Source organism: Gymnoscopelus braueri (assembly GCF_963280865.1).
Source record: "Gymnoscopelus braueri genome assembly, chromosome: 13".
Taxonomy (NCBI): Eukaryota; Metazoa; Chordata; class Actinopteri; order Myctophiformes; family Myctophidae; genus Gymnoscopelus; species Gymnoscopelus braueri.
The window spans coordinates 7504848-7623952 of NC_137615.1; the positions used below are offsets into that span (position 1 = coordinate 7504848).

The 119105-nt window shown below is 41.4% G+C and overlaps 1 protein-coding gene across 5 annotated transcripts; it reads right to left on the minus strand.

Moving 5' to 3' along the window:
* Positions 1-22066: 22066 nt before the first annotated feature.
* On the minus strand, positions 22067-116107 carry lmtk2 (lemur tyrosine kinase 2). Of its 5 annotated transcripts, none has more exons than XM_080448458.1 (16): positions 115932-116107; positions 89783-89907; positions 86594-86747; positions 82473-82549; positions 78966-79084; positions 78237-78324; positions 51980-52110; positions 40570-40654; positions 37877-37998; positions 37217-37366; positions 34067-36943; positions 31987-32314; positions 29950-30321; positions 28274-28406; positions 24472-24762; positions 22067-22538 (listed from the first exon to the last, which is right to left on the minus strand). In XM_080448458.1, exons 1-16 carry the CDS (start codon positions 116056-116058, stop codon positions 22510-22512), a joined length of 5208 nt encoding a protein of 1735 aa, XP_080304584.1. In that variant the 5' UTR covers positions 116059-116107; the 3' UTR covers positions 22067-22509. The 5 variants fall into 5 exon arrangements, with proteins under 5 accessions (XP_080304584.1, XP_080304582.1, XP_080304583.1 ...); XM_080448456.1 differs by having other exon boundaries at positions 89783-89919; XM_080448457.1 differs by having other exon boundaries at positions 31987-32296; positions 89783-89931.
* Positions 116108-119105: the final 2998 nt, after the last annotated feature.

Sequence of the window (119105 nt, forward strand, 5' to 3'; positions counted from 1 at the left end):
AGCTATGAGGACTAAGACTAAATATATTGACAATTTCGTCAACAAATAAAAACTAGACTAAAATGTTAGGGAGGGACGAGTGGAGAAGAGATCCAGTAGAACTAAAAGACACGTCATTGTATGCTTGGTTGCGCTCGGGTGTTACGCTCTGAAAATAGCCGATCTATAAGTTCACAACGCGTCGCGCTGCGACGCGTTGTGAACTTGTAGATCGGCTATTTTCAGCATGCAACCAAGTGTAAAATCTGCCATTACGACACCATCAAAGCACCACCAAAATACATTTTAGTCGACTACTGTAAATCAACTGTAGATTTAGTCGACTATTAATCTTATGATATTTAGTCGACTAAAACTAGACTAAAACAAAATGGAATTTTATTCAAAAGACTATGACTAAAACCACATCAAAATTTGCTGTCAAAATCAACACTGGGTCCAGGGACCATCTGGGTTCCTTGAGGGGGTTCCATGTGTACACTCTCAGAGTTATGGCGGTCCTGGCAATTAAATAGTTTGAGAACCACGGATCTATAGGAATAAATCAAAATTCCATTAATAATTGTGCAGCTACAAGTTAGTAATGTAAATAGTACAGTGTATAAGACAGTCGCGCAACATCAAATGAAACATTCAAAATATTACTGTAAATGTGATAAATTATGTAGTATTGGAATGGCATAGATACTCGCTGACACCGATACCAGCATTTTAGGCAGTATCGGCAGCTTTTCCGATACCGATATTGGTATCGAAACAACTGTAGTTGTGAGCTTATAGATCAGCTATTTTCCCCTAATGACGCCCACCGTATGACAGAGGCTAGTTGGACACCAGTCCGGTTTACCTACTGTCATCAGTCATCACATGCTCTCTCTCATTGGCTGATCATTTAGCCCACATGCTCTCTCATTGGCTGATCATTTTGCCCACATCTGTCTCATTGGCTGATCATTTTGCCCACATCTGTCTCATTGGCTGATCATTTTGCCCACATCTGTCTCATTGGCTGATCATTTTGCCCACATCTGTCTCATTGGCTGATCATTTAGCTCACATCTGTCTGATTGGCTGATCAATTAGCTCACATGGTGTTAATTATAGTAGCGTATTTTTATTTTGTTTGTTTTTTTGCTTTATTTGCTTCCGTCTCATTTCATTTGCCTGATTGACCTCCATTTGCATGTGATTTATTTTGAACGTATTTATAGTGTGTTCGTTCATTTATTTGCGTTATGTTTTGTTTCTCCATAATGTTTTGGCCTGTTACGTGTTTTTAAATGAGGCATTTTTCTTTCAGCTTATGTTTTATTACTTTATAATAACTAATTTATGCGTTTCCAGAACGGACTTCCAGCAAAGGGACCGGCGATATTTAGTTTTTTTCCACACCATTTAAAAAAAGGAATACACTACTTTTATATTACAAATGACAGCATTGGAATAACCTGAAAACATTTTTGATTCCCAGGATATTATTATTCAGCAGATAATACCTAATATTCTATTGTTTCCTCCTGCAATATGAAGTGTTTTTTCTCCTCTCAGTATTAATGTGTTGATCTGCAGAGCGTGGAAACTGTACAGCAGTGTTGAATGTTTCCATCATTTGACGTCCTCCTGATGAGGACACTGAACTGTGAAATAAAACTCTGAACCAACGTTTACAGTCTGTTCACTTTCCTTTGCCTTAAGTATTTAGGCATTTAAGCGGACGCTCTTTATCCAGAGCAACTCACAGTCAGTGGTGGAAAAAGTACTCAAAAGTTTTACTTAAGTAAAAGTATAAATACTGCACTGTAGAAATACTTTGTTACAAGTGAAGTCTGGGTAATCAAAATGTACTTAAGTAAAATATTCTCATATAGCCAAAGTTTAAATTGGGCTGAAGTGGTTAATGTATATTTGTAACAATAATAATCTACAAAGTAACTAGTAACTAAAGTTTTCAATTAATTGTAGTGGAGTAAAATAATATTTGCCTCTGAGATGTAGTGGAGTAGAAGTAAAAGTACTGCAAATTGGAAATACTCTGGTAAAGTAAAAATACCTCAACATTGTATTTACACCACTGCTTACAGTGATACGAGGTAATACATCAAATGCATAGAAATAGTCATCTAGGATCATAGATAAACCAAGAACCGATCATCTGTATAATATCTAAAAATAAATAATCTGTGCATTGAAACTATACAATAGGATGCCAGGTCTACAAATGAACCATGCTAGTCTACATAACATGCTACCTAAATAAAATGTTAGCCTTTGCGTAAGCTTGCAAGTTCGTCAAGGCTAGGGCAAGTGCTATGGCCTAAACCCTTAACCCAGTGGCTCTCAACCTTTTTACATCAAGTACCACCTCAGACAATATGTGGCCCTCCAAGTACCACCATTATGACTGATGTTAAAATGCAGTAGCGTACACGTACACCCACCCTATCCCATCCTATTCAGCTATGCACAGTATAATATAATATATCATAATATAATAAGAATAATATATTTTTCACAGTTGTCAGCCAAAGTCATGCTGTACAAAATGGTAACAATAAATCTGGCACTTTAACTCTTACAGAGACACACACACACACACACACACACACACACACACACACACACACACACACACACACACACACACACACACACACACACACACACACACTCTTTTTAATGGTAGCTTTGTAGATTTTGTAGCAGCTACAAATGCCAGGTGTCGCTTTGCATCTTCATATCGCTGGCTTCCATTGAAATTGAATGGCAACTTTGTAACTACCAGTGTTGATGCAAAAGTATGTCCAGGACACACTGACAAACAAATATGCTGTGATTCTCTAATACATGTACGTAGATATTAACGCCTGCGTGAATCGGTGTTGTTCCACAATGGTTTGTGTTATGTGTGACATCGGAATAGAGCTCTGGTCAACTTATATAAGAAGATGCACACATCCAGGAACAGGGATCTAGACATCTATTGGGAGGTATATGAAGAGTGGCTGAGAGAGACATATACAAATACAGCGAGGAGCTCGGAGACACAGAGACAGAGACAGAGAGAGTGAGAGGGAGACAGAGAGAGAATGTTGTGCTGGACGTTGCCCATGAAAAGACGTCCTGTGCGTCCGGAAAGAAGCCTTCTCGAGCCACTTTCTTGTGCTGCTGAACCAGCAGGGGACAAGGTGTATTACTTCGGAGGGTACTATAACAACACATCCTACACCATGGATCAGATTGATGTGAGCGTCTTCAACACAGTGACTTTACGCTGGATGAAGTTTCCCCCAGTGACACCTAGAAGAGGAGGAAGACGTCCTCTTGAGGTTCCCTCCATGCGCTGGGGCCACACAGCTGTGCTGATAGAATCTATCATCTACATCTGGGGGGGTGTAGTGAATTGTAAGAGAACACAGTATGCCGGACATTCCTTGACTACCGTCACAGGGGACTACTGGGACAACGTTCTTTATGCATTTGATGTCGACACCCACAGATGGTTAAAGCCCAAGATTTCTGGGTTTGCTCCTGCAACGAGGGCCGGCCACTCAGCCTGTGTCTTGGCGAAGGTCATGTATGTTTATGGAGGATACAACAAGCCGACTGGATTAACTAATAACATCTACAAGTTGGACACCTGTACAATGGTCTGGTCTTTAATTAACACCAGAGGCACCCGGCCACCTGCTTCAGATTTTCACTCTGCCACCATCATCGGGACAAAGATGTTTGTAGTTGGGGGTTTTGGGGGACAGGGGGAATACTACAACAACATCAATGTGTTTGACACAGAGACCAACTGTTGGATGAACACATCTTCTGCACAGCTTCTTACAGAAGGACGTTGTGGTCATTCAGCTTTTGCGTACAATGGAGAGCTGTACATATTTGGTGGTTTCAGCATGACAGAGGCAGTATGGCAGTACAATGATCTGTGGAAATTAAATTCTAGAACCTTCTCTTGGCAGAAGGTTGAGCCCAAGGGGAAAGGCCAGGATTGGAGTTCTGGTGAGCGCTGTTGCATGGTAGGAGATCGTATCATACTCTTTGGAGGATACAGAGACCATGCACAGCTACAGATCTTAGCCTTAAGTCCTAGTCTTAAGATGATATGCAAGCTAGCAGTTATTCAGTATGGTCTGCAGCAGTCGGGTCTTCCACACAACATCAGGTGGGAACTGGCAGCCATGACAACAGGAACCAAAAGAAAACACCATGAAACGAATGAATGAATGAATACATAATTAAATAAATAAAGCTTACCATAAACAAAATGATCATTGTTTACAATGATCCCTTCATTCATCAAGTCATTAATAACGCTACTGGTGTCACGGGTTCAGAGCACTGTTGACAACTTTCTTTTTTCAGACAGGATCATGGTTCACAATCGTATCATGATTATTGACCATGTAGAGTTTTTAAAACATCTTTTAAGATAATTTTTTAACTTCCACAGATCATTGTACTGCCATACTGCCACTGGCATGCTGAGGACGAAACCACCAAATATGTACAGCTCTCTCCATTGTTACTGAATTGTAAGAGAATACAGTATGCCGGCAATTCCTTGTGAATGATCCAAGCACCACCGAAGAAGAGTACACCCAGAAATCACAGATGGTTAAAGCCCAAATTTCTCTCGATTCTACCTGACCCCCGTGCGTGTAATGAGCTGATCTCCGTGAGGACGGAGGTCACAGAGAATATTCCACGGTTTTTGAAAGGTTCAGTAAAATCGCCGTTTTCGCTGGCAAGGGGACGGATTAATTAATTAATTAATTCCTGGCAGTGAATGAGTTAATAAAGAGCTGGAGAGACATGGAGAATCCTGTTACTGAACAAACACTATAGCGATGAGTACTATCAGAGTATAGAGCTATACACTACTAACACTTATTGCCAGACCCAAGGGGGTCGGGCTTACTTGAGGCTTTGTACCCTTTGTCCTTAGGCATGCCCCCTTTCCTTAAGCTCCAGCCATAAAAGTCTGTCCCCCTTTCGTCATTCTACATATATGGGGATGTCTGAATTGAATTCTTCTTTTCCTCTGCACACACTCTGCAGACACGTCAACCGAAGTCCGGCCATTCAGATGAAGTTTTAGAAATCATTTTTAGAATCAGCCTCAGATCTAAATGCGTAGTAACAATGGCTGTTTGATGGTTGATTTGATTGTGGTTGCTAGCATTAAATTCATTTACAACTTATTGCTGTTGTCCGCTAGATTACTTTTAGGCAGTTTTGTTCCGCATAACTTATTTCATAGGTTTATTACTACATAAACAGCATAGTAAATTACCTACACTTATAAATTACCTACACTTATGAAATACTGAACTCAAAGCTCTTCTGCCATATTCTGTGCACTGACTGACAAAAGCCAGGTCAATGTAATCAGACTGGAATGTTTGCTAGTCTAGCCTATACACAAATCTACAACCAAATACCCCTATACACAAAAAAATTATTTATGCTTTTCAGTTATAAAGTGGTTTGTAGGTGTGTTACATACTAGGACTTCATTCTGGGTCTGGCAGAACCAGGTCTCCTGGTCTTGTTTTAACCAAAGAAAATCACGTATCCTACCTTTAAGTGCTAGTCTAAAGACGTTCTGCAAACTACACGAATGCATTCCCGGTCTTAATGGATTAAAATTACTCCAAACTAGACACAAACATTGTTCAGGCCTGCCTTGAGGACAATCACATCAAGGGGCCACGTTATGGGCCCTCTGGGGCCATAAGGCGGGGGCACTGTTGCTTCAATCTGACCCCAGGAAGAGTAGCTGCTAAAACAGCACGGTAAGCTCATGGGGATCCAATAATCAAATCAAATCTGCATTAAACGTGGCACAAACACTGTTCAGGGGTCCGCCATGACAATAGTCAGTCAGGGCAAAAAGAAAATCGGTAAATATGCACATATCAGAGGTGTTTTGAGGTGATTGATGTCTTTTCACAGTTTTATATGAATGGGGATGGGATTTTGACCCCAAATTAAAATGTACACTGCAAGTGCATCATCAAAAAAAGGGGGGTTAACTCTGCCAGAGTAATAGTGTAATAGTGGTACGCTACTGCCAGCGAAAAAGATCGATTTTATCAACCTTTGTAAAATCATGGAATATTTTCTGTGAATGCTATCCGCACGGTGATCCCCTCACTACACACACAGGGGTCTCGTAGAATGTGGGGGGGGAAAAATATCCGATAGCGGTTGAAAAGTTGAAAATAGCATGTTTTGCCAAAAATACATGGTAAAAAAAAAAGAAGTACACAGGAGCCGAGATAGAGCATTTTTAAAGTTAACCAGGGAGTGAATGGAGCAGTACATCTTTGGATCGCGATATCTCTGGTTCTGTGTGAAAATAAATAAATAAAATAAAGTTTTTTTTTCAAAACTCGTCCAAACTCGTCGTTGGCAGGCTGAGCCATAGCAGGATTTGACGAATTCATTCGTCCATGGCAGTTAATGAATGAGTTTGTGAAATAGCATGACAGCTCCCAAAATTAATTAGACAAAAGGGGTAGATCCTGTATATATGACAAGTGACACAATAAATAAGTGATGAAAATGAAGGAAACAATAATCTTGACGTCATAAGGTCCTTAATCCACTAAAGCCGGGAACACATTTGTATAACCACTTAAACCTAGGGTGACCAGATCCAAACAGGGCCATTGAGGGATAGATCAACCCGTTCCGCGGGACACGTGCACGTGGACGCGCGGGGGTTTTGCGGTTCTGGGCGGATTGGGTTCGTTTTTTCCGGTTTTAGGGTTAGGATTCGGGTTAGGTTAGGGTTATGTTATTTAATTCTTATTTTCGCCTGATTTTACCGATTTATAATCAAAAAAATTAAACACAATTAAAACTTTTTTTTGTGCAAAAAGTGGGGAGTATGAAATCTTAACACATTGAATGCCAAAAACGGTCCGGACCGTTTTTGAGGGTCCAAACGAGAAGTGCCGAAAACGGTCCGGACCGTTTTTGACCCAATTCTATTTTTATACATGTGGGCCACGTGGGGCGCTAAAACGAAACTTTGACATCACCCAAGCAGTTTCTGAGAAGAAGAGGCTGGATGAGGCTCCATGTCAAAAATCCTTCCGGTCGGCGTTTTCAATGTTATCTCCTTGATTAAAAGCTTAATATCTCCATTTCTTTTTAATGTGGTGGAAACGAGCCGTTTTCGATCGGCGATCACGCTGCAATGGAGGGTCGCGTTGGAAATATTATTGTTCCAGGCGTTAGTCGGGACCCTCCGCCGTCTCGCACGCACGCTTTGTTTACATGCATTTCCGCGTCGGGGCTTCTCACAGCACGAAATGTATAACGCAAGTGGATGGAAGAAATGCTGGCACTCAACGTATAATATTTTAATAAACCTCTGGCACCCAATGTGTTAATAGGAGTATGATAATAATAACTATAATAGAACTACTATGCAAATGAAAACTTAACAGAAATGCATTTGAAATTATCTGTATTTACTGGACAATACAACCTACTAAGAGGCTTTGATTTGATTGTGAAGACATTAATTACATCCAATAAGGAGCTCACAATAAAGTATGTAGTTTTCACAGTAGTCAACTACAGTCCCAAGTCTCATGTCTTGAGGTACAACTTAGGCTACTAGTCAACTCTCAAGTCTACATGTAGAGCAGCAAGAGCAGTATCAATTTACCAAAGCAGCATCCTCCTAACAAAGCCAACTACAGCAAATTATTTTCAAATTAGACAGGCACAACATTAAACAAATAGATAAAATAAACAAAATCAGTAATATATCAAAACTGGTCAGGACTGGAGGGAACAACAACTAATAATAAATGAAATTGTAAACAAACTTGTCCACCATAGCAACACAGGCTATGCACTTCCAGAACCAAGGAAAGCACCAGGCTGTGAGTTTTCTCCATCACAGCAACAACTGTGTGTAGGCAGGTCTGGCCCACACAGGCAATGCACATTCAGCACCATAGAAAGCACCTGGCAGTGAGTGAAACACAAGAATAGCAGCACAAATAAAAATAAAAAAATCTAGCACCACACTGGCCCAGAGCCCACAATAAACTATTCTATTTTAAACATATCTTCTTCCTGGGTTTATACTTTTTGCTTGAGCGTGCTGCTTCCAATAAGGCCTTCTGCTTGAGAACATAGCTGTAGAATTCCTTACAACTGTATTCAAAGTTGGTCTCGACTTGGATTTCACTCTTAATAAGCTCTGGTCGGTCCATGCAGCAGTCATGAGGGAAAACACTCTCTCTACTGGAGCATTGGTGATGGGGATGCTGAAGAGAAAGGATGCAACAGCAGTCAGATTTGGTGTTGTTGTGCCTTTAAGCAAGATGGACCACTTCTCCAGAAGAGGAGCTCTTCCTCTCCACAATTTCCTGCTGGCGTGGCAGAGTCACACAGTACTCATCATACAGTTCATCCATGTCCAGTTTCCCTCTGATCTGTAGGACCTCCACCGCATCACTGAGCTGGGAGAATGTGAACCTGCTCTTCAGTGCCAAGCATGCAACATTCTTCTGGTAGTTGTTGTCCCTTTAAGACCTGAAGCCGATTCTACAAATGTCTTCTAAATCCCAACAGTTTTCTGAAAAACGTATGTTTCTATATCAGTGGTGCTCAAACTTTTTCATGTCAAGGAACCCCAAAATTATATGTATTTTGCCGCGGACCCCGATCTCAAAATGTTTTGTTCCAGGGACCCCCATGAAGCAAAGATTTGAGTAAAAAATGTTCGCTTTAAAAGAATATAAATATATTAATTTGCACACATTTTCTCGATTTTTCTAAAATAGCAGATCTACAAGCTCGTAGCGCGGCACTCGGTGCCGCGCTACGAGCTTGTATATCTGCTATTTTTGAATAGCCAAAGTGTAAAATAATGCTTTTTTTAGCTCAAATCAAAAAGTGACACAGATGCGTCCCAGGTCTTAATGGGTTAAGTCATACCACTTTTCCAGGTAGTTGAGTGCAACGTTGTAGAAGTTGGAAAGATCATTTCTGATTGTTGCTGCCTTTTGGTCTGGAAACTCTTGGAGGAGAGCACTGGCCTCCATTCCAAAGAAGGAATCAATTTGGCGTTGTTGGAGCTTTGCCTTGAGAGTGAACATTATATCATATAGCTCACAGACAGTCCCCATCCTGTCCCTCCAACAGCAGAACAACATCATGGAAGATCTTCCTGTAGCTCAAGGGGTTGCCCTTCACCATCCTGATCCTTTTCAATCAGCTGCCACAATGCTTTTGGGCACCGATTCTCTCCCAGTGACAAGAAGTAGCTCTTGATAGCTACCCAGCTGTCATGTAGCCTCTTGACAGCAGGCCACAGACTCAACCCTCTTGTGGCTACAGCATGATACTCCTCTTCCACAAAGGCAAACACTGCTTTCAATGCTTCTGTACGGTGTGCAGATACTGAAAAGTGACTGAATATTTTGTTCACTACTGAGTCAATGTCAATGTTCAGCCTGTCTCCAGCATGCTTTGCACAGTTGTGTACTATGTGGGCGGCAGGGGCGGACTTAAGGATCTGGAGGCCCCAGGCGAACGGTACTATGAGACCCCCTCCACAGATTATTTTTTAACAGAATAGATGTAATTTCCAGTATTCTGGTGCATTTTGGGAGTTTGATACTTTTATCAGACTTTACTAACATGGGATCCATTAAAAAGCTAAAAGTAGGGCTACAGAAATGTATTTTATTTTTTTCATGAGGCCCCCTAACTCTTGAGGCCCCAGGCGGTCGCCTAACCTTGCCTACAGTTAAGTCCGCCACTGTGTGGGCCATGCAGTTTGCCTTGATGATGCCACTGTTGTCTAACTTTAGCTTCTGAAACAGAGAATTATTTTTCCCATAGTTTACACTAGCATTATCGGCAGTATATGCTGAAATCATGTCTAGTTGCAGGCCATTTTCTTCTAACTTGCTTGTAATCTGGCGGTGTATGGTAGCAGATGACTCATCACTATCCTCATAAAAGTCAAGTATTTTGCTTTTCAAACCCAGCTCTGGTGTCCAATATCTCAGAGACAATGGGAAGAGCTTTGTTGTGCCATGATTAGAAGCATCTGAAGCCACTGAAAATAATGGTGTGGGGGCTTTTTTATCATCTGGGAGTTGAACCACTGGTGTTTTTAACTCTCTCAAACAACTCTCCACACTGGCAGGTGCAAGCACATCTGTAACTATGGATGCTGCTTTTGTACGACCACATGCCATTTTCTTTGCAATATCAGAGTCTGGAAACATGACTGATGAGAGCTTATTACCACAGTCTTCTGACCTGTATGACTGGGAGTGTTGCACAGTGTGATAAACACTAGTTATCTCAGCAGCTGTTACCTTATCTGAGTTGGAATCTTTTTTTTTTTTTAGTATGAACGTATCCATAGACTGTGAAGCCTCCTTTTGAGCAACACGTTTTTTGTGAGTGTCACATTGTCTGTGTCTTTTCACGTCGTGTTCACCTCCATGTGCTACTGAAAAACGACTTTGACAAACGTCACAGAAAACTCTTATCAGATTCGCCTTGCACTGGTTTCACCCATGGATAAATAGTTTCCCAGTCCTTGTTGTAACTGCATTTCCTTTTCTTTGCCTTGGTCGTAGTTTCCTCCCTTTCCTCCATGTTTCATTCAGTAATGTATCACATTCCAGTATTAAACGCGTCGCGTCTTTATCGCGTCTTTATCGCTGTGTTCCACGGTTTGTTGTTGTTTTTGGTGGGCGTACCCGTAACATGCACTGGGTGAAAAGGGGGATATACCTGGATGTGTGGGCAGGGCATATCCCCGCCCAACATAAATGATCGGTGGGAGTTTTTGAATGAATTCGGGAGAGGACTGTTCACCTTCAAATGCCTTTAAGATACCTGGATATGCGTCTCTCTTTTCTCTGCTAGGGAATCTTCCCATACACGTGTAAATGAGCTATTTGTTCAAACAATGGGAGGTGTGGGGTTCAGAGTGGGGGGGGGCTCAGAGTGTGAGAGAGAGAGAGAGAGAGAGAGAGAGAGAGAGAGAGAGAGAGAGAGAGAGAGAGAGAGAGACTGACTGACTGACTCCTGGTCAAATATTACTCAACTAGAGTACTATTGTACTAACTAGATCCGCTATTTTCGAAGAATGAATGGCAGAAATTGACACAAATTTAGAATTATTTTATTGATATACAGTGAACCAAAGTTGCATTGTGACATTCAAGGAAAAGCTAATACAAATATTTAAAAAAATTTGTGTGTGTGTTCTTAGGTCTTGCATAGGTGAGCAGTGTTTGTACTAGTTTACAGAAAGGACATACGAATTAAGCATGACACACACACACTACCCAGCTGTCATGTAGCCTCTTGACAGCAGGCCACAGACTCAACCCTCTTGTGGCTACAGCATGATACTCCTCTTCCACAAAGGCAAACACTGCTTTCAATGCTTCTGTACGGTGTGCAGATACTGAAAAGTGACTGAATATTTTGTTCACTACTGAGTCAATGTCAATGTTCAGCCTGTCTCCAGCATGCTTTGCACAGTTGTGTACTATGTGGGCGGCAGGGGCGGACTTAAGGATCTGGAGGCCCCAGGCGAACGGTACTATGAGACCCCCTCCACAGATTATTTTTTAACAGAATAGATGTAATTTCCAGTATTCTGGTGCATTTTGGGAGTTTGATACTTTTATCAGACTTTACTAACATGGGATCCATTAAAAAGCTAAAAGTAGGGCTACAGAAATGTATTTTATTTTTTTCATGAGGCCCCCTAACTCTTGAGGCCCCAGGCAGTCGCCTAACCTTGCCTACAGTTAAGTCCGCCACTGTGTGGGCCATGCAGTTTGCCTTGATGATGCCACTGTTGTCTAACTTTAGCTTCTGAAACAGAGAATTATTTTTCCCATAGTTTACACTAGCATTATCGGCAGTATATGCTGAAATCATGTCTAGTTGCAGGCCATTTTCTTCTAACTTGCTTGTAATCTGGCGGTGTATGGTAGCAGATGACTCATCACTATCCTCATAAAAGTCAAGTATTTTGCTTTTCAAACCCAGCTCTGGTGTCCAATATCTCAGAGACAATGGGAAGAGCTTTGTTGTGCCATGATTAGAAGCATCTGAAGCCACTGAAAATAATGGTGTGGGGGCTTTTTTATCATCTGGGAGTTGAACCACTGGTGTTTTTAACTCTCTCAAACAACTCTCCACACTGGCAGGTGCAAGCACATCTGTAACTATGGATGCTGCTTTTGTACGACCACATGCCATTTTCTTTGCAATATCAGAGTCTGGAAACATGACTGATGAGAGCTTATTACCACAGTCTTCTGACCTGTATGACTGGGAGTGTTGCACAGTGTGATAAACACTAGTTATCTCAGCAGCTGTTACCTTATCTGAGTTGGAATCTTTTTTTTTTTTTAGTATGAACGTATCCATAGACTGTGAAGCCTCCTTTTGAGCAACACGTTTTTTGTGAGTGTCACATTGTCTGTGTCTTTTCACGTCGTGTTCACCTCCATGTGCTACTGAAAAACGACTTTGACAAACGTCACAGAAAACTCTTATCAGATTCGCCTTGCACTGGTTTCACCCATGGATAAATAGTTTCCCAGTCCTTGTTGTAACTGCATTTCCTTTTCTTTGCCTTGGTCGTAGTTTCCTCCCTTTCCTCCATGTTTCATTCAGTAATGTATCACATTCCAGTATTAAACGCGTCGCGTCTTTATCGCGTCTTTATCGCTGTGTTCCACGGTTTGTTGTTGTTTTTGGTGGGCGTACCCGTAACATGCACTGGGTGAAAAGGGGGATATACCTGGATGTGTGGGCAGGGCATATCCCCGCCCAACATAAATGATCGGTGGGAGTTTTTGAATGAATTCGGGAGAGGACTGTTCACCTTCAAATGCCTTTAAGATACCTGGATATGCGTCTCTCTTTTCTCTGCTAGGGAATCTTCCCATACACGTGTAAATGAGCTATTTGTTCAAACAATGGGAGGTGTGGGGTTCAGAGTGGGGGGGGGCTCAGAGTGTGAGAGAGAGAGAGAGAGAGAGAGAGAGAGAGAGAGAGAGAGAGAGAGAGAGAGAGAGAGAGAGAGACTGACTGACTGACTCCTGGTCAAATATTACTCAACTAGAGTACTATTGTACTAACTAGATCCGCTATTTTCGAAGAATGAATGGCAGAAATTGACACAAATTTAGAATTATTTTATTGATATACAGTGAACCAAAGTTGCATTGTGACATTCAAGGAAAAGCTAATACAAATATTTAAAAAAATTTGTGTGTGTGTTCTTAGGTCTTGCATAGGTGAGCAGTGTTTGTACTAGTTTACAGAAAGGACATACGAATTAAGCATGACACACACACACACACACACACACACACACACACACACACACACACACACACACACACACACCCCCCAGAGTGCAGTCTTGGGGCAAATATTGTACAGTACCTTTGCTGCACTACAATTATTTGAAAACTGTAGTTACTAGTTACTTTGCAGATATAAATGATTACATTATAAAACATACATTAACCACTTTAGCCTTATTTTATACCTAGGCTATTTGAAAATAGCCGATCTACAAGCTCACAACGCGTCGCGTTGTGAGCTTGTAGATCGTCTATTTTCAAACATTTTAGTACTGGCACTTTAAGCACATTTTGATACCAATACTTTTGTACTTTTACCAAGTACGTTTAAGGGTCATTAAATGGTTAAAATTATATCACAAACAAGGCTTACATTATGTGTGTTTTCGTGTGTATTTTCGGGGGTAGAGGTTTACATGCAGGCACAACATTTGCATGGAAGGTGTTGATGGGTTCAGTGGCCCTATTGTCTCAGGTCTCTGAGACAATAGGAGCACCGCCTCCATCACCACGTTAACCACTTTAGCCCCATTTTATACGTAGGCTATTTGAAAATAGCCAATCTACAAGCTTGTAGATCTGCTATTTTCAAACAGTTTAATACTTTCACTTTTGGTACTTTAAGTATATTTTGATGCCAATACTTTTTTACTTTTACTCAAGTAACATTTTGAACACAGGCCTTTTACTCGTTTTATTATTTTTAGTATTATTATATTGTGGTATTGCTACTTTTAGTAAAATATCTACTTCTGAGTACTTCTGCCATCACTGCCAAAAATACAGGTTACCACCCGTCATGTGGTTAATAAACTATTTAGTTTGTTTTCTAGTCTAGGCCCAGTAGTGCTCAAAAGAACAAAATGTAATGGACTTTTACTTGTAACAAGTAAGAGTATTTCTACATTACACTATTGACACTTTTACTTAAGTATAAAATGTCAGTACTTTGTTTGTGCTTGTTGTTTAGTGCAAAGCATTAGTACCTCTACATAGTAACATTTGAGTTCCGCACCGTGTGCCTGCCCGGCTGTTTGATTGACAGGATCCCCCCCCCTCCCACACACACACACACACACACACACGGCCCGCCCCCAGTGATGACAGACAGCCACACAGGCAGCCTCCACAGCGAGTGGAGGCTCCACTGCTCCCCGCTGCGCACAGCCAGTTAGTTGATAAAACCAAGATTTTAAACGCACATTTGAAAACTGGAGCCTATCGATCAGAATGCGGGACATTATGGTCACCCTACTTGGACCATTACTTTATACTTTAGCTATTCAAAAATAGCAGATATACAAGCTCATAACGCGGCACTCGCGCTATGAGCTTGTAGATCTGCTATTTTTGAAAAATCTTGAAAACTTTTGCAAATCTACGAAAATATATATTTTTGAAGGGAAAATTTTTGACTCAAATATTTGCACCTGGGGGTCACAGGAACAAAATATTTTCAGATGGGGGTCTGGGGCCAAATTTTGAAAAAAAAACGTTCAGAACCCAAGATATCATCGTTTGAAGATTTGCTGCTCCATTTTTTTACTATGTATTTTTGGCTGGCAAAATGTTTAAAATAGCAAATCTACAAGCTCACAACACGTCACATCGCTTTTGGAAAAAAAACGTTCAGAACCTAAGATATCATTTGAAGATTTGCTGCTCCACTCACTTCTTGTTTAACTTATTACTGAAAAAGACTATCTCGGCTCCTGAGCACTTTTTTTTTTACTATGTATTTTTGGCTGGCACAGTTCGCAATTATTATTTTATTTCATTGGCACTGAATGGGTTAAGAAAAGTACTACTTCTTCCACCATTGACTGTGTAATACTCAAAAGTTAGAAGCACTCACCAGTTCAGGCTCCCTACAGCTCCCATAGAAACCCTTACCCTAACAAATAAGGTACAAACCCCAATTAGAAGTAAATTTGCATTTATTTCCATATTAAACAGTGTAATTATAAACATTTTCATTCAATTACACTAAGCATGATCATCAGTATGAAGTAAAAATATTACAATTCTTTAAAATCTACAAGTTTAAAGGACAGAATGCAATTTTCACACCTGCTGTTTGTCTTAATTTAACCGTTCTTATGCAAATGACCATGATATGTTGCTATTTTTTTCTTCTTTTTTTTAATCAACTCAACTTTAAATTACAAAAAAAACTCATACCTATTCAACTAAAACGACATAAATTTCCCATTTACAGACGAAAAAATTAACATTTATATACATCAGTACAGTTCAACATTAAGTTACACTTTTCAAATGTGCAAGATTAAGCAAAAAAAATAAAAATAAAGATAATAATGTATACTGTCGTTGAATAAAACAAAGATTTCCTTAAATAAAATTCAAGTTTAACTGAAGCACAGGCTGCTGGTTGTTGTCTTTTTTTTAAACCGAGGTGATCCTTTAATTAATTAATCAATAAATCAATTAATCCATTAAGACCTGGAACGCATCTGTGTCACTTTAGATTTCTTTGGCTATTCAAAAATAGCAGATATACAAGCGCAAAGCGCAGCACTCGCTTGTAGATCTGCTATTTTTGAAAAATCTTTAAAACATTTTTTTTTAGATTTTTTTCAAAAAACTGTTCGCCTCAGGTCTTAATGGGTTAATTAATCAATAAATCAATTAACTAACCTTTTCTAAGATACAGTGCGTACTGTATGGATCCACTACAGGTGAAGAACAGCCGATCAACAGTGGTGGACAGCAACCAAATACATTTAGTCGAGTACTGACAGTACAATGTTTTTGTGAGTACCTGTACTTTGCTTTCCTTTGTTTACGATTTTCACTCCACTACATTTCACAGATAAATATTTGATAAAGATTTGCACAAAATGTTTAGGATTTTTCAAAAAATAGCAGATCTACGAGCTTGTAGATCTGCTATTTTTGAATAGCCAAAAGTATAACATAATGGTTCTTAATCTTGAGAGAAATACCAGACATTACACCTTTTGACTCCACTACATTTCTAGGAAGGAAGACACCTCCCCCGGGATCCAAACGTAAAAAAATTACATGGATTTACCACTTAAAACCATATTAAAAAAATAGTGATAATAGCCGGAAAATGTACTTTGTACTTTAAATACTCAAGTCTTATTTTGTTTTTTTGTACTTTGGAATACTTTTAAGTATTTTAGTTTTTATTTAAATCAAGTACTTCAGCACACGTAACTCAAGTACAAATTTGACAAGAGAAACCTTCACTTGATGGTGGTCGAGGTAATATTTGACCAAGAATATATACTTTGAGTATGATATACTTTTTGACCGGAGTACTGGGATGATTTGAGTATTTGGTATCCACCACTGTTGATCACCGACTCCTTGACGGATATAAGCTTAACAGGAGAGCTAATACAAATACATTGTTTGTGTATTATCATACGCCCACCAGTTTGGAAGAACTGTATTTTGATTTCTGTACATAAACAAAAAGACACTGAAAAAAAGTCCATCTGCTGGATCCTGATGTTACCATTTGAGTCGTGTTTTTATACATTAATTAATCATCATAAATGATACACAAATATCCCCCCCCCCCCCCACACACACACACACACACTGTACAATTAAGTTAACGTCGCGGTCGGGTGGAAACCTTGTTTGTCGAAAATGGTTACTTTTCAGAAAATGGAGAGGAAAAAAAAGAAAATCTGTGTTCCAAATGTAGTTATTTTGTAGTCATATAAGCGCTCGTTAATACTTTTCATTGGTTCAAAATTCATGGAACCAATAGATTTTTTGTACATTTCGGGAAGCGATACTTTTCCCACGATACTCTTTTGTACGACAAAGTAGAGCATTTTAATTCACGGAGAAATTTCAAAAAACAGTTGAAATACGGAGCTTCAAGATTTCTGCCCGACAGCAACATTATAACAATGGTACAATTAATCGCCATTGCAGGAAAATCTCCCGGGAGTCAAATTGGTTTGACACAGTAAACCAAAAAAAGAACAAAATAAAGAAAAAGGCAAACAGAGAACTCCGATAGTGAGAGAGAGAGAGAGACGTGATAATAACAGTAGCTGAGCAAAACGTTTTGTTTTATAGAGCAGTGGTTCTCACCCTGTGGGCCGTGAGGATATTGCAAGTGGGCTCCCAAATAATTGGCAAAACACTAAGATTTTAATGATGATAAAAATACGATCACGGTATTTTTTTCTTTAAAACCTTGTTAGGCGAGTTTTCATTGCGATGCCGATAACTAGGAATTTTAAATATAATACGTTAGTTCCACTGATTTAAGCCCAAACAAAATCGATTGTAAATGTGTTCGTGGGCCCACCCATCTACCCCCCGAAATAATCATATTTGAACTGGGGATTTCCAAAATAATCATATTTGAACTGGGCGTCCCCCCCAAAATAATCATATTTGAACTTGGCGCCCCCCCCCAAAATAATCCAATTTGAACTGGGGACCCACCAAAATAATCATATTTGAACTGGGGATCCCCAAAATAATCATATTTGAACTGGGAGTCCCCCCCAAAATAATCATATTTGAACTGGGCGCCCCCCCCCAAAATAATCATATTTGAACTGGGCGCCCCCCCCAAAATAATCATATTTGAACTGGGCGCCCCCCCCCAAATAATCAAATTTGAACTGGGGACCCACCAAAATAATCATATTTGAACTGGGGATCCCCCAAAATAATCATATCTGAACTGGGGATCCCCCAAAATAATCATATCTGAACTGGGGATCCCCCAAAATAATCATATTTGAACTGGGGACCCCCCAAAATAATCATATTTGAACTGAGGACCCCCCAAAATAATCATATCTGAACTGGGGATCCCCCAAAATAATCATATCTGAACTGGGGACCCCCCAAAATTATCATATTTGAACTGGGGACCCCCCTGATAAGCACAGAATTGTAGGAGTTGAGGCATTACATTTAGTTTGACTCGGAAAAATGGCCGATCTACAAGCTATTCAGCGATCAGCGATTCTCAAACATTTTTCTTTCTTATATTATTTGACAATTTGGCCAATGTTTGACCAGTTTTTACAGTATAGTTTATAGATTACTTTTGATGCAGTAATGGTATTTTTTCTTTTCTTTTTGCTTAAATTTTCTCTCGTTTTCACTTCACTGTCATCTGGGGACCCCCCTAAAATCATGTGGGGACCCCCCTGGGAGGTCCCGACCCACAGGTTGAGAACCTCTGGTTTAGAGTGTTCCAGAGTCCCTGCACTTTGCCAAGGATTAAAAAAAATGCCGCCATATTCACCGGTTTATCTGAAAAACTCACAGTTTAAACCAATTAATTCATGAGAGTTCATTCATTGCACATCTGTTTTACAAAAACAGTTCAATTCATTTATACATTCTTAACACCTTTCACCCCCTTTAAAACACAATCTCACTTATTAACAATTTGAGCCCTATATACCAGCCGATCTACAAGCTCACAACACGGTGATTTTTGCCCCCCCCCCCCCCCCCCCCCAACACCCATTACAAATGACGTCACAGGGCTTGTGGTCAAACTGCACTTGTTTTTCACAAGACGTCGCAATTACAATAAAATGATCAATCTATTTTAATTAAAATGTATATATATATTTTTAAATAAGCTATTAGTTTGACTAACTGTTGCAACACTTAGTGTCAACTTCCACATGCGTTGTCAGCTTGTAGATCTGCAATTTTCCCACCATTTTGGAAAATCTGGGGAATTGATTTAGCCTGTAATAATGACGTGCCCCGCCCCCTAGTGGTTGATGATGGAGGTGAGTGGGGGCAGTTTTACAGTAGAACACGCACCTGTGTGATGACGATGATGAGAGACAGAACCGCGTCAATATAGGGTGCGTTCGGGGAAATGCGCACCGGGAGCGCACTCACGTGTTAGTTTGTGTTGGCCAGTGTGCTCAGTGCTATATATATCCGAACGCACCCCTAGATCAGATGCCAATTAACCCATTAACACCGGGAACACATCTGTGCCATTTTAAGATTTCTTAGGCTATTAAAAAATAGCAGATATACAATCTCATAGCGTGGCACCGAGTGCCGCGCTATGAGCTTGTAGATCTGCTATTTTTTGGAATAATAATAATAATGATAATTTTTTTTTTGAAAGCGAACATTTGTATCTCAAATCTTTGCTTCTGGGGATTCTACAAATGTCTACAAAACTGTATCAGTTTCCATATCAGTGGTTCTCAAACTTTTTCATGTCCAAGGAGCACCCAAAATGATATGTTTTATAGCAGATCTACAAGCTCGTAGCCGAGATCTGCTATTTTTTGAATAGCCCAAAGTATAAAATAATGGTTATGGCTAAAAAAAAAATCTAAAATGACACAGATGCGTTCCCGGATTGAATGGATAAAAGCTATGCTTGAGGGGGTGTTTTCCTCTGAATGTCCTCTAGGTTAGGGTGCGTCTCCAATCACCAACAGTAGAGCTTCAACATTCCATCATCTTCTTAAGCTCATTATTCCATCGATGATTACTTTTCCAATTAACCAAATAATAATACGTTTTCTTTGGGGTCAATTTTTGAAAAACATTTCATATATCGAACGAATCAACGCAAAAAACATTCAAATGAAACAGCAAAGAAAATACGAAATCTACACGTTCACAAAACAGCCGCATTCCAGCGCGTTGTGAGTTTGTAGTCCGGCTATTTTCAACTATTCCGGAAAAATCGTTCATTTTTATTAAAATCGCATATTATTTATAACGGCTTTATTAACGGATGAAATCCATTAATTGGACTGTGGCACCCTTAGAGATGTGTCTCGAAACACGACACCACTTCTTAAACTGTTTACATAGAAACATAGTGGATTCGTTTGTTATCTCAATAAAACAGGATGCTTCCTAATTATCCAGTGATGGAATTGTACGATCCCGGCGCTTTCCTTAAAGACACCTTTACCCGTCTGGTTTCAAACGTACAAACTTTATAACCCAAGCTTCTCTCTCCGACGAGGAGATCGTGAATTTTACAACCTTAACGAGGAGGTAAATCAAAGAACACATCAACGATCAACAAAAAAAGAAAGAAAAAAAAGGCAACAACTGTAATAAAATCACGCAATGTCACAAAGGAGGAGCAAAACAAAAAAAGAACGACAACAATGCAGAGAGTTTTAGTGTTACCACCTTGAATCTGAGGAGATGGTTTTTTTTTTTAAGGTCGGCTGAATTCAAAGAGCTTATCGTTCCTATTTGGCTGCGGAGGACACCCCTAACGAGGCTCCGCTGTTTTTAAACTTCTCTCCCCAGTTCCCAGGGTTCTTTAGCTTCTTTTCTCTTTAAATCTGTTTTGGTGATGAGGAGAGGAAGGAGTGCATTGATCAATAACGACAAAAAAAAAAGAAGAAGAAAAGGATTTATAAAGCAGCCTGACACTCGGAATGAGCTTCCATGAACGTTTATAACCACGTGAACCCTATAGCCTCTGAACATCTGGCAGGAAATGTTTCCGCCAAAAAAACGTTCCTTTTTTTTTTGTGAGTAGAGGGAAATACTAGAGGATCTAGTATACAGCCCTGGGGGGACCCCCGGTCGACTAGTCTCTCAGGCCAGACGACAATCCCGACGATCTTTCGAATGCTCTAAAAGCAAGCGGCGCAGAAAGATGATGTCATCGTTTGTCATGTTCGGTCCACGAAAATATTATTTCAAAATACCTCTAAAATATATATACTTTTAATTTTCCATTTCTGCCAAGCAGCAAACTATACGTACATTATGCTTCTTTTTGACTAATTTGATTTACAGTGGAACAACATTTGCAACGACTGCAAACATGAAACAGAAATGTAGTTTGTCTTTCTCTTTTTCAGCGCTGAAAACAAGAAAGAAATATGGTGTGGTGGAAATTGTGTGTGAGCCTGTCTCGAGACTAGCGGTCAACTATATAGTATACAGTAGTGGAAAGTAACTAAGTACATTTACTTAAGTACTGTGCTTTAAGTACAATTTTGAGGTATTTGTACTTTACGTGAGTGTTTCCAAATTTCCAATACTTCTACTTCTACTCCACTACATCTCGGATCCAAATATTGTACTTTTTACTCCACTACATTTATTTGAAAACTTTAGCTACTAGTTACTTTGTAGAGATTGATTATTATTACAAAACATACATTGACCACTTCAGCTCTGCATACATTTCGGCCATTTGAAAATAGCCGATCTACAAGCTCACAATGCGTCGCGATGCGACGCATTGTGAGCTTGCAGATCGGCTATTTTCAAAAGAGCTGTATACATTTGAAAACTTGAAAATGGGACATTCTGCACAATGGGTACTTTTACTTTTGGTACTTCTAAGTACATTTTGATGCCAATACTTTTGTACTTTCACTCAAGTAAATTTTGAATTCCGGACTTTTACTTTCTACATTGCAGTATTGATACTGTTTTACTTAAGTAAAGAAATTGAGTACTTTTTTCCACAACTGTATAGCATATAAGTATGAAGGGGTTTTTAGTGGTTAAAGCGAATCTTAACCCATTAATACCTGGAACGCATCTGTGTCACTTTTAGATTTCTTTAGGCTATTCAAAAATAGCAGATATACAAGCTCATAGCGCGGCACCGAGTGCCGCGCTACGAGCTTGTAGATCTGCTATTTTTGAAAAATCGTGAAAATTATTTTTTTACATTTTTTTCCGAAAAACTTTTAGGATTTAGAAAATGTTTAGAAGCGGCCTCAGGTCTTAATGGGTTAAGAAGCCAGGGTCCGTTTTGAAGTCGTTCCTCCTGTAGAATTGCACTGGGTTGGAAAACCACTCCAGAATGAGGAGTTTTTGAGGAGGAGGAGGAGGCGGAGGAGGGGAGAATCTTCGACCTCACGGCCGCTTGCTTCCGCGAGTGAAAGGAAAACGGCAGTTGTGCCTGAGAGAAGAAGCATCCATAATGACCGTCATATCCCGTCATATTCTGCCTTTTTGTTCACAGCTCTCCCGTCACACCACACCGTCCTGATAAAAAAAAGTGCCAGCGCAGCGCGGGGGGGGAAGGAGGAGGAGGGGGTGTGTGTCCGTTAAACAGAGAACAGTTTCCTCTATTGATTTATTTATTGAATTGAGGGACTTAGTCCTTCTCTCCGTCCTCGCTGCTTCCTGAAGTAGACAACAAGAGAAAGAAACAAGACGGTTAGAACGAATACTGTACACATCCAGTGTTGATTTTGACATCAAATTCCATTTGGTTTTAGTCACATTTTAGTCATCTGAAATGTTTTAGTTTTTATCATAAGATTATAGAGCACCGAAGTCTGACGTCATTTACACATCCTACCTGGTTCGCGGTTTTCCACCCCCGCTCTGAATCCCCATCGACGTGTTTAACCCTTTAAGACCTGAGGCGATTCTTTAAAAAAAATCTAAATCCTAACAGTTTTTGGAAAAAAATCTAAAAAATATTTTTTTCACGATTTTTCAAAAATAGCAGATCTACAAGTTCATAGCGCGGCACTCGGTGCCGCGCTATGAGCTTGTATATCTGCTATTTTTGAATAGCCAAAGACATCTAAAGTGACACAGATGCGTTCCAGGTATTAATGGGTTAATATGGCGTCAAATAAGAACTGTGTTCCAAAAATAAACAAATGATCCCGGCGGATTGACTCTTATGGATATGAAGCATCAACTGACGGTGAGAAAACGATAATGTTACTTCCGCCGAATTAGTCACATTTTCGCCAGAAACAGACTGTATCAAATATAAGTGACTGACTATCGTAAACGACACAGAACCTCCTCCCTGATAATATCGCTGAGACAGATTGTTTATTTTTGGACCACAATTCTTTTAAGAGACGATTCTAAGATGTTATTCTCCATAGAGAAATTACTTTACGAACCAGGGGATGAACGAGTGACGTCAGGACTTCTGTACTCTAATAGTCGACTAAATCTACAGTTGATTTAGTAGACTATATTGTGTGTTGGCGGTGCCTTGATGGCGTCGTAATGGCCGATTTTACACTTGGTTGGCATGCTGAAAATAGCCGAGCTCACTGCGACGCGTTGTGAGCTTGTAGATCTGCTATTTTCAGAGCGCACCCAAACATAAAATGACTTGAGAACAAAGGGATTCTAACCGGTGCGCCTCAGCCTTAAAACGGCCAGTCCGGTGCGTCACAGGGGCAGCAGGGACAACAGATGCAGAAGAGATCAACGCTGGAGCAACGCGGACATTTTAAGCCTTTTGTTATTTAGGTGCAAGTATACAGAGTGACTGACGTTTAAAATGACTTGACTTTTAGCTCGGCTGGATCTCTTCTCCACTAGTCCCTCCCTAACATTTTAGTCGAGTTTTTTTTATTTGTTGTATATTTGTTTGTTTGTATGTTGAAACTGTCAATATATTTAGTCTTAGTTTTAGTCATCATAGTTTAGCTTTTATTTAGTTTTTGACGATGAAAAAAGGTAGTCGACGATAGGGCATTCACAACTAATGATTTTTACTAGTCGACTCATTTGACCAAGTAGTAGTCGACCAGTCGAAATTTACATTAAAAAAAAAAGTACGTTGGGGGGGGGGGCATTGTTTTAATGCCATCCTACTACTATATTACTATTATTATTATCCTCCTGCCCTTATTTTTATGGCGTTTTAAGGGAAGCGCTTCTGGCACAGCAGCACAGCACCACAGCAACGTCTCCAAAGGATCCCCATTGCCCAATAATAGGCTTTTATTGCATACTTTTGACCCCCTTTTGATACAAAATAAAGTCAGGAGGATAATAATAATAGTAAGATGGGCCATTACTATGGCATTAAAACAAATTACAACATTTTACAAATTACAAATTTCAACTATTCGACTAGTACCAACAAAGTCGACTAGTGGTTATACTAGTCGACTAGTTGGTGAAAGCCCTAGTCGACGAACATTTTTCGTCATAGTTTTAGTCGACGAAATCAACACTGTATCGAGAATCGATTTTGAATCGAATCGTGACCAAAAGTATGGAAACCAAAACAAATTCAAACCCAAATATAATAAAGTGACCTTAAGGCTGCGTGCGAAGCGTCTCCTCCACTTACCACCTTGTTCGATGTCAGAGTCAGTGAGGTGAGTCATGGAGAAGGAGGCGAGGTTGGCAGGAGAGATGGAGAAGCGGGAGTAGTTGGAGGAGGCGCTGGACCAGCTGGGCTCCGGGACGCGGCCGCCGCCGCCGGTAGCGGAGGAGGGGGGAGGGGAGAAGAAGCGCGAGGAGGAGGAGGCGGGCGACGACGACGACCCCATGACCCCCTTGGACGCCGGCAGGTCAGCGGCCTTGGACAGGAAGGAGGGGTCGGGCGAGGAGAAGTCGTCGTCCCACTCGAAACCGCCGCCTGTGGGGGAGGGGTTTCAAAGCAATGAGTCCGATGAGAAAAAAAAACACACTACAGACCAGGAGACCTGAACACCCAAAGACGGATTGTTTTTGGTCCGATCCCGATTTTTGGACAAGGAACCTTTTGAAAGGAAAAGTCGTGCTGGACGCCGGGGATTGTGCAGTGGTGGAAAGTAACTAAGTACATTTACTCAAGTACTGTACTTAAGTACAATTTTGAGGTATTTGTACTTTACTTGAGTATTTCCAATTTCCAATACTTTTACTTCTACTCCACTACATCTCAGAGGCAAATATTGTACTTTTACTCCACTACAATTATTTGAAAACTTTAGTTACTAGTTACTTTTCAGATATAAATTATGATATCACAAAACATACATTAACCACTTTAGCCCTATTTTATACCTAGGCTATTTGAAAATAGCAGATCTACAAGCTCACAACGCGTCGCACCGCGACGCGTTGTGAGCTTGTAGATCGGCTATTTTCAAATATTTAGTACTTTTACTTTTGGTACTTTAAGTACATTTTGATGCCAATACTTTTGTACTTTTACTCAAGTAACATTTTGAACACAGGCCTTTTACTTGTAACAGAGTAGTTTTATATTGTGGTATTGCTACTTTTACTTAAGTAAAATATCTGAGTACTTTTTCCACCACTGGGATTGTGCCATGACACTCATGGGTGGAAAACCTCGCACCGGAAGTTGGATGAATTACATTGCAGTGGATGGAGCCGGTGGCTGGACCAGCTCATGAACAAACAGTATTTCTGAACGATTGGGACCCTTTTGTCATATAAATCGGTTCAGGGATATAAAAAATTATCACAGGTTGTTTTTTTTTCTGATCACTTGCTTTTCGATGTGCACAGCACGACATTTTATTGAGGCATCTTAAAACAGCGGCAGGTATCGTTTCTGTCTCGGAGGTATCGCGAGATTTGGCTGCCAGACAGGAAATGAGGGACAGTCTGGCGATACTTTGGCTGTTTCAGAAACATACTTTGTGCTCTTTAGATCAGCGGTTCTCAAACTTAGATACCTCTATAAAATTATACGGTGTACACATCGAAAAGCAACACTGCAGAAAACAATGTGTGATATGTCTTCTTTTATTTTCCTGAGCAGAGTATTTTATAAAGGTCTCAATCGCTCAGAAATAGTGTTTGTTCATAAGCTGTTCAGCCGGCTCTCATATTCCCCAATGTTATTTCCCTGAACTTCCGGAGTGATTCTGCCACCCAGTGCGACGAATCTGTCGGCTGGAATTGCAGGACAGAGAAAATTACGTCGGCGTCTCTTCCTTTTAAAATGAATTCCTTGATTTTGGAGAGTCCTAGACCACCGATTACTGACATCTTGACCGTTTTTGTAAAAAAAAAAGGGCAAAATCTTAGAATTAATTTGAGAAACAGAGACAGTGAACAGGGAGAGAGAGAGAGTCGGGGAGCGATGGCATGCAGCAAAGGTCCGCCCCGGCCCGGGAATCGAACCGGGTGACTCGCTGTCACTCTCATCAGAGCCTATGTGGTACCACTTGGCTATCGGCGCCGCCCCGAGATTAGATTTGATTAAAAGGTTCTATTTGAAAACATTTAACGTATAAATGCAAACAATTAAATACAAATTAGGGCTGTCAAAAGATTAAAGATTTTAATCAGAATTCAGTATTTGTAATTATGCCCCAAACATGCCCATTTCTCTAATGTACGTTGTTGTGGGAACGGAGTGGCTCTGTCACAAACAAACTCACCTGCTTGAAGAACCGTACCTGATATGAGAAGTCGGTTAAAATAGATGACCTTTTTTTTTAATGCATTCATTTCACAAATTAATCAAACCAAGTTAATGCACTAATTTTGACATCCCTGCTAAAAAAATACAAATACATTTAAATTAAGTATAATGTATTAAACTTCAATATATAGCAAAAAAGTTAATATAAAATACATATACGTTGAACTAAATTAAAAGTTTGAAAATCAGGACACAGTGGCGTTTTTGATACATACAGTATGTCATCAAAAATGACAAAAAATTGTCTAATGCAGTGGTTTTCAACCTTTTTTTGCTGTCAAGGACCCCCAAATTGACACACATTAGCCCAGGGACACCCATTTGAAAAGATATGCCAGGGACCCCCGATAAGAGAAGATTTTTAACGGCTCTAGCAGTGATTTTCAACCATTTTAATTTCAAGGACCCCCAGTTTGACATGCATTTAGGCTACAGACCCCCATTTAATGCCATTTCTATCTCTGGGACCCCAATTTATATCACAAAATCTATGTTAATGTAACTCTGAGAGTGTACAAAAGGTACATTTGTACACTCTCAGAGTTACAGACCCATAAGGGTCCATTTGGTTCCTATCCATCATTTAGCTGGGGACCCACTGGAACTCCATCAAGGACCACTGGTGGTCCCCGGACCACTGGTTGAGAACCACTGCTCTAATGGGTTTCTAGTACAGCCACGTTAGGCTGGTGGGGCTGCAGATTAGGGCTTTCATCAACTAGTCGACTAGTATAACCACTAGTCGACTTTGTTGGTACTAGTCGAATAGTTGAAAAACAGAGTATTTTATAAAGGTCTCCATCGCTCAGAAATAGTGTTTGTTCATAAGCTGTCCAGCTGGCTCTCATATTCCCCAATGTTATTTCCCTGAACTTCCGGAGTGATTCTGCCACCCAGTGCGACGAATCTGTCGGCTGGAATTGCATAAGAGAAGATTTTTAACGGCTCTAGCAGTGATTTTCAACCATTTTAATTTCAAGGACCCCCAGTTTGACATGCATTTAGGCTACAGACCCCCATTAAATGCCATTTCTATCTCTGGGACCCCAATTTATATCACAAAATCTATGTTAATGTAACTGAGAGTGTACAAAAGGAACCAAATGTACACTCTCAGAGTTACAGACCCATAAGGGTCCATTTGGTTCCTATCCATCATTTAGCTGAGGACCCCCTGGAACTCCCTCAAGGACCACTGGTGGTCCCCGGACCACTGGTTGAGAACCACTGGTCTAATGTGTCTCTAGCACAGCCACGTTAGGCTGGTGGGGCTGCAGATTAGGGCTTTCACCAACTAGTCGACTAGTCGACTAGTATAACCACTAGTCGACTTTGTTGGTACTAGTTGAATAGTTGAAGAAAAAAAAATGTAATGCCATAGTAATGGCCTGTCTTACTATTATTATTATCCTCCTGACTTTATTTTTTATCAAAAGGGGGTCAAAAGTATGCCCAATAAAAGCCTATTATTGGGCAATGGGGATCCTTGGAGACGCTGCTGTGGTGCTGTGCTGCTGTGCCAGAAGCGTGCTTCCCTTAAAACGCCATAAAAATAAGGGCAGGAGGATAATAATAATAGTAATATAGTAGTAGGATGGCATTAAAACAATACCCGCCCCCAAAAAAAATCTTTTTTGTAATTTTTTTTTAAATTAGTTAGTTGTGAATGCCCTACTGCAGATACATTATGCGCAGAGGTAACTACCTTCTTCGTCGGTGGAGCTCTCAGAGTTGTGGAACCTGCTCAGGTAGGCGGCAGTGGGCACAGGGCTGAACTCTGACACCTGGCTGTTGGAGGCGCTGCTGTGCTCTTCTCCCAGCTCCTTGGTGGGGGTCTCCTGTAAATGGTGATTTTGACAGCACATTTTGATTCAGTTTTAGTCAATAGTCTTTTGAATCACCTGAAATGTTTTACGGTTAGTCTAGTTTTAGTCGACTGAATATCATAGGATTATAGTCGACTAAATCTGCAGTTGATTTAGTCGACTAAAATGTATGTTGGCGGTGCCTTGATGGCGTCGTAATGGCTGATTTTACACTTGGTTGCATGCTGAAAATAGCCGATCTACAAGCTCACAACGCGCCGCGGCGCGTTGTGAGCTTGTAGATCTGCTATTTTCAGAGCGCAACACCCGAGCACAATCGAACATAAAATGACTTGATCTTTTCTCCTCTAGCCCCTCCCTAACATTTTAGTCTAGAATAGTTTTTATTCTTCGTTTTAGTCATCGTAGTTTAGTTTATATTTATATTTTATTTTGGTGAGTGAAAAAGGGTAGTCGACGAACATTTTTCGTCATAGTTTTAGTCGACGAAATCAACACTGCGTGTGATGTGAAAATGTTAGCCCTACATATCAACACAATCAGTGTTTAGTTAATGGTGCTTCAAGTGACATTTGATTTTGTTCAAATAGTGTCTATACTGTAGCAATGATTACTACATTCTGATAGTAATCATCGCTATAGAGTGTTAGTTCATTAACAGGGGTCCCTCCCTGTCTCTCCAGCTATTTAGCAAACAGAAATACATAATACCAATTTTATCCAATCAGGAGAGAGAACTCATACAGGATAGACACAATAGAAATTGTAAGTGATCAAACAAAGAAATGAGGAGATGCTGGAGAGACAGGGAGACCACTGTTACTGAACAAACACTCTATAACAATGATTACTATCAGAATGTAGAGCTATTTAACACATATTAAAGATAATAATAATTAGAATTAGAGAAAAAAAATAATTTAAAACACTGATTGTATCAAAGATTTTCTTCTTGATTGATTGAAGCCTAATAGAAAAAAAAAACTAACCGACAGAATAATCCGTAAGACAATAATCAACAGTTCAAGCTCCAAACAGAGAGCTTAAAACAGTGTTGATTTTGACAACAAATGTTGTTTTAGTCATAGTCTTTTGAATAAAATTCCATTTAGTTTTAATCATATTTCAGTCCTCTGAAATGTTTTAGTTTTTGTCTAGTTTTAGTCGACTAAATATCATAAGATTTTAGTCGACTAAATCTACAGTTGATTTAGTCGACTAAAATGTATGTTGGCGGTGCCTTGATGGCGTCGTAATGGCTGAGTTTACAATTGGTTGCGTGCTGAAAATAGCCGATCTACGTGCGCTTGTAGATCTGCTATTTTCAGAGCACAACACCCGAGTACAACCAAACATAAAATTAGTCCCTCACTAACATTTTAGTCTAGTTTTAATTTGTTGACGAAATTGTCAATATATTTAGTCTTAGTTTTAGTCATCATAGCTTAGTTTTCATTTTATTTTTATCTGGTTTTCGTCAGTGAAAAAAGGTAGTCGACGAACATTTTACATCATAGCTTTAGTCGATGGCTTAAAAAAATACAGTCGTTTGTACCTGGTCAAACAGGTAGACGGTGACATCATCAAAGAAGGACACGGCTCTCCTAGAGTTGTTGTCAGCGGCAGCAGCAGCGTTGCTGTCGTTGCATCCCGCCGCTGGAGGGGACGACGACGACGACAGAGCAGCGGGGGACTCCTCTGTGACGTCCGGCAGGCCGGTGTTGGGTGGGGGGGTCTTCAGCAGGCTCTTCAGGTTCCTGGCGGCCGTGTCGTCGGACACGACGAGGGGCACGGGGTGGACGGTGTCGTCGTCCTCCTCGCTCTCCGAGCTGGAGCTGTGGACGCGGTAGTGACGCATGTCGTCGTCCGAGTCGTCGCTGTTCTCGTCCTCTTCGTCCGCGTCCATGCCGTCCTCCTGTCCGTAGGGCTGTCGTGTGTCGCGTAAGGGGATGGGGGACGATAATCGTTATTAGCGTTTTATCGTGATTAAAGAAAACGCTCATAATGATTGTATCGCTAGAGATTTTTATTTATCATGACATTTTCCACCGTCATACATTATAGGATGAAGTAGCTTTTGTTGAGCTGCAAATTCAGTACTACTTAAACCCTCTATACTTGATGAAAACAGACCTGTAAAGACTGCATTTGGTACACTTATTTCACTCTACACACAAATCGATTCGCCAAAATAGCCGATATACAAGCTCACAACAACGCGTTGTGTTGCAACGCTGTGAGCTTGTAGATCGGCTATTTCTGCCGAAAATTCCCCCCAGAACAGGGATGCTTTGGGTTCAAGTGGTTAAGAAAAGTGGCATTTTAAGTTTTAAGCATGTTTTGATTATCGCGATAATATCGTTAATCGCAATTATTTTTTGCCACAATAAACGTGACGTGTAATTTTCTAAATAGAAATGACATTTCTGTTTGTCTTTTAAGGCTTCGTAATGAAGAATTGCACTCAGATATGACACATAACTTAAGTATACAAAGACCTGAGACCTGAGGCCGATTCTGAAGTTTTCTGAAAAACGTAAAATTTAGATTTGCCATTTTTTCAACAGAGACGTTTAACCGTTTATGTAAATAGTGGTGACATAATGGTAAATGCAGATTTGCCCGAAATGGCCCCTATACCCGCATATCTGTCTAAATACCTCCAAAAAGTTAGTGACACCCATAGTCACGAAACTAGAGGGAGCGTAAACAACAATCTGGTACCACCCACCCATAAAACAAACATGGGCAAATTCTCCTTCTACAGCACGGCCACCACGGTATGGAATAGTCTAACCCCATCCCTCAAAAAATGCAGTTCGCTGGGCTCATTTAAAACAGTCCTAAAAACTAATCTTTCTGGAGGCCATAAGAGGAGGTAGTACCAGTTTCCCGGTAGACAGACGACCCCCCTCCCCTTTTTTGTATATATTCCATTTTTTCATGCTTTTATTTTTATTTTTTTGTACATAGTGGAATTTTTTCTCTGTATTTTTATGTTGATATTTGAACTGTTTGGTTGCTACTATATATGTCTATGAAATTAATACCAAGGACCCCAACGGAAACAAGTCCGCAAGGACTTTTTTGGTCGGACCTTTAACCCATTAAGACCTGGAACTGTGTCATTTTTAGATTTGAGCTAAAAAGCATTATTTTACACTTTGGGCTATTCAAAAATAGCAGATATACAAGCTCATAGCGCGGCACCGAGTGCCGCGCTACGAGCTTGTATATCTGCTATTTTTGAAAAATCGTGAAAATGTGTGCAAATCTTTGAATATATATATTTTTAAGGCGAACATTTTTAACTCAAATCTTTGCTTCTGGGGGTCCCTGGAACAAAATATTTTGATGGGGGTCCGCGGCCAAATACATATCATTTTGGGGGTCCTTGACATGAAAAAGATTGAGCACCACTGACATAGAAACATAGGTTTTTCAGAAAACTGTTGGGATTTAGGAGACATGTAGAATCGCCTTCAGGTCTTAATGGGTTAAGACAAAAGTATTATAAATGTAACTGTGTTGTTTTACATTCTTTTGCCTAATAAAATGTTCAATCAATCAATCAATCAAGACAGGCCTCTACCTGTGCGTCCAGGCCGGAGGAGGCCGCGTCCCGCCTCCCCAGGTAGCGTCCTTCCACGTCGGGCTCCCTGATCTTGGGCCCGTCGCTGCCGTTAGCGTAGGTCCTGGTTAGCTTGGCGTGAAGCGTGTTGCCGCCGCCACTCTCTGCTAACGGCGGCGGTAGCTGTGCTGCTGAGGTAGTAGGAGGTGGAGGAGGAGGAGGAGGAGGTGGAGGAGGAGGAGGTGCTGGAGGTGAGGAGGTCGTTTCCACCACGATGTCCTCTGATGATGATGATGACGGTGCACCAGGCTCTGACTGCTCCGAGTAGGACCTGGAGTTGGAGGTAGGGCTGTGTCACGAAAAAATCATGTTTTTATTGATTACACTAGAGGGCGCTCGCATTTTGAGCTTGTAGATCTGCTGCTTTTGCCATTTTTGAATTTGAATCCTGAAAAGTGAAAATTTTGGACATTATGAGGTTTCCACCCGACAGAGACGATTTGCAAATTAGAGGCTTAACACATTGGCTGCCAATTACTTCAGATTTTTAGCTGTTGACTGCCAGAGATTTTTCATTGAAAAAAAAAGTACTCAGGAGCCGAGATACAGATTTTTTAAGTTTTAAGTTAACCCATTGATACCTGGAACGCATCTGTGTCACTTAAGATGTCTTTGGCTATTCAAAAATAGCAGATATACAAGCTCATAGCGCGGCACCGAGTGCCGCGCTATGAACTTGTAGATCTGCTATTTTTGAAAAATCTTGAAAAAAAATGTTTTCGATTTTTTTTCAAAAAACGTTTTTTTTTAAAGAATCGCCTCAGGTCTTAAAGGGTTAACAAGGAAGTGGATAGGAGTTTAAATCTTTGATAAATCATATCTCCTTGGTCTTTGGGTCAAAAAAAATAAAAAATAACAACAACAATTTTTTTTCGAACGCAGATCTGCGTCTTTGGCAGCCAATGTGTTAATTGTATTTCTTTGTTGGATTTTTTTTGCTGCCTTTGAGAACACAAATAATACAGTACTAGCCAAATAATACATACAATAAAAAATAAGTTGAAGTAAATCTCTTTGGAGATCTTTAAACATTGTGTAGGCTGCAGGCCCTTCGTCTACAAGGCTCTTCAACTATATATACCGTAATTTTCGCACCATAAGCCGCACCTGAATATAAGCCGCAGCAGCTAAATTGAATGATTTGTACATATATAAGCCGCACTGGACTATAGATGGGTTTCCGCGCGACGTCATCACAGAGCAGAGTGCGCAATCTGCGCATGCGCGGGGGAGAACGAACCGGAAGCGCCATTCACTCTCTCGTTATTTTCGGGATTTAGATAGGCATAATGCTGCTATTATAGGCATAATAGGCATAATGCTGCTATTATAGGCATAATAGGCATAATGCTGCTATTATGTACAAACAGATCCAACTTTCGACAAATCATTTTTATTGAGTAAAGAAGATATTACAAACTGCATCATTTAATCTACTTTCATTAAACCTGGTGAAGACCATTTATTTTCTGAATGTATAATGGCCAGAGCTGCTGCGGGTAATAGCGCCCTCTACAGGCTCATCCCGCCACTGCGCGCGCATCATCCTCTCATGTTTACAAACAGGAAACCCATCTATAAGCCGCGGGTGTAAAATCCACAGATTTAGGAGGTCGCCTAGTGGCCGTTAGCTGTAAAAATCCATAGATAAGCCGCACCGTTATATAAGCCGCAGGGTCGAAAAATGGGAAAAAAAGTCGCGGCTTATAGTCCGAAATTTACGGTATATATACTGAGCCTCTACAGTTAATTATTAGTGAGGTTTTAAAATCGTGGTTAACCCATTAAGACCTGGAACGCATATGTGTCACTTAAGATTTCTTTGGCTATTCAAAAATAGCAGATATACAAGCTCATGGCGCGGCACCGAGTGCCGCGCCATGAGCTTGTAGATCTGCTATTTTTGAAAAATCGTGAAAAAATATATAACATTTTTTTTTCAAAAAAAATTTAGGATTTAGAAAAAAAAATTTGAATCGGCCTCAGGTCTTAATGGGTTAATAGTAAATACCAGTTAATAGTTAGTAGTTACCATCCCTACCTGAAGTCAGGGTAGAAGTCCAGTTTGTCTGCTTCTTCGTCACACACGTCCGGCTGCTCCTTCTCGCCGTTGTGGTCGGCGGTCGAAACCAGCCGTGGCAAAACGCTCCCGTCGTGAGGAACGTCCGTCTCCGCTGCGTCGGCCAGAGGTTCGGCCGCCATCCGAGGTTCCCGCTCGGCAGCGCCCGAGGGATCCAGATCTACGTCCAGAGTGCTGGAAGACGACGACGACGACGACGACGACGACGCCACCTGAACCGTTGGACCGCCGCCGGACCCGCCGCCGACCTCGTCGGTCGAGTTGCCCGACCACGAGCCCTCGAAGGAACCCGAGGCGTTTGCGTTCGTCTCGTCGGGCTTCTTCTCGGGTTCGGATTCGTTGTCTGAGAAGTACGCCGAGTCTCTGTAGTTTCCGCCCATGAAGGGTTCCTCGCCCGCCGCCGCCGGAGCCGCCGGCTGGTCTCCACCGTTCTCCTCGTTCTCAGCCTCCGGTACATTCTCTAATTCAGCCTCCGGTACATTCTCTAATTCAGCCTCCGGTACATTCTCCAATTCAGCCTCCGGTACATTCTCCGCTACATTCTCCGCCTCAGAGATTAGGAGCTCGTTCTCTACCTCGGAGATCACGATTTCCGGCGGAGCCAGCGCTGTGGCGACGTTGTCGGCGGGTTCTTTCGGCTCCTCCGCGAAGCTCACGCCGTTCTCTTCCGGGGAACGGTCTCTGACGATGGCGGCAGGTTGAGAGTTCCACTCGGGAGACTCCAGGTTCTCCGTCTCGTAGCCGCTGTCCGCTGTCTTGCCCGGAGGCTGGAGTTTGTGAGGAGCTACTACCGGGGTCGTGGTCGACTCGTCGCCCGCTTGTAACCCCAGCCTGTGGATGTCCAGGGAGTCCACGGAGTCCGGCGTCTCGGCCGAGTCGTCGGCGGTGGGCGCGGTGGTGGAGTTGCTGTCCTCCAGGAGGCTGTCCTGGCTGATCTGGTCCATGGACGGCCCCGAGACCAGCAGAGAAGAAGACCCGACGGGAGGAAGTTCGCCGTCGTCGTCCTCCTCCTCCCCGGAGGTCTCCTCCTCCTCGTGATCGGACAGAGCGGGTTCGAGCCGCAGCGTCGCGTCGTCCTCCGCGTCGTCGATGAAGTCGCTCGGCAGATCGTCGCTCGTCAGGCCTTCGCTGTGGCCGTTGTCGGGAGGCGACGCGGGGACTTTTAAATCGCCCGGATCCTTGATTCCCGCGGGCGGAAGAACGCCGTCCCGCGAGGCTCCGAGGTCGTCTTCAAGGCTGGGGATTTTGGCATCTGTGCACAAAGAGTCTGTCATGGCACTTTCAGAGAGCACAGGGGACGACGGGTGACCGTCGGTCAGGAGGAGAACGGGGACCTCGGTTCTCTCAGAGATCGAGTCGAACGCGGAGTCGATCCCCGTATCGGAGGAGTGCAACGGCGCAAAGTCATCGGCGTAAGAACTGTTCTTATCTGGCAGCTGGTTGCTCGAGACGTCTTCTGTGATGACCGTGATGGAAGGCACCAGTGTTTGGTTTTCTACGAGGGGCTGATAGAAATCCCCCGAACTGGGACTTGGCAAGTCTAACGAGTCTTGTGTCGGGGACGTGCTAATTGCTACGGGTTTTAGATGGGATTCCGGTACGCTGAAGCTGTTCAAGGACTCCAGATTGTCCCAAGAGCTCATTCTGAAGCTTTCCTCGGGCATGTGAGCCATCCCCGGCGAAAGGAAATTCTGTTGTGGACTCGGGCTTTTCCCTGATAAACTAGAGTGCTCTTTCATCAGGCTCTGCTCCGTGAGGAACACAAAGTTCCCCGCTAATTTGTCGCTACTCAGAAGCCCCGTCACGTCTGCGTTCTCCGCCGCCTCCTTCTCCGGATAATCCTGCAGACGAGGCGCACCCGGACGTACCCCTAAAAAAGAATCCCCCAAAATATCATCCGTGTTGACCTCCTGGGCCAAAGGGGCTAAGGAGGAGGAGTTGCCTTTGTGAAAGGGGTTTCCGTTGCGTTCCGGAAGCTCCATAAATCCTCTTCTCCAGGAGGGAGACTCCTCCTCCGGTTTGGACTCGCCCTCGGTGAAGATGTTGGTGTGGTAGGGACTGTCGTTCTCCAGAGAGGACCAGACGTGGCTGTCCGGTAAGTACGAATCCTTCGAGTCGATACTCTGGTGGAAGAAGTCCGCGTCGGTGCTCGACTCGTCCAGACGGACGTCTTGGAGGACGACGAACTCTTGCCTGCCCGACAACGTGTCCACGTCGGGCAACCTTCTGTTACCGTTTGCCCCGGCCGCGCTTTCCCCTTGTTCCTCCAGCTGGATGTAATACTCGCTCCCGCCGCCGGGCTTTTGTGCGTCGAACACGGGCAAGACCCCGGGTATCATCCCCGAAGGCGCGCCACCACCACCGCCGGTTTCTATTCTGGCCGCGCCGGTAGCGGGGTCCGGGAAATGGGCCTGGATGTCCTCGCTGGAAGCCGGGAAGAACATGCTGTGGTAGTTCAACGTGGTGTCCATGCCCGGGCGCCCGCCGCCGCCGCCTCCTCCTCCTCCTCCGCCGTGGTGGCTGCCGTCGTAGTGGTCGTGCTTGGCCGCCTCCCACACGTACTCGAAGCTGAGGCCCCGGCTGGTCTCGGTGACGGTCAGCACCTCGTCGATCTCCTGCCTCAGGGCGTCCTCGGCGAACTGCTCCAGGATGGGGTAGGAGGAGTGGCTGACGGTCTGCCGGGCGGCCGGGTTGGGCTTGAGGGCGTCCCAGCGCTGCTCGAAGTCCTCCTCGATGTCCTTCTGGCCCTGCATGCGCAGGTAGGTGAGCAGGCGGTGGACCTCCTCGGCCGTGGCCCGCTTGTCCGCGGACAGCCAGCAGAACTGCAGCACCTCGTACCTGCATTTAAAACGATGGACGTGCGTTTAAAACAACGTACCTGCATTTAAAACAATTACGTAAGGAAGATGCAAACATTGGGAAAATAGCCGATTTACAAGCTTACAACTCCTCGCTTGTAGTTCGGCTATTTTCACAATATCTATCTGTGGAACCGAGTCAAACTAAACGTAACGCCTAAAATTCCAACCGCTTGTCACTCTAAAGTCGGGGATGCAACTCTATCAGACGTTAATTTGCAGTGCATTCTGGGTAGTGCAGTTCTCTCCTCACCATCGGTCGGAGTAGGGCAGCTCCAGCTGCGGTTTGAAGGGCTTGATCTGCTGCTCTCTGATCACATGGTTGAGCACCTCGCGGTCAGACAGGTGGGTGTACGGCTGGGCTGCGTTCTCAAACAGTTCCCACAGGGTCACACCCAGAGCCCTGCGGAGCAAAACACAGGCAACACCAAATCACAGTCACCATCATCTACTGCAGTGCTTTTCACAACAAAGTGTGGTCCGGAGAACCCCCCCCCCCACACAGGGGTACCTAGAGTGGGTTCCAGGGGGTCCCCAGCAAAATGAGTCGGCATCAAAATCATTTTAGCCACTTTAAACTTGTATTTATTTATTTTTCTGCATTTTTGAAAAATTGTAACAACACAAATCTTGTGTGAGGGGTCCACCGTGGCACAACATATTTTCAGATGGGGGTCCGCCGCGGCCAAATACAAATTAATTTGGGGGTTTGCCTTGCTAAAGAAACCTCTGTATCTCCTTAACTTTGTACAGTGGGCAAAACGAGTCATTCTCGATGCGCGATCGCTCCGATTTGAGCACCGCTGATATAGAAACATACGTGTTTTCAGAATACTGTTGGGATTTAGGAGACATTTGTAGAATCGGCTTCAGGTCTTAATGGGTTAAAGGTGGAAGCCACGCCTCTACTCACCACACGTTGGCAGGCTTGGTCTGCTCCAGGGTGACCACGCCCCCGTGACGCTCCCCCACCAGCTCGGGAGCCAACCAACGCAAGGGGGCGGAGACGTCGTCCTCTGTGATGATGTAATCTTCCTAAAAAGTCAGGTAAAGGAGAGACATTAATCACAGTCAGGTGGATGGATGGCGTTTGCTCTGCTTTTGCAGACTATAGCAGTGGTTCTCAAAGTGGGGGTCCGGGGACCACCACAGGGGTGCCAGGGGGTCCCACCAGCAAAATGTGTTACTATAGCGTCACAATCATTTTAACCACTTTAACCATATTTTATACTTTGGCTATTCAAAAATAGCAGATATACAAGGCTTGTAGATCTGTAATTTTGTGAATATCCGTTTATTTTTTTTGTTATCTAGATTTTGTCATTAATTATTATAATTTAAAAACTTTTTCTAAAGATTTCAACAACAAAAAAAAATCACGCATGTTCATGAGTTGAAAACAAATGCAAACATTTTTCAAAAAGAATGTCATTAATAAAATAAAAATAAACAAATTAGATTATTTTTGTATTAAGAAGTAGTGAAAATAGCAGAGCTGCGAGCTTGTAGATCTGCTATTTTCACTAGTTTGGGTCCCGGGGCAAACATCTGATTTCTCTTTTGGGTCTTGAGCTAAAAAGTCTGGGAACCACTGCATTAGACTGACACTTTAACTCTCTCAGTGCCAATGAAATAAAAAAATTATTGCGAACTGTGCCAGCAATTATTATTTTATTTTTTAAGTAAAAAAAAAGTGCTTAGGAAGCGAGATACAGTTAAACAAGGAGTGGATGGAGCTGCAAATCTTCAGATAATGATATCTTGGGTTCTGAACATTCCCCCCCCAAATATTTTAACTTTTTTAACTCGGGATTTCTCGTTCTGGCACTGAGGGTATTCAGAAAAAACTCGGGATAACTCGGGGCTTGGCACTGAGAGAGTTAACATTGGAACAACATGAAGAAATAAAAAAATGCATATCAAGACACTCAAGTCACAGAAACAAACACACACACACACACACACGCACAAGTTCACCATTTGTCAGATACACACATACAGTATATTCTAACGTGTGCCACAAATAGCAGCCTTTGGTGACCTTATATCTGGTGAGCGGTACATTGGCACAGGCCAGAATACGTGCTCAGCACTATATGAGGAATGCAGCAGACAGACAGACAGCAGTGAGTGCACTTGGCCTTGGGGCGTATTATACAGTATGACGTGTCAAATTACGCGTTGGTAAGGTCTTAATTCTACAGTGAAATATGGCCGGGGGTTCAAAGGTCCAACACCTGTATGTCCCACACTGGATACCATTTGTCTTATTTCTGCTAAGTCATTTGATTTGAAAGGTTGTATTACGTTACGTTCCCCGCCGACTCCAGGACAATATGCTGTACACAGATCCCAAAGACTATAGCGGGTGAAATCTCAAGGGAGAAGAGGCGTCGTTTTAAATGACATCCACCACGGTTCTCATCTCACCTCGTTTTTCTATCTGCCGCAGTCAGAGACTGGAATGACTTGACAAAAAAATTAATAAAAAAAAAACTTAAAACTGAACACTTTTATCCCAAAGTCAGCTTTTAACTCATTTAGACCCGAGGCCGACTTTAAAAAAAGGCCTTCTAGATCCTAATCTAATCATTTTGTATTCAAAGAATTTAACCCATTAAGACCTGGAACGCGTCTGTGTCACTTTTTGATTTGAGCAAAAAAAAAACATTATTTTACACTTTGGCTATTCAAAAATAGCAGATATACAAGCTCATAGCGCGGCACCGAGTGCCGCGCTACGAGCTTGTAGATCTGCTATTTTTGAAAAATTGGGGGGTGTCCCTGGAACAACATATTTTGAGATGGGGGTCGGCGACCAAATACATATCCTTTTAGGGGGTCCTTGACATGAAAAAGTTTGAGAACCACTGATACAGAAACATGCGTTTTTTTTCCAGAATACTTTTGGGATTTAGAAGACATTCGTATAATCGGCCTCAGGTCTTATAATGGGTTAAAATAAATTGCATGTTGCTATAGACATAGCAAACATCTAAGATGACACGGACACTTTCCCCGGATTGAAGCGTATAAGAACGCACAGGCTTTCCAGACATCCTGTTGGAAATCATCATCATTATCGATCTAGATCGGCTATTTTCTGCAGAAGTTTTCCCCAGAATAAGGGTTTAAGTGTTGTTTTAACACATTGAGTGCCAAAAACGGTCCGGACCATTTTTGAGAATCCAAACGAGGTGTGCCAAAAACGGTTATAACCGTTTTTTCCTTCACAGCACCAGGAGATATCATTTTTCGAAGATTTAGACTTTAATCCACTTCAAAAGCCTGTATCTCGGCTCCTGTGTACTTTTTTTTTTACTACGTATTTTTGACTATTTTTGACTATTTTCAACTGGCTGCAACTATGGAACGGATTACCGAATGTTTTACATTTTTTCCCCCCGATTGTACGAGACCTCTATGTGTGTAATGAGGGGATCACCGTGAGGACGGTGATCACAGAAAATATTTTGTGACTACTTGAAAAAGGTTCAAAAATGGTTAAAAATCCAGGCACTGTACCCTGTTTTAAAAAAAACCTGGCACTCAATGTGTTAAGTGGTTAAACAAAATATAAAATAGCACAAAGTCTCTCTATCTTACTTTGTATCTGTAGGGTCCGATGCCATAGTCTCCCACTTTGACTGTCAGGTCTGCTGTCAGGTAGCAGTTCCTCAGGGCCAGGTCACTGTGAGACAGGGATGAAACATCAGCCATTATTAGCGTTTTTTAATGCATTTGATGTATTACCTCGTGGTTTTCCTTGCTTACTGCTGTAAATCGCACTGGATTAAGAACTTCTGCTAAATGCCTAAATCATTGATTCTCAAAGTGGGGTCCGGGGACCCCCAGGGGTCCCTTCAGGGAGTTCCCAGGGGGGTCCCCAGCTAAATGATGGATAGTTAGGAACCAAATGGACCCTTATGGGTCTGTAACTCTGAGAGTGTACAAATGGAACCAAATGGACCCTTATGGGTCTGTAACTCTGAGAGTTTACAAATGGAACCAAATAACTCTGAGAGTGTACAGATGGAACCAAATGGACCCTTACAGGTCCATTTGACAGACAGGGCCACCAATGGACCAGCTCCTATTGAATCTGCTGCCCTCATGTGGCAGTTCATGTGGTACTGCAGCCCTACAGGAGTGTGGTTGTGTGAGGGGGACTTGTGGCCCAGCGGGTCGGTCCAGTGAGAGAAACCTTCACTTTCAGCCAGAGATTGTGACAGGCCTAACTGACTGCTGGTCTGTGCAGTTGCTGCTGTTGGCCAGGAGAGGGCGCTGCCGCAGCAGGGACAATCTTGAGACTTCCCAAGAACGATCAGCAGTGGTGGAAGAAGAACTACTACGATTTCTTACTGAAGTAAAAGTAGCAATACTACGTAAAAGTCCTGTATTCAAAAGTAAAAGTACCGATGCAGAATGTTCCATTTTTAAAAAAATCTAAATTTGTCAAAATCTTTAACCCATTGAGACCTGAAACCGATTCTAAATGTCTCCTAAATCTCAACAGTTTTCTGAAAAACGTATGTTTCTATATCAGTGGTGTTCAATCTTTTTCATGTCAAGGACCCCCAAAATTATATGTATTTGGCCGCGGACCCCCATCAAAATATGTTGTTCCAGGGACCCCCAGAAGCAAAGATTTGAGTTACAAATGTTCGCTTTAAAAATATATATATTCAAAGATTTGCACACATTTTCACGATTTTTCAAAAATAGCAGATCTACAAGCTCGTAGCGCGGCACTCGGTGCCGCGCTATGAGCTTGTATATCTGCTATTTTTGAATAGCCCAAAGTGTAAAATAATGCTTTTTAGCTCAAATCTAAAAATGACACAGTTCCAGGTCTTAATGGGTTAAAATAATACAAATTGCCTATCTACAAGCTCAAAACGCGACACAATGTGAGCTTGTAGACCAGCTATTTTTGAATTTCCTTAATTGGACTTGTAAAAGTGACTTGTAACTAAAGTTTTCAAATAATTGCAGCGTAGTAAAAAAAAAAGTACAATTTGCCTCTGAGACATAGCATAAGCATTAAGTACTTATATAGTATAGAAACGGAACATACGGCACTCAAGCAAAGTAAAAGGACCTCAAAATTGGACTTAAAACTCTCTTAGGAGAGAATCAGAACCCAACAACTTTACCATTGAGCTGATAGAGCCCGGCCTGCTTGCTCAGGGGAGACATTGACTCTTGACCATCAGGTTAAAATTCATGTCAGATCCTGTGAGACATGACCTTTGACACGATCTAAATGTCTCAATAGAAGAGCAGGGACACAAAATACAACCACCCCAATTGTATAAGTTATATAGTATTAACATACTCTACCATACAGATTGTATAAGTTATATTGTACTAACATACTCTACCATACAGATTGTATTGTATTGTACTAACATACTCTACCATACAGATTGTATAAGTTATATAGTATTAACATACTCTACCATACAGATTGCGTAAGTTATATTGTACTAACATACTCTATTCAAAATGTACTTGAGTAAAAGTACAAAAGCGTTGGTATCAAAATGCACTTAAAGTGCCAAAAGTAAAAGTACTCATTAAGCAGAATGTCCCATTCTTGTAGATCTGCTATTTTCAAATGGCCGAAATGTACATAGGGGCTGACGTGGTTAAAGTACCAAAATTAACAGTAAAACTTTTTTTTTAGCTTGTAGATCGGCTATTTTCAAAATTTTTGTACTTTTACTTGTACATGTTATCCATTAACCCATTAACTGCCAGAGGTATTTTCATATTTTTTTAGCCAGTGCCAGAGATATTTCATTGAAAAAATAAAAAGTACTCAGGAGCTGAGATACAGAATTTTTAAGTTTTAAGTTAACAAGGAAGTGGATAGGAGTCTAGATCTTTGAAAAATCATATCTCCTTGGTCTTTGGGTCAAATTGGAAAAAATATATATATATAAAAAAATACAAAAAAATGTGTTCACGTAGATCTACGCGATTGGCACGTGGCGGCTTTAAATAGGTTCGCGTAGATCTACGTGATTGGCAGTGAATCAGTTAAAAGGTTGTTTCATAGTGCCGCTTTTAAGTACAGCACTTGAGTAAAACACTATAATTACTTCCCCAGCAATGGCCGACCAGAGACATATGGTAGCTCATTCAGAGACAGTGCTGCCGGGGGGGGGGGGGGGGGGGGGGGGGTTATACTCGGGTTTCCCCAGTGGCATTCCATATGCACGCGTTCCAAGAGTGCGTGTGTGTGTGTGTGTGTGTGTGTGTCCGACCACCACCAACACCCCCCCCCACACCCCCCCCCCCCACGGACATCGCTGACACTAGTGGTGTCAGGCGCCCCCCTCCCTCCCTCCCCCTAACTGAAACCTACGCAAGATAAATGGAGAGATATTTTAAACGACCATGTTGTACCATAACCTCATATCAGCTCATTGGCAGTTACAGTACGGCAGCAAAACACACGGCCGGCCGGCCGGCGGCGGTGATGATGATGGGTTCCAAAAGGATCTTTTTGGCCCTACAAGGTCAATCTAATTAACACGGCGAAGGCTGTCAAAGTGCATGGGCACTACCCTTTACCACCTCCAGTGGGCGCTGTCACTATCATTACGTCGCTGTCGAGTAGGGGCAAAAAAAAACTCTTATCTCCATATTCTTTTAACGTTTTGTTTGTTTTTTTTGTAAATTAACCCATCTGTGTCATATTAGATTTGAGCTGTAACCATTATTTTATACTTTGGCTATTAAAAAAATGGAACGCATCTGTGTCATTTTTAGATTTCTTTAGGCCATTCAAAAATAGCTCTCAGATAAACAAGCTCAAGAGCTTGTAGATCTGCTATTTTTGTAAAATCGTGAAAATTTGTGCAAATCTTTGAATATATATATATATTTTTTAAAGCGTTAGGATTTAGGATTTAGAAAACATTTTTTTAATCGGCCTCAGGTCTTTTTACAAAATGTACACACATTTTCAAGATTTTTTCAAAAGTAGCAGATCTACAAGCTCGTATAGCACACAACGGCACTCTGTGCCGCACTATGAGCTTGTATATCTGCTATTAAAAGTAATTAAATTGTCACCTTTAAAAATGTGCAAATACCCTGTATACACTTATACTGTCTGTTGGTTTGTTTACTGTTGAGTGAGCAACAAACAATGTTGCACATTAAGCTAATCGTCTGGGGACCCCCTGACCGCCCCCAAAATAATTTGGGAACCACTACAGCCCCTACAGTATGACACCCTGGCCATCGCTCCGAGCGTCCTGAACTCTTCTTCTGGCTCCCACCAAGCCGGTGGAATGACCTCCGACCTCTCAATTCTCAGTCAGGACCGCAGACAACTCTCTCCAATCCCCAACGTCTTAAAACTCACAGGTATTCAGACACTACCTCACCCCCCCCCCCCCCCCCCCCCCGCCACCTAGCGCTCCTCATTCCCCTTCTTTTATAGATGTCTGCTACATGTTCACATGTATTATGTTTAACCCATTAATACCTATGAAGCCGATTCTACATGTCTCCTAAATCTCAACGGTGTTCTGAAAAACATTATGTTTCTATATCAGTGTTGCTCAAACTCTTTCATGTCAAGGACCCCCAAAAATTATATGTATTTGGCCGTGGACCCCCCATCAAAATATTTGGTTCCAGGGACCCCCCCAGAAGCAAAGATTTGAGTTAAAAATGTTCGCTTTAAAAAAATATATATATATATTCAAAGATTTTCACACATTTTCACGATTTTTCAAAAATAGCAGATCTACAAGCTCATAGCGCGGCACCGAGTGCCGCGCTATGAGCTTGTAGATCTGCTATTTTTCAATAGCCGAAGTGTAATATAACGCTTTTTTAGCTCAAATCTAAAAATGACACAGACGCGTTCCATGTCTTAATGGGTTAAATAGACTGTTTGCTTGTCCACAAATTGCTAAGTATGTTATTTACATTTCTAGGTTTGATGTTTACCTGGTATGCTCGTTAACTCTTTGTTTCTTCCCTCGCACTCCTAATTACGTGACCGTTCACCCTGTCGTTTGTTCACTAAGTGCTCACGCCACGCTCCAAGTAAAATAACTCTGGAGAAGAGCTCTCAAGGTCGTGTCATTTAAAGAGATAGTTCACCCCCAAAATGACTTTTCTTTCCTATCGATCACATACACAAAGAGTCCCCTTTGTCTCTCCTACCGGAACCGCTGCCTACCGGTCCCGCTGGTCAAATTATTGGCTTAGGAAAGCAACAAAAACAAAAAAAATATCCATGAATTCAAGTCTCCATGGGGTTGAAAAAAGTATTTTTTTTTGGGGTGAACTATCCCTTTAACAAATGTAAGCAATATTAAAAATAAATGCAAAGCAAAGCCATTACTGAGGATATTATATTATGTTATCATATTAATATTAATCAAAGCTGTGGATGAGCACCGACGCCCGATAAGAAGAATTCACAACTGCACCGTTTTGCTCTATTAAAAGGACATGAAAGCCTAAGGCGCGGCAGGCTGGAAACACGGCAGGCTGCATAAGGCTGACCTTATTGCGAACGCAGCGGAAGGAGGCGCGCCGAAGGCGCACCTCCGCGCAAGTGGAGCTTACTATGAAACCGTGCTCGGCTTGTGTGTGTGTGTCTCTCTGTGTGCAGTCACGCTCTCATTGGCTGCATGCACCCATGTGACTCACGCTCTCATTGCCTGCCTGCCCCTGGGTGACTAAATACACTCCTCTGACATAAATATAGCAGCTACAGTAAAAAAAAACACATCTACAGGCATCTAAACGAGTTCATCTATTGGGATATCTAAGAATTCCATGTCATTTGTGCATATTTCAGGCTAGATGGCAAGTTGAAAACGCCTTCGTTTGAGGACAGTTCCCCCCCAAAAAAAATATCTGCCTACCCCTGGGTGACTAAACACACTCCTCTGACATAAATATAGCAGCTACAGTAAAAAAAAAAACACATCTACAAGCATCTACACGAGTTCATCTATTGGGATATCTAAGAATTCCATGTCATTCCTTTCTATTCTTCTTATTGTTATATTCGAGCTGCGTTCGCTTCCCGCGTTCGCGCGTCTTACTTGTAGTACACAGTCTGTGATGTATAAGCAACACAGCGGCGGCTATAATCAATGTTGACCACTGTCTAATGTTTTGCACATTGACACACACACACACACACACACACACGGCTCTGGACCACCACACCTAAACCTAACACACAAGTTATTAATTTGATTAGCTGCGGCTGTGTTAATTACTACTATCCCACCATGTTTTTTAATCTGCTGTCGTTTTTTAAACCTGAACTGGGAAACAAACTCATACAAAAATCAGCCTAATGGGTTTCATGCTCCAACATTCAGGTCCTCTAGTGCTGGCCTACTCGACGTGCCTGAAATGTCATAAAAAATACGGTGAAGCAGCATTTTGCTTCTATAGGCCGACTGCTCGGAATAAACTCCCAATATACCTAAGACAGGCCCCCTCTTTAGATAGCTTTAAAACACAGCTCAAGACTTACTTCTTCACTCTTGCTTTTAGTTGATCTTTTTCCTATGTCGCTGTGTTGCTGTTTATGTCGTCGCTGTTTGCTTGATTCACTGCCTTTTGTTTTCGCCATTATTTTAATACTATAGAGCACCGAAGTCTGACGTCACTCCCAGTAGAGGGCGCTGTTCCAGGGTTCGTGGCTTTATTTTTTGTGTTGAAATCCCCATTGGAGAATCTGAGATCACATCATATAAGAACTGTGTTCCAAACATAAACACACCACCCTGGCGTTTTTGTCAGGGGGGTGGCTCTGCATCGTTTATGATATTCATTCATATTTGATACAGCCCGTTTCTGGCGAAAAATGGAATTAATTCTGCCTTAAAAGTCTTAAGAACTACTACTTCCGGGTCTGAAATCACTGTCCCCACAGCAGCCGCGTTCATGGGAAATGTAGTCTTTGGGTTGTTTGACTCGTTTCTAGTGTTTATATTGTGTTACTCTTTCGGTAAACGTGTACATTTACACCTTCAGTCGATGCTTCATATCCATATGAGTGAAAACGCCAGGGTGGTGTGTTTATTTTTGGAACACAGTTCTTATATATGAAGCGATCTAAGATTCCCCATTGAGGATATCAATACAAAAAGTAAAGCCATGAACCTGCGGAAAGCGCCCTCTACTGGCAGTGACGTCAGGACTTCGGTGCTCTATTGCTATTATTATTAATTTCCTGCCTTTATTTTTATGCCATTGTTAAACTGCTTTGGTGTTTTTTTATCTGCTTTGTTGTTGATTTGTGTTGCTTTTTCTGTAAAGCACTTTCGCTTTATTTCATTTTTTGTATTTCACCCTGTAAAGCACTTTGAGCTGCATTTGTCATGAAAGGTGCTATATAAATAAAGTTTATTATTACTATTATTATTTAGCTTTTCTCTTCTTCACCATTCTTTTTGTGTGTCCTCCCCCTCAGGTTTGTGCTCTTTGGGATGACCACCATCACTGAGACACAGCGAGAGAGAGAGAGAGAGAGAGAGAGAGAGAGAGCGAGAGGGTGGGGCTATGGGCGGCATCCCACAATGCCCCCACAACGAGGCGGTGGTGGTGGTGGGCCGGGGCGGCTCCGTTCACACCCGCTGTACCATACAAAGCCACCACCGTCCCGTCCCCCCCGTGGCCCGTGCAGGCGGGCAACCACCGAAACCTCAAAAGGGATTTAACCCATTAAGACCTGGAACTGTGTCATTTTTAGATTTGCGCTAAAAATCATTGTTTTACACTTTGGGCTATTCAAAAATAGCAGATATACAAGCTCATAGCGCGGCACCGAGTGCCGCGCTATGAGCTTGCATATCTGCTATTTTTGAAAAATCATGAAAATGTGTGCAAATCTTTGAACATAATATATTTTTAAAGCGAACATTTTTAACTCAAATCTTTGCTTCTGGGGGTCCCTGGAACAAAATATTTTGATGGGGGTCCGCGGCCAGATACATATAATTTTGGGGGTCCTTGACATGAAAAAGATTGAGCAACACTGATATAGAAACATACGTTTTTCAGAAAACTGTTGAGATTTAGGAGACATGTAGAATCGGCTTCAGGTCTCAATGGGTTAAATATGTTTTATGACGGTCATTTACAGTAGTCCCACACGAGAGAGAGAGAGAGAGAGAGAGAGAGAGAGAGTGAGTAGAGCGCGTTTTGCAGCTGTAACGGGGATTAGGGTGGTGGATTGGGGGGGGGGGGGGTTGGGTTGAGGGAGTACCGATATGAGGGGGGGATCCTTTTACACCCAAAGAGCAGAATCATCATATCCCTCCAGCAGCAGGTGACAGCTGACACCGCCGCAATGCATGGGAGCTGTGTAATGTGAACCCTCACGGAGCTTATTCTGAGCAATGCAAAATAGAAACCTCATGAGCTGGGAGCGTCCTATGCCATCCATCCGTTCATCCATCCATCCATCCATCCATCCGTCCGTCCGTCCATGCCCAGGGCTCCCCCCTCCCCCCCCCCCCCCCAACTGCACCGACTGCAGGGCTGGCCCGCCAAGCAGCAAAGACCCTCCCCTCCCCGTGCTCCCCTGTCTGCCTGCCTGCCTGAGGGGTGTGAGAGGGAGATTGAAAAACACGAGCCCTTGTGCTTCGCGCACCTTTTTTGGTGAGCGTTGGTTCTGGGGGCTTCGGACGGGAGCAGTGTTGGATGTTTGACAGAAAATTTAGTTTTAGTCATAGCCCTTTGAATAAAATTCTGTTTTAGTAGACTAAATATCATAAGGGTTTAGTCGACTAAATCTACAGTTGATTTAGTCGACTAAAATGTTTTTTTTTGGCGGTGCCTTGATGGTGTTGTAATGGCTGATTTTACACTTGGTTGTGCTCTGAAAATAGCCGATCTACAAGCTCACAACGCGTCGCAGCGCGAGCTTGGAGATCTGCTATGTTCAGAGCGCAACACCCGAGCGCAACCAACATAACATTACTTGTCTTTTAGTTCTACTGGATCTCTTCTCCACTAGTCCTTCCCTAATATTTTAGTCTAGCTTTTATTTGTTGACAAAATAGTCAATATATTTATATTCATAACGTTCGACGAACATTTTTCGTCATAGTTTTAGTCGACAAAATCAACACTGGACGGGAGGCACAAAAAGAAAACGTGGCCAGTAACAGGACTGAGGCCTTTAAAAAAAGCCTAGTTATCTTAACTACATTATATAACCTTGGTATCCCTATTTTCAGCAGGAAACGTAGCATATATCTACAAGCTCACGACATGTTGTGGTGCGATGCAAAATTGGCTATTTCTGCAGTGCTGTGGAAGTATAAAATAGGTTTATAAATGGTTTGAGTGGTTGACAGGCTTGTGTAGCCCCACAGGGAACTTCAACAAATTAAATTGAGATTTGTCAGTGCGTCGGTGGTTAAATTGGATGCATCATCAAAATAAAACATGTTCTGCCTAAAAAATGTCTGAGACCCACTAAACATTAATGATAATGAATTATACAATCTTAGTGTACGTTTGTGTGCAGAAACAGAATCACAACAACAAAAGGGAATGCAACTGCACTCAATCAGGCATCTTGCTGTCAGATTTAGTTTAAAAAAATAAAAAATAAAAGTGCCTACAAGACAGTATCTTCATGTTGGCTCTTTGACAAATTATCTCTTATTCTTCCTAGCTTGCAGATTAAATGTTTAGTGAACAACTCAAGCAAACAGGCTGCACATAGCGGAGCCGAGCTGCAACCAATCAGTCCAAAGCAATGACAGCCCGTGTTTTTTATTCTCCGGTAGAATGGTACCGGAGAATATCAAACATCCATTTGTTCAGAGCGATTGATTAGATTGAATACTTTACTAACAAGGTTGAAGACGGTGCGGCAGTACTGGTAACAAAACATTACATTTGTGTCAGATGTAATGACATTCCCTCCAGGCGTTCCCAAGGTATCCGTGTCCACGTGGAAAAAGCTATGGTAGAATGGTAGAAACTACCATTAATTAAAGTACTTCTGTTGTGTGTTGCTCTTATAGGCCAGAGGGTTTGCATTCAGAGAGAAAGTGCTGAAAGCTTTGGAAAAGTAGGTAGTCAGTTACTGTAGCTTGATGAATATATCAACCTTGTTAGGGGTGTGCCGATATATCGTCCCGCGATATATCGCGATACGTTTTCATGACGATATGTATCGTTTTGGGAAAAAACAATAATAATAATCAGCCATGCAAACAGCCCCGAGGTGAAAAGGGTGACAACATGTTGTTTTTTTTCGGGTCAGGTGTCACACTATTGCCCTATTTGGATTCAAAACGGCTATTGTAGCTGAAAAGCTACAAGTTTGCATGTCTGAATAATGCAAAAACAGAAATATTTGTTTGCATTTGCTTTTTTTCCTCCCCCATATATTTTCATAATAAAAAAAGTGTGTATCGTATCGTATCGAAATCGTATCGAAGTTGTGAGCCCAATATCGTATCGTATCGTTTCGTGAAATTAGTGTATCGGCACACCCCTAACCTTAGTGTATAATTCTAGAATCCTATGTGGACACCACAGGTTGGCATGGGTTCACCCCAATACTAAAAGCTGGTAATTTGTAATAAAACCCAGGAAGTAAGATTCTGTATCATTTTGGTTAATTATATAACCTACAAGGGTCTATTAGCTTGTAGATCGGCATGTATGGAGGGAAGGTGCAACAGCAAGCCACCATCACACACACACACACACACTTTGAGTGGCAGGTTCACCCATGCATTCACTCAGAGACACATTATGAACTACGTGCGCAGTGGTGGAAAGTAACTAAGTACATTTACTTAAGTACTGTACTTAAGTACAATTTTGAGGTATTTGTACTTTACTTGAGTATTTCCAATTTCCAATACTTTTACTTCTACTCCACTACATCTCAGAGGCAAATATTGTACTTTTACTCCACTACAATTATTTGAAAACTTTAGTTACTAGTTACTTTTCAGATATAAACTATGATATAATGAAACATACATTAACCACTTTAACCCTATTTTATACCTAGGCTATTTGAAAATAGCCGATCTACAAGCTCACAACGCGTCGCGATGCGACGCGTTGTGAGCTTGTAGATCTGCTATTTTCAAATATTTAGTACTTTTACTTTTGGTACTTTAAGTACATTTTGATGCCAATACTTTTGTACTTTTACTCAAGTAAATTTTTAATTCTGGACTTTTACTTGTAACAGAGTACTTTTATATTGCAGTATTGGTACTTTTACTTAAGTAAATAATTTGAGTACTTTTTCCACCACTGCAGCGTCTCATGCACACCCAACAGCAACGCACAACATGTCATCATACTAGGCCTGTCCCCGACTAACCATTTCTATAGTCGAATCTGATTGGCCAAATGTTGCCTGTAGTCGAATCATGCAACATCCAAAAAAAAAATGTGTGCACGATTCGACTGAGAGATTGTCAAAGGAGTGTAAAACTCACTTTCAAAACTTCCCTAAAGAAAAACACCTTCAGGAGGCTGCAATTCAAAAATGGCGCCTGTCAAAGTCCTAACCTAACACCCCCCCCCCCCCCAAACTTTTTCCTTTTTTCCCCTTTTTTTTCTCTCTTGTACATATTTTTCACTCTTCATACCAGTAACCTGTAAGCTGATTGTATGACGTTCTGTATAGTAGTGTATATCTGTCTGTCTCTTATATGTCATCATGATTTGTGTGCATGGGGATCTCATTTTAAACAAGCTCAGTGCTTTATGAGTCTTCCAGTTTAGTAGACCTTGTATTGTGAATTTGTACTTCCATGTACTGTTGTTCTCATGTCTTACTAAATAAAGTACATCAATCAATCAAATCAAATCTGTCTGATTCGACTGCCAATCTCTCAGTTGAATCATGCAAAAAAATTATATATATATATATATGTGTTATGCAATAGCATAGGATCATTCCATTTGGGCTGTGGGGGGTGTGCTTAATGTCTGATTTAACATCTACTTGAAGGTGAAGTGTTGCTACCTGTGCAAGAAGTTGTGCTTGTGAAGGTGAGTGACGCCCGCGGCGATCTCGCACGCCATCCTCTGCAGCTGCAGCAGCTCCGCCGTACGGAACATCCAATCCTGCTGAGTCAGGTAGCTCCTGAGATCGCCCTGCAAATACACACACACACACACACACACACAGACATTTGCATAAGGGCAATTTTATAAATGCATGGAATAAAGCATGATAAAATATCATGACTAAAAAGTTTTAAACGATTGTGTTTTGATATTTTGAAACCGCTGAAAATAGCCGATCTACAAGCTCACAACACGTCGCAGCTTGTAGATCTGCTATTTTCAGAGCGCAACACCCAAGCACAACCAAACATTAACACTTCTACTGGATCTCTTCTCCACTAGCCACTAACATTTTAGTCTAGCTTTTATTTGTTGACGAAATTGTCAATATATTTAGTCTTAAGGCGGTTACACACCGGCGAATGTGCGAATATACGCAAAATTCGGACTTGTTCCGAATAATTAAAAGACGCTTTTTCGCTTTGCTTTTCCGCTTTTTCGCGCCATGTACGCTTGCATTGACTTTATAAGGTTTTTTTAAAAAGCGTATTATTCGCACGAAAAAATCGCCCCGGTGTGTAAGGACCTTTAGTCTAGTTATCGTAGCTTAGTTTTTATTTAGTTTTTATCAGTGAGAAAAGGTAGTCGACGAACATTTTTCGGCATAGTTTTAGTGGACAAAATCAACACTGTTTCTAATGACTGAGAACTTTTATTGTTTTTTTATCCTAACCCCAACGTGTCATGCACCGAAAATGAGCCGATCTACAAGCTCACCGCGCAATGGATTCTGGGCTTGTGACTTGTAAAAGATCGGCTGGTTTTGGGGCTTGCAGCCGAGTATAAATCAGGCATAACTCCCAACGCTACCCTATGACCCCTGAACCCTAACCCTCTAAACGCCTGATCCCAACCCTAACCCTGTAACCCCTGAACCCTAACCTCTAAAAGCAACTCTAACCTCAACCGCAATCTTTGTCCTAATTGGAAGCCTAAAGTCTAAGAGTCTTCTACTACAGTCATAGGCAGTGGTGGAAAAACTACTCAGATATTCTACTTAAGTCCTGTTACTGGAAAGTAACAATACCACAATATAAAAATACTCTTGTTACAAGTAAAAGGCCTGTGTTCAAAATGTTACTTGAGTTAAAAGTACAAAAGTATTGGCATCAAAATACACTTAAAAGTACTAAAAGTACTAAAATGTTTGAAAAAAGCAGATCTACAAGCTCATCGCGACGCGTTGTGAGCTTGCAGCTCGGCTATTTTCAAATAGCCTATGCATAAAATAGGGCTACAGTGGTTAATGTATGTTTTATAATATTGTAATGTATATCTGCAAAGTAGCTAGTAACTAAAGTTTTCACATAATTGTAGTGGAGTAAAAGTAAAATATTTGCCTCTGAGATGTAATGGAGTAGAAGTAAAAGTATTGAAAATACCCCAGTAAAGTAAAAAATACCTCAAAATTGTAAAGTACAGCACTTGAGTAAATGTACTTAGTTACTTTACGCCATTGGTCATAGGTCATTTGGCCCTCACAAGTAGAATAATACAAACACACACACACTACTCTCTAGTGTGTCAGTGACAAGATAATCATCAGCAGTGGGGTCAATGTAAAACAGTGCAGTGTGCAGAGCCCGCCACACGGGGGCGGTAGACACTGGGGTCCAACATCTTTCGTCTCTTCAGCACTTCTTCTTTACATGCTGATGGGGTCCAGACGACCAAATAAGGCTAAGGCTGTTTAGTAGACCTGTATGCTGCTGTGTCACAGTGATTTATAAATACAAGAGTCCAGCTCAGGGCCGGCGCAATAGAACCGTGTCGCACGCACGCACGCACGCGCGCACGCACGCACGCGCGCACGCACGCACGCACACACACACACACACACACACACACACACACACACACACACACACACACACACACACACACACACACACACACACACACACACACACACACACACACACACACACACACACACACACACACACACACACACACACACACACACACACACACACACACACACACACACACACACACACACACACACACACGTCTCATTTGCCGTGGTGTGAAGAAGAACTTGACTAAAGTAAAGGTAGCAATGCCACACTGTAGAAATGCTCTGTTGCAAAGACGTCGTATGAGTGAAAATAAAAAGATTTTGGCATCAAAATATGCTTTAAGTACGTGTAGTACCGTTTTCAAAAGATGACAAAAAAATCTTTTGAAAATAGCAGATCTACAAGCTCACTGCGTCACATTGTGGGCTTACCTTGCAGATCTGCAATTTTTTTCGGAATAGATGAAGCAGGTGCTTAATTGGCTAATTTAGTCATTGTTCTTGTTTTGTAATAACAATTTAAAATCTACAAAGTAACTTGTTGAGTTTTCAAAATATTTGCAGTGGAGTAAAAACGTTTGCCTCTGAGACGTGGAGTAGAAGTAATAAATCATCGACCAACAAGAGTCAAGTCAAAATCGCACTTAAAAGTACAGTAAGTACTTGAGTAAATGTACTTGGCTGCTTTCCATCACTGCTCATTTGGAGGGTGAGATGGGGGGGGGGGGGGGTGGGGGGTGTTGGATGATGGGAGGTGAAATAGGGACACACAGGTTTATCTGTAATTCGGCCCACGGGGCCCCATGCAGGGCCGGCTCAGCCCAGCCAAACCCAGCCTGGCCCCGGGGTTCTGGCCCGGGTCCATGGTGGGGGACGGGGGGGGACGGAACGGTAGTTAGTTTGCGTTTGCAAACAACCACCTCAGCTTGTGTTGAATTTCACACCCCCAGGAGCAGGCTGGGAATCTTCCCCGGGTGCGCTGCTGCTTGCTTGCTTGCTTGCTTGCGGACAACACTGGTTGTTACTGTCCATCAATCACGGGCGGACACATTAAATGATGATGGCAGACGGGGCAATCGGGAGGCTTTGATGTGTTTCACTTTGTGCCCTCCGGGGCGAAACATTTTAGAGCCAATTTACAGCTGCTTAAGGTTATGAGCAGCACTTGGCGGCGCGAGGGGCCATGAGAGAAGAGATTTGTCATTTTAGACAGCATGTTGTTTAATCCGTTAAGTAGCGGGGAAAGCATCTGTGTGTCATTTTAAGATTTCTTTGGGCTGTTTAAAGAAATAGCAGATATACAAGCTCATAGCATGGGACTCATCTGCTATTTTTTGAAAAATCGTGGACATTTGTGCAAATCTTTGAAAATATATACTTTTTTTTTTAAGCAAACATTTTTAACTCCAATATTTGCTTCTGGGGGTCCCTGGAGCTAAATATTTTGAGATGGGCGTCCTTGACATGGGGGGTTCTTGACATGAACCCCCCCCCCCCATCTCAAAATGTTTTGTTCCAAAGAGGGGTCCGGGGACCCCTCTTTGGGTTCCAGGGGGTTTCCAGCAAAATGTGTTAACCCATTTTGGGCGGGAAACCCTATTTGTAACAGACAGGAACCCCTTTTGCGGTTCCTGTTGCTATGTAACAGTATATAGCAACATACATGTTCTGTCATTTTTGAATACATATTTGATGTTTTTCAGAAAACTTAGGTCAGGATTTAGAAGGCGTTTTTTTTAGAATGGGCCTCATGTCTAAATGGGTTAATATAGCATCACAATCATTTTAACTCCTCTTTATCCATATTTTATACGTTGGCTATTATAAAATATATTAAAAATAGCAGATATACAAGCTCATATGTTTAAAAATAGCAGCTTGTACATCTGCTATTTTTTTAAACATTTAGGAAAAATCTTGAAAGTGTTTGAAAATCTTTGAATATATATACATTTAAAAAAAAAAAAGTCTACTCTTCTGGGGGTCCCTGGCACAACACATTTTCAGACGGGGGGTGTCCGCGACCAAATACATGTCATTCTGGGGGGTCCTTGACTAGTGATTTCTACTGATTTAGAAGGCATTAATAGTAGAATCGTGCCTCAGGTCTCAGTGGGTTCCCTCTGCACCCTACTACGTATGTGACTATTTACAGTGTTGTTTATTGACTAAGAGCTCATGTTTATTCTGCTTATTCAGATCTCACACTCGCAAACCAGTGGTCTAAAGTAACTGACTACATTTACTCAAGTACTGTACTTAGTGCCAATGACGTCTTTTGACGTCACTTATTTTATTTTTAGTTTCAAAATAAACATTTTAATTTTTTTTTTTTTTTTTTTTTTTTTTTTTTATCTCAAAGGAACTAGGAGAAAACGATTTTCAAAAAGTTAATGCTCCATCCACTTCAACGTTAAAAAGTAAACGGAGGAAAAAAATCACATTTTTTAATTTTTCCCGCCTGTGGCACGGGGATCAACAATCTTGAAATAAGCCTGGCAGTGAATGAGCTAACTGATTCACTGCCAATCACGTAGATCTACGCGAACCTATTTAAAGCCGCCACGTGCCAATCGCGTAGATCTACGTGAAGTGATTTTTGTTTTTTTTTTGACCCAAAGACCAAGTAGATATGATTGTTCAAAGATCTAGACTCCTATCCACTTCCTTGTTAACTTAAAACTTAAAAATTCTGTATCTCGGCTCCTGAGTACTTTATTTTTTTCAATGAAAAACTCTGGCACTGGCTAAAAAAATATGAAAATACCTCTGGCAGTTAATGGGCTAATGGCACACTGAAAACGGCCGTCAAAAGACGTCATTGGCACTCAATGAGTTAAGTAACATTTTGAGGTACTTTTACTTTCCTGGAGTATTTCCCTATTGTCTATGTTTTTTACTTCTACTCCACTACATCTCGGAGGCAAATATTGTACTTTTACTCCACTACAATTATTTGAAAACTTGAGTTACTAGTTACCTTGCAGATATAAATTATTACATTATGAAACATACATTAACCACTTTAGCCCTATTTTATACCTAGGCTACTTGAAAATAGCCGATCTACAAGCTCACAACGCGTCGCATCGCGACGCCTTGTGAGCTTGTAGATCTGCTATTTTCAAACATTTTTGTACTTTTACTTTTGGTACTTTAAGTACATTTTGATACCAATACTCTTTTACTTTCACTCAAGTAGATTTTTGAATTCCGGACTTTTACTTGTAGCAGAGTACTTCTACATTGCAATATCGATACTTTTACTTAAAGGGGTAGTTCACCCCCAAAATAACTTTTTTTCTATTGATTACTCACCCCATGGAGCCTTGAATTCATGGATATTTTTTTGTTTTTGTCGCATTCCTTCCTTTATTATTTGATTATAATAAATTTAGCCCCATTGATTCCGGTAGGAGACACAAATGCATTTGTGTCTCCTACCGGAACCAATGGGGCTAAATTTATTATAATCAAATTATTGGCTTAGGAATGTGACAAAAACAAAAAAATATCTATGAATTCAAGGCTCCATGGGGTGAGTAATCAATAGAAAAAAAGTTATTTTGGGGGTGAACTACCCCTTTAAGTAAAACATTTGAGTACTTTTTCCACCACTGCTCATAGTCATAAGTGGCTCTGGATAACAGCGTCGGCTGAATGCCTAAATTGTTAAGAGTCATGATGATGTGCATGAGTCTTGTCTGCCACGATAGTGTGAAAACTACCTTAGGTGAGGGTACTTGAATGACTGCCACGTGGATTACTTCCACCATACAGACAAGGACACCTTCATGTGCAGATTTATCCCTTTCCATTGGCTCCTATAAGCTTTCTAATTATTCCCCGAGGAGGGAGAGGGAGGCCCAGGTACACGGCTGGGACGGTGTTGTTCATCAAGGTGCCTGATGCTTCAGAGGAGACCCGACTCCCACGGGACCCCCACGGGACCCCCACGGTGCAGCCAAGAGAGAGGAGACTTCCTCCTTAGAGGCAGTGGTGGAAAAACGTACTCATTTCTTTTTTCACTTAAAGGAGTAGTTCACCCAAAAAATGACTTATTTTCTATCAATTGCACACCCCATGAAGCCTTGAATTCATGGATTTGTTTTTGTTTTTGTGGCATTCCTAAGCTAATAATTTGATTCCCGTCTCCTACCGACTAATGTATCCGGTAGGAGACACAAAGTAGATTATTTGTGTCTCCTACCGGAAATACACACGTTCATCAAATTGTTGGCTTAGGAATGCGACAAAAACTAAAATAAATCCATGAATTCAAGGCTTCATGGGGTGTGCAATTGATATAAAATAAGTCATTTTTTGGGTGAACTCCTCCTTTAAGTAAAAGTATTAACACATTGGCTGCCAAAAAAAAAAAAAAAAAATGGAGATAAGATTTATCGAAGATTTAGACTCCCATCCACTTCCTTGTTAACTTAAAACTTAAAAATTCTGTATCTCGGCTCCTGTGTACTTTTGCTTTTTAATTGAAAAATCTCTGGCAGTCTACTGCAAAAAATCTGAAATAATTCTGGCAGGAAATGAGTTAATAGATACTCTGTTACAAGTAAAAGTCCGGAATTCGAAATGCAATCCGAGTGAAAGTACAAAAGTATTGGTATCAAAATGTACTTAAAAAGTACCAAAAGTAGAAAGTAGTCATTGTGCGGAATGTCCCATTTCACATTCAAAATGTATAAAATGTTTTGAAAATATACATTTCAAACGGCCAAACTGTATATAGGGCTGAAGTGGTTCATGTATGTTTTGTAACAATAATCAAAATCCACAAAGTAACATAGTAACTTTAAGTTTTCAAATTGTAGTGGAGTAAAAAAAATACAATATTTGCCTCTGAGACGTAGTGGAGTAGAAGTAAAATTATAGAAAGATTTTAATACTCAATATTTTACTCTAGTACAGTACTTGAGTACATGTACTTAGTTACTTTCCACCACTGCCTAGAGGAATGCCCTAGTGACAACACACACACACACACACACACACACACACACACACACACACACACACACACACACACACACACACACACACACACACACACACACACACACACACTAACAAGTCACTCTGCAGGGTCATATAATAATATACGACTGACTTTTGGTAAAAGTGCCACCTGACTCAACCTTAGTGAGCCAGTGAAGTGTGTGTGTGTGTGTGTGTGTGTGTGTGTGTGTGTGTGTGTGTGTGTGTGTGTGTGTGTGTGTGTGTGTGTGTGTGTGTGTGTGTGTGTGTGTGTGTGTGTGTGTGGGGAAGCGTCTGGAGAAGCGTCACTACAAGCAGGCTCAGAGCAGTCAGTGAAAGTGCCACGATGGCTCTCGTTTCTAAGCTCGCTCTCCTCTCAAACAGCCCATAAAGCACAGATACGCAACCCATTAAAGCGGGAAAAGAAGCGGGAAACCAGGAAGGCATTTGTGTCTAGCAGATATACAAGCTGATAGCACGCGCTATGAGCTTGTAGATCTGCTATTTTTTGAAAAATCACGAACATTTGTGCAAATCTTTGAATATATACATTTTTTTAAGCGAGCAGTAACTCAAATCTTTGCTTCTGGGGGGTCCCTGGAACAACATATTTTGAGATAATAATTTTTTTAAATCTTTTCCCAAAAAAATATATGATTTAGAAAACGTTTCTAGAATCGGACTCAGGTCTTAACTGATTCACTGCCAATCACGTAGATCTACGCGAACCGATTTAAAGCCGCCACGTGCCAATCGCGTAGATCTACGTGAAGTGAAAAAAATAAAAAAATAAAAAAAAGGATATGATTGTTCAAAGATCTAGACTCCTATCCACTTCCTTGTTAACTTAAAACTTTAAAATTATTTATCTCGGCTCCTGAGTACTTTTTTTTTTTCAATAAAAAATCTCTGGCACTGGCTAAAAAAATATGAAAATACCTCTGGCAGTTAATGGGTTAATGGGCAAACACATTAAAACCGGGAAATCATCCGTGTCCTTTTAGATTTAAGTTATAGATAAGAGCAACATAAATTGTTCAGAAAACTCTCAGGATTTAGAACGGTGGCTCTCAAAAATAGCAGATATACAAGCTCACAGTGCATTGAACGTTGAGTTCAATGCACGTTTGTTTTTTTTTAAACTTGAAAGTGTTTGCATTTTTTTCTTAATAGTTTAGATTTTCTTCTGGAGGGTCCCTGGCACAAAACATTTTCAGATGGGGGTCCGCGAGGGCCAAATACATCATTTTGGGGATGTCCTTGGCACCAAAAAAGTTAGAGAACTACTGACAGTTGCAATCTTTTTGCAGCAGTGTCAAAAAAAATGCAACAGAAAAAATGTGCAGCAAAGACATTAGGGCAAAGACCCTAGCCTTTATTTCTACCGCATCCAGTATGATTACCTTCATAATCATAGTATTATCATCATCTTTTTATTCTTAACTTTCAATTGATATATATACCATCATCTCATTATTGTGTTATTTCGTCACAGTTCTTGCGGATCAGGTCCCACCAAAGCGTAGCCGCTGCTTGTACTTGTTAACCCATTAAGACCTGGAACTTTGTCATTTTTAGATTTGAGCTAAAAAAGCATTATTTTACACTTTGGGCTATTCAAAAATAGCAGATATACAAGCTCATAGCGCGGCACCGAGTGCCGCGCTACGAGCTTGTAGATCTGCTATTTTTGAAAAATCGTGAAAATGTGTGCAAATCTTTGAATATATATATTTTTAAAGCGAATATTTTTAACTCAAATCGTTGCTTCTGGGGGTCCCTGGAACAAAATATTTTGATGGGGGTCCGTGGCCAAAAACATATAATTCTGGGGGTCCTTGACATGAAAAAGATTGAGCACCACTGATATAGAAACATACGTTTTTCAGAAAACTGTTGAGATTTAGGAGACATGTAGAATCGGCTTCAGGTCTCAATGGGTTAAGTAAGCGACAAACGAAACCCTTGAGGCGGTCGCGCAACGCCCTGCGAGCTCTGAGAAAAGCAGCTCCTTCACAGAAGAGCTATATTAAACGTATGGTAAGCGATACGCCGCCCGGCCCGGCCCGGCCGGGGCCCCCATCTTGATTTGTTGAAGACTGCGCAACAGCTGGCCTTTGAGTCTAGGAGGTCCTGGGGAGGGAGGGGAGGGAGGGGAGGGCAGGGGAGAGGGGAGGGGGGGGGGGGGGGGGTCCGCCGTTGTCAACCAAACACACATAATCAGTGAAGAGGCCATAACAATTAACACCAAACAAAACACAACCTCGTTAAAATAGTTGCCATGAATAACATGGCGTCGATGTGTCCTCGGGGCAGAACTTTTTTTTATGTAAGTTAAAGGGATAGTTCACCCAAAAAATTACTTTCTTTCTATCGATTAGTCACCCCATGGAGACTTGAATTCATGGATATTTTTTGTTTTGTTTTTGGTCGCGTTCCTAAGACAATAATTTGATGACCAGCGGATCGGTAGAGAGCGGTTCCCGGTAGGAGACACAAAGGAGACCCTTAGCTGCTGCCGGTCATCAAATAATTGGCTTAGGAATGCGACAAAAACTATATCCATGAATTCAAGTCTCCATGGGGTGACTAATTGATATTTGGGGGTGAACTATCCCTTTAACACATTAAGACCTGAGGCCGATTCTACAAATGTCTTCTAAATCCCAACAGTATTCTGAAAAAAAACGTATGTTTCTATATCAGTGGCGCTCAAACTTTTTCATGTCAAGGATCCCCCAAAATTATATTTATTTGGCCGCTCAAAATATTTTGTTCCAGGGACCCTCAGAAGCAGAAGATTTTAGTTAAAAATGTCGCTTTAAAACAATATACTCAAAAGAGTTTCACACATTTTCATAATTTTTCAAAAATAGCAGATCTACAAGCTCTTAGCGCGGCACCGAGAGTGCCACGCTATGAGCTTGTATATCTGCTATTTTTGAATAGCCAAAGTGTAAAAGAATGCTTTTTTAGCTCAAATCAAAAAGTGACACGGATGCGATCCAGGACTTAATGGGTTAATGCCCTACTTCACAATACAAGAGTGGGTAGCGGTAGCAAAATAGCTAATAATCTACGAGCTCACAACGCATCTCCATGCAACGTGTTGCTATTTTTGAAATGGTTTAAAAGTGACATTTCAAGCGTAATAATAATAATAACTAGAAGGTACTGTTCCTGAAGAAACAGTGTGGGATCGCTAAGAATTTTGATGGTATTGAGTATTGATAGTGTTAGTAGAGTTAAAGGTTTGAAAGGTTTAAAGGTTTTAAAGGTTTTAAAGGTTTTAAAGGTTTTAAAGGTTTTAAAGGTTCTAAAGTTTTGAAAGGTTCTAAAGGTTTGAAAGGTTTAAGAGGTTTGAAAGGTTTGAAAGGTTTAAGAGGTTCTAAAGGTTTGAAAGGTTCTAAAGGTTCTAAAGCTTTGAATGGTTCTAAAGGTTTGAAAGGTTTGAAAGGTTTAAGAGGTTCTAAAGGTTTGAAAGGTTTAAGAGGTTCTAAAGGTTTGAAAGGTTCTAAAGGTTTGAAAGGTTTGAAAGGTTTGAAAGGTTTGAAAGGTTTAAGAGGTTCTAAAGGTTTAAGAGGTTCTAAAGGTTTGAAAGGTTCTAAAGGGTATTTACTTTAAATTATTTTTAGTCACTTTATTTACTTTAAAGTATTTTTTACTAATTTTTACAACTTTTAAGTATTTTTACTATTTTTTTCAACTTTTAAGTATTTTTACTCATGTTGAGTACTTTTAAGTATTTTTACTCAGTATAAGTACTCTTAAGTATTTTTAATCAAGGTACTTACTTTAAAGTATTTTTAGTCACTTTATTTACTTTAAAGTAGCTTTTACTAATTTTTACAACTTTTAAGTATTTTTACTCTTTTTATCAACTTTTAAGTATTTTTACAATTTTTTTCAACTTTTAAGTATTTTTACTCATTTTGAGTACTTTTAAGTATTTTTACTCAATATAAGTACTCTTAAGTATTTTTACTCAAGGTATTTACTTTAAAGTATTTTTAGTCACTTTATTTACTTTAAAGTAGCTTTTACTAATTTTTACAACTTTTAAGTATTTTTACTCTTTTTATCAACTTTTAAGTATTTTTACTATTTAAAAAGTGAAATATCTCTAAAAGTACAAATTATTTCAAAAAATTCTAATGGTAGCCAATATGTCCTAAGTAGGCTGAACGTTATAGAGTTGGAACGGAGTTTCTATCTAAAAGTATGAATTTCTCCATTGAAATGAATGGGAGTTTTTTAGAAGTAAAAAGTGAAATATCTCTAAAAGTACAAATTATTTCAAAAATTCAAATGGTAGCCGACATGTCCTGAGTAGGCCGAACGTTGAAGAGTTGGAACGGAGTTTGTAGCTAAAAGTATGAAGGACTAGTTAGGGGCCAAAAAATGGTGTTGACAATAACAGTAGTGTGATCGCTTTAGCGATCCCACAATAATACAAATAATGTGCAGTATTGGTCACTGTATATTTGCACATACAGTGAAATGTGATCTCTGCATTCAACCCATGCTAAGTATCAGGAGCAGTGGGGGCGCTACGGGGGGGGGGGGGGGGGGGGGGCGGTGGCAGCGCCCCAGGGAGCAGTTGGGGGGTTAAGTGTCTCTCAAGAGATACGTCGTCTTCGACACCCAGACCAGGGGCTGGGACGCAAACCAGGGACCTTATGTTTCCCAGGCGCCCTCTTAATCCACTCAGCTACAAACCCCCACAAGAGCTAAATAATATCTACATTGGATCCATTGGAACACAGGTTTTTTTTTGTTTGGGGGAGGGGGGGGGGGGCATACAAGGTTATAGCTTATAGATCAGCTATTTTCAGCATGCAACCAAGTGCAAAATCAGCCATTACGACGCCATCAAGGCACCACCAAAATACATTTTAGTCGACTTAATCAACTGTAGATTTAGTCGACCATAATTTTATGATATTTAGTCGACTAAAACTAGACCAAAACTAGAACATTTCAGATGACTAAAATATGACTAAAACTAAATGGAATCTTATTCAAAAGACTAAAGGCGGTTACACACCGGCGAATGTGCGAATATACGCAAAATTCGGACTCGTTCCGAATAATTAAAAGACGCTTTTTCGCTTCGCTTTTCCGCTTTTTCGCGCCATGTACGCTTGCATTGACTTTACCTAAGGTTTTTAAAAAAAGCTTATTATTCGCACGAAAAAATCGCCCCGGTGTGTAAGGACCTTAAGACTAAAACTAAATCAAAATGTTCTGTCAAAATCAACACTGCTGACAGCAACGGTACAAAGTAGGGAGTTGGTATTCCAAGTAGAGAGTTGGTAATAACGCTAGAACCCCATTAAACAGTTGTATTGTATTAAAGAAACAAGGGTTAGCTAGGGGTGATGCATAATTGAGCGACAAAATGTCAAACTTCAACATCAATTTGTATCATTTATCTATTCTAGGAAAACCCAATGCGGGGAAGTGAAGTGGTTTGAGACGACCTTTCCAACGCCATCAATCTCACCCGTCTACCATGAATAGTTCACAAGTTATGGACGACAACGTGTCAATCAATAACTCACCTTCTTGACTCGCCGTCATGACCACCAAATTAAGAGCCTTTATTGTTGCCATTATTAACACGGCTTTGGTTGAATGCTTGATTCCGATTGGTCAATCGCCGAATTCAGCGGACTGTTATTTTTCATTATTACACGGCTTGGTTGAAGGCTTGATTCTGATTGGTCAATCACTTGAATTCAGCGGTGTGTTATTTCTGAATAATGACAGATGAGCTCTATAACAGACCTCTGTCTAATCAAAGCACCTGCTGCGCTGCTTGAATTTTATGCTGTATCCCACATGACAACCGTGTAAACAACATACAATGTCATTTACAGCTAAACGTTGCTCTCAAGAATGTTTTTGAAAACATTTGAAGCGAGAAATAAGACGATGCAATAACCGAAAATTGATTCTATTTGATCGACACTTCCTTGTTTTCCGAGGCGACCACTTATGGAATACATTCATTACCTTAAAGGGCAAGACCACTTTGGTAGAGGTTTGGGTTGTGTAGTTACCTTGCCATGATGTAACTCCAAAGGTGGGCAAGAAATACAAAATAATTGCTCCATTGATTAGAAATTGATAATTCAAAATATGGTCCTCATTGACTTACATTGTAAGGTAAAACTGCTCTCAAAGTCACTCTTTCAGCACAAAAACGAACGCAAACAAAGTTGATTCAGACAATATAGAACATCACCATACCCAGTACTGTTTTTTTTTTTAAATAAAAATGTCAACTTCCTGTTGATTTTGCCATTTTTAATAAGTAGAAAACCCGGACTGGATCGGCGGATCCGGATCCAGATCTTCAAATAGCTAAATCAACAGGAAGTTGACATTTTTATTAAAAAAACAAACAGTACTGGGTTTGGTGATGCTCTATATTGTCTGAATCAGCTATGTTTGGGTTCATTTATGTGCTAAAAGAGTGACTTTGAGAGCTGTTTTACCGTACAATGTTAGTCAATGAGGAGCATATTTTGAATTATCAATTTCTAATCAATGGAGCAATTATTTTTGATTTCTTGCCCACCTTTGGAGTTACATCATGGCAAGGTAACTACACAACCCAAACCTCTACCAAAGTGGTCTTACCCTTTAAGCAAAGAAATACTTCATTTTGCCGTTACTTTTGGGTTCAATTTATTAATTTATGTATTAATTAGCCGTGTAATAAGCGGGATAATTGTCGCGTGCGCCGGTAGTTGATTAGAAATAACCCCTATTCAGGATGATTAAAAACCTCAGCTTCACCTCTGTGTTTAATCATCCTGTCGGGTGTTATTTCTCAACAACTACCAGCGCAGCGACAATTATCCCTTACATAATGACCGCTGCTATCAATAAGTTACGGGGGCCGACGGTGACAACACACCTGAATTAAATTACTCAATCGATAAATCAATCAAGCCGCGGTGCTCGGTTGTTGCCGCAATCAACAAGGGAGCCATGTACACAAACACACAATGTCCTTTTACAGCGAAACAGTTAGACTAAAGAACGTTTTTGAAGACATTTGAGGAGAGAAATAATAGGGGCATTGCCGTATAATAACACGGCAACCAGTGGTGGAAAGTAAGTACATGTACTTAAGTACTGTGCTTAAGTACAATTTTGAGTTACTTTTTTACTTTACTAGAGTATTTCCAATTTGCAATACTTTTACTTCTACTCCACTACATCTCAGAGGCAAATATTGTACTTTTACTCCACTACAATTATTTGAAAAATGTAGTTATTACTAGTTACTTTGCAGATATAAATGACTAAATTATAAAAATGACTAAGCCACTTTAGCCCTATTTTATACCTAGGCTATTTGAAAATAGCAGATCTACAAGCTCACAACGTGTCGCGACGCATTGTGAGCTTGTAGATCTGCTATTTTCGGCCCAATCTCAATGGGCTTTTTACACAAAAAGTATACCTGGAAAAGGATGGCTATGGCCGTTTTTAGCCCAAGGAGTGGTTTTGGTGCAAAACAATGGATTCAGAATCATAAAAACACCCTAGTTTGACCCCTCACATGCTACTTAAAACAGAATTAAATCTAGATTTTGTACCCCAACTTTCAGGAGCTGTCAAAAATTCTCCTAGGGAAACTGCATTTCAGTCTTTGTGAGATGTGTTACTAGACACTTTTACAAACACATTGGTGAAGATTTTTTTTGGTAAGGAATTTATTCCAAGATGTTTTTAATATCCCCTGACTATTATAACAGAGTATTGTTTATATTGTGGTATTGCTACCTTTACTTAAAAGGTAAAATATCTGAATACTTTTTCCACCACTGATGAAAACATACGTGAAATTTTCCCTCTGCATTTACCCATATATAACTACTAGGAGGAGGGGGGGGGGAGCAGTTAGGGTTAAGTGTCTTGCTCAGGGACACATTGCTGAGGCCTGGAATCGAACCTGCGACCTTTAGGCTTCCCATGGGGGCTTCTCTAACCATTCATTCAGCTGTGGCCATCCCGTGGGGGGGGGGGGGTGCCATTTTATACTTCGGGCTATTCAAAAATAGCAGATCTACAAGCTCATAGCACGGAACTCTTGTAGATTGCTTTATTGTTGCACTGTTTTATTGGATCTTGTTTAGTCGATACACTTTTGTATTAGCGCGTGCTCATTTCATTTTGCTATTTTCTCTCATCTGTTTAAGAAAGTAGGTAGCTGATATATTGCACTTTTACCTTAGCGCTAGGTATACTCTTGGTTGCTTGTTTTTGCAAGAAATGCACTTAAGACTTCTGGTGATGAGTAGTTTCGTTCCCAACCTATGTTGAATGCACTTATTGTAAGTCGCTTTGGATAAAAGCGTCTGCTAAATGACTGTAATGTAATGTAATGTAGATCTGCTATTTTAGAAAAATCTTGAAATGTCTTCAAATCTTTGAAAATATATATTTTTAAAGCGAACATTTGTAACTCAAATCTTTCCTTCTGGGGGGGGTCGCTGGAACAAAACTTTTTGAGATGGGGGGGGTCCCTTTATATATGATATATATTTAATTTAACAAGAAACTGAACTGACATACATATATCTAATCAGAATGAGCTGTGACTTTGCTTTCTAACCACACGGGGGTCAGGGTGTAAAGTAAACAAAACCTTAGAAAGCCTGTTGTTCATGAGGTCAGCTTTGACATGATGACCCCCGTGCCCACCCTCCCTTTGTCCTCCCCCCTTAAAGGAACAACTGCTCACACACACACTGCTGCTACGGGACCACCAGGGGGTCCGCTCCATTTGGTTATATTTGTGCACCGTCAGAGTTAAATATACACTGACGATATGAGAGTGTAGGCTGGGGTGCCAGAGATAAAATAATAATAATAGTGTGTGTGTGTGTGTGTGTGTGTGTGTGTGTGTGTGTGTGTGTGTGTGTGTGTGTGTGTGTGTATTTTTTAGTTTTTGTCGCATTCCTAAGCCAATAATTTGATGACCAGCGGACCGGTATAGGCAACGGTTCCGGTAGGAGACACAAAGGAGACTCTTTGCGTCTCCTACGTGAACCACTGCCGGTCATCAAATTATTGGCTTATAGGAATGCGACAAAAAAACCAAAAAACCCATGAATTCAAGTCTCCATGGGGTGACTAATCGATAGAAAAAAAGTCATTTCGGGGGTGAACTATCCCTTTAAGAGCGTCTCAAACCCTGCCTGTGTTTAAATCACGTTTTGAAAACTCACTCGTACTCCTTGGCTTTTCCATGATTCAGACCGAAGAGTTGCTGTTTCCTTTAGGCAATGTTTATTGTTCATTGTTTAGTATGTTCTATTCGTTTACCGAGCGTACAGCACTTTGGTTCAACGCTGTCGTTTTAAATGTGCTCTATGAATAAAGTGGACTGGATTGATGCGTATCAAACTGGAGGTCCTTGGGAATTAACCTTTTAAGACCTCAGGCCGCTTCTAAACATTTTTTAAATCCTAACATTTTTTCGGAAAATAAAAAAATATATGTATTTTTTACGATTTTTCAAAAATAGCAGATCTACAAGCTCATAGCGCGGCACTCGGTGCCACGCTATGAGCTTGTATATCTGCTATTTTTGAATAGCCAAAGAAATCTAAAGTGACACAGATGCGTTCCAGGTCTTAATGGTTTAAAAAGGTTTTAGAACGACTGATGTACCTTATCATAATGTCCTTGTCACATTTAATTTCATGTTGGAGCCCGCGCACGCACACGCACACACACACACACACACACACACACACACACACACACACACACACACACACACACACACAGCACTAATCAGCCTACCGCTAGTCAAACAAAATGAGGACAAATATCAGGAAAGAACAACGTTACCCACAGGCTACATGAGCGTGGTCACGAAGGCATCATTTAACCCATTAATACCTGGAACGCATCTGTGTCACTTTAGATGTTTTTGGCTATTCAAAAATAGCAGATATACAAGCTCATAGCGCGGCACCGAGTGCCGCGCTATGAGCTTGTAGATCTGCTATTTTTGAAAAATCGTGAAAAAAGAATCTTTTAGTTTTTTTTCCAAAAACTTTTAGGATTTAGATTTTTTTTAAAGAATCGCCTCAGGTTTTAATGGGTTAATAAATACCAAACGGTGATGATGTCATACGCGGGCGGCCATCGTGGCGCTACGGGGGGGGACGGCGGGCGAGCTTCAGCCACCGTGACAAATCTTAAGGAGGTTGTTGTCACTCACACCGTGGGGGTGTGGAGGAGGCCTGTGCATTCTGCACGGCAAGGAGGAGAGAGCCCCCCCCCCCCCCCCCCCCCCCCCCGCTCCAGTTGTTGCTGGCTGTATATTTTGGGTGTCTAAAAAAAATGCAACGAGTCAGGGTTCCTGTGCCTGGGCACGGGGGGGTGATGCAGGACGGGAAAACAACCATCAATCACCCTGTCTCGGTTCTTGAGCTGGATGTCGCCTATATGTTGGGAGACAGAGAGAGGGTGAATCCCCAAAAAAGCCAATCACCAAGGGCCCGGTGTCACGTTTCGTCGTGTGTGTGTGTGTGTGTGTGTGTGTGTGTGTGTGTGTGTGTGTGTGTGTGTGTGTGGAGAGGTGTTGTGGGACAGCTATAGGATGATTGACGTGGCCTTTTAGCATTTAAAGGCCATGTGGATTGGTTGGTTTCTGCGTGCGGATATAGCGGCAGTACCGGCGTATGCCACTACCCTCCCTCTCCTTACTCCTGTCTTCCTACAGCAGGGATGTCAAACATACGGCCCGCGGGCCGGATCAGGCCCGCTAACTAGTTTAATCCGGCCCGCGAGATGATTTTACAAATTTTTTGGCCAAAAATGTTTTAATAGTTTTTTGGCCAAGTCTACACCTGCAACCACACGTAACTTCCACTTTCCTCTTCTTCTTCCTCGTCTTTGTATTGATATTGTTTGTGTTGGAGCGCCTCAGTGCGGCTGCAGAGTTCATGTGCAACCTCTTCCAGAGAGAGATAGAGACACTAGAAACTCTGCTGGAGACACAAAACAAACTGTGTAGACTTGGCCCTTTGAAATAAAATGTATTTTGGCACAAAAAACAAAAACAAAAAAATCTTAACGGTTATCGATTAATTAATCGGTAAGGCCTAACGGTAAACGGTTAATAAAATGTCTCCATTTGGCCATCCCTATTTGTGAAGTTTACATTTTCAGAATGTGCTTGTACTAACTAAGACTAAGTAAAGTAAACAAAGAAAACTATCTGAAGTTGTTGTTATTGTTATTATTAGTTATTAAGCCATGATTTTACCGGTCCGGTACCGGTCCGGTTCCGGCCCTCTGGCCCTCTGGCCCTCCTCCATGTGGCCCCTGAGCTAAAATGAGTTTGCCATCCCTGTCCTACAGTCATGACAATCACAACTAGTAAAAACAAAACTCTTCACTGCGAATCGTCTCAACCAACTCGACAATTAGTGCAGGAAGATTGGGTTTACGCAATGCCTCAGTGGGATCCATGCTAACCATGGATGGCAAGGACACCAAGCTCCCAGAACCGCGGTAGAAAGTGAAGCTGCCATCGCCCGGTGGTCAAATCTGGGACTTCCGCATTTTAAAGACGCGCTACTGCGCATGCTTCTACCGTTTGAAAACCTAGTGCGCTCTGCTTGGTGCTCAAGTCTTCCGCATTTGGGCACCAAAATGTGGTTTTCTTAATGCGGAAGAAGAGGGTACTTACGGATGCTTCTGGGGGCGGGGCCGTCCCGTTCTCTAGATACGTTATAACTCCATGCACGACGCGCTTAGTGAGGCCATGCTAACCCTGCTAATCGGGGCGGGATGCATGATGCTAAGACCTCCCATCAGGGCGGCATTGGCACGATGCACTCAGTGGGACGTATGCTAGCCCTGCCCCATCAGAGTGAAGATGGCATGACGCTATCTATACCTGCCCATCAGGGCGGCATGATGGCACCCATGTGCTCCTCAGTGGGACCATGCTAACCATGACACGTCTGGGTGTGATACACTCAGTGCTTAATCCATTAAGACCGGGAAAGCATCCGTGCCATTTTAAGATTTCTTTGGCTATTAAAAAAATAGCTATTAAAGTTCATAGCACTGACCTTGTAGATCTGCTATTTTTTGATTTTTTTTTTTGGAAATCTTTTTTTTTTTTTATTGTAACTCAAATCTCTGCTTCTTGGGGGGTCCCTGGAACAAAATATGTTGAGATGGGGTCGGTGGCCAAATACATATAATTTTGGGTGGTCCTTGACATGAAAAAGTTTGAGAACCACTGATTGTAGCAACAGAAGTTTTTAAAAAAAAAGATTTAGAAGACATTTGTAGAATCCCCAGAAGCAAAGATTTGAGTTACAAATGTTTGCACACATTTTCGAATGTGACATTTTTGAATAGCCAAAGAAATAAAAAAAATGACACAGATGCGTTCCCGGTCTTAATGGGTTAACCATGATGCCCGTCAGGGTGGGATGATGACACCATGAGCACAACAATGAGACCATGCTCAGCCCTTCCTATGAGAGTGAGATGGCATGATGCTAGCCCTGCCCCATCAGGGGTTGGATGGCACCATGCGCTCCTCAGTGGGACCATGCTAATGTGATCATGCCCACATCGGGGGTGGCACCATGCGCTCAGTGCTATAACCATGGCCCGCCGGGGTGGGATGGCCTGGGTTGCCAGATCTGCTTATTGTAAAGATTTTATTTGAAAATAGCCGATCTACAAGCTCACATCGCGACGCGTTGTGAGCTTGTAGATCTGCTATTTTCAAATAGCTGATGTATATGTTAAAGTGCTCATGTGGCCCATAGGCGCTTCTTTTGGACTGGTTTCCCTAGACCCGGTTGCTTGTTTCTCTCACAGAATCTGGCAACACTGGGGATGGCATGACGCGCTCCCACCTCAGTGGGACCATTGCTAAGCCATGGCTTGCCCATCAGGGTGGCTCTAAGTGAGAAGGCAAGGTGTTGGCATGTCCTGCGGTTCTTCACGGTTCATCCTCATTGCCAGCCCCAGCATGAAGTGACAACGTTTGTGGAAAAAACTAATGAATCTCCATTAATCTCTCTATAAAACAGTGCATGGAGAACGTCAACGGTCAGTCGGTTACTCCTACTTTTTAAAAGCGGCAATGCTTTAAGTTATTAACTACAAGATTCGATCAATATACCAACAACACTTTCCAAGATGGATGAAAATTAAAGCTGCTCAACAGCTCAACTGTCCTTTACACCATATTGGAGCTGCCAGGCAGAAAACCTATATCTCAATTTTTTATTATGTTTTTCGTAATTCAATTCAACACAATACAATAAAAATACTTCCACCGTGTTCAGGTTCGAACTAATCTCTCAAGAACAGATTCTGCACTGCGTTGGAATCTGTCGGGGAGGTTCGTCATAACAAGTGCGCATGGGCGTGCCTTCAGATCAGGAAGCGGGCCGCGCTTTACCCAATCAAATGTAGTGGGCGGGATTCACGTGTCCGTCGATCTTTCCCCCTCGAAACAAACCGAAACTAATTTAACAATAACGTCCGCGGAGCAGACAAAACCACGGAAAGATATTCACATTTTAACTTACTCTTTCATCATAGAAACAAGTGGGCTTATAACCAAAACGATCCATGTTCTCTGGGAGAAGTGGTGTTAGTGTTCCGTGTAGAAATATTGTTAGTGGGAATGAAAACATAGTCGCACCAACCGGAAGTGACGCGTTGAAGGCATACAAAACACCGGTTTCCTTTGCGCTCTGGCTCTACGTTTTCTTCCGCCCAGAGCCAACAGACATAGAACAAACAGCAGAGGGCGCTGTTTTTCATTTTCAGTTGGCGATGGGTTCCCAGATTGGGTTCGAACATACAGACAAGTGCGTCAATGGTCTAGAGCAGGGGTCTTCAACAGGGGGTCCGGGACCCCTAGGGGGTCCTCAGAGTTACTACAGGGGATCCCGTCCGCCAAATCTTTGTGTGATATGATTTTTTTTTTACCTTAACCACTTGACCCATAGCATCCCTTTTTCTGAGGAGAACTTTAGCTTTAAATAGCAGATCTACAAGCTCACAACGCCTCGCGCTGCGAGGCGTTGTGGGCTTGTAGATCGGCTATTTTTGGCAAAGAGGTGCATAGGTGTAGAGGGAAAAAAGAACAGTAAAAAAAAAAAGAGTTTAATCTGAAACACAATGGTAGGCCTACACAATATAGAGGGGGTCCCTGCTTCATCTCTGTCTCAGCTAGGGGGTCCTTGGGCTGAAAACGTTGAAGACCCCTGGTCTAGAGGAGAACCTGACAGAACTACGACGTATAGGGTTAGTTATGACAGCAAAGATGTCATTTACCGACTCAGATGCCCTACACATAAATCTATAATCTTAACACCTAATCTGCCAGAATTATTTCAGATTTTTTGCTGTAGACTGCCAGAGATTTTTCATTGAAAAAAAAAGTACTCAGGAGCCGAGATACAGAATTTTTAAGTTTTAAGTTAACAAGGAAGTGGATAGGAGTTTAAATCTTCGATAAATATATATATATATATTTTTTTTTAAGAACGCAGATCTGCGTCTTTGGCAGCCAGGCGAGAAATTAATTAGAACGCAGATATGCGTGTTTGGCAGCCAATGTGTTAAGATTGCGTAGCACAGCAGAGCAGGTGGATACCCCGACACTAACAAACATCTGGCTTGCAGCACTTGAGCTTCTTGGGAGCTCTCAGCAGCAGCCTCATACAGTCATTATAATAAGCCACTGTGAGTCGTCTAACCACAGGTGGGCAGTATACAGAGGTGTACAGAAAGATTTAAAGAGTGAAATCTTCACCGGTACTGAGCGCATGCTAAATTTGCGACACAGCGTTTTCCCTTTGAGCAAACAGCTTCCGACGGCGTCTATATATGTCCTGGTCATCAGAGAGGTCATTGCCCTATACTTTGGTGTACAAAGAGATTTACAAGCTCACAACACATCGCAATGCGATACGTTGTCAGCTTGTAGATCAGCTATTTTTGCTACTTTGTCCCATTTCCTGAAGAGCAATGGTTTTGGACATACAAGGCAGCAGTAAATCTGGTGAGAGGAGCCCAGCGCAGACTCCTCCTCATCTTCCTACTGTGCACGGCACACACACACACACACACACACACACACACACAGCTTAGCAGCATTATATCGTCACTGTCGGGTGGAAACCTCATATGTCCAAAACTGTTACTTTTCTAACCTAACCTAGGTTTTCTGAAAAACGAAATTTTTTATTAGACAAACGAAGAAAAAAAATCATGTTTCTAAATAGCAGTGTTAATTACAAAAGTATCAAAAAGTTGCAGATCCAAAAGCTCGAAACGCGGCGCGAAGCGACGTGTTTCAAGCTTTTGGACCTGGGTTAGTCGAACCTAGATTTTTGGACCTAGGTTAGTCAAACCTAGATTTTTGGACCTAGGTTAGTCAAACCTAGATTTTTGGACCTAGGTTAGTCGAAGCTGACGAGGGAACACATTTGTCAGGAATCCTTCTCGTCGTACGTCCAGCAACGAGAGAGATAGCGGACAAGATTAAGGAAGGCAAAAAAAAAAAAAAATGTCTCGGCACCCTGAGTCGGTGACTCCGTGGGGGTCTTTTTTTAGACCGCTTGCATCCGTCAGTGTCGTGAGCAAACCTCACGTGTCACGCCTCTTAACCCATAAAGAGCGGGAAAGCATCTTCATCATTCATTTTAGATTTCTTTGGCATTTAAAAAAATAGCATATCTACAAGCTCATGGCCATGGCGCGCTATGAGGTTGTAGATCTGCTATTTTTTGGGAGAATCGGGAAAATGTGTGCATCGCGATGCGACGCGTTGTGAGCTTGTAGATCGGCTATTTTTTGTAGATCTGCTATTTTCAGACATTTTAATACTTTTACTTTTGGTACTTTAAGTACATTTTGATACCAATACCTTTGTACTTTTACTCATGTACATTTTTAATTCGGGACTTTTACTTGTAACAGAGTGCTTCTACATTGCAATATTGATACTTTTACTTAAGTAGAACATTTGAGTACTTTTTTCCACCGCAGCAGGCAACAGGATGTTGAGTTTGACGGATCTTAAAAAGAGAGAGGAGGCAATGGCATGCGCTCCATAAAAATGCACAAACACAGCAACTGGTGCGGATGACACCGGAGGAGGAGGAGGAGGAGGGGGAGGAGGGGGACCGGACGGGGGTCTGGGTTGGGTGGGGTGTGGTGGTGGGGGGGGGGGGGGGGGTAAACGGAGATGGTTGCTTTACTGGGCGAGGTGGGAATGTGAGAAGTCCTGGAATGAGACCTTACTATGCGAGGGTGTGTGTGTGTGTGTGTGTGCGTGTGCGTGTGTGCGTGTGCGTGTGTGTGTGCGCACGGAGGGGGGGGCGTTAAAGCCTGGTTTATACTTGGGTTTGAGCGCAGACCTACAAGCTCACAACACGTTGCAGGCACGACGCGTTGTGAGCTTGAATGTCCGCTATTTTCGGCTGGTGAGACACCATGGTCCGACCAATGGTGAAATGAAGACTTTTAGGAGGCGAGGCGAGAGGAGAGGAGAGGAGAAAAGAGAGAGGGGAGAAAAGAGAGAGGGGAGAGGAGAGGAGAAAGGGGGCTCCCTGTTCCCGTCAGGAAGGAAGGCGGGGCTCCACACACCCTCAGAATAGATCTAGAAAAAACAGTGACTACATCTTTGGCTGTTGGTTGGTGGGGCGAGGCGATAGGCAGACTCAATGGGTTCAGATGGAACGGACGGACGGACGGACGCTGGGCTAATTTCAGTGGTGTAAAGTAACTAAGTACACGTACTCAAGTACTGTACTTAAGTACAATTTTGAGGTATTTTTACTTTCTAGAGTATTTCCAATTGTCTATACTTTTACTTCTACTCCACTACATCTCAGAGGCAAATAGTGTACTTTTACTCCACTACATTTATTTGAGAACTTAAGTTACTAGTTACTTAGCAGATATAAATTATGACATTATAAAACATACATTAACCACTTTAGCTCTATTTTATACCTAGGCTATTTGAAAATAGCAGATCTACAAGCTCACAACGCGTCGCATCGCGACGCGTTGTGAGCTTGTAGATCTGCTATTTTTTTAAACACTAAAATATACTAAAACATCCTCAAATGTTTAGTACTTTCACTTTTGGTACTTTAAGTACATTTTGATACCAATACTTTTGTACGTTTACTCAAGTAAATTTAGAATTCTGGACTGTTACTTGTAACAGAACGCTTCTACATTGCAGTATTGATACTTTTACTTAAGTAAAAAATTTGAGTACTTTTTCCACCACTGGCTAATTTGGGTGTGAGGGGTGGGAGGAGAGGACAGGACAGGACGGGACGGGGGGGGTGCGGTGGTGGTGGTGTTGTCCCTGCGAGCGGGACACCGTTTAAACAGGGTCTTGCCCTATGAACCTGTTAGCTTAGCGGACCACTTAGCCCATTAAAAAACCCTGGAACGTATCCGTGTCACCACTTTAACCATTGTTTTATACTTTGGGCTATTCAAAAATAGCAGATCTACAAGCTAATAGCGTGCTATGAGCTTGTAGATCTGCTTTTTTTATTATTGTGAAATGTGGGCAAATCAAAACATATATTTATTTTTTAAAGCGAACATTTTTAGCTGAAATCTTTGCTTCTGGGGGGTCCCTGGAACAAAACATTTTGAGACGGGGGTCCCCGGTCAAATACAGATTTTTCTAAATCCTAACAGTATGCTATATCAACTTTTCCATGTCAAGGACCACCCAAAATGATATGTATTTGGCCGCGGACCCCCATCTCAAAATATGTTGTTCCAGAACCCCCAGAGGCACAGATCGGAGTTAAAAATCAGCACTTTAACACACATATACAATCTATATTCAGATTTGCAAAGATTTTCCACGATTAAAACAAAAAATTGCAGATCTACAAGCTCGTGAGCTATGAGCTTGTAGATCTGCAATTTTTTTACTCTCTGGCTGCCAAGAACGAGTTATCAGGAGTTTAAAAAAAATTATATATATATATATATATTCTTTTTTTAATGTTCAGAACCCAAGATATCATGATTTGAAGATTTGCTGCTCCATTCACTTCTTGTTTAACTTATTACTGAAAAAGGCTGTATCTCGGCTCCTGAGCACTTTTATTTTTACCAAAAAAAATTATTAAAAAAAAAATCGCTGGCAGTGGGCAAATGCGGCCAGAAATAAGTCTGGCAGTGAGAGAGTTAATTTCTCAAAATGACACAGATGCGTTCCCGGTCTTAATGGATTAAAATAGCAGGGAGTCCGGTAAGTCCTTGGGCCAGGACATAGTAGCCTGGAAACCAGATGAATACCAGAGCGAGAGAAAAAAAATACCCAGATTGGTCTGTGCGTCTCATTTCGCTCACCCCAGAGTTGTGGGAGACCAATCAGAGCCCACAATTCAAAGTAGGGCATTAACAGAATAGTCGAATATTCGACTATCAAACCGACTATTCGACTATCAAACCACTATTCGATTATTCTATTTAAAAAAAAAATCTACAGCAGACACGCAGCTGTGAGCTCTGGTGTGACGTCAACTCGTATTCCTTGAGTCGAGTCATCAATGCCATAGAGCACCGAAGTCCTGACGTGACTCGTTCATCCCCAGGTTTGCGGAAGTAATTTCTCTATGGAGAATAACATTGGGTCATCTTAGAATCGTCTCATATAAGAATTGTGGTCCAAAAATAAACACCGCGTGTCGGCGTTATTGTCAGGGAGGAGGTTCTGTATCGTTTATGATAGTCAGTCACTTATATTTGATACAGTCTGTTTCTGGCGAAAATGTAACTAATTCGGCGGAAGTAACATTAGCGTTTTCTCACCGTCAGTTGATGCTTCATATCCATAAGAGTCAACCCGCCGGGGTCATTTGTTTATTTTTGGAACACAGTTCTTATTTGACGCGATATTAAATACGTCTATGGGATTCAGAACGGGGGTGGAAAACTGCGAACCAGGTAGACAAACAAAGGATGTGTAAATGACGTCAGACTTCGGCGGTCTATATATAAAAAAAATAATAAAAAAAAACATTTTTTATTATTATATATATACTTATAGGTCGAATAATTTGAATGCTAAAAATCACTATTCGTGAATGCCCTAATTCAAAGTGGATTTTTTTTCTTTGCTGTGACCTTTACTTTGAATGTGTTTGTAGACTACAGTGATCGGTCAGACCGAATGGACACCAGTGTCACTGCAAAGTGAGTAGAGTCGAGCGGAACCGGGGTAACATGCGGTTAAAGGAAAAAGCGACTCAATAAACATCACAGTGTTCCACGTGGTATAACTCACCATCTCACAGTACTCGAAGACCAACAGGAAGGGGATGGCCTCCACACACTGTCCCACACACTGCAGGATGTTAGGGTGCTGCAACACTCTGTGAAGAACAATTCACAATTTAACCCATTAAGACCTGAGGCCATTCTTAAAAATGTTTTCTAAATCCTGCAAACAGTTTTTTGAAAAAAAATTATATATATTTTTTTTTCAAGATTTTTCAAAAATAGCAGATCTACAAGCTCATTGCGCGGCACTCGGTGCCGCGCTATGAGCTTGTATGTCTGCTATTTTTGAATAGCCCAAAGAAATCTAAAGTGACACAGATGCGTTCCAGGTCTTAATGGGGTTAACACACTTAAAGGGGTAGTTCACCCCCAAAATAACTTTTTTTCTATTGATTACTGACCATCTGGAGCCTTGAATTCATAGATATTTTTTTGTTTTTGTCACATTCCTAAGCCAATAATTTGATTATAATAAATTTGTCCCCATTGATTCCGGTAGGAGACACAAATGCATTTGTGTCTCCTACCGGAATCAATGGGGCTAAATTTATTATAATCAAATAATAAAGGAAGGAATGCGACAAAAACAAAAAAATATCCATGAATTCAAGGCTCCATGGGGTGAGTAATCAATAGAAAAAAAGTTATTTGGGGGGTGAACTACCCCTTTAAGCAGACGCTCTTATCATCCAGAATGTCTTAGTAATAGTAATGATGACCACTGACTGCTCACCTGTACGGGTCTCCCTGCTGTAGGAAGTCATTCTGTTCTTTGGCCGTAGCGTTGGCCTTCAGCTCCTTCACCACCACCCTGGAGGCTCCGGGATCCGTGTAGATCTCACTGAGCAGGACCTATACCAAGGAAAAAACACATGAATGAACCGCATGAGATTCATTTAACCTTTAATCTGGGATCAACTCCTTTTTGGTCTCATGATCTACATCATGTGCTCCCAAAAAACTGCAGCAGTAAAGAGACGTTCATGTTCGATCGGTGAATATTTCAAACTCGAACTCTAATAGAAGAAGGGGTTGGGATGGCTTCTTGGCACAACGTGAATTTCCGCAAGGACAAAATAAAGAATCTATCCATCTATCTTAACCCATTGAGAACCTGGAACGCATCTGTGTCACTTTTTGATTTGAGTTTAAAAAAGCATTATTTTACACTTTGGCTATTCAAAAATAGCAGATCTACAAGCTCGTAGCGCGGCACCGAGTGCCGCGCTACGAGCTTGTAGATCTGCTATTTTTGAAAAATCATGAAAATGTGTGCAAACCTTTGAATATATATTGTTTAAAGCGAACATTTTTAACTCTATTCTTTGCTTCATGGGGGTCCCTGGTCCTTGACATTAAAAAGTTTGAGAACCACTAATACAGCAACATACGTTTTGTTTTTTTTAAACAGGATTTAGAGGACATTTAGTAGAATTGTAAACCTCAGGCCTCAATGGGTTAAAACACAGAGAAAGCTCCCGTGCAGCAGTGAGCAGTGTCACCTGTGTGCATCACAGATGTGTGTGTGTGTGTGTGTGTGTGTGTGTGTGTGTAGTAGGTTCCTTGGCAGGAGGGGAGCACACACACACACACAGCTTGAGGACATAACTCTGGGCTCAGAAACAAGACACACTAGACCATGTGCAAAGAGCTCAGCTGTGGGGAAAATGAGCCTGTGAAACTATGGAACTAAGCCTGCTGTGAGGTTTTTTATTTTATTATTTTAACCACATGAATGAATTCTGGGGGGGGGGGGGGGGGGACAGTCAAAGGAAAATTGCCGATCTTCAAGCTCACAACCGAGATTGGCGAAAGATAAACATTTTTCAACATGGTAACGATTATGAAAAAATAATTGCGATTACACGATTATATAATAATTGTGACAGTCCTACTCCCGCTCTGACTCTCTCCATCTGTGTGCCTGTGTCTCTCTCTCTGAGCTCCCTCTCTACCTATCCATCTCTCACTCCTCCTCTCTCCCTCCCTTTCCCCTATTCTCTCTCTCTCTCTCTCTTCACACACCGACAAACAGAAACCGTAGCCTAAAAAGTGGTGACATGCACCGACTTCACGTCACGACGTGAGGCATACGTATATATGGACGTATTTGTCCAGACAGCCTCACAGAAAGACATGTTAAACTTTTTTACACAATAGACCAGGGGTCTTCAACAAGGGGTCCTCAGAGTTACTACAGGGCAGTGGTGTAAAGTAACTAAGTACATTTACTTAAGTACTGTACTTAAGTGCAATTCTGAGGTATTTGTACTTTACTTGAGTATTTCCAATTTCCAATACTTTTACTTCTACTCCACTACATCTCAGAGGAAAATATTGTACTTTTACTCCACTACAATTATTTGAAAACTTGAGTTACTAGTTACTTTGCAGATATACATTATTACATTATGAAACATACATTAACCACTTTATTTGAAAATAGCCGATCTACAAGCTCACAACGCGTCGCGATGCGACGCGTTGTGAGCTTGTGGATCTGCTATTTACAAACATTTTAGTACTTTTACTTTTGGTGCTTTAAGTACATTTTGACGCCAAAACTTCTGTACTTTTACTCAAGTAAATTTTGAATTCTGGACTTTTACTTGTAACAGAGTATTTTTATATTGCAGTATTGGTACTTTTACTTAAGTAAAGAATTTGAGTACTTTTTCCACCACTGCTACAGGGGGGGCCGCCAAATCTTCGTGTGATAGGATTTTTTTTTTTTTTTACATTAAGCACTTCAACCCTTTAAATCCCTGCTCTGAGGGGAACATTTGTCAAAAAATAGCAGATCTACAAGCACACAACGCCTCGCGCTGCGAGGCGTTGTGTGCTTGTAGATCGGCTATTTTCGGCAAAGAGGTTTGGTGTAGAAGGAAAAAAGAGCAGATCAAGTACAGAGCCGACGATCAAGATGACTAAGTATTGAGGGTTTGAAGTGAAATAAATAAAAAACATTCACACAACACTGATGAAATCTATGAAAAGGTTTAATCTGCAACACAATTTTATACAATATGTAGAGGGGGTCCCTGCTTCATCTCTCTCTCAGCTAAGGGGGTCCTTGGCCTGGAAAGGTTGAAGACCCCATGCAATAGACGATATCACACGGTCGTCATGTTCATCTGTCTGTTATTCTCTGTAACGTAATGTCACTTTCTCTCTAGTGCATTTCCACAGAACAACATAATCAGAGCCAAAACAGTTTGGTGTCACGGTGTTTTTGTCTTAATCCTCAGGCTAAATTTAGAGATGCCATTACACGTGTGTGTGTAATGTGCCTGGGTCTGGCTGATGGCCCGTGTGGGGATGAACTCCAGCACAAAGACAACATCTCTTAAATCACTCTTAGAATTGTCTTTATTAATTAAGCGTGACAGCCAGTCATTACTCATTAATATAAAAACTAAAATGATTCCTTTAATTGGGCATACACATTATTTTTTAAATGAACCCCCCCCCCCAAAAAAAAAACAGAATTGAAAGCGCAAGTGGAGCTTACTATGAAACCGTGCTCGGGTTGTCTCTCTGTGTGCACTGCCTGTGTGCAGCTCCTCTGAGATAAGTAAATGTCCAATTTAGACGTACCATACATCAAATGAAAGGTCTTTGAAAACTGAACACACCTGTCAAGGTTGCGTTTAAGCCCGCCCCTTCCCCCGGAAGCCACGCCCCGGAGAAGGCTCCCAAAAACTCCCCATTGAAACCCCATGTTAAATGAAAAGTGCCCGAATCGCTCCGAAACTTTTTCTACCCCCCCTAAGTGGGGGTCTACGAACGAATACTTCGGGCTCGGATTTTGGCTCCGCCCCCCCGGAAGTGGGTGAAACAGGCACTTCAAACACTTTGTTGAATTGTTCAAAAACATTCAACGTTTTTTTTTGGTGAATTTGTATTTTTCTAAGATGCTCCTTTTAACGCAGATTTTTTTTGTATTTTTTAATTGTTTTTTTTTTTTTTTTTTTTTTTTTTGGCGCTCGCTTCCCTCGTTCGCGCGTCTTACTTGTAAATGAAAATACTGGACAGGCTCAGCTGTAGAATACAGTAAACTATACAGTAATGAACAATCCTAATATAAAACCTGTGTGTGTGTGTGTGTGTGTGTGTGTGTGTGTGTGTGTGTGTGTGTGTGTGTGTGTGTGTGTGTGTGTGTGTGTGTGTGTGCGCGCGAGAGTGAGTGTGTGCGAGTGTGTGCGTGTGCGAGTGTGTGCGTGCACAGAGTAAATCCTACCTTGCCGAACCAGCCGTTGCCAATTTCCTGGATGTAACTGAGACTGTGCCGTGCCACCTGGGAGCCTGTGGATCCCTCTGTGTGAAGAAAACCACAACCACACACCGTTATATAAAGAACCACCACAACACATCACACACACACACATCGTTATATAAAGAACCACCACAACACATCACACACACACCGTTACATAAAGAACCACCACAACACATCACACACACACCGTTACATAAAGAACCACCACAACACATCACACACACACCGTTATATAAAGAACCACCACAACACATCACACACACACCGTTATATAAAGAACCACCAAAACACCGCTATACAAACCACCACAACACAACACACACCGCTATACAAACCACCACAACACAACACACACCGTTATACAAAGAACCACCACAACGTCTTTTGAATAAAATCCCGTTTAGTTTTAGTCATATTTTAGTCATCTGAAATGTTTTAGTTTTTGTCTAGTTTTAGTATAAAAATATTATGATAAATAAATATAAGATTATAGTCGACTAAATCTAGTTCATTTAGTCGACTAAAATGTATTTCGGCGGTGCCTTGATGACGTCGTAATGGCTGATTTTACACTTGGTTGCATGCTGAAAATAGTAGATCTACAAGCTCACAACACGTCGCAGCGCAACACCCACGCGCAAACCAAACATAAAATGACATGTCATTTAGTTCTATTGGATCTCTTCTCCACTAGATCCCTCACTAACAGTTTAGTCTAGTTTGTATTTGTTGACGAAATTGTCAGTATATTTAGTCTTAGTTTTAGTCATCGTAGCTTAGGTTTTATTTAGTTTTCGTCAGTGAAAAAAGGTACTCGACGAACATTTTTCGTCATAGTTTTTAGGGCTGTGAATCGTCTGCTATCTCACGATTCGATTCGATTCCGATTCTTGGGGTCAAGATTCCAATTTTTATCGATTTTTTCAAAACAAACGATTCTCGATTCAAAATCATTTTTTTCCGATTCAAACGATTCTCGATTCAAAACGATTCTCGATTCAAAACGATTCTTGATTCAACAGAGTACATTTATGTAGCTTTTATAATTGTAAAGGTTTTATCAACTGATAATAATGTAAACACACAAAGGTAAATCTAAGATCCTCCCAAAAAAAAAAAAAAGAGAATCGATTCTGAATCGTCCAACAGTAGAATCGCGATTCGTATTCGAATCGATTTTTTTCCAACACCCCTAATAGTTTTAGTCGACGACATCAACACTGCAACACAAAAACGTGGGTTGTTCTCAGAGAGGACAAAGACAAACGTTCAGACGCCACATCAGCGCCGTGTCTGTCGGACACGTATTGAACGCAGTGGCCCGGGCCAACAAAAACCAGACAAAACCACTCGATAAGCTAAGCTGCATGGAATCAATTTGTAATTATTGGCCATTTGCATGTCAGGAGAGATTAGCCTGCAAGGTTTTGACTATATTTTTGTCTGCCGTTCTGCCGAGTTATCTGGCTGCTGTCACCTGGGCAAAATTTACTCAAGTTATTGAACAGAATTGTGCACACAGTGGCGTTCTGGGATTTTTTCCGTGACACAGGCCGCGGTAAACACTTTGCAACTTGTGCTCAGTAGTCCTGTGCGTGTTGTAGCACACGGGACCCCATACAACTAACAACTTTTCTGTCCTAACCCGTTAAGACCTGAGGCGATTCTTTAAAAAAAATCTAAATCCTAACAGTTTTTGGAAAAAGATCTAAAACATTTTTTTTCAAGATTTTTCAAAAATAGCAGATCTACAAGCTCCTATGAGCTTGTATATCTGCTGTTTTTTGAATAGCCAAAGAAATCTAAAGTGACACATGTAGGCTTATTATAGTTAAAGGTAGGGTAAATGATTTACTTTTGTTAAAACAAGTGTTAAATAGCTCTATACTGATAGTACTCATTGCTATAGAGTGTTTGTTCAGTAAAAGGAGTCTCCCATGTCTCTTTATTAAACAGAAAATGCATTTTCAGTGCTCTCTCCTGATTGGCTTAAATGTTGTCACCTACCTGAAAATGTAGCATATTCTGTTTACTAAAGAGCTGGAGAAACCCCTGTGTGACCGAACAAACACTCTGTAGCAATGATTACTATCAGAATATATTGTACCTAAAACGTTTTAACCAAAATAAATAAAAATACAAAATATCACTTACCCTACCTTTAACTAAAACTAACAAAATAACAGAAACTAGACAAACATTTTAGTTCATCAAAAGAAAACAAAAAAAAAACAAGGCTTTACAAAAAAAAAACGGTGTTTAAACTAACAAAAATCATAGAGAAATTTTTTCTTGGTTTGTCTTCTATCTAATATGTTTTCTTCAAAAATAGCAAAAATAGCCAATCTTGAGCTTGTAGATTGGCTATTTTCACTATTTTTATGAGCTTTTCGAATCTCGCCCAGTAGCCCCCCGACTATCCCCTAAAACTAAAACTAACTCAAACTAATTAACTCTCGAAACAAATGCCTGAAAACGATATCAATTCTCGATTATTCGGATATGAAGTCTCGCCTAAATATCGGTTTCAAATATATTCTCAGCTAATTGCCCAGCCCTGGTCAACGGCTGTGTTTGAGTTAAGTGTTCTTATAGTCTTATGAAACTTGGTGACAGAGTCAAGACCAAGCTTCCCAGGCATTCATCATCATGATGTAAACCACTACTATGTTATATAATCCCCACATTACGTCTCTAGACCTATAGCATGACACAGAGGGCCTTTGTGCCATTACAACCCGGCCATTTACAGTAGCCTTTTCCTGCATAATATTAGAGGGGTAGCTCTTCAGTGACTCACATGCAGTCAGCAGACTCAGTAGCAGTACAATAACCCATAAGCTGCCCATGTAATGTGCTGTTTAACCCATTAATACCTGGAACGCATCTGTGTCACTTTAGATTTCTTTGGCTATTCAAAAATAGCAGATATACAAGCTCATAGCGCGGCACCGAGTGCCGCGCTATGAGCTTGTAGATCTGCTATTTTTGGAAAAATCGAGATTTTTTTTTTTTTTGCATTAAAAAAAAAAAACTGTTAGGATTTAGAAAACATTTTTAAGAATCGCCTCAGGTCTTAATGGGTTAACCCATTAAAGACCGGGAAAGCATCTGTCATTTTAGATTTTAACCACTTTATCCATTATTTTATACTTTGGCTATTCAAAAATAGCAGATATGCAAGCTCATAGCGCGGCGCCGAGTGCCGCGCTTTGACATGACAATGTTTGTGAACCACTGGTATTTTTTTCCAAAAAACTGTTAGGATTTAGAAGACATTTGTTAAGAATCGGCCACAGGTCTTAATAGGTTAAAGACATAGAAAAGTCATAGCATTCGTGCGTGTGTGTGCGTGTGTGTGTGTGTGTGTGTGTGTGTGTGTGTGTGTGTGTGTGTGTGTGTGTGTGTGTGTGTGTGTGTGTGTGTGTGGTTCAACTGCAAAGATAAGTCCAAACTGCACATAAAACTGCATGACAAATTGTGTAATTTTGAAAAATGATGCAACCCTATATACATACACTTCTGATGCGTGTGCATCAATGGTGAAAAGTAGCTAAGTACATTTACTTAAGTACTGTACTCAAGTAAAATTTTGAGGTATTTGTACTTTAATTGAGTATTTCCAATTTCCAATACTTTTACTTCTACTCCACTACATCTCAGAGGCAAATATTGTACTTTTACTCCACTACAATTATTTAAAAACTTTAGTTACTAGTTACTTTTCAGACCAATTTAGCCCTATTTTATACCTAGGCTATTTGAAAATAGCCGATCTACAAGCTCACAACGCGTCGCGATGCGACGCGTTGTGAGCTTGTAGATCTGCTATTTTCAAATATTTTTGTACTTTTACTTTTGGTACTTTAAGTATATTTTGATGCCAATACTTTTGTACTTTTACTCAAGTACATTTTGAATTCTGGACTTTTACTTGTAACGGAGTATTTCTATATTGCAGTATTGATACTTTTACTTAAGTAAAATATCGGAGTACTTTTTCCACCACTGGTGTGTGTGTGTGTGTGCGTGCATGTGTGTGTATGCATGTGTGTGTGTGTGTGTGTGCGTGTAGGTCTTACCAGCAATGCGAGGGGGTGGGTCGAGGTGTGGGGGTCCGGGCAGGGCTACGGGGGGTACAGCCAGGGTGTAGACCTCGGCCGGGGACTGCATGGACGGGGTGTCCTCTCCCGGGGGGGTGAAGTCGATCTCATCGTCGAAGTGGTCCTCAAACTCCTGAGAAGGAGGAGTTAGTGGGAGTTAGAAGACGCAGTGATGGACAATATAACCAAAGCATATCCATGCTGTCGGGCAGGAACCTCGGATCTCCAATTTTCTACTTTTTAACGTTTATTTGGGGGGAAATGAATTCATACTACATTGTCACACTAAAGTAGAAAAAATTGCGATCTACAAGCTCTACAATGCGCCGCAAGCTTGTAGATCAGCTCTGATTTAACATCTCTGACATTAAAGTGAAAGTGTTTCGGCGTGTCAGTGGGTTTTTATAAATATTGAGTTTTAACTCATTCAGTGCCACATGACGTCAAAGACGTCAAGAGGCCTGACGCACCGCACCGTGTGCCACAGGACGTCAAAGACATCATGAAAAAAATAAAAATAAAAAAATAAAAAACGTTTAAATTTTTTGGGGGGAAAAACATGTTCAGAACCCAAGATATGATGATTTGAAGATTTGCTGCTCCATTCACTTCTTGTTTAACTTTTTACTGAAAAAGGCTGTATCTCGGCTCCTAAGCACTTTTTTTTTTTACAATGAATTTTGCTGTGGCACTCGGAACCAAAATTCCATAAATAAGCATGGCATTGAAAGAGTTAAAGGTAGGGTAAGTGATATTTTTTGGTTAAAACAAAAAGTATTTTGTTAAAAGGTTAAAGCACTATATTCTGATAGTAATCATTGCTATAGAGTGTTTGTTCAGTAACAGATGTCTCCCTGTCTCTCCAGCTCTTTAATAAACAGAAAATACATTTTTCGGTAGGTGTCAAAATCTCAGCCAATCAGGAGAAAGTACCCATTTTTAAGCTTAATTTGTATAGTGTTCCAGTAAAAATTTTGTCTGCTCATTTCTTAGTGTCATCACTTCCAATTTCACTTGTTTAATCTATATCCTGATTGAGTTCTCTGTCCTGGTTGGATAAAATTGGAAATGAAACTAAAAAAAAAAAAAAAAAAACTACAAAATACATTTTCTGTTTTATAAAGAGCTGGAGAGACATGGAGACTCTTTATATGGACAGGACACTCTATAGTAACGAGCTCTATCAGAACATAGAACAGACAAAACAACGATGATCGTGGCGCGATCCCCGCTGATCCAAGCGAGAACGCCTGCGTCACTCACTCCTCGTCTGAAACAGCCTTGACGGTGTTGGACATACAAGATTTCCACCCGACAGTGACGACACGGAATCCAAATGAGTGAGATCGGTGGTAGGCGACAGAGAGCTGCAGATGTTGAATAGCGCCACGGTCACAGCACAGCTGGCCCGCCAGGGTTTTCATCACAGCATTAAAATTACATTAAAAGGGTTCAAGTTAACTCATTCACTGCCACAATTATTGCTGGCCGCGTTTGCCCACTGCCAGATTGAGATTTTTCATCGGAAAAAAAAAGTACTAGAGCCGAGAGTAGAGCCGAGATACAGAATTTTTAAGTTTTAAGTTAACAAGGAAGTGGATGGGAGTCTAGATCTTCGAAAAATCATATCTCCTTGGTCTTTGGGTCAAAAAAAAATAAAATATATATATATATATATATGTTTTTTACGTCAGTGGCAGGATTGGTAAACGGGAATAATTACGTTTATTACGTCAGTGGCAGGGAATGAGTTAAAAGAGCCAAGCAACAGGGACAAAGTTAGATATTTTTCCCTTACACTTTAACCCCTATATACGCTTTCCTGACCGGAGTCCCTCAGGGGCCTTTTTTTCCCTCCCCTCTACACAAAAATCTCTTCACCGAAAATAGACGGTCTACAAGCTCACTACGCAAGCTTGTAGATCTGCTAAGAAAGAAAAACAGGTGCGCTTCCTCTGAATGCCTTTTTTGTTTAGGCAGTGGCTGCTCAGCTATACATACGTACAACTTAAATCAAATACCACCGGAGTGGAAAAGGCGGCACTCCAAAATAAACAATGCAAGACTGGCTTCAGATACAATTTCTCATTTTAATGAGAACGCTTGCTCATCCTCAGAGCAGATTAAAAAGTGACTTTTTAATCTGCTCTGAGGAAGGCTGAGGCCAAAAGGCGTAAGCGTTCTCGATTAAAATGAGAAATTGTATCTGAGCCAGTCTTGCATTGTTTAGGCGGTTACACACCGGCGAATATGCGAATATACGCAAAATTCGGACTCGTTCTGAATAATTAAAAGACGCTTTTTTTCACTCCGCGAAACTGGTGTGGAAGCTTGCATTGACTTTATAAGTTTTTTTTAAAAAAAAACATATTATTCGCATGAAAAAAATCGCCCCGGTGTGTAAGGACCTTAAATCTTGTAGATCTGCTATTTGCGCTGAACGTTTGCCCCAGAATAGGGAAGCTAGGGGTCCTAAAATGTGTTTTTTTTTCCTTTCAATACGTCTCTAAACTGAATTCCTCATATTGTATTGTTCATTAACCCATTGAGACCTGAAGCCGATTCTACATGTCTCCTAAATCTCAACAGTTTTCTGAAAAACGTATGTTTCTATATCAGTGGTTCTCAAACTTTTTCATGTCAAGGACCCCCAAAATGATATGTATTTGGCCGCGGACCCCCATCAAAATATTTTGTTCCAGGGACCCCCCAGAAGCAAAGATTTGAGTTAAAAATGTTCGCTTTAAAAATATATATTTTCAAAGATTTTCACGAATTTTCACGAATTTTCAAAAATAGCAGATCTACAAGCTCGTAGCGCGGCACTCGGTGCCGCGCTATGAGCTTGTATATCTGCTATTTTTGAATAGCCCAAAGTGTAAAATAATGCTTTTTAGCTCAAATCTAAAAATGACACAGTTCCAGGTCTTAATGGGTTAAAACACATGGATTCCTCTGGCGAAGTGGACGTGTCACCCAGCTCTACGTGACAACTGTCTCCGTGTCAGCACTCTCTCTCTCTCTCTCTCCTGTGAAAAGCATCACCATCATCCTGTGTGTTGGGGTGCCACGGGCAGGGCGGGGTGGGGCGCACAGGCTGGCTGGCTGGCTGGCGGTGGGTGGGGAAGGTTGGGTGCTAATAAATGCCCTCCCGTCAAGTGTTCTCACCTTGAAGTTGATCTCTCGCTCCTTGCAGCAGGTGACGCAGTTTGCCAGCAGCACCACCAGGGCTGCCAGTGACGTCAGGGACACCACCAGAGACAAGGACAGGTACGCGTCCCCTCCTCCTCCTCCTCCTCCTCCTCCTCCACTCTCTCCTGAAATGACAAGCGATCGACGATGGCATTGGTCAGTAATATACACTAGTGCTGGGCAGTGTTGATTTTGTAGACTAAAACTATGACGAAAAATGTTCGTCGACTACCTTTTTTCACAGACGAAAACGAAATAAAAACGAAATAAAAACTAAGCAACGATGACTACAACTAGGACTTAACTCTTACCCTGCCAGAGTTTTTTCAAAAAGTCTGTAGCCTCTGCCAGGGTTTTGACCGATTTTGGTACCTTTTCGCATAGCCACAGAATATTTTTCTCCAGTATGATTGATCCCAGATAATTTCTAATCACAGATGAGATTCAGGTGTGGTTTCACAAATGTCAACGAGGTCAATTTGACCTTGTTGTCATGTGTTGTTTGATGTTTGAAAATAGCTCAAAACCAGTAGTTTCAAACCAAAAAACATTGTGAATTGTTTGTCCGTTTCAATTTTAACATTGAAGTGGATGGAGCAGCAAATCTTTGGGAATTGTTATCTCCTTATTCGTTTGGAATATCGAAAAGGTGTCAATCTTAAATAATTAGAGAATCTTTTTAGAAATTTTTTTTTTTTGAAAAAAGTTTTTTCAAAAAAAAAAAAATTCTAAAAAGACGTGACAAAGACGTTTTTAAACGTCTTTGGCAGGCAATAGCTGAAGGCCCAAAGACGTTTATAAACGTCTTTGGCAGTTATAGAGTTAATATATTGGCAATTTCGTCAATAAAAGGTTGACTAAAATGTTCGTGAGGGACTAGTGGTTAGACTAGTAGTAGTAGTAGCAGTAGTCTAACTAGTCGGTTAGACTACTGCAACAGCATCCTCCACGGTATCACAGCCAAAACCCTCAATAAACTTCAATATGTACAGAACTCAGCCGCCCGCCTGCTCACTCACACCCGCTCCAGAGACCACATCACACCAGTCCTCCGTGACCTCCACTGGCTCCCGGTCAAACACAGAATCAACTTCAAAATCCTCATCATCACCCACAATACATCCCAATACATCCCAATACATTTCCGACCTCCTTCACAACCACGTCCCCACCCGTTCCCCTCAGATCCAGCGATGCCAACCTCCTCAAATTCCCCACCAAAAAAAAACAAGCGCACCTGGGGTGATAGGGCATTCTCCGTTGCAGCACCCACCCTCTGGAACCCACTCCCACCTCACATCAAAACCTCCCTCAAAACCCACCTCTTCAGAACTGCTTTTCCCACCTAGCTGATCTCCTACCACCCTAGTCTCAACTTTTGTTTTATACCCTGGCCTTCTGCAGCTTTTTTAACTTTTTATTCTCTGTATTCTCTTGTTAAAGTTGTTTTGTTTTTATTTTGTTCTACTTAGTTTAGCATGTAAAGCGACTTTGAGTACTCAGAAAAGCGCTATATAAATTCCAGGTATTATTATTATTATTATTATTAGTGGAGAAGAGATCCAGTAGAACTAAAAGACAAGTCACTTTATGTTTGGTTGCGCTCTCGGGTGTTGCATGCTGAAAATAGCCGATCTACAAGCTCGCAACGCATCGCGCTGCGACGCGTTGCGAGCTTGTAGATCGGCTATTTTCAGCATGCAACCAAGTGTAAAATCAGCCATTACGACGCCATCAAGGCACCGCCAAAATTCATTTTACTCGACTAAATCAACTGTAGATTTAGTCGACTATAATCTTATATTTAGTCGACGAAACTAGACAAAAAGTAAAACATTTCAGAATGACTAAAATATGAATAAAACTAAATGGAATTTTATTCAAAAGACTATAACTAGTTAAAATTAAGTTAAGTCAAGATTTGCTGTCAAAATCAACACTGGTGCTGAGGCCAGGCAATGCGTTATATTCTAGAGGGACAACAGGAGTAGCGGTATAGTGTCAACAGGAGTAGCAGTAGTGTCCGGTTACAGCTAACAAAAGGATTGTTTGGACAGTGATACAGTGGACTGGTGTACTGTATACCTGTATCACTATCCATCTACCGGAGATTTAACCCATTGAGACCTGGAACGCATCTGTGTCACTTTAGATTTCTTTGGCTATTCAAAAATAGCAGATATACAAGCTCATAGCGCGGCACCGAGTGCCGCGCTATGAACTCGTAGATCTACTATTTTTGAAAAATCGTGAAAAAATATTTTTCAGATTTTTTTTCAAAAAACTGTTTTTTTTTTTCTAAAAACATTTTTAAGAATCGCCTCAGGTCTTAATGGGTTAAAATCCAAACACTGAAGGGAGCATTTTACAGGCTTTGTTACAGACCGCCGTCATTTTCCGATCTAACAGATTACTCTCAAATGAAAAACGTGTTAATTGATTCATGAGAATTATAACCATCAGTATTTGGTTGCAGTCCCTGCCTGTGGTTGAGCGGTATGCTCCGGTGGGCCAGCGGTGCAGAGAGTGCCGACAGCACGGATTCTAACCAGCCGCTCTGTCACCGCACTCTGACATCAACCAACGCGTCAAGCCACTGCTTTCTAATATTCTATGGTCCCGGCTCTGGGTGCCGTGCCACGCACCATAAATAACTGATATATATATATATAAATATATCACACTGCTGCTCTTTCCATGTCTCTTACTGATACTGTAGGTGTGTGAGGGAGAGCGAGAGCAATACAGAGCAAGATGTTGTCTTGGATGTCTTTGGCTATTGTTTTTGAGAGGCTGGCTATTCAAAAATAGCAGATATACAAGCTCGGAGCCGCGCTATGAGCTTGTAGATCTGCTATTTTTGAAAAATCGTGAAAATGTGTGCAAATCGAATTGAGTATAAACTGCCCACAAAAAGTTCGGAAACTTAAACTTCGGTCGATTATTTCTCCCCTTTAATAATACCAATTGGTATTGTGTTTTGTATCATTGTTTATCGTTGATTTAGTCACCTTTACAACGAGGTACAGCTTGTAAGGATCGGGCATTCGTGGAATGAGCAACACAGCTAGACGTGTGGGTAGCGCCCCCCGAAACATGTGCAATACAGAGCAAGAGAGAAACGACAATGAGGGAGAGAGAGAGCCAGCATGGGTGTTTACCCCCCACCGCCATTTATCCGTTCACCCACATCATAACACATCAGGTACAGCCTGTCAGCCTGAGAAGAAGCATCCTCCCCTACTGGTTCTCCTTCTGTTGAATCAGCCTACAGTACACACACACACACACACACACACACACTACACTACACTACACTACACCAGAGAGACAGAGAGACAGCCAGCCCAGGGAGAGCAGGTGCTGCTGAATACATGCGTAGCAGCAGAGACCTACTTCCAGCTGTCTGCTGGACTCGCATCACAGACACAGCGGCAGAGCCCGAGCCGGGGCCCGGGCGGCGGCAGCAGCACAGGAGAGAGAGAGAGAGAGAGAGAGCATCTCTCCTGACAACTGCGCCACACACACACACACACACACACACACACACACACACACACACACACACACAGTGTAAGCCGCTTCCAAAAGGACTTCGCTTTGGGGAACTAGAGCCAGCGTTTTCGCCTCGCATAGCCTTACTACCACAAGCAGAGTAGAATCAAGTTTTTTTTAAATGAGGCAAACCACATCCCTCCATCCATTGATGCTTCTTAACCCATTAACGACCTGGAACGCATCTGTGTCACTTTTTGATTTGAGCTCAAGAAAAAGCATTATTTTACACTTTGGGCTATTCAAAAATAGCAGATCTACAAGCTCGTAGCGCGGCACCGAGTGCCGCGCTACGAGCTTGTAGATCTGCTATTTTTGAAAAAGTATGAAGATCTGCGCAAATCTTTGAATATATATTGTTTTAAAGCGAACATTTTTAACTCAAATCTTTGCTTCTGGGGGTCCCTGGAACCAAATATTTTAGTCAAAACAGAACAACAATCACAGAACTTCACGGGTTCTGGAAAAGTTTCAGGTTAAGACAGGTTTCTGGGTTTACCTTCCAAGAGGAAAAAGAGCCTGTAATACCACATTTAAACCAGAACCACATTTAGCTAGGCAACCTTCCCCTATACATCCATTGCTGCTCCTCAATTAAATATGTTATCGGCTAAAATTTCAATATTGTGCTTCCCTACTGAGGGCCCTCACTGATGGAAAAACTAACCATTTAAACAGGAGCTTCAAACCTGGTCATAAGTGCACACACACACACACACACACACACACACACACACACACACACACACTGGCAGCAATAGTTCTGACCAGGTTTACTTTAAACCTGGTCAGAGGTGCATGCATGCTCATGCTGCAGTGTGATGGCAGCAATAATGACCAGTGAGCGATGAAGAGTCCCAAGAAGAGACACTAGCACACTCTGTCACGCTTCTATAGTCCTCCTCCTATGTGTAGAATATAAACCAGTGGTTCCCAAATGGCGTGCCGTGGTGTGAGACAAGTCCAGGTGTCTCTCTTGGGATTTTGTGACGACCACATTATTATTGTAATATATACTGTGGTGAAAAACTGAAATGTTGTTTTGTTGTTTTTCACTACATCAGTACTTTGTGTCTGTGCACTCATTTTCCCACTCAGTTTCTTTGGCCATTCAGAAATAGCAGATCTACAAGCTCATAGCTTGTAGATCTGCTATTTTTTGAAAAATCGTGAAAAATGTGTGCAAATCTTTGAATATAAATGATATATACATTTTAAAGCGAACATTTTTAACTCCGATCTGGGGGTCCCTGGAACAACATATTTTGAGATGGGGGTCCGTGGCCAAATACATATCATTTGGAGCAGTTGGAACACCACTGATATAGCAACATAAACACACACACAGTTTATTTTTATTTTTTTACGTTTGTAAACGTTTTTGGCAGGCAATAGCTTAATTCTCAAAAACATTTATAAACGTTTTTGCAGGCAATAGCTTAATTCTCAAAAAACGTTTATAAACGTTTTTGGCAGTATAAGAGTTAATGGGTTAAAACATTTTATTTTTTATGTTTTCACAAATGTAGGTCTATTTTCGCTACGAGTGCGGGATTTGTTTTCGCCTTGCCCATTGGTGTGCATCGGGGCATAAAATGTTTGAAAACCACTGGAATGAGCCACAAGGCAAACACGGTTTGCAGCAGAGCACACAGATAATGGATTTAGTCTCTGCCAGATGTATTGTCTCACAGTCACAGATCCATGTTGACGGGCGCTCAGGCAGCACTTTCCTCCCGCTCGCCACCATCTGTCTGTGTGTGTGTGTGTGTGTGTGTGTGTGTGTGTGTGTGTGTGTGTGTGTGTGTGTGTGTGTGTGTGTGTGTGTGTGTGTGTGTGTGTGTGTGTGTGTGTGTAGCCCTGCCTGTAGCCCTGCCAAGTCAGGAGGAAACGCCGCTGTACAGCTAGTACTTCCACATCGTTTAACACGTATCTATCTATCTATGGCAGTGGTTTTCAACCCTTTTTCATATCCAAGGTCCATTATTTATTGGGCATTTGAGCCACGGAACCACCGTTTGATCAGATTTAGACTCTCAGACCCAAAACGTAGAACATTTTGTTACCGTTGGATACGATTTTGTCCACAATTCCACATGCTGTGTTGATGTTGGTACCAATAGGAGAGATAAGAGGCCAATGTTGATGACAACATAACAATTCTTCTACATTCTCTAATTGTGGAAACTTCTTGTAAATTAAGTAATGTTTAACAATAATTTAAAGGATCTACACCATGAATATAAAAAAAATATATCATATTGTTTATGTCCCTCAAACGTTTTTTCAAAAGGTTTGAGAAAAAAAAAGAGAAAAAATCTTTTTTTTTCCAAAGTTGGAACTGAAAAACGGGAGGGATTGTACCGTTAGTGACGTCACTTTCAGGGCCAAATCAGTTTAGCCTGTTTTGAGACCAATTTACATAAAGCCCCAGATATGCTGTGAAAGCCTGAGTGCTGAAACTGGGGTATTTTTGGGGGATAGAAGAGAGGTAGGGGAGACCAAAAACACAAAAAAGAAGGAAAAGTTAAAATTCATGATGTAGTCCCTTTAACTCTTGAGAGTGTAAAATGAAACTCGGGTCCATTTGGTTTCGATTTACACTCTCAAGAGTTAAAGATCTAATAAGGGTCCATTTGGTTACCAACTGTCCATCATTTGGTGGTCCCCGGACCATTGGTTGAGAACCACTGATCTATGGGGTAAAGAAATATATACATATATATACTTCATTTTATGAATCGTGATTTTACGTGACAAGTTTGTTAATTGTTATACAAGAATCGCAGAGTTTAGTCTGCATATCGATACATGAAATTGTTCTTTTTCTTTTTTAGGGATTTGTATATTTTCTATAGAGACCTGGATTACTGCATGTTTTTTTGTGAGGGGTACCTACCCTAGGGAACAAGGGGAGAACATGCAAACTAGGGCTGCACGATTCTTGCTAAAATGAGAATCACGATTTTCCTCCATAAGAATTGAGATCACGATTCTCACACGATTCTCACACAATTCTTTTGTAAATATAAAAATATTAAGCAAAAAAATATTGAAAATCGAAAATCGAAAAACGTGAAAATCGAGATCGCATAGGTGTCTGAATCGAGATCACGATCTTTTTTCGATTAATCGTGCAGCACTAATGCAAACTCCACACAGAAAGGCCCTTTCGCCAACCCCACCTAGGGTATGGCCACTGATGACACACGGAGGAGAGAACACGCCCCCCCGGCGGCGTGAATCGAACCCAGGACCTTCTTCTAGCTGTGAGGCGACAGCGCTATACCGACTGTGCCACCGTGCGTTCCCCCTTCCATCGCTTTGCTTTACCACACTTTTTTGCTTCTGGATTCTGTAGCTAAACACAGCTGTTAGCAAACCGACGTCCACGGTGAAATATTGATGAGGTGGGGGGGATTAAAGATTCAAGGTCGGCGTGTTGGCCCCGCGGATGTCGCTCTAAATGGAGAGAGGTGTACTTACTTACCACTTACGAAGGACGGGGAAAAAAACGAACGAACCAAAGTGGTTCCTCACTTTATGTGTATCTCTGTACCTGCATGCTTTAGGGGGAGATGCTGGGGCTAGGATTGGTAGAGTAGGTCTGTACCTGCATGCTAGGGTGGAGATACTGGTACTAGGATTGGCCAGTGGTGGAAAAAGTACTCAAAATGGTTTACTTAAGAAAAAGTATCAATACTGCAAAGTAGAAGTACTCTGTTACAAGTAAAAGTACGGAATTCAAAATTTACTTGAGTAAAAGTACAAAAGTATTGGTATCAAAATATACTTAAAAGTAAAAGTACTAAAATATTTGAAAATAGCCGATCTACAAGCCTCACAACTGAGCTTGTAGATCTGCTATTTTCAAATAGCCTAGCTATAAAATAGGGCTAAAGTGGTTAATGTATGTTCTATGATATAAGTTTAACAATTTATATCTGCAAAGTAACAAGTAACTAAAGTTTTCAAATAATTGTAGTGGAGTAAAAGCACAATGTTTGCCTTTGAGATGTAGTGGAGTAGAAGTAAAAGTATAGACAAATACTCCAGTAAAGTAAAAGTACCTTAAAATTGTACTTAAGTACAGTACTTAAGTAAATGTACTTAGTTGCTTTCACCACTGGGATTGGGTGTATGTGAAGTGTGAGTCATTTAGCAGACGCTCTCATCCAGAGTGACTTACAAGGCGTGAGATTGGAATAAGCAGAGTAAGCGTGAAGTCTAGTCAATAAACGAGGTAAATAATGACATGAATAAGAGTGCAGAGAGAGAGCAGTGTATTGTAGTGCCTCAAAGAAACTGGGATAACCAGGTAAACAACGAATGAACCATATAGAATAGATAGCATCCGTCTGAAGACTACGAAACAAAAACAAGTGACCAAGATGTATCTCTCTCACACACACACACACACACACACACACACTAGAGTTCTCAACGGGCCTGAAAATCAAGTCCCGGCACTAACAGGGCCGATCAATTACCATACTTTTAGGCCTGAAAACCCCCAAAACCCAGAAAGATTGTCATTGTTTGCTTAATGTCCTCAAAGTCACGCATCCAACAAGCCTTGAACTGAGAGGATTGAACCTTCCGTTCCAGAAATACTGGCCAAAACATCTTGAAAACGGCCACTTTTTTTTCGATGTTTGAGTTTTGGCCATTTTCGCCTTGTTTTTTTTATAGAACGCAGACGAGGAAGGTCGGACGGCGACGAACTAGATATCCGAGTAAAAATTCAGTTTGTGCTGCATCCAACGCATCCACTGCCATTTCTGTCGGCTTTACCGTTCGGCCGCTATACACAAATCCACAGATTTTTTTTACTAACTTTTTTTTTTTTACTTAAAAATTTCACAAATTCCACGATTTTGTAACCCCATTTTTTACACCCAGTGCCAATTGTCCATGTAATCCTGGCCACTACCTTCCCTCTGCCAACCTAGGGAGGGCCAGGGCCGAGCTCATGCCTCCTTCTACTAACTTTTACTAACACTAACTTTACAAAGATGTACAGAAAATCGGGACGAACCTGTGTAGTTTATGGCTGCTCCAACCAAGCAGGTAAAGAGTAACGTCAACAGACGGACAGAACCGCAGCAACAGCTGACTGAGTCTGACACCGCAGCAATGGCGGCGCCCCCTACAGGGCAGCGCTCCGTGGATTGGTGTATAGGGCATCTTTTTTGGGGGGGAAATATATATATATATTATTTTTTTATTATTTTTTCACGGAACCCGGAGGCATGGCCCGACTAATTTCTAATTAGCATACATTTTCGGAATTTGAGAACTAACACACACACACACACACAGGCGAAGGTGGAAGAATCCAGGGATGATGCTTGCTGACCTGAACAGGAGGCAGGGTACTACCGAGCATCCATCAATCAATCAATCAATCAATCACAGCCACTGACTGGACGTAAAATAAACCGTGAGGAGGAGGAGGAGGAGGAGGAGGAGGGTCATTCTGCTGGCGAAACGATGTGCTTTTTCATTGAGAGAGAATTCTAAGCAGTGTTGCCAGATTCTGCGATAGTTGCAGATCCTCAAGCTCACAACGCGTCGCGTGGCGACGCGTTGTGAGCTTGTAGATCGGCTGTTTTCAAATGCAATCTTACGGGGAAATTATAATAAGCAGATGTGGCAACCCTGGTTCTAAAGTACTAAATGCTGACGTGAAAAACAGAACGCACACACACACGAGGATGACGAGGACTTTCATATGACATGACAGGCCAGTGTTCTACTGGCCGCCCACACAGCACACGGTATGCTTAGGTAATCATAAACCACAAATAGCCCCCGCAGTCATATTTTAATCACATGATGTCACCCTAAGCGTCCCCATTCTGGGGTCTGGACCATGTCATAATAAGTCACAAACACCTGGCAAGAACAGACAAAACATTTGGCCGGGCATAGATAAGACGTTTAGCAAACATAGGCGAACATTTGGTGAAAATAGCCCATAGCAGTGGTTCCTTGTGCCAAGGAAAGGACCACCAAATTTAATATGTACAGTATGTGGCCGCGGACCCCCACCTGAAAATGTGTTGTTGTGCCAGGGACCCCTCGAAGCAAAGATTTGTGTTTAAAAATGTTCGCCTTTGAAAAAAAAAGATTTGAATATTTGCGCACATTTTCAAGATTTTTCAAAAATAGCAGATCTACAAGCTCATAGCGCGGCACCGAGTGCCGCGCTATGAGCTTGTATATCTGCTATTTTGGAATACGTGTACTGTCTATCTTTTGATTTGATTTTACCCATTTAGATCCTGTGCTTTTCTCCTTGCTCTTCCTCTATCTCTAATCTATCCCTCCTCCCTTTCCCGAAAACTATGGAGCTTGAACACCAAATTATAATTTAACCCACTTCCTTAACGCCGTAAAAACCTAGGCTGCTATGTGACAATAAAGCCTATTCTGATTAGTGGTTAATGTGTAACTTTGTGGCTGATTTTCTCAAACTATTTCCTCCATCTGGGGTTACAGTCTAACCGACGGGAACACAAACACACCTAGTATATAAAAAAAGAAAGAAAAGATCATATCTAAACCAGCCTGAAGGCGGTCAAAGGTCAACGCCCCGGCAGCTAGATATGCTGTCATCAGTGGTGGACTTACTGAAGTACATTATGAATTAGTGCTGCACAATTAATTGAAAAAAGATCGTGATCTCGATTCAGACACCTATGCAATCTCATTTCTAAATTATGGCGATTTCTTTAGATTTTGTATTTTCTTTTTACACTTTTTTTTTTGTTAACTGTTTTTTTTTATTATTATTTTTTTGCTTCTGAATAATACCAACTTGCAATGTCAATCATACCTAAACGATGTAAAGCAAAAAAATCATATAGATTTAACATTAAATTAATAAATATATTTTGTGGGGGGAAATGTCTACATTTCAACAGAGCGTTGTATTGATATTAAAAATAAAATTTTACTTTGTTTTTTTTTGGAGTGTTTTCATAAAGCACAGTACCTCTACAAATGTCTTCTAAATCAGTTCAAAAAACGTTTTTGTGCTAAAGGACCCCCAAAATGATATGTATTCGGCCACGGACCCCCATCTGAAAATGTTTTGTGTTCAAAGAGAAGATTTGTGTTAAAAAATGTTCAATTATAGCAGATGTACAAGCAACGCTAAGATCAAAAATGACGAAAGATGCTTTCACGGTTTTAATGGGTTAAGTCGAGTGACTGAGGCAACTTTCACTTGTGTTACTTATTAATATTTGACAAGGAGCATCTATACTTTGACTCTAGTACTGGGGGAAGGGGGGGGTTTGAGTACTTTTTGAGTACTTTGTCCACCACTGGCTGACCGGCCGGCCATCGTGCTTCACCTGAGCGACAGGGTTCCAGACAGACAGCGCACGTCCGTCTCCCTCCTTTCCAGCTGGGAACGGAGGGAGCGACAGAGAGACAGACAGAAGGATAGAGAGACACGGGAGGAGAGAGAGAGGGAGGGAGGGAGAAAACAGCAGGAGCCAGGTCTTAGCAGCTCCGCATGGAATCAGTGCCTCTGTGTTAAAGGGCCTTATCTGAGTCACGGGTTCACATTATGACTTGGCAGGCCCCCGCCAAGTCATTACTGGGCGTTTTTTTATTTTTTTAGGGACCAATAAAGGCAGGGGGAGCTGCCAGCTCTCGTTTCCGTTCCCCTGCATATTTCAGTGAGCGTTGTTCTTCTCACACACAGAGAGGAGGAGGGGTTGACCCACTTCTGTTCTACTCTCTGAATCGCCTTCCTTTGCCTGGGCCTGCACAATGCTAGAGACGGATGGATGGATGGATGGATGGCGGTGCGTTGATGGTTGTACACGATGATGGCCAGTCTGTTGTTGAGCTAGGTCCCTAGCTCCCTCCTATGATAGATAAGATACCTTTATTGATCCCACAAGAGAAACGTAGTCGCCAAAAGACTGTTATAGCAGTCATACACAAAGACAAAAAGAACCGATAATAAGAGCACAGCAGGTTATGAAATATAAAGAGACCAGGAGTTCTCAAATTCTGCCCGAACCTGACCCTCCCCGACGCAACGTTTTCAGGCCGGGCCGGGCTGAAAAAAAACAAAAAAAAAATCTATTACCCCCAAAAAATTAATTTCAACTACCCCTAGCGGCCTATCGTTAAGGCAGATGGAAATGGCAGTGGATGTGTTGGATGCAGCTCAAAGTAAACTTTACTCAGGTATTTAGTTTGTCCCCGTCCGACCTTCCTAGCCCGTGTAATTAAAGAAAAACGGGCGACAATGGCCAAAACTCAATCGAAAAAAAATCTGCGAAAGTGGCCGTTTTCAAGATGTTTTGGCCATTATCTCTGGAACGGAAGGTCCAATCTGCTCAGTTCAAAGCTTGTTGGATGCGTGACTTTGAGGACATTAAGCACATAATGACACCGTTTCGGGCCTAAAAGTATGGTAATTGATCGGGCCGGAGGGCTGGGCCTTAATTTTCTCGCCCGTTGAGAACTCTAAAAAGAGACACACCAGGGACAAGAGTCACATTTGTCATTAGTTCCACATGGGGAATAGGAGTCGCAAGAACAAGAGCCAACATTGTCGGTCATTCGACTATACGAACCATGGACCGGGCCTGGCTGGTGGATGGAGCGTTAGCTCACTGCTCATGATGAATTGAGCATTCAGCCACTAGCTGCCACTGACTGGCCTTCTACAGGGATCCAAATAGACGGGCCAGGTGTCCTCCTGTCAGATGCTCTCACCGAGAGCTATATAGCGTGTTAGGACCAGATGTCACCACCGCCTCATCTTTCAAGAGAATACTTCGCCTAGCTGCTGCTGTGTATCTGGAACAATTCAAGCTTAAACCAGCATGAATGGACCTTACTGCATTTCCTTTCATGATTGTTTTGCAACCAACCATTCACTTCTAGAGTACTAGACCTCAGACTTAAATAGTTGAGAAGAAGCACACATTTTCACAAGCCGTCCTAAAGATGTGTCCAAACTAAAGCCATACCAGGCCAGCAGATTCCAGCACAGTTTCCACCTGGATACCATCACACTGTTGAACAAGCGCTGAGCTGGTTGTGGTACTTTTTAACTGCATAATTGTATTGATGTTTTTCATCAAACATGCACATTATCTGTCATTACATCTGACGCTATTTACTTCATTGAACGGAGTAGCCCAGGGGTCTATACTAGGTCCCCTACTCCCCCCCCCCCCCCCCCTTTACACCAAATATCTTTGACAAAAATAGCCCCAAATGAAGGGGGTGGACAGTTTTTCTTCAATCCTGCACCTGCCTGCTCCTGTATGATTTCTGACCATTCCGGCCTGCAGCCATGGTCCCACGGACCCTCCATCAGACACTCTGAGGGGTCTTTTTTTCAGGCCAACAACCCCTTAACTGAGAGAGAGATGAAGCAAGGGAGGGGAAACCCCTCTACATATGCTGTATAAAATTGTGTTGCCTATTAAATCATTTTATTTTACTTCCAACTTTCACAGCTAGCAGTGAGATTGTCTTGTCAATGTCTGTTGATCGTTGAGAGATTTGAGAGTAGCTTTAGAAGTATTCCATAGGTTTTTCTTTTTAAGTGACTACAGTATCTGTGGTCTCCAAGTGATGCTGCAGCTTTGATAGATGTACAAAAGATCCATTAGACAGCACGGTCATCATTGTTAAATGTAAATTCAACGTTTCTGGTTTGTTTGTTTAACGATAATGAATTTAGTTGTATAGCGCTTTTCCAAACAAGGTTTCCTCAAAGTGCTTCACAGAACAAGATCAGCATGATAACCATAAGAGTTGAAACAGCAAATAAAATATATATATATATTTTTTTTTTGTTCACCTGAAGACGGAGTGCCTCAGTATTCTTTCCCTACAGTCTGCCTCACCACAAGCAGAACGTTGGGTTCTTTTTGCTTCTATTCCTATACCTGTTCCACTAAAGAGCACCTGTTTTGAGCCACTGTGATTGAACCCAGGCAGCGCTTCCTTTTCTTTTTAGCACATAAAATCAATGGGTAATAAAACGAAGATAACAGAGTAGAAAAATCTATTAAAAAAGGCAAAACCACTCAGAAAAGGCCTTCACATAAAAGTGTGTTTTCAGAAGTGATTTAACAGAAGACACTGATTTTGCTATAGCCTCAGATGGTCGTGCAGGCAGGGCATCCCAAAGCCTGGGTGGCCGGACTTTTCTTCTTTATATCTTTGCAAATATAATATTGGATTCACGTCAATGTGCAGTTTCAGACATTTTAATATTCGGAGGGAAATCCTATCACACACACAACCCCCTGGCCTAGGCCCTAGGGGGTCCCTGGACTCGCCCCTTTTAACCCATTAAGACCGGGAAACGCATGTGTCATTTTCAGATTTCTTTGGCTATTAAAAAAAATAGCAGATATACAAGCTCATATTTTTTGAAATGTTTAAATTTGTGCAAATCTTTCAATATAATATGTTGTTCCAGGGACCCCCAAAAGCAAAGACTTGAGTTACAAATGTTCGCTTAAAAAATATATATTTCAAAGATTTGCACACATTTTCACGATTTTTCAAAAAATAGCAGATCTACAAGCTCATAGTAGATCTATATTTTTTAAAGCGAACATTAGTAAAAATGTGTTGTTCCCGGCATCCCCAGAAGCAAAGATTTGAGTTAGAAATGTTAGCTTTAAAAATAATATATATATATATATATATATATATATATATTTTTTTTTTTTTTTTTTTCACGATTTTTAAAAAAATGTGCAGATCTACAAAGCTCATAGCGCGGCACAGAGAGCTTGTATATCTGCCGTTTTTGAATAGCCAAAGAAATCTTAAAATGACAGAGATGCGTCATTCCCGGATCTAATGGCTTAAAGACCCATGCTGGGCATTAAATGAACTGGACGTACAGAACGGACATTTTTCCACTCCTAAAGCAAACGATGTGATTCCGTGTCACCAAACACCCAGCAGTCTTAATTTCACGCGGCCGGACCACCGTCACATCGTGTGAGCTTTGACGAGAGTCCAGCGTTTGGCCTAGGATGATGATATAACCCCAATATATCCATGGCTATAACCATGCCCCGGCAAGACGAAATGCCCCCGGAGCAGGCAGCGCTCACATCATACTTAGTGGTTTACTAGGGCTGTCAGGATCATTAAATATTAGTTGACGATTCATTGTCATGTATACCGTAAATAATTGTGATTGACGATTTAATTTGCGTATTTGGCTTTGAACGTGGGAACATGTAAATAAGAATGTACTGTACTGTAAGTAATGACTGATCCATAATAATCTAACCTAGTACTGAGGGTACAGAATGATTCAAATCTAACCAGACTGTACAAGTACAGAATGATTCTATTGACTAGTTCACTGTCAAACGCTGAGATGAAAACGACACTGACGGAACAGAATGCAGCTGAGAAGTCCAGAGCTTCGACTCATTGCAAATGAATGAATAGATCTATTGTAAAAACAAAACGAAGTCATGCAAGGCTTACGTTCCCGTAAATGACATCATGTTAATGACATCATATTGTTGATGATGTCAGACTTGCCTAGGTGCGGAGGGACGGTGGATTCTGTGATTTACTGAATCCACAAAAAAGTTAAGAAATATTCACACAAAATATTCAAGAAGAATTTACTTCCTGACACAAGAGATTCGGGGCAGATTAACCAACGGACAGACACACAGACCCCCTTAAAGACAGCTCGGTATGTTGACAACCCAAGAGTTCAGCATAGGGTTGGTGGTGGCAGTGTGAATAGATCTGAATAATGGCCTAATTGTAATTATGTGAGATAATGGCAATTATTTTTGCATAAGCTTTATAAATCGTCATAAACGGTCCCGTGTTGAAAAATCTTCAAACATCAAATATCTTTAGTAAAATAAAAAGGGTTTTAAAGTTATTAAATATGTCACTCATTTCTTTATTTATTTAAAGGTAGGGTAAGTGATATTTTAAAACAAAAACAAAAAGTATTTTGTTAAAAGGTTAAAGCACTATATTGTGATAGTAATCATTGCTATAGAGTGTTTGTTCAGTAACAGGGGCCTCCCTGTCTCTCCAGCTCTTTAATAAACAGAAAATACATTTTCCGGTAGGTGTCAAAATCTCAGCCAATCAGGAGAAAGTACCCATTTTTAAGCTTCATTTTTATAGTGTTCTAGTTCCAATTTCCCCTGCTCATTTCTTAGTGTCATCACTTTCAATTTCACTTGTTTGATCTGTATCCTGATTGAGTTCTCTATCTTGATTGGATAAAATTGGAAATGAAACTGAAACTGAAACGAAAATGCTTTTTCTGTTTTATAAAGAGCTGGAGAGACATGGAGACTCCTTTTACTGAACAAACACTCTATAGTAATGAGCACTATCAGAATATAGAGATATTTAACACTTATTTTAACCAAAGAAAATCACTTACCCTACCTTTAAGATATATTTGTTATATCTGCTCTGCGCCCTTTTTTTTTACCAAGCCAAAAAGGCAAACAACAGTTCCACTGTTCAATGCCAAAACCACAATTAGAATTGTTCATCGCAAGTTCATCGGCAACCAAAGCAGATAGGTCTGGATGCAGCTCAAAGTGAACTTTCCTCAGGTATCTAGTTTGTCGCCGGCAGACCTTCCTAGCCCGTGTTATCAAAGAAAAACGGGCGACAATGGCCAAAACCCAATCGAAACTCTGCGATCGAAAATCCGCCGAAAGTGGCTGTTTTCAAGATGTTTTGGCCATTATCTCTGGAACGGAAGGTCCAATCTGCTCGGTTCAAAGCTTGATGAATGCGTGACTTGGAGGACATTAACCACATAATGACACAATCTTTTCGGGATCTTCTGGTTTTCGGGCCTAAACGTATGGTAATTCTTCAGGCCGGGCTGAGCCTCTAGGCCGGCCCAGAATAGGGCCCAGTTAGGGCTGTGACCATACATTTTCAGCCGCGTTGACAACTCCAGCCTGAAACCATCAGATCTGATCTGATCACTTTTGCAAATAAACAGTGCGAACAGCCGGTCCTAAAGATCCGGATACGATGAGAAACACATGGGATTTGACTGCGGTCTAAACAGGGCCCTAGAGACCACTCGACAGACACGTCGTAAAAAGAGTCATAGGGGCCCAAATGACATTCCTAGAGTTCAAGCAGAGGGTTGTTGGCAGCCTGGCAGGGTGGACAGCACACACTAGGCCTTGTACCCAGGAATCATTCAGGGACAGAGGACGAGGCACAAGTTCCCCTACAGCCTGCGGTAACAACTAACAGACACTGAATCACTGAGTCCTGTAGTCACAAAACTGTTACACAACCAACTGCCATAGTGTTGCCAGATTTTGGGTAATACTAATAATAAGTGTTTATCACTTGAAATCCCATCGACTATTTGAAAATAGCCGATCTGCAAGCTCACAACGCGTCACACTGTGACGTTGCAGATCTGCTATTTAAAAAAATGTAAATCAATATTTGGAGTATTTTTTTAAACATTTTACACAACCACAAATCTTGTATGGGGGGGGGGGTCCCCTGGTACAAAATATTTTCAGATGGGGGCCAACCATATGTTAATGCTGTAGGTCCTTGACATGAAATCGTTTGGGAACCACTGGTTTAAAACAACCATTAGGAAGCAAGCCCAATAAGCAACTATACTCTTAGAAACAATCTATTAAAAAAAAAGCAGCAAGCCGCAAGCCGCAACTACCAATATTTACAAGCCTCTTTACAAAAAAAAAAAAGCAAGCCCAAAGTCGCTTGTAATAAGCGGACATGGCAACACTGCCAACTGCCCCCATGAGGACAATAAGATACTCAGGGGAGCAATTTGTAATAGAGAGCAATGTGTTGCATTTTGTTCATCTGTATGGCTCTTTGTGCCATTGATGATTTCTAATGTGTCTTTTGACTAATTGTTTCATCGATAACTGGGTCTTTGAAATTAGTAGGGATAAGTTTGACTTAGGCCTGTCCCCGACTAAGGATTTGTTTAGTCGACTCTAATTGGCGACTAATTGCCAATAGTCGACTGGCAGTCGACTAATAAAAAAAAATATATATATATATATATATATTTATTTTTTATTTTTTTTGGGGCCAAAATACATTTTATTTCAAAGGGCTAAGTCTACACAGTTTGTTTTGTCTCCAGCAGAGTTTCTAGTGTCTCTATATCTCTCTGGAAGAGGTTGCACATGAACTCTGCAGCCGCACTGAGGCGCTCCAACACAAACAATACCAATACAAAGACGAGGAATAAGAAGAATAAAGTGGAAGTTACGTGTGGTTGCAGGTGTAGACTTGGCCAAAAAACAATTTAAAACATTTTTGAACCTTAAAAAAAAAACTTTTTTTTTTTTTTTTTTCGACTAGTCGACTAAGAGACACTTAGTCGACTCGGACCCCCCGCGACTAACCAGTCGACTAGTCGACTTAGTCGAGGTCAGGCCTAGTTTGACTATTCGAATATTCGATTTCACCACGTCTTTAATAGTTTAGTTACAATAATGTAAAAGATGTACATGCTACTGTCTTTGTTAAAGGGATACTTCACTCTCGGGCCGGGGACACATTTAAAAAAAATATTAAAAATAAATGAAAAAAGTTATGGAAAATTCATGGCCCCCTCACACATTAGTAGGACACTGCGTGTCGTGAGGGGGCCATGAATTTTCCATAACTTTTTTCATTTATTTTTAATATTTTTTTTAAATGTGTCCCCGGCCCGAGAGTGAAGTATCCCTTTAATTTCTGAAAATCAGTTTATAGGCCAATGCAATGCTGTTATTGTAACCTATGAGTCATTTGATGAAAATCCCCAGAACAATTTCACCCAAACAAATCAAAAAGTCCAAAAAAAGTCCAAAAAAAAATGCAAAAAGAAAAACGAAAAAAAAGTTAAAAAAAATGTTTTTAATAATTTTTTTAATTGAAAAAGGGGCGTGGTCGAATATTCGAATAATCGGTAATAATAGAATTATAGTAATACATTTTCATTTTGGTCACTTTTACACATCCCTAGAAATGAGTAGTAATAATTGTCCTCTTGGTAATGCCAAGAGCAAGCAAGGGCAATGTCACAGCCAGGTCTCTGTCCTTCACTATACTGACATGTGAGCCGTCGGATTCGGATTCTCTTCCTCTTTGCATTTTGTCTTTGTTACCCAGCACTAGTCAAATAGAGTATTTGGATGTGGGTGCACCTCCTGAACTGACAAATAAAGCTCTACCTTACCTACTACCCTCCCTCGTTACACTTTTTTTCCCACCCATCTGTACAACCAGTGCCTGTGTTTTTTATTTGCAATGAACTCTCCCCTATTACATCCGTACCCCAATTATGAACTTTCATAGTCACTTAGTCATAGATCTTTTTTTCTTGCCATCTTGCCATCGGAAAAAAATGGTCTCATTTATCTCTCACACACACTTTTTTTTCTCATCATCCATTAATGTATAATGCAGGGGTCTTCAACAGGGGGTCCGGGACCCCCAGGGGGTCCTCAGAGTTACTACAGGGGGTCCGCCAAATCGTTGTGTGATATGTTTTTTTTTTTACCTTATCCACTTGAACCCTAGCATCCCTTTTCTGAGGAGAACTTTAGCCAAAAAATAGCAGATCTACAAGCTCACAACGCCTCGCGCTGCGAGGCGTTGTGAGCTTGTAGATCGGCTGTTTTTTGGCAAAGAGTTATAGGTGTTGAGGGAAAAAGGAGCAGCAAACGTTTATCTGAAACACAATTTTATACAATATAGAAGGGGTCCCTGCTTCATCTCTCTCTCAGCTAGGGGGTCCCTGCTTCATCTCTCTCTCAGCTAGGGGGTCCTTGGCCTGAAAAGGTTGAAGACCCCTGGTATAATGTATGTATATCATATCGAAGAACTCCATATGTTGCTGATGCTGACCAACGGTTAGACAGAGGACGAGACACTTTGTAAAAGGCAGCAGAACTCCCTGCCTGGGGGGGAACAGACACTGAATCAGAGGGCCGGTCCATCATCTACATTAACCACAGCAAAAACTAGGGCTGTGAATCGTCTGCTATCTCACGATTCCGATTCTTGGGGTCACGATTCCGATTTTTATCGATTTTTTCAAAACAAACGATTCTCGATTCAAAATCGTTTTTTCCCGATTCAAAAGCGATTTTTTTTTTCGATTCAAAACGATTCTCGATTCAAAACGATTCTTGATTCAAAACATAGGATTTCAGGATCTACTTCAATCTGCTGGCATGAGAACAGAGTACATTTATGTTGCTTTTATAATTGTATAGGTTTTATCAACTGATAAAAATGTAAACACACAAAAGTAAATCCAAAATCCTAAAAAAAAAAAATAAGTTTTGTTTTTAGTTTTTTTTTGAAAATTGTTTTTTTTTAAATGAGAATCGATTCGTATTCGAATCGATTTTTTCCGACACCCCTAGCAAAAAACCCCAGTGTCCATCTACGACCAACATCACTGTACCACATCTACTTAGGCCTGATATTACTACTGTAACACAAGTACAAGTACAAACAAACCAAAGCACAGACAGTGATAGATAGACAAGTCCAACGGAAAGATTTGAGAGCCGCCATAAACGCATAAAATAGGGGAACGTATTGCTCAATAACTCACTTCACCGTATTCTGCGTTACATGCTTAACAAACAGCGGCGGTGCATTAATAATTCACTGGCTCCGATAAGACAGGAATGTGTTACGGTTTACATATTAGCAGCCTCCTCTCTCTCTCTCTCTCGCTCTCTCTCTGTGTGTGTGTCTCCATTCATTCCTCATGAGGGTCAGCCTTTGTCAATGAGAGTGCTGCTGTCTTAGGGGCGGCTGTCACAATCATTACATAATCGTAAGATCGCAATTATTTGACATAAATAACAACGAATACAAGAACACTCGCCCCAAAACAAGCTCGCCCCCCGGGTCAAGTCCCGCGACCTCGGAACGGTCGCCACCAGGTTTTCATGAATGTAACCTCAGTAAAACTATGCCTAAACCTAACCTTATTCCTAAACGTAACCTCAGTAAAACTATGCCTAAACCTAACCTTATTCCTAAACGTAACCGCAGTAAAACTATGCCTAAACCTAACCTTATTCCTAAACGTAACCTCAGTAAAACTATGCCTAAACCTAACCTTATTCCTAAACGTAACCTCAGTAAAACTATGTCTCTAAACCTAACCTTATTCCTAAACGTAACCTCAGTAAAACTATGTCTAAACCTAACCTTATTCCTAAACGTAACCTCAGTAAAACTATGTCTCTAAACCTAACCTTATTCCTAACCTTAACCTCAGTAAAACTATGTCTAAACCTAACCTTATTCCTAAACGTAACCTCAGTAAAACGATGTCTCTAAACCTAACCTTATTCCTAACCTTAACCTCAGTAAAACTATGTCTAAACCTAACCTTATTCCTAACCTTAACCTCAGTAAAACTATGCCTAAACCTAACCTTATTCCTAAACGTAACCTCAGTAAAACTATGTCTCTAAACCTAACCTTATTCCTAAACGTAACCTCAGTAAAACTATGACTAAACCTAACCTTATTCCTTACCTTAACCTCAATAAAACTATGCCTAAACCCATTAAGACCTGGAACAAATCTGTGTCACTTTTTGATTTGAGCTAGAAAAGCATTATTTTACACTTTGGCTATTCAAAAATAGCAGATATATAAGCTCATAGCGCGGCACCGTGTGCCGCGCTACGAGCTTGTAGATCTGCTTTTTTTTTTTTAATCGAGAAATTGTGTGTAAATCTTTGAATATATATATATTTTATATAACTCAAATCTTTGCTTCTGGGGGGTCCCTGGAACTAAATATTTTCAGATGGGGGGGTCCGCGGCCGAATACATAAAATGTTGTTGATGAACCACAATTATAGCAACCTAAGTGTTTCAGAAGAATCGGCCTCAGGTCTTAACGGATTGAGCAGACACACAAATAGGCAGCAATGAGTGGTGATAAGGCTTGTGCCTATTGACATTAAAATCATAGATATGTATCTGCATTGTTGTCGGGCAGAAACTCCTTATCTCCATATTTTAAAGGCAGTATGTACGTAACTTTGCCCTGCGTTTACATAACAAAACAACGTATTCATTTTTTTTTACCCATCATGTCCCTCTATACCAGCAGCAGTCATCAGCCACAGGAGTAGTGTGGTGTTTGTTTGTTTGTTTACCTGCAGAAACACATTGCACTCTCTTGCTGTTTTTTGATGTTTATTTTGGTAGAGACGCAGATGGAGATATTAGACGGGGGTATATTTTGGGGGCTAAGTACCAAAACAACAGTGAAAACACCAACATACAACGAGAGAGAGAGTGCCATGTGTTTCTGCTGGTAAAGAACAGGGAAATGATGGGTAAATAAATTAAATGCCCTACTTCGTCAGACTACTACAGTGTCTTAACAAAAGTAGTCAAATAGCCGATGTACAAGCTTCGGAACGCTTCACGATGCAATGCGTTTTGAGCTTGTAGATCTGCTATTTTTGAAAGATCTTGTACATTTGTGCAAATCTTTGAATATAAATATTATTATTTTTTGTCCCCTTTTTTTTCAAAACACAGACAAGCACAGAGAAGTACAAGGTCAGGATTTTAAACCCAAGAAAGCACCATGGCTTGTTTCCAGTCCTTTGTACTCGATTCATCGAAGTGACACGTTTATGAGCTGGTAGATTGGCTATGTTTAGCGTTTTCTTTCCTGACAATTTTCGCCCCTTTTTTTAATGCCATCATGTCCAAAAGAGGGCTTCTAACCACTTAATTTACTTAAACCCTATATACTACTTAAGTTGACAAGAGCCCCCCCCCCCCCCCCAGGGTCTCTATAGTAGGCTCCCACCTGTTTGTTTTCAATCTACAGTAAATAACAACCCCCCCAGAATAGGCCATGCTAGGGTTCAAGCAGTTAACACAATATAGTGGCTGCAGGCAGGCTGTCTGTGTGACATAACAGGGAGAGAGTGGTATGGAGGATATAAAGCGGCGAGAGGACGACCCACAACAACCAATGAATGGCCTCTCTTGTTTTCACCGTAGATTGCACTTTCTTACAGTATAGCCAGTCAGTCTTCATTGACAACGGTCTGCGCTGGGCTGACCCTCATCATGAGTAGGGCTGGCCTGGCACCATTACAAATTGAAGCTGACGATTAATTGTCACACAAACAATTGCGATTAATGTGTGTTTTTGCCATTGAACATTGGAACACACACACACCATTTAAAGGCTATAGGGTCAGGCTCGTTTTACTGAGGTTAAGATTAGGAATAAGGTTAGGTTTAGTCATAGCTGAGTGGTTAGTGAGCCCGCCTAGGGAGCCAGAGGGCCTGGTTGCCCCAGGTACGATTCCAGGCCACGCCAGCATGTGTGTCGATGAAATGAAATTTGTCCCTGAGCAAGACTCTTAACCCCTAATTGCTCACAGGCCCTCATTGGAAACAAGCCCGCAAGGACTTTCATGAACGGTTAAAAGGAATTATCATTTTTTATCATTATCAAAAGATATTTTTGGGGCTTGTCTGCCTTTTCTGACGGGGAGTGACATGCAGCAAAGGCCATCTGGCTCGGGAATCGAACCCGCAACTTGCTGTCAGGCATTCGAGCCTATACTGTATATGCGGTATGTGCCTTAAGTACAAGGCCATCGGCGCCCCGATTACACCTCTATTGACACAAGACATTGACGGCGCCAAGAGCCGTGTACTGTAATTCCATGCAGGTAGGCAAACATTTCATAGTATTGTTATATAAACGTTAGTAGATACCAGGGACAACAACCCCCAATCAAAAGGTTACCACACCCCTCTCTCTCTCTCTCTGTCTCCACCAGACTGAAACAAGCCATTATTATTCAATAAATATTGACATTTTGTCATGCTAAATTCTTGTATAACTAGTCTAGGAGGTCGCAGCCTGGTGTGTGAAACTCAACAGTGATGAATTTTGACATTAGTAGTAGAGAGAACACAATCATGATCATGTGTGTCACTTATTGTGACTTCTTGTTTGTTTGTTTGTTTGTTTGTTCTCTCAAAGTGTGGTACGTGGACCCACAGGCGTCCTTGAGGCAACTAAATAAAATGTGTCAGCGTGTAATTAGTTTCATTGGGATTGGGGTGACACAGGTAATTTGCATTGGCTAGCCCACAGCCTTAGCTGGTTAGCTGGAGCAACATGCTGGTTGATGTGTGTGTTGGTGGCTGTATTGACAGCAGGTGATAGATCGATAGATAGATAGCTTTATTGATCCCACAGGGGGAATCAGTTGCCCAGAGGCAGCAGTACAGCAGTTAAGAATTACAGGTAAAGAATAAGGAAAGAAAGTACCGTCGTATACAGCAATACAAGGCAAGAAAAAGAAAACAAGAAGAAGCGCCATTAATACAGAATAACAGTATACAATAGTAGTGTATACCTATACAACTGTCCTGCACTATATTATGCAGGAAAACTACGAGCTATTTAGTTGGATAGCTTCTTCCACAAGTCATACTCACTGACAGCATCTATACTGGTAATTACCATGTTATGTCTGTCACTGTGTAGTTAATCAGGGGTTGACACTAACGGTTGCCCGTGAATGAAACGTTCGGGCAAGTGGTTTTTCAAAGTGACCGTCACCACTCAGTTATAGATTGGATTTAACATTAATTTGTTCAACAAGCGCACATTTTACCCATCATTTTATAATGGACGATTTAACTTTTCGGGCAAGTGGGCATGACCTTTGGCTTTGGGCAAGTAGAACAAGACCTGTACTTGCCCGGTGGGCAAGTGCCTCAGAGACCTTAGTGTCAACCCCTGGTTAATGTCATTGGGGTGACACAGGTAATTAGCATTGGCTAGCCCACAGCTGGTTAGCTGGTTAGCTGGAGGAACATACATACTGGTTGATGAGCGTGTGTTGTTGATTGAATACATTATCATTAGACAGAAGTGTAAACAGCACGACGTACAGTCAGACATTTGGGTCACAAAAAAAAGGGCCTGGGACATTGTGGTCCTAATATGTATTCAATTCATTTCATCAACATAGCATTCATCACATGTTGGCTGTTTTGACAGCAGGTTGAGGTGAGCAGGTTATAGCAGCGACAGCACATGTATGCAACCATACATGCAACAGTGTTGTAAGCACGTATGGAATGTTATGATTGTGTAACTAACGTTAGTAAATGACCAGTGGTTCTCAAGGGACCCTCAGAGTTCCTTGAGGGGTTTCCAAATGGACCTTTATACAGGTCTGTAACTCTGACAGTGTACAAATGGAACCAAATGGACCCTAACAGGTCTGTAACTCTGACAGTGTACAAATGGAACCAAATGGACCCTTACAGGTCTGTAACTCTGACAGTGTACAAATGGTACCAAATGGACCCTTACGGGTCTGTAACTCTGACAGTGTACAAATGGAACCAAATGGACCCTTACGGGTCTGTAACTCTGACAGTGTACAAATGGAACCAAATGGACCCTAACAGGTCTGTAACTCTGACAGTGTACAAATGGTACCAAATGGACCCTTACGGGTCTGTAACTCTGACAGTGTACAAATGGAACCAAATGGACCCTAACAGGTCTGTAACTCTGACAGTGTACAAATGGTACCAAATGGACCCTTACGGGTCTGTAACTCTGACAGTGTACAAATGGTACCAAATGGACCCTTACAGGTCTGTAACTCTGACAGTGTACAAATGGTACCAAATGGACCCTTACGGGTCTGTAACTCTGACAGTGTACAAATGGAACCAAATGGACCCTAACAGGTCTAACTCTGACAGTGTACAAATGGAACCAAATGGACCCTTACGGGTCTGTAACTCTGACAGTGTACAAATGGTACCAAATGGACCCTTACGGGTCTGTAACTCTGACAGTGTACAAATGGAACCAAATGGACCCTAACAGGTCTGTAACTCTGACAGTGTACAAATGGTACCAAATGGACCCTTACGGGTCTGTAACTCTGACAGTGTACAAATGGAACCAAATGGACCCTTACGGGTCTGTAACTCTGACAGTGTACAAATGGAACCAAATGGACCCTTACGGGTCTGTAACTCTGACAGTGTACAAATGGTACCAAATGGACCCTCACGGGTCTGTAACTCTGACAGTGTACAAATGGAACCAAATGGACCCTTACGGGTCTGTAACTCTGACAGTGTACAAATGGAACCAAATGGACCCTAACAGGTCTGTAACTCTGACAGTGTACAAATGGAACCAAATGGACCCTTACGGGTCTGTAACTCTGACAGTGTACAAATGGAACCAAATGGACCCTAACAGGTCTGTAACTCTGACAGTGTACAAATGGAACCAAATGGACCTGTAAGGGTCCATTTGGTTCCATTTGTACACTGTCAGAGTTATGGGGGTCCTTGAAATTTAGGTTTGAGAACCACTGGCAATGACACACACACACACACCCAGGTCACACAGGTGTGTGTGTGTGTGTGTGTGTGTGTGTGTGTGTGTGTGTGTGTGTGTGTGTGTGTGTGTGTGTGTGACAGTAAGTCTCACCAGGGTCCTGGTAGTGCCTGTGGAGGGGGGCTCCATCACACAGCAGACAGGCCGACAGGAGCAGCAACAGAACAAACCCACCACCACGGTGGTCCCTGTTCTTCCTCATCCTCGTCATCCTCTCCATCCTCCCTCAGTTCCTTCCAGAGCTGCTGCCTCCTCCTCCTCCTCCTCCTCCTCCTCCTCCTCCTCCTCCTCTTCTTACTCTAAGCTAGCAAAACGTCCAACTAAACCAAGAATCCTCGTCCAGAAACGACACTAATCTCACGATAAGCAGTGAAATAAAACGTCTGACTCATTGATAACCAGGTTAATTAATCAACGACAACATTATTCTGTCATAAACAACAACAGAAGCCTCTCTCTCTCTCTGTCTCTTCTGTGTGTCTCTCTGCCTGGTTAGCATTAGCATTAGCCGGCTAGCACGTCATACAGCTAACAGGGATAATAACAGGTATAAGGTACAGCAGGCTAACGATAGCGACAGCGCTATCAGGAGCCGCTGCCTCGTCCATTAAAAGTAGAAAAGGGAGATTTGACCTCTATCGCCTGTCATTGTTCGCCGTTTTAAACGCGCACGAGGCGTTAAAAGTCATGTTATTTCACCAGAAAGGCGCTTGTTGAGGCTCGAGCGCTCTGCCACAGCGCCATGTTGTTGCTGGTTCCTGGTCAGCGTTGCCAGATCCGGTGAGGGAAACGAGTAACCAACCACCAGGTCTATGAAAACAAGCCCAAAGGAAGCGACTTAGGCCACATCATGACATGAGACCTAAACATTCTAACACAAATCTGGTACGGGGGTCCCTGGCATAAAACATTTTCAGATGGAGGTAGTATAGGGACAATTATACATATTAATTTGGGGGTTCCATGACATGAAAATGTTTGACTGGTTCTGTCTGTCATTAAATGTCTCAATGAATTGAATACAAAGGACCCCAATGGAAACAAGACATAGGCTTTCTTGAGTTTTAAATACTATTTTCAGGTGTCTTTTTTGATCAATCAATCAATCAATCAATCAAAGTTTAAACAACATTTAGGAAACCAGGCAAAATAAGAAACTACCAATATTTGCAAGACACTTTACAGAAAAAAAAAACAAGCCCAAAGTCGCTTATAATGCACGGACTTGGCAACGTTGTTCCTGGTGCACATACTTCGTCACAATCATGGGAATAGGGGGTGGGAGGGCTCGTCGCCGAGACGGACGTGTGCCGCAGCCAATCACATCCCACGGATTGCCCTAAGGGCCCGCAGGCGCGGCCAATCGGCGACGTGGATGTCCCTTTACCACTTGTGAAAAACCCAACCAGCTTTGCATGTTTAACCACTTTCATTCTGGCACCACAACATTGTTTAAAATGTTTATATGAATGTTATAAATGTTATTTCTTCCCTAATATTTTCTAATATATTCTTATTTTTTCTATATATGTATAGTTTTCTAATTTCTTTGTAAATTAAAAAAAAATGCAGATCTACAAGCCCAAGACACAACATTATTGGTTAAAAAAAAATCTAAATGTTTATTTTTTTTATTTAAAAATATTTTCAAAATATTTCTAATTATTTTCTAAACATTTTTGTTTGAATAGCCAAACTACCAGCTCACAAAGCCTCATGCCACCATGGCACGTGCACATAGCCTACATTGCCAGCTTGTAGATCCACAATTTTCGAATTGCAGCATAGTGTAAAAAATAGGTCTTTAGGCGGTTAAAAGTATTTTTTAACGTGCAGTCAGTCTGTCGTCAATCATGTGAGGCACGCACGCAATGATGATAAGGAAAGACGACCTGGCCGCACATTAAATGGTTATTTCTGGGTTTAGGGCCGTAAAGCTGTCCAGCTTTTATGACACGACACTCTGTGTAGATACAGCTTTGTTGACGAACGGTGCCAAACACTTCTTTTTCACACGGAATGACCCAACTTAACCTGTAAACAAGTGGTTAACAAACTTTTCAGGCCGCGACCCCCCCAAAATAATCCTATTTGAACTGGGGACCCCCCCAAAATAATCATTTGAACTGAGGACCCCCCAAAATAATCATATTTGAACCGAGGACCCCCCACAATAATCATATTTGAACTGGGGACCCCCCCCCCCCCCCCAAAAAAAAACAAAACCATATTTGAACAGGAAACCCCCCCACCCTGACAAGCGCTTGTAATTTTAGGAGTTGCATTTAGTTTGACTCGGTTACAAAGATAAATATTGTGAAAATAGCCAAACTACAAGCTCACAATGCCTCGTCAGATTGGCCTTTTTCATAATTTTTGCCTCTTTCTCCAATGTTAGATTTTTTTATGGTATAGTTTGTTGGTTACTTTGGTGGTCTTTTTTTTTTTTTTATTATTAAAAAGGTCTTACTGTTGAGTGAGAAAACAATTTTGCACATTAAGCTAATCATCAGGGGAACAGACACATTTATTTGGGGACCCCCCCTGTGGGTCCCGACCCCCAGTTTGGGAACCATTAATTGGCCTAGCCTATACATCGACTACTTGGAAAATGTGAGCTTTGTGAGCCTGTGAGAACCATGGATCAAGATTGTTACAGTAATCAGGAGAACATAAGTGTGGTTATAAATGTCATGTGTTGTCCTATATCACTGCACTGGTTGTGTGTAGCCAAGGGGGGAAAAAAATGATGTGCAGTGCATGCGTGTGTGCGTGTGTGCGTGCGTGCGTGCGTGCGTGCGTGCGTGCGTGCGTGCGTGCGTGCGTGCGTGCGTGCGTGCGTTGGGGGGAGGTGTTCATCTTTGGGATACATTTGTGAAATAAAAATGAAACAAATTAACTGAAAAATGTAAACTGTACAAACCCAAACAAATTCAAAACAAGTCTACTAGCTTGGTACAGTAATTAGGAGAAGATAACTTGCTTTAACCCCTTAAACCCTCTTACTTACTTATCCCCATTACGCCGGCTGGCGCATAATAGGGCAGCACCAAAGTTTCTCCACTTCCATCTATCTTTGGCCATCTTCTCTATGGTCCCCAAGCTCTGATGTTGTTGCTGGAGCTCCTTCTCTATCGTCCTATGCCATGTCATTTTATAGGCCTCCCTTTTTTTCTTTTGCCTTCTGGGGTCCAGTCACAGTGTAATGCGACTCTTGGGATCGCGTTGATGTCCATCCTGAGGACATGGCCAATCCAGGTCCACCTG

Excerpts from the sequence above, each read along its gene's own strand:
- lmtk2 (XM_080448454.1), bottom strand. The coding sequence starts at position 116,058 with ATGGAGAGGATGACGAGGATGAGGAAGAACAGGGACCACCGTGGTGGT. Across the intron at positions 86,748-89,782 it reads AGCGAGAGATCAACTTCAAG|GAGTTTGAGGACCACTTCGA; the intron begins GTGAGAACACTT and ends CCTCCTTCTCAG. Across the intron at positions 30,322-31,986 it reads CCTCCGGCCTGGACGCACAG|CCCTACGGACAGGAGGACGG; the intron begins GTAGAGGCCTGT and ends GACACACGACAG.